The 144,179-nt window shown below is 38.3% G+C and overlaps 1 protein-coding gene across 1 annotated transcript; it reads right to left on the bottom strand.

Annotated features, from left to right (window-relative positions):
* Positions 1-60,202: 60,202 nt before the first annotated feature.
* Positions 60,203-100,538, bottom strand: spata17 (spermatogenesis associated 17; the record flags this gene model as incomplete). The annotated part of the gene is made up of 10 exons (XM_079833669.1): positions 60,203-60,283; positions 76,159-76,294; positions 81,938-82,086; positions 84,728-84,913; positions 87,516-87,639; positions 92,686-92,789; positions 97,272-97,322; positions 98,169-98,250; positions 100,153-100,242; positions 100,471-100,538. 10 exons carry the CDS (start codon positions 100,536-100,538, stop codon positions 60,203-60,205), a joined length of 1,071 nt encoding a protein of 356 aa, XP_079689795.1.
* Between the last annotated feature and the right edge of the window lie 43,641 nt (positions 100,539-144,179).

Here is a 144,179-nt window from a genome sequence, read left to right as displayed (position 1 = left end):
CCACTCTGTGACTTTACGTGGCCTACTAGCCTGGATGCCAGCTGAACTTAGCCCCGCCCACAAAATTTGAGGCCGGGAAGTTTGGTCTGGACATGATCCGTTGTGGAGCAACTATGTTCGGACCAATCAAATTGTCAGGGTGGGCTTTATACGAAGATGGGCAGATGATTAACAGTAACGTAATCATCCACGTCACCAAAGAGCGCTTGGGTTGAAATTGTTCTAATCCTAAACGGAGAACTTCCGAAATGTTCGTATATACATTCACTTTTACCATTTCTCTCAAAAATGATGATTGTGTTTGTAAATACTCTGTGTATCCTTAAATTATTTTTTACAACACCGGCAAAGATTGTTTACACTCATCATCTTCTTCTTCTTCTTCTACTTCTTCCAGCGTGCGTGCAGTTGAGTTCTGTTGACAACTATGCGTTGCTCCATTGTTCTGATTGGTTGTAGGTCTATCTAATTGAGTGCAGAGGCATTTTCTTTCCTGGTTCAATTGAAACACGCCCCAATAATCACAGCCCAATAGAGCAGTATCAGACTCTGAGTATGACGACGTCAGGCTAGTGGCCTACCACTTCATGGCTGAGTTGCTGTTGTTCCCAACGGCTTCCACTTTGTTATAATACCTCTAACTGTAGCAGACTGTGGAATATTTAGTAGTGAGGAAATTTCATGAATGGTCTTATTGCACAGGTGGCAACCTATCACAGTACCACACTTTAATTCACTGAGCTCCTGAGAGCGACCCATTCTTTCACAAATGAAATGGGTGTCCCAATACTTTTGGCAGTGTATTTCATTTTATATTTCATTATATACAGTTAAAGAGTAAGCAAATCTAGGCTATAGGTTGAGCTGCAAGATTTCTCTATATAAATGTATTTTATATGTATAATACAGATACATTTATGTACAGCTGCTTAATGAGAAGTCTGTTAGAGAGCGTCATATTTACTGAGATGTGAAGGAATGGTTGTGGGAAAGGATGTGTGGAAAGCCCTTATATGGAGTTGGGTTGGGCGTGTTTTATGCAAATTTCCAACCTCTGCCATGAGGTCACTCATTTAGAATACTCCAAATTCATTAACATTAAAATGAGGTTGAGAATTAGACAGGACATATTTCGTGAAAAGTTCTGTACGTACAAATACAAAATAGCATCCATGCAATCATTAGTGAATGAGTTTATTGTATTTATTAATAGACTACTTAAGAAAATGTCTGCATAATTTACTCAAATTATGCATAGTGTCGTCAGAGTGAATTTGATGACTGCTTATAGTTGTTGACTGGTGAGTTAATATTGGTTTTGAATAGCTCTCTTTGTCCTTTGGGCTGAATGAAGCTCCAGAAAAAGTTAATACATTAAAAAGCCAAATAAAAAATGGAATTGGATTCATATCAGTTTCACTTCTCATGCAAATTAAACCATAAACCCATAAACAATTGTTTATTTTTAATATTTTAAATGAGAAGTAACGCATGGCTTCATCACATTCTGCCTCTCCATATGTAGCTGAGTGCACTTTACAACAAAAGGCAAAAAGTCATTATCTAAGGGGGTATTATAATTAGCCAAACAATAAAAGTTTATTAATGAACATTAAAATGCAAAATAGTGAAAAGAGATCCTATCAATCAAAGATGACTCCCTTTTTTAGTTTTAATTAGATATTGCAGTTAATGGCATGAGGGGGGTGTTTTGAGCAACTTAATTGCAGTGGTTTAATGGACCAACATCTTTTAAAAGTTGAGGATTAAAAAAAAAAGTCTATTTTATTTCTGCTGCTACTAATAAAATGTCAAAGGACAAATCTCCCAGGCTTTGAAACCAGTGAGGCTTGAGGTTCATTTTCTTGTTGCTTTATTTATTGTAAACAGCTAGCCTAAATGATATTGTTTAATCACTTAGATGCAAAGTTGTTTTTAATGTTTTAAAACAGAGCAGATAAGCCATAAGGCAAATGCAAGCATAAATAAATTACACTTTCAAATTAAATGAACCTGGCCAAAATATATATAAAAAAATAATAATAGTGTGCGTATACATAGTTTTTTTTTTATTGTTATTTTTTTTAAACTTTTTTTCTACTTTTCATTCCTCTCTGAAACTCCGCCTTACATGATTTAGGCTTTAAATATTGCAAACAGTACATGAGCTCTAGTGAAATGTTGGATTGGACCTAAGGAGCTATTTCAGAAGCAGGGCAAATTCAAATCAGAGCGCTCTACTTTCCATAACTGGGCTGTAATTAGGACATGATTTAAACTCTCTTTAGCTCTTACTTGAGCAGTCAAAAGGTGCTCTGACTAATATCCATTTAAGAGAATGTGAAATAACTTGGTACGTGATTGCTTGTGTATTTGTATATATATATACACACACACACACACACACACACACACACACACACACACACACACACACACACACACACACACACACACACACACACACACACACACACACACACACACACACACACACACACACACACACACACACACACACACACACACACACACACACACACACACACACACACACACACACACACACACACACACACACACACACACACACACACACATATATAAATATATACATAAATACATGCATACACATTATTATACAAACACATTTTTTTGTTGTTTTGTAATTATTATAAACCACAACATTTAAAATTGAGGTTATATAGCCATGGTCATAACACATTATTAGCATTTCATGTGTATATATTTCTTGAAAGTTATAAATCTAAACAGTTTTGGCTTACAATCCATGATGGAGGGAGTTAAGGATTAGACTAGACTCTGTGTTTCCCTCTGGATTAATGAATTAATTAACGAAGGAGAATTAATATATAACAAATATTTAATATAAGGGTAAAGTCATAGCGGTGGGATGCTGTAAGAACTGATATTTTCTTATGTTGTGTCTCCTTCCAAACATTTATTTACAAATCCACAAAATGTATTTTAGCTGATAAAAAGTAGTTTTACAAAAAGTGAAAAATGCACCCTTCATTATTTTATGTATTCAGGATGATAATTTATTAACTTAAGAAAAAGAAAGTTAATTTAGATGTTACCGCATGAAGCACAATTTAGTGTTGCTTGACAATTTATAAGAATCTTGAGACGTATGCACTTGAATGCAATTTATTTTATTAAAATGATGCCATTATTATTCCATAGAAATGTAACAATATGTCATAAAACATAGTTATGCTGTGATATAATTTGTTTCTTGCCGATGAAGTGCATAGTCTTGAAGGGCACAAGTCCATTTCAAAACCATAAAAAAGATCCTCCTATAATCGCGCACACACAGACTCCCTGATGAGTTCAGGTATGAAGAGAGTCTAAAACACACTCTTCTGCATGCTCTCTGTCCTGATTTTGTCTCTCGTTTGGGCTCCCCTTCAGCCAGCCCCATTCATCTGTCAAAATCGCACCTTTTTGCAGTCTGCGTCTCCTTTTGTCCCAGCTCAGTCTAACACTGCAGGAAAAAAGTAACAAACACACAGCAATGGAACAAGCAGAGCACCGGCATGTTCAATCTATTTTTGCCTGTTCTTCCAGCCAGAGCCACAGGCCGCTGCACGTAGCTGCCACAATGTAGACTTCATGTGACATCCGACTCCAGCACACACTCGCTGACTTTCAGCCGCCCTTGTGTGGAGTATAGAGCCTGTTTCAGTTTGGGCTGTTGTTGAAGAGAGAGAAAAAAGGGTTGAAAGAAATACAAGCATCAATCTAATGGGAGTAGATAATTTTATCCAAAATGAAATGGATTTAAGGAAATCATCTGTAATGTGATGTAGTGAACTGATATTCAGGAAGTCTAATATTCAGGAAATCGGAATTTTTGTTTTGGTCATTCAGATAAGAAACTTTAACTGTTAAAATAAAATGAAAGCTAAGGAGCAAAGAAGATAAAAAGTTATATAACAGAATAGAAGTTGTTCTATTAAAAGCCATCAAGGGAAAAATACTCTTTTTCTGTGACTACTTTTTGACAAGTGGAAACTTTAAAATACAGCAGAGTGCAAAGAGCAGAGGGAGAGAGAAAACGAGCGAAAAATGGAGTGAGACGTCAAATTGAATCTACACAAACAGAAACAGAACACAGCAGATATCTGGCCTAAAGCCATGTAACTTGTAGCTGGAGCGTCTGTGTCACTGCTGTGTCCTTGAAGGCTTCAGGTAAAGATGAAGCGCTGGGAGTTGTAGCAACCAGAACGATCACAATGTTTTAATGAACAGTCCTTTACACTGTCACTCAAACTGCAGTCTCAAAAGAACACGCGCCACTAACTCAGTCAAATGCCCGCAAATACCATAATCTCATATCACACACGCTATCAGACACAAAGCCAGAACGTCATATTCTTATATAAATTGCTGATCTGTAGCTTCAGCTTGGTGTATTTAATCGTTGTGGTGCATATGCAGTAATTAATAGGATCTGAAGGTCTTAGCAAGTCATTTTTTGTTGTTGTTGTTTTTCTTCAGCAAATGATCAGTGAAAGGAAGTATTTAACCTTCAGGAAATGTTGATTAACACCACTTAGACAGACAAACTAAATATGATATAAGCTGAGTGTCTTACATTTTAGAAAAGGTCTGAAGTTTTTGTAGCTGTATTTTATGAACTTTAGGGCATAAATAATTAGAAATATTTTACTACAATGCATTGCATATCACACAAACGTAATGTTATCAAAACTATAACACTGTGATTTTGTGTTTTCGATTCAGATGTGAAAACTGACCTCAGAGGTGAGACCAGTATCACCATATGTGTTGCTGTTTTATTCCTCTTATTCTTGAGATAATCATAGAAAGCTGAGACTGAAAGCAGAAAGTTCTGTCATATAAATCTAGATGAAATAGTAGAAATGAGAGAAAAAAAGTATTGTTGGAGAAATTCAGTATTTATGCATTTCTTTAAAGACCTTCAAACTTTTTAGTGGTAAGTCTGGGAAAGATGAAGAAAATGAAATGTAGATAAATTCAAATGCAAGATTTGGTGTTGCTTCATTTAGAAATCCATTTAGAAACTACCAGCAGTATTCATTAGATTCTATTTATTACAGCGTTTAGCAGAATATATCAAAAGTGTTTTTGTATTCACAAGCCTTACATCAGTGTGGCACATTTCCCCTTAAGCTGATCTGCAAGGTGTGTTTTGTATTTTATAGAGTAAATTGATCAGCTTGTTGCCTCACTTGACTGCAGAACGGGGCCAATAATTCAATAGGCAACATAATAATATTTAATACTTTGGTGCTGTCCTCTGAACGTGACACAAACTCAATGCTATTTTTTGCATGTTCTACAAAATCTTTCTTTAAACCATGCTCCCCTCAATCACCTTTATATGTGATAAATAAGGGATACGTCAAAGTTGAGACTCAATATCACAGTTCTCCAAGTTAAGCAACCAGTGTATTTTTTCCTTCTTTTTCTGGAGGTGCAGATCTTGTGTTGCTGTTTTGACACTTTGCAACAGTAACATTTGTAACTATTTATTTTTCTATGATGCATTTATTGTAAGCCTTTAAATATAGTTCAGCTTATTCATTAGAAAAAAATCAACATACACAAAATAATTATTTTAATAATAAATGACTATACTGTTATTATTATTATTAAGTTAATATATATTACAGTTTTCCTTAGACCTGTTGAGCACTTCTAGCGGGTAACAGATCCAGGTCAGTGGTACGTCCTGCCAGAAAGTCTCATATAGCTCCCTTGGAAGCTATATAAGGAAGGCAGGAAGGAGCCATAAATTAATCATTCCTTACCTCAGTGATTGACTACTTTATACGCGCTGGGATGCAAAGACAAATTTCTTTGCAATAGAAATGAGGATAGAGTGGTACCCAAGGAAAACATTTCCATTAAAATGTGTAAACTCATGCCACTGGCAGGGAAAGCCTTAGGGATCCTGAGAAAATTTCACATGCTTTATGAGAGCATATAAACCTGCAGACATTGTCATGTTAGCGGTTGGGCGGTGTGAGTGTAGCTTTAGTTTCTAGTGTAATGCGTATTCCCAATGAACATGAGGCTACATTTTTTTCCCCCTAACTATATTGTGGTTTTTCAGTTCTTTTTCATGAGAATAAAGCTGTGTTTTGGATTCTACAATAGTGCCTGAGACCTACCTGTCCACTTTGCTCAGTTCAACCTTGCCTTTATCTTATTTGAACACTCAGTTTTACAAACAGTTTAAGCTATCATCTACTCCCACCGTGGAGGAAACCTTGAAAAGCGCTTACGGGCAAGATTCTACCTGTAGAGACGTTAGCGTAGATGTGAAAAAGGAGACAACAGGCCCCAAAACGCTGAAAACGGAGGCATTTGTGAATGCGTGAACTCATGAAATGTGACACGGGGACTCTGCGGCCATGATTTTCTCCATCCGATTTGTGTTGTGCGAGTTCATGTGACATTTAGAAAAAGAGAACATCTCTGGCTTGTCTCTTCACATTGTGTCTGAGCGGGGCCAGCTGCCAGACTGAGGAGGAGCGCGGGGATGAAGGCATGCGCTCTGCCGGTGACATCCTGTCCACTCCTGTCATCTCCCGCCGGACAGCACCTCGGCCGTGCCACCCTGCTTCCCCAGGCTAGTGCGATCCACCAAGCTGCTGGCCTGCTTTAGCCCTTAAGCTCTTCGCCCTGCTCACCCTGCCCAACACCCCCATGTTATCGGGCTGGCAGGAGCCGTCCCTCCCTTTCCAACTTCATTCAGCATCGCATAGACACCATATGAGTGGACTCTGGGGTCAAGCCTACTTACACCCTTATTAATACTCTTTCAGAGGGAATATGCATCATCCTGACTTCTTGTGCGGTGTGGCAGCAGGCATCCATGCGTTTCTGCATCATCTAATCACTAAAAAAAAATGTTTTTGAGCCTCTTTGTAATCCTCCCTCTTGGTTTACCACAAGCCATTCATGCTAAAACCTCTTGGGCAGTTGTTAACATGAGCACACCTTTATTCATTGAATGTTCAACAAGTGAATGCTGCAGTTTAATACACACATATTTAGTGTAAAAAGTTTGAAAACGTCCCACAAATTGACCTTTTTTTTTTACTTTAACATTGTCACAGCTGTGTCCCTACTTTTTGTCAGATAGTTATGTAAACATTTTAAATCAGGCACTATCAAAGTTGGTCCTTTGTCCTGATATGAGTTTAAAAAGTTTTTCATAAACATATGTCAAGCCTTATTTAAACAGTAAAGAAATTGTCTGACTGTGAGAAACACATGTAGCTCAAAATCAGTAGTTTCTTTTTGGTATTGAACGCTAGATTATTTCTTATAAATATTTCTTATAAATATTTGTCATGACAGTACACTTTTTGATTCTGAGTTACAGCTATGAAAAAGTGGTAGCTAAAGGTTGCACCAAAACATTGAAATTGAATAGCTCCGAAAATGCATTTGTAGCCATTATGTAGCCAGTTGTTTTCCTGAACTCAAAAATCAGTGAAACTGGTTTTAATCTATTGACATTTTAATTGATGATGTTCTTCGACTGATCATCAGGCTCCCCGTTGTCATTTCTGTTGACTCTATTAAGGCATGTTGTACCTGCTCTGCTGGCATGGGCTGTCGGAACACAGAGTGCTTACTCAAACACACTGAGGAGCCTGGGGAGATGGAGAGAGACAGGAGCCGCCGAACCACAGACATGCCAAAGCACTCGGCGCGTGCCAAATCAGTTACATGTCTCCTACTTATCTCTCTCCTCAAATCTGTCTCTCCATCTCTCCTCCGAGATGCTCAATGCCAACCATGCTGCCAGTGCCAGAGTGCTGATGCCAAGTAGAAATGACACCAGCTCTCCCCACGGATTGACTTAATTAGACCGGCCTCGTCCCCCACGGTCCTCGTGGCAGCAGGGACAAAGGAAGTTTCTGTCATTTGGATGTGTGTGTGTGTGTGTGTTTGACTATCTCCAGCAGATGCTCCAAAGCATCCCAACTCTTTCATTGAGCTCCAGTATCATTAAAGTGTCATTGAGAAGTGACATCGCTTAATTTTAGCAGCTCCCAAAGTGCTTTTGCATCAGGAACCGCCTCAAACGCCGGGACTTGAGGGGTATTTTTACATTCTTTCATCAAACAAAGCAGTCGCATGGGGAAACTGGGGACAACATTAAGATCAAACCTTTATCCATTTTGATGCCAATCATAGGTATTTAATCTTCTCCAGAAGATGTAATGAAGAAGTTGAGTGTCATGTGACCATTCTCTCTGTTCAGGGCACGGACTCCGTTATTGCATGGTCCTTGACCTTCACCTACTGGAAATCCCCGGATCTTGTCTGACAGTCCTTGGGATATGTGATCTCACCAGACATGTTAGGAACAGCTAAAGTTCTCTTAAAAAATCCTGTGTGTCAGATGAATTTTGTGCAGCGTTCGTATAGGGCTCTGGGCATAGGCCTGTATAAAAAGCACTGGTCACATTTGTATCACGACTGGATTTATAGGGATTACAGCCCAGATTATAGGCTTCTGTACTGGAACAACACAATCAATTTTAGCTTGCAATAAAATTTCACTTGACACAGTTTATTTATGAGCAGGATGCAGATAAGACTTCAGTGGATGACTTGGCATGTGCCACGATTGCGAAATGATGTCATAGAAATGACAAAATGTGATTGGCACACAGTCGCTATGAGACTGTCACCCTTCAGGAGTGTGAGAGCACTCTAATTGGGGTGTGACATAGACATCTGCATTATCCAACTGTGCGATGACTTCCCCCAGAGCGGCGTTGTGTTTGGTGAGACTTTGGAGATTGACCGGTGGGACAGCTTCCTCATTTTTAATTGCTCTCAACAAGTGAAGCAAAAGGACTAATTAAAAGATCGTTTGACACACTGGAATTGGCAGCTATTGCACACAATATACTTGTGTTTCACAAGTAGTGTGATTTTAATAACAAGCACAGCGGGCTGTCATGATTGACTGATATCTGGTTGGAGCAGGGATATTTAGCCTATTGCTTTTACTAAAATGCTGTATATTTACCCTTCTAATGTTTGGGGTCAGTACGATTTTTGAGAAATGAATACTTCTGTTCAGCAAGTATTTGATAAATGGAGACAAAAGTGACAGTAAAGATATTTATAATGATATTTATAACGCTGTTCTTTTGAACTTTCTATTCATCAAAAAATAATAAGTAGCCTAGTTTTCAATATCGATAATAAAAATGTTTCTTTAACAGCAAATCAAAATGTTATTAATGTAATGCATTGAAATGAATGATGATAAATATATATGTATAGGTTAATAAATGTAAATGTCAGACATCAACATTTTGGTCATTGTAATTAAAAATATTAAAATGTCAATAATCAAAAGCTGTCTGGTTTCAGGCCCAGTCTTTTAACATTCTTTCTTTGAAATATATAATTATGTATGCATCAAATTCCTTCCATAACATTTTCTATATTTTACATGACATGTCAATCCCAAACATGCTATTTATTATCACATGAAGATAATGCATGTTTTTATTTGTATTATTTGTAGAGAACTTTAATGTCATCATGTATGAATATAATTATTCTGCAATATTAAATATGTTGTTGATTTAATATTTATTTTTATTGTTTGAATAAGAAACTTTAAGGCTATTCACATATATACACATACATATGAGAGAGATTGAGAGAGAGAGAATGCTATTTTGAAGAATGCTATTTTGTTTCTCTCAAATTTCTCATTAAAAATTTCTCTCAGTTGTGATGTGTCAAAGTCATTTTGCTGGTAATAAGTTTGTGAGGGTCAGGGTTTTTTTTTATTTTTTATTTTTGCGTGGGATTTAATTAATGAGCCAAAGACTTCTCCATTGTGATCTGAGCAAATGAATAATAAATCAAAAGGGGAGATTTGTCAGGGAAGGAACATCTGTTTCTTACAAGCGTTACAACATGACTGGTGCTGGCCTGCGCCGTGGCCGCGTGGAGACGGTAGGAGTCCTGTGCTCTGGAGCCTCTTCATTTGCTGCTCCACTGAAGGTGAACAAGGAGCTTTCTAATGGGCCTGTGATGTTAATAAAAAAAAAGAAAGAAAAAAAGAATGACTGCCGCTCTCCTCCAATTTCACCAGAACCCCTTTTTCGCTTTTGGGTGTCACTGTCCTTAGTCTATGGTTTGTTAGGCAGGGCGCCCATACCGCTGTGTCAGTGCTTTACTGGATGATTAATGCAAGCGAAAGCAATCATAAGGCACGGACAATATGATCTCCTTTTCAGCAGAGTTGAACGGCGTACCCACTGTGTACATAAAGCCGAGCATCCAGGCATACAAGACTGGAGAGGAGGGGTCTCGTGCAGTAAGTCATCACGTCATTAACCGATGCAATTTCTCGTCTGGCGTCGTCTCAGAGGTGCTGTGTTTGAATCATTAGAGAGTGTCTGAATCTTATCATTAGAGGTTATTCTCAATTTCTCTCAAACCTGCACTTTACTTTCATGTCCTGCTGAGGGGGGATAAAACGGGTCACTAAAATGAAACATTAAAAATGTGCTTTCATATTACACCAGGCTAAACAGACCCATATGCCACCCGCGGATAATACACTGCGTGAGGTGTCGCGCTCCGGTTATTACTGAGAAAAGTACAGCCAAGACGGCTATAGTCCGGATTTGTAGGAAACGTATGCTTGTGATGTGCAAGGGCAAAACTTCGTCTCACCTAGGCGCGAGGATAAAATGTGATTTCTCTACAACTAAATGGGCCACATAACACTTATGTACTTTAGCGGGAAGTCACAGCGGCAGATTGGATAGAAATTCCTCGTAATCTTTCCTTCACACAAATATGCCACCCACAGACGTGCACAGCGTCCTCTCGGCCCCCACAAGAGATGTGTCTAGAGCCAAATAAATCAGCATTTAGCCTGGGATGTACTCCTTTCCTGGAGCGCGCGGTTTTACGGCAAGGCCACGGAAGCTAATGTCCCCCAGCTCCCTTTGAAAAAAGCCTCCCCGTAGCCATTCATCAGCTTTCCAAGGGAGCGGGCATTGGTTCCACTCTCTGGTTTAATTGTTAATGCTAATTGCTATTTATTGGCTCAGATGCAAATGATAGGCCAGCCAAAGTGAAATTTTATGATGAGTGAACTCCCCCTTTCGCACAAATTGAAAAAGTGAAACAAGAAGAAGATGAAATGAGGCGAGGAGGGTCTTAATGGCGGCTTTTTAATGGGGAAGGCAAAATTAAGACTGATTTACGCGGCCGGATCCCCTGTTTTCCCTCATCAGCCCATTTGGCAAGAAAAATGGAAAAGTAATTGTTCGGCTTTTTTGACGCAAGACCTCAAAGCGTTATTTATTGACTGAAATTAATTGATGTTTATCCTATATTCACACGGAACATGCTCCATCAGCGTTATGAAGTTCAGCACCTCATTTCGCCACCTGCAATTTGCTCTGGAGGAGGGTGGAGGCACTTTGCGTTCTCCTGAAGCATGCCCTAATTTCCTAGCTGAAGTGGCTTGATACTGACCGTAAAGATGTACAGAGTGTATTATGCCTTTCCAGAGACCTGCCTCAGCCTAATACTTTATTTTTGGATTCGGGCACTTTTGGCCCTGTGGATTTTTAGAAAATAAACTCTCGTAAAACACTTTTCACACTCACACAAGTTGAATTTTTCTTAGTGGAGTGAATATATCACAGGAGAATTCAAAACTGTCATTAACGTTTGAACCACAGAATTATATTTAATTCCATTCTGTGGTAAATGATGGTGAAATTATTATTTTTTGGGAATTAAAATAGCCACCTCTTTTGTCTCGGAAATTTCATAGTCAGCATTTTATGTGTGCTAATTTCACATAAGTAATATTTTCCACACTTTCCTTATATAATGTGACTAAATGTAAGCTTTAAGTGGAAATTACGTATCTTTTTTCCAACTGTGTTTAATTTTTGTAATTTTTCCTATAACTAGCCCAATTATTTTAATGTCAAGCCCCCAAATTCCAAGCCTCGCTAATCACAGTGATTTAAACGTTTGTTTCCCTTTGCCAAACGTGAGGACGTGACACCCCTCCTGGCTCTCGTCTCCAGGGAAGCCCACTCTTGGATGTGAGCACAGATGCCCAATGGTTCAAGCATGCAAGCACAATGAAGCAATGAAAATGCAAACACGCACAAGTAAAAAGTCATTTTTGTTAAAGGCAAGCCACAGTGACCTTCCGTATTCTAGCTCTAACCCTCACAACCCCGTCAGCCGTTACCTCTGTCTGTTTACCATATCTTTCCCTATCTCACCTTTCTGAAAGATTAAAATCTCTGCACTGCTGCCAGGTGGACGCCTTGCCAATTAAAATTCAATCCAATCGCGTGGCGCCTATAAAGGCCTCTGATTTGAGGAGAGAGAGTGTTTTCCCCACCATGTGATCTGGGGAGGTTAATGCAGTTAGAGTTATTTCACAGTCCATTAAGGAGCTTATGTTGACCTTGTGACCTCTGAGCCAACAACACCGAATCCATTATCATCACAATGGAATAGCTGCCGGTCCAGTTGACATGACAATGGGCTCAGGAAATCCCACGTTAGCACTTAGCAACGGTGAAAAGGCAGACACCTTTTTTTTCCCCTCTTCCTCGCTTCTCTCTTTCTCTGCTTTCGGGTTTAGCTATTAATATAGCCGAACTGTAATTTGTATCATTATCATTCAAAAGGCACAGAGAAGGACAATAAAGTGGCCATGCAAAGTGATGAAAAGCGCTGACGTTTGGGGTTTCTGCAGCATTTGATTCCATTAGATGGAAAGCAAACGCTGGTAACGGTTGTACGTGCCTGAGTGTGTGAATGTGACAGGATGGGTGCTTTGGCGGAGAAATCTAGCGGCAGATGAAGTTATCATGTTCAAGGGGGAAGTTGGTGACATGAACTTCCTGCTGTGATCTTGTTATGTTTGATGACAGCTCGGGGAGATGAAAAAGAATTGATTGAGGTGCACGCAGAGTCTAGTGCACTTTTAGCAAAGTCTAATTGAGATATAAAAAGATTATCAAAGAAAAAAGACACATGTTGTCACTTCACAGAAGATGTCAGTTCCAGCTTATGCAGGATCTACAAAAAAGAAATGATAATTCTAAATAAATAAACAAATTGTCTAAATTTGTAGATCTACTAGTGCTAAAAACCACTAATCGTAAGTAAAGTAATTAAGAGTATTACTTCATTTTAATTTAAATAAAAAAAATTATATACATGAAATTGATGATGATGATTATTGTTATTTAACGATGAAATTTGATGAATGAAATTTAGGATGATTATGACGATTATTATTATTTGATTTCTATTTGACATTGTTGTGCATAACATATAATATTACTTCTCCAAATAATAGAAAATATAAGTGCTGGGCAGTCGATTAATCAAAATAAAAAGTTTGTATTTACATATAAAATGTGGGTATTGTATATAATTATTATGTGTATATATAAATACACACTCCTTCATGTATATATTTAAAAAATATTTGCATGTATATACTGTGTGTGTGTGTGTGTGTGTGTGTGTGTGTGTGTGTGTGTGTGTGTGTGTGTGTGTGTGCGTGTGTGTGTGTGTATGTATACATTTACTGTATGTATGTGTGTGTGTGTGTGTGTGTGTGTGTATATGTATGTGTATATATATATATATATATATATATATATATATATATATACATACATACATACATACATACATACATACATACATACATACATACATACATACATACATACATACATACATACATACATACATACATACACGTGTGTGTGTGTATAGTTATCTTATTTATAAATATAATTTTTTTCTTAAATATATACATGCATGTGTTTATTTATGTATGCATAATATTTTTACACAGTACACACACATCTATATTATGTAAATACACAATTTATTTTGGATGCGATTAATCGATTGCCCAGTATTCAAAAATATATAATATTGCATCATGTTTACCTGTACATAACGAATGTGTATAATGTCTTAAAGCTTTTTAGTCAATCGCTATTCTAAATCTCTGACTAAATGACAATACTGCATAAGAGGCCATGTCGGTAAAGGAGGGTGAATGTGACCAAGTCATTTAAGTTCATTAGAATAACAGCTATTATGAAATCGTGGTCATGCATTTATTTTTTTCCTCAGAGCTAAGCCAGTCATCATGACCTTCACCTTTGTCTGCCATCCACACCTTTGTACACCTATTGATTGGCAGCTGGTTTAATGTCATAGATGTTGCTAACAAGACAGGGGAAGCAAGCAGTTCATATGTATTTCAGCACAATGGAGGGAAGCTAGCCCATGCAGCCTCGTGCGGCGTACGGCCCGGTGCGAACAGCGTCAGCACAAATGAGTCCAGTATTAGAAACTACCATATTTAACCTGAAAAAGGGGAAAAAAGGAAAAGACATTAACAAACTTCGACTGACCCTGACCAGCCTTTCTAACTGCAAACCTGCCCCCTTCTCAATCCCCAGAGCCCTGGCTGCCCCCTCAAACCCCAGCAGAACTGCTACATCCTCTCTCCCCTTCACCTCCTCCTTGGCAGTCTGCACTTCTACCAAAACGGCGCGAGATGTTTGGGGTGGGAGTGAGAACGACACGACAGTGAAATTGATATCCCTCCCCGTCCTCTTCCCAGGCAATATGTTGCCTTTCTGGGACTTATCATTGTGATTGATGGGAGGGGCGAGCAGCAGGAGGGACCCCTGCTTTAATCAAACGCACCACCCTCAACAAATTGGACAGTGGTGGACTAACAAGTCCGATACCCCTCTCCCTCAACTCCAGCTCTTATAAACCCCCTTCTCCTCTTCCCCTCCCTAAAAGTTCTCCTTGGAAAAACTCCTTTGGCAGACAGGATGGTGGGGAGGCTGAGTCCAAAAGATGAAAAGGAGAAAGCATGAGTAAGCTATAGAACAGGACAAAAGATGGCAGCAAGAGAACAGAGTATTACCGTAATACTCGACTACACAGGAGACATTTGTCCTGAAAACTCCATATCTTAAAAGGATAGTTCAACCAAAAATGAATTGTCTGTTGTCATTTACTCTTCATCATATTGTTCCCCCCCAAAAAAAATCTGCCTCTGTGGAACACAAATGGAGAAGTTTAGCATATTTTGTTCAAATGAATGGGAAAATTATTTTTTTAAGAAGACCGCAGAAAATATGCATTACTTTCTAAAATAAACAAGTTAACTCAAATGTGAACTTGAAAATATGAATCAAAAAGTAAATATATGGTACTTTTGTATACATAGCATTAAAATGTATACAATTAATTGAAATACACTTGATGTTGGTGTTCCCAGCAAGGTTTTATGTTGTTATTGTTGATGTTGTTGTCAAGTTTAGTAAACTGAAAGATTTTAGATTTACTCCCTATTCAGTTTTTAAAAACAATTTTTAATACATTTTATACCATTGGATGATAATTAAAGGGTCATGAAACTCTCAACCAAATTTAATGAGTTATGTGTGTTGGACAGAATAGAATAGTAGTCAATGTTACCATCCGTTTGTTTTAATTGCAGGAGAAAACTAGTTAATGTTAAACTTGTTGCGCTATTTTCAACCTCCGGGTTTAAATTTGTCACAGGATGTGATGTTTTCTTGTATTATAGTACATCGATGACTCTTCTGTGTCTCATTATTCATGAGACTGCATGTCCTTATCCTATGAGAAGACGCCTTGCTTAATTATTATTCATGACAGCACGCATTAATTTTCTTATGACAGTGGGGAAAAAAGTGAAAGTAATCCATTTTCTGCTTTATCCTTTGCATTTAACCCATCTAAGTAAATGCACACTCACTCTGCAAGCCGTGGACACACACACACACCTGGAACAGTGGGCAGCCATTTTTGCTGTGGCGCGATTGGGGGTTAGGTGCCTTGCTCAAGGGCACCTCAGTCATTTCCTGCCGGTATTGAGAATCGAACTTGCAACCTTCGGGTTACCAGACTGACTCTCTAACCATTAGGCCACAACTGCTGAGAGGTGCTTCTACGTCACATAAATTCTCTTCTTTGAAACAAACGCGATTCATCCACACTGTGAGTGTAACCGGTCTTTACGACCCTTTAACCAATCACACGGCTTATAAAAACATGGCAAAATAAGCCTCAAATCTTATCAAAGATGCAACAGGGTGTTCATATATATTTCCGATGTATTTGTGCAATTTACAGTGAGCTTACAAAACAATGTTGTGTTGCGTGTAATGGTTATTTGCAGTGTGCATTTGTGGGAAGCTTTGATGCTTTTAATGAGAACTGTGGTGAGAACTGACTGCTGCTGAAACAGGGTTTAATGACCCTTTAAAACTGAAGATGAAAGATGAAAAGGAAATTTATTAAATGAACTCGTATGGACTACTTTTACGGAGCTTGACATCAACTGGTAACTATTAACTTGTTCAACTATAAACTGGTTGAACTAAGGTTGAAGGTACATTTTCATCATAATGAAATTTCCCTCCCCAAAGACTCGCTGTAAACAGATTTGATTCAAGAGCAAATCCGACTTAGTAATTATTAATATTGTTCTCGTTTGATACTTTCCTCTAAGAAAGTTGCTCATCCATTTACCCTAAATAATGTAAATCGTAGCGGTACCAGTGACACCGTATCGGCTTGATGAATTTGCAAAATGTCCAAAATGCGATGAATCATTTGTCATTTTTCGGTTTGCTACAGTAATGTCGTCCGGGGAGAAATGCAGAGCTTCAGTTCTCTGATGGAATGATTACAGAAACATCCATAATATTAATGATACTACAGCTGACACAGGGCTCCGCTTTTAAATTTGATTGTAAAGCAGGTCCAGGGAGGGATTTTCTTATTTAAGTTCTCTCATTAATATTTCAGTAATATTGAAAATGCGTGAGAAATATTCACTTAGCTCATGCCCTCGGGCATTTGATTTACTGCTGTACAACACAGTGGTTGCATTAGAATATTCATGTGTCTCTGTTCAGCTGTTGCGTTATTGGCTTTTGATTGTGTTGCTCTTTGAAAGCTCCATTCAGCTCTTCTCAATGCCGCTGCCACGTGCATCCAGACAGACAAGGTAACAAAGACCCGGGTACTTTGCAATTCTCTCATTTGTCCTTCAAACGGCTCTCCATATTGACTTTGTCACAATCCCTTTTTTCTCACTGTTATTTTCAAATTGTTGCTCAAACGGAGCACAATTGCAAAGCAGACAGTTTTTCAATGCCAGCTCCATTCCGATTGATTACCAATAGCCTGACGCAGAATTCAGTATCATTGTGTTCTCCTCTTTGGACCTGAACTGACAGCTCTCCCTTTTGATTTAAATATCCCACGGTTTTCTCTATTAGATTAACATAACAAACAGTGAAATCAATTAGATACAATACCCAGCAGGCTTTGTTCTTGGGTGTGATATCATCTTTTGGATGTGACAATGCTTTTCCCCTCTATCTGCTATCTATCTGCTAGGAAGCATGCAAAGATGTTTTGGAAGGCTCTCTTCTGACATCTCGAACATTTTTAAATAGTACATGTACCAATGTTTGAATATTAGAATTTTTTTTTATTTTGCTCATCCACTAAAGCCTTATTTAATATATTATAGGATATTATAAATATCACTATATATGATACATTTTATATTATTTTCGTTGACTAAAATAAAACATTTTTGATCACAATTATTGATTATGTCATGATGAAATATTGACTAATTTGAAATATTTTCAGCAAAATATAAGAATTATGATCAAACAAAAAAATAAATGTGTTGAAATTAACAGTGCATGATCGTCGTTGGGACTTTTGAATGTTCCCAGCATGCATTTGTGGTGTGAGTGCCACAGGAATGTGATGTGGATTTATACGCCCATAAGAATTTGGTTTAAGTAACAACTATTCTGCTGGCTTAGCAAAGGTTACTTTAACCGCTCAGGGATTCAGCCATCCCCTGTAGCGAAACCCAAGCCGTAGGCCACTTCACTGGTGGGTAGATGGCAACATTTTTGTTTTCTCCTTCCCTGTCCGTTTTCTCCTTGGTGGCCATTTCCTGCAGTAAATAAATTAGAAGGGGGAGTGAGCATCATAGAAGAGCTTGGCGGCGGCCACCCCAGATGCCTGCAGATGAGACGAGCTGCAGGTGACACAGAGGGTCTTCAAACACCAACGCAGGCCCCTCCGCACCTAACGCTCTGACAGTATCTGAGGGAGCACAGGCGCCACTAGATTGATGGGTACCTCCGACTTGGCCGTTTCTGTGGAGAATGGCCGAGCTCCTTTGCCTAATGATGCCCCATCCATCCTGGGGGTGAGAGCTGCAGAGGACCAGGGAGGATGGGTAACCTGCCTCTGATCACTCTTTATTTGGCAGTCAGCTCTCTGTTCACAGGGAACCCTCCACAGTGCACATTAATATTATATATAGATACCCTTGTCAAGGATTTACATTCAGTGATCCGAAATCCAGCAGACAGGGAAATAAAGGGGGTGGGGGTGGAGGCGCTGATTGATTGTGTAGGACGTTGGAGACCAGAGGAAAGGAAAAAAAGAGGGAAAACACAGGCTTAAATTTATCATGATGCCCCTAACATAATGCAAGCATGTTCTCTTTGTTACTGTACAGTACAGTTGGTCCATCTTTTTTGTGGACAAACTGGACTCATAAAGGGTAATTCCATTTTTTTAAGTTTGAATGTTGAATTTAAATGAACTTTTATTCAGAAACATATTTTTTATTTACATTTTAATAATATAATTAAACAAAACCATCTCTTATATAGGAATCTAGACTAGACTATAAAAAAAAAATTATCATTGTTATTGTTATTGTTATCATTATCATTGACATGATTACCAGCTTTGAGTGGCAAAAAGCCACTTGATGCTGTGCATTACTGTGCCAAAACAATCACTGTTGGCTTCAAGTGGCCCATCTTATGAAACTGCAGAACCGCATGAGACATCTATGGTCAAGAAATAATTATGTGTATTATTATTAATAATAATAACAATCACAATTTAAAAAAAAAAATGCATTGAACACTTTTTGTTATACTGGTTGAAACTCTTCACATCCTGATAGCAATCAATAATATAAGTGGTCTAAATATTAAAACACGTACATATATCTTCCTCTCAAGACAAAAAAAAAAAAAGTTTGGTCCCAATGCAATGATATGATGTCCTACCTGCCTGTCCACATATGTATTTCCATACCTCCGTGCACCCTGCTCGCGCAGACATCCAATGTCATCAGATTTGGTGCCTTCCGTAAGGCTATGCAGAGTTGTAAATAGACACACCAAGCCCCACAAACAAACAGCCGCCGCCTATTACAGTTCCTCCTGAACCAAAACAATGAGCTTATGCTGCGTTCACACCATAACTACCGTAATTAAGAGATGGCAACCCGTGACGTTCTGCCTAGAGCTGTTCACGTCCTTAGACTCGCATTTATGTGTTTCTGTGTCAACACTATTAACACCAAAATTAATCTGCAGCAGTCGGGTGCTACAAGTAAGAGCTCTGTTAGTTGTTTACATTCAATGTTATTATAATTTTATGTTCTTTGAGACATGAGGTAATTGAATGCTGTCTCGTGATGCATTGCTGTACGAGTTCATGTGTTTTGAAGAAGGAATGGCTTTGGAGAGTGCTCTTTTATATTATGTGTCATTAACTACAATGTACTAAAATTGTAATTAATAATTTGATACAGTGCACTTATTGTGTACATACATGTTTTACATTGTACTTATATTTTAAAAATACCTGCATGTAATAACATCTGTAATTCATTTCTGTGATTACATCTATAATTACAAATTAGAACCTTCCCTTACACCTTAAGGATTAGTTCACTTTAAAATGAAAATTACCCCATGATTTACTCACCCTCAAGCCATCCTTGGTGTATTTGACATTCTTCTTTCAGTTAAATTATATTAAAAAAAGTGTAACTGGCAAGACATAAGACTAGGATGTATAGCCTAGTGTAAGCATTTTGAACTGCGTGAGGCATTCCACTTTCTCAGTGGTGGAGGAAGTACTGAATCTCAGTACTTAAGTAAAAGTACAAATAACCAGAGATATATTTACTTGAGATAAAGTAGAAATACCACAATGACAACCCTACTTAAGTAAAAAGTACCTGATTTTAAATGTACTTTAAGTATTAAAGTATAAACTTAAAGTATAAACATAAACTTGCCTTAAAAGTAAAAGTACTTGCATAACAATTTATTCTCTTAATGTCTATATTCTAATAAATAAAAAAAACACAAAAAAAACTAGTATGGGCTGTGGCATTTTAATTAAGTGATGGGTGATCATGCAGAGTTAAATATCATTGTTCTGAAGAAATATTCTCACCAGTGTTCAATCAGCTTTGATATATTTAAATCTGCATATTTATGATATTTTTTACCTTTTTATAAAGGGCATAAGACACTGTTACCAATCAATTAAATAATTTACTCTGAAAAATTACAACTGCATTAAATAATGTTATGAGACTGTTTTAAATATTTTTTTGAATACCAATAAGAAATGTTGGAAAGAATGTTTAAACATGAAACTAAGCTGCCAGGTGGCGGCAGGTCTTAATGAGATAGTCATTGAGTCGATTCGTTCAAACGGCTGATTCGTTCAGGAATGAGGCAGTCGTTTATGAACAGGTCATTGAATCTTTGATTCAACCGATTCATTCAAACCCTGAATCATTCAGTAACACACTGTTGCTGTGAGATGCGTTATGGTTCTGATGTGATCTTGGAAATATTTTCGCTGCTGAAATAGAACAAAAACAGTCAATATTGCATCTAAAATGCAAGTGACTTCATGTTAATTAATTGTTTATGGAGCTTTCATATGAAATCAGTCTGGTGATGGTATTCAGGAAAACAGCACTCTTGGTTGTGTGATGTTTTTTTAACTGTATTATATGTTATAAATATAAAAACTTCACATTTTGAATTGTTACTGCAGTATGTGAATGAGTTTCTCTGTGTGAGCAGCGCTGATTTGTTTCCATTTCTCCTCATGAGGCTGCGCGAGCCTCAACAGCTCAGTGACCGTCAGTTCATTACATTATATATTATTATCTAGGGCTGTAACGATTTGACCAAAAATAAAAACCTTGATTAATTGAACCTTTTACCTCGATTACAATTAATGAACGATTATTTTGCTTCTTTTTTTTTTGCTTTCCATTTTTTGCCCTCATAAGGTTTTTGAGTAAGTTCCTGATAAGGTTTTTACTGTAAATATTTTCTACTATTAAAGGTGGACATTTTTTTCTAATGAAAAAGTGCATTTCTTTGTGATTTTAAAATACTTGAAGGAAACTTTCAGTAGTTATTGTCTATGGGGCAGATTTCTGCTTGTTGTACATCAGATACAGATACATTAACACAGTAGGCCTACATTACATTTATTTGAATGCATTAATGAGAGAGTGATTGTGTGTGTGAATTACTCATACCGTCTCTATTCATTATGAAGCTGTGGTTTGTACTAGGGCTGTGCGATATTGAATAAAAATGCGATATGCGATATCCTTGTTAAATAATGCGATATTCGATATGCGATACGATATTGCTTTAAGTGTGTAAAATCTATTTATTTCCCCAACTGATATCTTTCACTTAAAGCATAACCGACTGTGTTTACATGAATACTCATCAAGACAGCCATTTTGACATAACTGTATGTGTATTTGACAGTTTGAGTGTGTAACAAGACACGGAAAAAAAGAACGGCTTGTGCGCACGTTTCGGTGTGTGTCAGACAGCAGACAGTTGTTTTTCGCAAGTTATTGCATTTAATAACTCTGTTTATCGTCAAGCAAGTCACATGAATAACAGTCGTGTGTCCAGTCTATTCTCTGCTATATGCGTCAACCTAAAACGTACACTTTTCACAATGTTGAAGTAGCCTATTAAAATCATTCAGATATTGCGTGCCCTTGCGATATGCATATTGCGATATGTACGTTTGCGATATTTTGATATATTGCGCAGCCTTAGTTTGTACTCACTTCAAAGCTATTAAACTATATGCCTATAACGGTTGTTTCTAAGCTACATTAGTGACTTTACTTTAGTCACAGGACAGCGTTGACACTGCGTTTCTGCGCTGCTCTCTGCTCGCGATCTTCACGTGATGTGCGAGCTTCTGTCTGAGTGTTCGTTTGTCACAACATATCAGGCATTAGTTCAACATAATACACATCTGACGGTCTAAAATCACTTTAATGTTCAAACTGGCAGGCTTTAAAACACATACAAATGACAAAGCTCCGCGCAGGTTGTCAGAGACGCGACACGACTCGGCTCTCTGTGTCACAGAAAAAAGCTCAGCACTGAACAGATACGTTTTCCGTATTGTTGTTTTTGAATAGTGCACAATCGCTTTAAATGTTCAAACTGGCAAGCTTTTAAACGCATTTACTTGACAAACTTTATGAGGACGAAAGTGAAAGCGATCTGGCTTCGGGGCTTGCGCGCGCCGTCTGTGTGTGTGTGGGGCAGCGTGTAGGCTATAAGAACGGCAATTAACTTACCTGTATAAACTGTGTAAAACATGCAGTTACTATAGTGATTCTGGGCATCTATAAACAAAGATAACTGCTCCTGCATCTCTCTGTGTGCCTGCAAACTGCACTTGATGGGACTGATGAGGCGGAGTCACGTGACTAAAACCGGAATAACCGACATGGGAAAAATACGTCGGTTAGAGGTTCTGAATTTTTTTGTTATTGATGTTTTAATCAGCTTGTCTGGTTGGACAGGTAAAATTCTCTTTCACTTGCCCCTTCAAAAAATCCACTTGTCCCGGACAAGCGGACACGCATTAATGTCGAGCCCTGAAACTGATCAGAAAATGTAACGAATATGTAACGGAACGTTGTAGAAATGTAGTGGAGTAGAAAGTATAATATTTGCTGCAAAATGTAAGTAAAAGTCAAAAGTATGCGCTGTTTTTGGTGTTCTGTCCCCGACTGGAGCTGTCCATGGAAATGTCCCCGTTTTACAGCTCGTTCAAAACAACCCACAGATATATTGCAAAAAAATCGCCCAATCAACATACAGCAGCTGATGGTTATAGGAGCTATCGTAACACCAGTAGATGGCTGTGTGAGATATGCTGACCCTATTTGGTCGCGCGCCGCTTCTACTTCATGAAGAATGTAACCGAGAGCAGAGCAGCATTATCGCCAAATATCAAATACATTGTTACCGCTTTCAAGGTAGTATACTAACTATTCATGTTACATTAAAGTAATACTGTTTATGTGCTTTACAACCAAGCCTCAACAGGTGCGGCATTGTTTTGTCCCCAAAAGTTCAGCAGTCACAAAGCAGTGATTACCGCACATCTGGAAAAAAAAAAAAGCCTAAAATGCAAATAACAAGACCAATTAAGGATAGTAAGTTATTTTCAAGCACAAACGTAACAAAACATTTGAAGTAAAAAAAAAAAAGTTTATATATTAAATACAATTATGAAATGTTAAAATATTTGTTAAATAGTTTTAGTTATCATATTTATGTTGTTTTATTTTTGTAATGTGTTTTTGTTAAAGGGATAGTTCACCCAAAAACGAAAATTTGATGTTTTTCTGCTTACCCCTAAGGCATCCAAGATGTTGGTGTCTTTGTTTCTTCAGTAGAACACAAATGAAGATTTTTAACTCCAACCGTTGCTGTGTGTCACTCATATAATGCTTGTCAATGGGGTCTAATTCTAGAGTAAAAAAAACATGGACAGACAACTTCAAATTAAACCCTGCGGCTCGTGACGACACATTGATGTCTTAAGACACGAAACGATCACGGTATTTATGCAATAAATTTCACCTCATATCAGATGAATGTCTTCAGCTCTCCAGACTGCCATCACTTCCCGTGAGTGAGGTCAAAATTCCGGCCAGGTCATAGATATGTATACGTAGATTCCTCATTCGAGCGATCCACACAGGCACTTATGAGGTATCTATGTATATATCTTTTTACTTTAATAGAATTAGACCCCAATGACAAGCATTATATGAGTGACACACAGCAACGGTTGGAGTTAAAAATCTTAATTTGTGTTACTGAAGAAACGAAGACACCTACATCTTGGATGCCTTAGGGGTAAGCAGAAAAACATAACATTTTCGTTTTTGGGTGAACTATCCCTTTAAGTCACACTGTAAAAAGAATACTGTGAAAAATACAGTAACTTGCTGGCAGCAATTAGCTAGTAAGTTGCTGTATTTCATTTCACAGTATTCTTACTGTAAATGTAATCGCAGTAACTTTAAAATTACTGTAAATTTTTTTACAGTAATAATCACAGTACTGTATTTCATAACTACTACTGTAATGGGGATTACTGCATTAATTTTGTGTACTTTAAAATAAAGACACTGTCACAAATGCCATTTATTTTCTCACTTTTAATTTCAAAAATTCATAAAATAAAAATAGTATAGCATCATGTTTTTCAATGTTACAATTTTTCTGTGAACATTTAATTTCATCACTTATCTGAACATACAAAAAACACTTTTCTGAACAAACAAAACAATCAATATTTATTAAAATGTTTGGATAAAATTACAAATGTATAAAAATTTAATGATTTAAAAACAGCAGGATTTCAAACCTATATATTTTCTGAACATATACATTTTTTTCAATAAGTTAACATTTCTCTGTGAACAATTCATTTCATTTCAACACTTTTCTGAGCAAACAAAAAAAATCAATATGTATTCAAATGTTAGGGTAAAATTACAAATCTATAAAAATTAAATGATTTAAAGGGATAGTTCACCCAAAAAATTAAATTGTGTAATCATTTACTCATCCTCAACCTGTATGAATTTCTTTCTTCTGCTGAACACAAAAAAAGATATTTTGAAGAATGTCGGTAACCAGACAGTTGATGGGTCCCATTGACTTCCATAGTAGGAAAAAAAAATACTATGGAAGTCAATGGGACCCATCAACTGTCTGGTTATCGACATTCTTCAAAATATCTTTCTTTGTGTTCAGCAGAAGAAAGAAATTCATACAGGTTGAGGGTGAGTAAATGATAACACAATTTTCATTTTTGGGTGAACTATCCCTTTAAAAGCAGCAAGATTTCAAACCTGAATATTGTTTTTCTCCAAGAAGTTTTTTTTTTTTTTCATAACTATTATTCTTTAAAAACTTGACCTGGACTTCCTGGGCTGGAGTCTTCTACCCTGTAGAGGAAGAAATTCATTATTAATGTAAATGTTTAAAAGCAAGACAGATGGGTTGATGACATATACATAAAAGTTTTAAATAAATATTAGTATTTTTTATATGCTTTGTTGGTGGTTTGTGGAGTAGCATCCCCCGGGGCTGATATTTTTTTTTATAGCTTGAATAAAGATGTAAAATGTACATTTATTTTCGTTAACACAAACTGTAACATCTGTAAAAATAACAACCTATTTTTAAAATATAAAATGTAAATATTCTTATGGAGTTGCAACTCGACTCTTATTAGACAGTATTGGTTTCTGTCATTTGCCATTACTTTAATATTTAATAACTGTCTACATGAATAATATTATAAAATTGTACATGAATATCCCACATTTCTGCCACAATACCATGTTTACAGTTAGTGATTCAACAGTGAAATGTATGGTAAATGTTTGTGAGTTGAGAATGGAAAAGTATTCTAACTGGCTGGTGTTGTCACACAATGTTCCTCCTGTTTTTCATGTCAGTGTTGTTGAATCACCTTGTGTTGACGCTGTAAAACTGCATGATTTGAAAATTATGCTTGGCAGGCCTAAAGGGATAGTTCACTTTAAAATGAAAATGCTATTATCATATACTCAACCTCAAGTTGTTTCGAACCTGTATGAATTTCTTTCTTCTGCTGAACACAAAAGAGGATATTTTGAAGAATGTCGGTAACCAAACAGTTAACTGGAGCCAGTGACTTCCATAGAATTTTTTTTTTCCTACTATGGAAGTCACTGGCTCCAGTTAACTGTTTGGTTACCGACATTCTTCAAAATATCCTCTTTTGTGGTCAGCAGAAGAAAGAAATTCATACAGGTTTGAAACAACTTGAGAGTACATTTTAAAGTGAACTATCCCTTTAATAGACAAGTTGCGGGCAACCCCTGACTTTCAACCACCAACTACCCACCCAAACTGGCTTCCAGTTATTCCAAGGTATTCAAGGTAACAATTAAAAGTCTCACCTGGTATTAGTTGTTCTGCCAGTCATACTCAATGAAGTCCCTGATGAATGATGCCACGTGTGGATTGAGGCACTCGGTTTTTTTTTTTTTGGACCACCTTCCCAGTTCGTCTGCTAATCCGGACCTTTGAATTAATCAAATAAAAGACGTTATAAATGTAATTTCGCCAGATAAGACAAATATTAATACAATATATGCTCCTAAAAGTCGGGAATGGCACTTCAAATTAGGCTATTAACAATCTAACGTTATAGTTTCTGTAGCTTGAAGGCAATGAAGTTCAGAAAAATCATGAAATTATTAAAAATATGTTAAGTAACGTAGCTTAACAGATAGCTGCTACCTCTAGCTGCGTTTTCTCGGCCCGCTTAACTTCAATGTCTGATTCCTCAGGCGGCAACAGCAAGCAAGAGAAAAAAATGAGAGATTATTAAACGGCTACCGCGCCAATAAATACAGAAAATTACACCATTTTAAATTAATGTCATTTCACAGTGCTAACGTTAGACATCAAATTAAAGAAGTTAAAATGTAATGTTGCCGGATAAGACAAATCTTAATACAGTACAGCCCATGCCATGCTCCCGTTTGAATAGCATTTCACCAATCTCGTTTCTGGGGGTTTACGTTCAGAAAAATCATGATGAATTACTATGAAAAATATGTTAAGTCTTAGGCCTAATGTACCTCAGCTGCGTTTTCTTTCAGCTCGAGACCGTCGAGAGTCGGCAGGCTTGGCTCCAGGCTCACTGCCTCACGCGCAAGTGGTGACAGAAAAAAAAGTGATCATATTATGTGATGTATCTGCACCAAAAGAGATTACATACACAATTCCAATTAAATTTTTATTTAACAATGCTATCCTCCTATAAACTAATGACGTTATCAAATGTTGCCAGACTAGAAAATATATATCGAAATCATGCAGAAATATATATTTGTGGTAATAAAATTATAAAATGCACACACAACATGAGACGAGTTTACTAGGAAGTGTGCTGCTCATTACTCTTTTCTCTCTCAGTGCACTCTTAAAGTTGAACAAACAGGTGACTTTACAAGAGTAAACTTTGGAAATAAATTATGTTACCTTTCTGAAGTAAAAATTCTGATGAAAGTGGGAAATCTCGTAGCTTTCCTTGGCTGAAAAAAAAGAAATTGCTGTATTGTGATTCACAGGAAAAAAAAAATTACTGTAGAATTTACCCGCCGTTGAAAAAAGACCATGATGCTTTGCAGATCTACAGCAACATGCTGTATACAGGTTCTACAGTAAGTTTTTGCTCATTTTACAGTAATAATGCTGTGAAAACTACAGAAATTTGTTACAGTGCATGTAATGTTATAACATTTGTTTTGAACTGCTTCTTATTTACAATGGTTACTATTAACTGTTTTCATTGTTTTTTTTGTTCGTTTTTTGCGGGTTAGGTGAATTGTATTAAATCCAGACCAAAAATCCTAATAATCAAACTAAATCATAACAATTATTAATGTTAATAATAATATAGGGAGCCTACAACAACAGAAACAACAAAAACATTAAAAAATGTATTGTCTTAATTAAAGGATGATAACAAATGAGATTTTAGTGATATTTTGACCACTCAAATAGGAAATGTCCCCGGTTTCCATTTCAGAAATCTTAACCTAATGTGACCTCTCATGTTTTCATAGTTAACTTTCTATTGCTAACCTCTCCGAAATTGCCCACCCTACCTCTAATAATATAGTCCATTAGCCTAGCGGTAGGCTGTGTATAGTTGCCAAGCAATGTGATGCAGTAATATAGGTTTCATTTGAAGTGTGGTCGCAGGTGTTTGGCTATTTTACAACACTTTTCAAAAGCAGATTTTTTTTTGACAGTTCATGAAAATAAATAGAAGAGCAATCATTATAAGCATGAGGCTAATACAGTGCCAGACCATCACTACTGAGAGCTGGAAAAAATGAATCAGACTATATTTTCCCACTGTTGTCATCTTGAAGAAAAACTGTCATACAATCAATATGGGCTAGTGACATAATGAAGAAATAAGTCTTTGGATTTCTTCCTGTGAATTAATCACACATATGGTTAGCTTTAGCTCACTCAAGCAACTGGTAATTTTCCTTTACTGCTGACCAGTTGTTTTTTGGAAATCCTGACGTGAATGGTAGTCTGTAAGGAACACTAGTCACACCTCAGAGATCATTCTCTCTAAATTCTACAGCTAATCGCACTGCCATGCTGCATTAAAAATGTCTCCTACTCAACTATATGATTAAGGCACTAATTAGGGGTGCTAGAGCAATATATAGATCATTTTGGTGATAGACTGGGCAAAGAGTTTTTAAATTCAAATGACAAAAATGTACACTGGGGCAGCGGGGCTGTATTTTTTCAAATTAAATGTTTGCTAAACATTATATTCAATTAAATGTTTAGGATAGTAGGTTTCTTTAATGCTGACAATTGTATAACAAATAGTTTAAAACCCTATATTGTAAAGTAAATGTTAAATTACTGTAAATTGTAAAAATTCTTCAGAATAGAAATAGGGATCGGAGGACCAAAATGTCCATAAAAGTTGTATGTGACAACATTTGTAAGCTTATTTTAAACAAAAGTTGTTAAACGATTGATGGAGTTCGTGTAATTCATGTTTTGTAATTATTCTTTTAAAAAAAAGAAGAAGACGAATTTGCAGTTATGGGCTATAATGTTGAAAATGGCAGTTTTAAATTATAAAGTTAAGCTTATCGTTATCCATTTTATCCTCAGATTATCCTTACATAATGTCTGATTCAATATAAATATTGGCATTGTGTGTGTTAGCCACATGGGATCTGATTGAAAAATAAGCGTTTTCTCCCATTACTAGGAATTAGGCTACAAAATCTCTCGTTTTGACAGTATGTATAGCATTCAGACGTGTCATATGAATTGACTGGTTTTCTTAACCCGACTGCTTCATATTGAAATGCATAATTCACCTTGAGGGGGTGCCTCTTTAAGTAATCTAATATTAAACTGAAGGTGTGAACAAGGAGGTGGAAAATCAATATTATTTGATGTTGAGAGACTTCTAACTACCTCTTGCAATTTTCTGCCTTGTTTGTGAGGACAATGTCATTCCTTATTTATGAATTGATTTTCATTTTAGCTTCTTGAGATACAGCGTGCCTGGTTAATGCATGTCTCCATCTTTCAATTAAGTCGAAACTTTTAGCATCGCACCAACCAATATAATGACATAAAGAAATGAATATAGCACTTAATTGTCCTCACTTCTAAGTGGTGCTTTATTCAGGTTGTTAAGCTATGCGTGCAGCTTCCCTTCCTGTTATTTATCCAGTACTTCCTCTCCTGTCTGGGCCCAGAGATGCGCTCGCTCGTCTCTCTGCACTGGCAGCCGAAAGCTCACCAGTGTGTGTTCTCCTCCTGCCAAGTTGTTTCTTCTCAGCAAAAACATTCCCGACATTCCAGCCGCTGGGAGAAAAAGTAGGTGAAGTGGCCTGGCAGGCGCGCTGCGCTTCAATCAACCAATTAGATAATCAAGGGCTTTCACATTGTGCAGGCTGACAATCAACTCTGCCAATTAAAGACCCGTCTGTGCTGCGTGCAGCCCTTCAGCGCAACCCATTACTGGGCTCTTGCACTGGAGTGGGCATGGCTGATCAAGAAAAATTATGCCCCTAATAACAGCGAAACGAAAGAAATTTGGACAAAACGACTCTCTGCATCACAGATTTTGTTTACTAGTGGGTAATTAATTCTCCACATATGTTGGGAACATCTGTCGCGATGACCTGCCATCGAATCAGCGAAACTACTGCTGTGCTGCTCCTCCTCAGGCCATTAGCACAACCATTCAAATTACTCTTCCTCCCTCTGCCTTGTCCAAAACTGCTTCCAACTTTATTTTTAAAGAGCCACCATCCTTCTTCCTTCACGCTCTCGGTCTTGTCGTGTATGCTGAGAGTTGTTTTCAGATGGAGACGCAGGGGTAGCTGTGTATGCTGAGAGATTGCAGTGTTCATGAGAAGGCTGAGAGGTTCAGTAGCTATGTCCTGTATAATAGCCATATCATTTTAGCTGTTTAAGGAGGTATGTTCAGCATAGACTTGGCAATTTGACACTTTATCTTACAAATCCACTTGTTAAATGCCTATAGTCTATTGTTTTATATTAATAATAATTATTATTATTTGGATACCAGGGGCCCACACCATTAAGCCGGTTTAGGTGGCTAGTAGCCAGGTATGATTCAGTTTAGTTTGCGCCAACCCTGGGTTTTAGGCACCATGATTGTGGCTCTAGTGGCTTTTAGCAGTGTTCAGTGCCATAGTAACTTGCGTTTCGCGGCTAACCTGCTCCTGGGTAGGTTATGTTCTTTGTTAGAGATCTCAAACCAAAAATGGACCAATCAGCTGTGAGCAAAGTGACACATCTCTGACGCAATAAAGTCCCTCCCCCAAATTAAAGGTCACTACATAGTAATAGATTTTCAAATTTAAAAGACTTTATTATACATCAACAAGTGATTGAAATTTGTCTTGGGTTATAAAGGATCACATATACACATTATACACATACAACTATTCTAAGAAAACACCCTATAAATATGTCTCTTGTTGGTCAAAGGAGCAAAATTGACAACAATTACACATCAGCAGTTTTACTTTAACAACTACACTGTAAGCTCTAATTAGTTAGACTTACTTGAAAAAAGCATGCAAGCAGATTGCCTTAAAAAAAACAAGTAAAGTGAAATAGGAATAGTATGTTGTGCTAACAAATGCTTAGTTCACTTACACAAGACTTCTAGTAACTTTAAAAAGAACAGTACTTATTGTAGTACTCTTTTAATTTAGGTTTACTCTTGACTTAGTATAGCAACCATAGTTGTTACCATTGTTGTGTTTTGATGCTGAATGTTGAAGTCTGTGTGTGACTGAAGCATGATCAGCTGCAGGATATTGATAATAGGGATTATATCAACCCAATTAAAAGTTTCACAGGTGTTTATGGCGTAAGTGTTAGCAATACAATTGTAAATGATCAATAACATTGTAAACAATCATTATATGACATAAAGGGAAATATTACATAGGTTAATTTGAAAAGATCATTAACTATAGTTAATTTATCAGTCAGAAGCTAGGTCAACTTTTAAAAGCAACCTATTTATTACTTCTCTTCCTTTGAAACCAAATAACTATGACTTCTTGTTGCATCACTGCATCAGAAAGAGAGATATAATAATATAAATGTTCCAAGTGCCAAACGAAAGTGAACACTTATCACCACAATGGAGTTGTATTTTTTTTTTATTTTTTTTGCTTGACAAAATGGCACTCAAACCAATCAATTAATCCTAACTTGGTTTTTCTGAGTAAACAAGGAATAGTATGTGAATAGTACAGATTACTAGATTTTTACTATTAAGTTAAGACACTAAGCAAAGTCAACTAAAAAGTGTTAGTTAGAATCACTGTTGAATTTTACAGTGTATTGTTAAACATTCAGTTTCAATTAACATAAATATATACGGATATTATGTAATATAAATAAGATTTGGAATTTGATACCTATAATATATACACTATATTGCCAAAAGTTTTGGGACGTCTGCCTTTTAATGACATCCCATTCTTAATCTGTAGGGTTTAATAGGGAGTTGGCTCACCCTTTGCAGCTATAACCGCTTCAATTCTTCTGGGAAGGCTTTCCACAAGGTTTAGGAGTGTGTTTATGGGAATTTTGAACTAGAAGCGCATTTGTAAGGTCAGGCTCTGATGTTGGACGAGAAGGCTTGGCTCGCAGTCTCCGCTCTTCATCCCAAAGGTGTTCTATCGGGTTGAGGTCAGGACTCTGTGAAGGCCAGTCAAGTTCCTCCACACCAAACTCGCTCATCCATGTCTTTATGGACCTTGCTTTGTGCACTGGTGCGCAGCCATGTTGGAACAGGAAGGGGCCATCCCTAAACTGTTGACACAAAGTTGGGAGCATGAAATTGTCCAAAATGTCTTGGTATGCTGAAGCATTAAGAGTTCCTTTCACTGGAACTAAGGGGCCAAGCCCAACCCCTGAAAAGAACCCTACACCATAATCCACCCTCCACCAAACTTTACACTTGCAGTCAGGCAAGTACCGTTCTCCTGGCAACTAACAAACCCAGACCTGTCCATCGGATTGTCAGACAGATAAGCGTGATTCGTCACTCCAGAGAACACGTCTCCACTGCTCTAGAGTCCAGTGGCGGCATGCTTTACCCCACTGCATCTGACGTTTGCATTGCACTTGGTGATGTAAGGCTTGGATGCAGCTGCTCGGCCATGGAAACCCATTCCATGAAGCTCTCTACGCACTGTTCTGAGCTAATCTGAAGGCCACACAAAGTTTGGAGGTCTGTAGCTAGTGACTGCAGAAAGTTAGTGACTTTTGCGCACTTTGCGCCTCAGCATGCGCTGACCCCGCTCTGTGATTTTACGTGGCCTACTACTTCATGGCTGAGTTGCTGTTGTTCCCAATTGCTTCCATTTTGTTATATTGTCATAATAGCACTAACAGTTGACCATGGAATATTTGGTAGTGAGGAAATTTCACAAATTGACAGTACCACGCTTGAATTCACTGAGCTCCTGAGAGCGACCCATTCTTTCACAAATGTTTGTAGAAGCAATCCGCATGCTAATATAAAAAAAAATATTTAACTCAACGCAGCATCCGTTTTTTCTATCATCCATTGGCTAGCGTTACATTATACGCTCTTATTCATGCAAATGCTTTAAAACCATTCAAGCACCACAAGACAAAAGAAAACGCGCTGTATGTGAATGTCCTGGGTGCGTCTCAATCAGCTCCCTAGTTTCCTAGGTCGTGAATCAGTATATTGTGTACATGATTGTGGCTGACTCCCTGATCAGTGCCCTGACTACTGAACTAGGGAGCTGATTAAGACACACCCCTTGTCTGAAAGACGCACGCCAGATTTGAGTTCTCTTGGCGCTTGAACGAACAATAAGACACAGAATTATGCCAAAATGCACATTTTGTTGAGTATTCTTATTTGGAATTTGGAGGTCAAGTCAACACCTCAAACTCGTTGTTGTGCTCCTTAAACCATTCCTGAACCAATTTTGCTTTGTGGCAGGGTGTATTATCCTGCTAAAAGAGGCCACCGCCACTAGGGAATACTGTTTCCATGAAAGGGTGAACATGGTCTGCAACAATACTTAGGTAGGTGGTATGTGTCAAAGGAACATCCACATGGATAGCAGGACCCAAGGTTTCCCAGCAGAACATTGCCCAAAGCATCACACCTCTGCCGGCTTGCCTTCTTCCCATAGTGCATCCTGGTGCCATGTGTTTCCCAGGTAAGTGACGAACACGCACCCGGCCATCCACATAATGTAAAAGAAAATGACCAGACCACCTTCTTCCATTGCTCCGTGGTCCAGTTCTGATGCTCACGTGCCCTCTTTTGGCGCTTTCTGCGGTGGACAGGGGTCAGCATGGGCACCCTTACTGGTCTACGGCTATGCAGCCCCATACGCAACAAACTGGGATGCACTGTGTATCAGAACCAACATTAACTTCTTGAGCAATTTGAGCTACAGTAGCTCGTCTGTTTGATCGGACCACACAGGCCAGCCTTCACTCCCCATTTGCATCATATCGTATATATATATATATATATATATATATACGTTTTGTTATTATTATTATTATTCATTTAATTTCATTATTATTTACAGGTTTTAAAAAACTTTTTTTAAATAGATGGAAAATCTGGGTTTGCATGTATTTTGACCATGGTAAATCACAGTAACGTGATGAACTAGATTGTCAAACAATGACATTAGTGGACATGAAACCATGTAATGTGATTATTTTTTTAGGTATCTGAAATTTCTGTATTATTTTCCTTTGCTAGAGCATAACCCTACCACATGGGGACTGACCCTTTAAAATGGAGTCTGTTTACTCTAGTAATTCTGAGCTTGTTTAATGATTCTATGAGATGGAAAACAAATGCCGTTTTTGCACCCCCATCCCCCAAAAAACTTTGAATATAGGCCCTTTCTTGACATCTTGACTTATGTTCAGGTCAATAAATCTATATATCAGAAAAATGGAAAGTCAGCATAATCATGATCAAATAAGTGGCTGTGGATGAACTGGGGTCTTTCAGCAAGAAGATGCAGAGATGAAGTTTGTGTACAGAAGAATGTACTGACAAGTGCTCTATTAAAGAAAATGGCTTTGAGTGGCGGACTGAAAAGTGACAGGTCTTGGGCTGAGAGGAGCCTTTGAGCACAGAACAGAGCGACTAACAGCATTACACCGCTGACCTTTCCCATGATGGACCACCCTCACATGGGAATAAGGAGTTTTCTGTTCATAAAGTCTCATGAATTTCAGTAGCTTACAGTGTAAGATTGTCAAATACTGTCAAGACGGGATAGCAATTCAGAGCCTATGATATATGACTTGCTTCCAAGCGAGCAGACTTGCAATTTTTATCTGGAGGATGATAAAATGGGCAAACAAAATCACAAACATAAATTGAATAATTTTTTTGTATTTAGCATTCCTTAAAGTTGAAATCTACTGAAATTAGTTTACATCTAAAACTTACATTCAAATCTAAAAGTTCAATCAGAATAAAGTGAGGTTTAGTGAGGAGGAAGAACGTATTTGCTGCTTTTCTGTAATCTTGACTGGCTCTTTGTGTACTGCTAGAATGTTCTGAGCAGCCACGATATGTCAGCATGACAGGCAGCATCCTGAATCCGCCAGCGACTGTACATGGCCACTGGGCCGACACATATGGCCATCCCTGCACCCCGGGCCGGCCTCCCAGAGGAACACTTTGGGAGAGGGTGAGACTGTGGAGGAAGGTCATGATAAGTTCGGACGCTGTTGTGCTGGGAGGGAGGAGGGTTGAGTCTGGGCTGGAAAAGAACACTGAGGTAGCAGCGTCAAGGTGAGATGTCACACATGATATCATCACCAGGTCTTAACAGCTGATGAACCGCTAACAGATAAATGAGCCATGAAAGAAACCTCAGTTCTTCCCTTATTTCTGTGTTGTGTGTGTGTGTGTTTGGACATGTGTTCCGTTTCCATCAGTTGAAATTGCTGAGGCCTGGATAGATTAGAAACTGCTGGGATGAAGTCCTGTCTCACACTTTGTCACATGAACAAGAATGCAACTGTAGATCATTTTAAAGCAGATTTGCAGAATTTTTTTATTTAGGTTGAGCAACATTCAAAATGGGTTCTCTTTTTAGTTCATAATTGTGAATTTAAATTGAATTAACCACAACCTACTGTAAGTTGAATCTATCATTCTTTTGTTCTCTGTCAGTAAGGCCTATATAACCTTCCACCTTCCACTTTTTTCAAAACTTTCAAGCAAGGCTTTGTTCAGCCAACTTTAGTTTTTTCTAAATTAACGTTAGTTTACTTTTTACATTAAGTTTTGAGTTGCAGAAACGGAGTTGGAATTTGAAAGGAATTGGTGCACAACCCTGAACCCGACCTTAACACTTCTTTTCTTAAGGGTGATATTTGTCGTTTCTTCCAAAATGGTTCTGCACTGATTTTTTTCTACGTAGTAATTTTTCATGTTATATACTGTTTGGGGTCAGTAAGATTTTTGGAATGTTTTTTTCAAGTCTTTTATGCTCACCAAGGCTGGAATTATTTGATCAACATGACAATAAAATAGTAATATTGTGAAATATTATAAAATGAAATATCTATTTTAATATACTTTAAAATTCCTGTGATTTTCAGCATCATTACTCCAGTCTTCAGTGTCACATCATGATCCTTCGTTCCCATGATTTATTAATTAATTCCCTCATTTTAGTTAATCCATGTTTACTAAACTTGGCCATGTTGAACTAAGTTGTTCCGAATTATTATATTGTGCACACAATTTACTTAAAGCGAGGGAACAAATGAATAAAACATGCTGACAGATTAGCAAGTGGTTGGAACAAATCGTTAGTTTGTAGCCACGATACACTTTTTTTCCCTGCATGTCATTTGCGGAGCTCCATAGTAAGCAGCTATGCTTTTTTATATTTTTTTGAAAACTGTAATACTTTTTTGAGATTGTTTGATGTATAGAAAGTTCCGTTTTTATTGAAAATTCATTTATTTTAAATATAAATACTTTGTAACTTTATACTGTCACTTTTGAACACATTTGTATCCTTGCTGAATAAAAGGTTTTCTTTTTTTTTTTTTTTTTTTTACTGGCCCCAAACTTTTAACAATACATAAAAAATAATATGAAAAGGAATACTAGTTTGCAATATCAAGCAGCATAACGAGCTGTTTTGTATAACTAAAAATACCTGGAAGCGGATGATACTGGAAGCCAGACTCATTCCATTTACCAATAGATGCACCTCCTCTTACATTAAAAATCCTAGGTTGAGGACTTGGTTCTATCGGTTGTTGACTGGATTTTGAGATATGGGCGTTGCATTCAAAAAGTGGATGCAGATGTGCATGAGTTTGTCACGTCCACAGAAAGTCCGTCAAAACATGTGCACGGACGAATCTACAATCTAGATCTATGATATGCGTTTAGAAAATAGATAGGGTGAATTTTCATTTCATGCCAACTTTAGTAATTAGATACACCGTAATGAGTATCAGAGTAGATAGCCAAGTAGCGTGACACAAAACAAACTGCACAACAGGGGTTACAGTCATTAACCCTTCCACCTCGAGCCCTCTCAGACAGTGACAAACGCCCTCCCCTTTGTCCTCACTGCTACCCATAACAGCAAAACAACACTCCACCAGAGATGGCCAAAGAAGTCAGGAGTTTACTAAGTGGCAACAGCAGGAATTCCAAATCTGTCCCCGCTAATTTTATGTGGAATCAATTAAATCGTTTCGGGGGGTGGAGCAGAGGGGGAGCAATTCCCTCTACGTGATCTCATCTGTGCTTTAATGCAATTGTCCACTCTGAGCCATGCCGCACAGCACATAATAAAGTAATAAGGCTAATCTTGTTTCTCTGTCGCCTCTCTGGATCGACACGGCAGTTATTGTATTAGATCCGTAATGAGATTCTGCACTCCATCAACACGATGGTGCGCCAAGGGGGTGGATGCCTCTTTCCTCAGATAGAAATTTTGTCCATTTACATGCTATCATTAGTTTTATACAAATGTGCCCTTGAGCGCACCGCACCTCTGCACCGCGCTCGTTTGCAAACACTTTACTTTGGCAGCAAATGATCATCACTGCCTCTTTCCTTACACACACACAGAACCCTCTTTCTTTTGGGAGGGATAGGTAAGCAGGACGAAAAAGACAAGGGCAAACACGCTGTAGTGTGCTGTTCTACAGAGACCGCGTAATGTAATGTAAGCCCACACACAGGCACAGAGACAGAGATATGCACTCCAGTGGGACACACTCATCGGACAGGATATGAAAAGCACAACTTCAGGACAGAGCACATCTCAATCTTCTGACGCTTACATAACTAGACTATATGTAGTTGGCTGGCCTAGATAGTGGAAAACTGTGAGGAGGACCTTGCTATTCAGGGCTCAGCAATAAGGATTTTTTTTTAAATGCTTGGCATGGCTGATTTGTACTTGTCCTACTACTAGCCCTATTTTTTTTGCTTTTGCCACTTTTTTTGTTTTGTGGTCACTGGGCCAACTACACACAAAAAAAGATAAATATTATAAAATACTATATCATACCTTCAGCCCAAGGTGCTGGAATAGACTCCAACATCCCCACGACCCTGTAGAGAGGATAAGGAGTTTGGAGAATGGATGTATTTTATTATATAACATTACATTATTATATTATATTATTCCGTGACTGTTTTAGCAGCTTACATCATTTTGCCAGTAGGTGGCGACCAGTACTGTCTTTATGCGTGAGTCGCTGAATCATTCATTCAGCGATTCTCTCAAAAACACTGATTCATTCAGGAACCAAACAAGTGGCATCTGTAGAGGCGGTGGCACACCAAGCCGACGTCAAAGAACTAGCAGTGACAAACTGACTGTTTTGTTGCCAGACTTCGGCTGCGTCTGGGCCAAAAAGCTCTGCTTGAACACACCAAAAGGACTTCAGGCGACTGCCAACACATGTGTTCTGCGCTTGCGTGTAAGGAAATAATTGTCTATATCAGCAGGTATCCGTAGTCTATATTTGTCATTCAAAAAGAGAAACTGAAACTAGGACCGCAGATATACAAACCGTAAACAAAGCAGTGCTTGCTAAATATTTTCAACATCAATCATGTTGGTCACTTTCTTTATTCCAGGTGGCTCATCTTGTTATGAATATATTCTTGTATTGGAATGCTAAGATGATGTAAAATTATAGCAACTTTCATTGTGTGTTGTGCTTGACTTTGCTCTTACACTTTCACTTTTATTTTTTGCACAGCCAATCAGAACGATCTCTCTCACCAATGACCCAGACGCCAATTCAACATGCTAAATTGGGTGAACTGTGCCAACCTAAGACCGACTACGGCCAATGTGTGAAACACACCACGAAAACTAGCCCAATAGACGCTCACCAACAGCCGACCGTCGCCTTGGTGTGTCATGTCCCTATGAGAGAGTCTTTGAATCATTCCCTCGACTGGTTCTTAAAAAAAAAAAAACCTTAGCCTTTTTGTTGGTGGAGAAAAGTTAGACAAAAAATGTTATGTATAACTGTCGATATTTAATAAATGATACATTCAATAATATGAATTATATCTATAAATTATTTTATATTCAATAAAAAAATAAAAATGCAGTTACTTAAAGAAAATATTAATAATTAATTATTGCAAGAATAGCTGGAAATTATAGTCCTTATACAGCTATACATTTTATACACATTTTCAACCCATTAATAAATTGTTGCTCCCAATCACCAATCATTCTCACAATTTTGACAAAACCTCTTCTACTGTGTTTAGCCAGGTTCACACTGTACTGTTTATGTTTTTCTACATAAATTGTGGGAAGCTTTTTTAAATGTCTCCCATAAGCATCAACCGATCTCAGCCTAAAGTGGAGAGTTTACTAATACATTTATCTAAGTCTAGTCGGTGAAGAAGAGATTAAAAAAATCCCTCCAACATCATATAAGAGATAATATTTCAAGGTATTAATGTTGAATATCTAATTATCACTTTATTTGAACAAAACAAGATTGCACTTAATAAGCAAATTACCATGATAATAAACCATCTGGATGGGAGCCAATCTGAATATATTAGGTGGAAACATCTTTAGCCCCTGGAATAGGAAACTAAAGCAGGAAATTTTCAAAGATACAATTATTGCACTCTTTGAGCCACTGGCAGATAGGAATCAATAAAAGCAAATGAGCGTGATCATATGACAAATGTTAAATGCATCATGCCCATCATGCTCATTGTGGGATGAAGGCACACTCATGTGGCGGTGCTGATAACTTTGAAGGCATTTATAAAGGAGAGCGAAGCTTTTGACTCGTAACTTGACTCGCGCTGTGGCGTGAAAATGAAGTCGCGCAAATGAGATGCTGTCTCTTTAAGGCAAGGCTTCTAGTTCGGAGAGGCGATAGATCATATCTAAAATAGAGTGTTTGCTCTTGGTGCAGATGCCATCATTACTAACTACTTGCCGGGGATCCTTGAAAGCTAAATCGTTTTGCGATGCATCATTGAGCTTTTACTTGCCTCACCAGCAGATGGGTCCTTGTGGTCCATCTGTTGGAAGAGATGTCTTCAACAAGCCCCCTTCACCTTCAACCAAAGAGATGAGAAGACATTTGAATATTCATCCCATCAGAAGAGCCGCCTGGTGGGACTGGGGTCAGCGGTGTGTTTTTTTTTCTGGTCACCTCAGGTCGCTAAACTTTGGACGCTGAGTGAGGGGTCTCGCACCTGGTCCGCACATATATGCTGTTTGTGTTTATGGAGGAACAGATGAACATGTGGACGTGGGTGTATTAGAAAGAGAAAGGAGCAGGAACCATCATCTCCCCTGGTAATTAAGGAGGCTGCATCTGTTAAAACATCACAGCTTAATGTGCTCGTTAATTATGTGCTATTTTGAATAGTTCATTATAAGTATCCGGTCCAGGGGGGCATATTTCATACACAAAGACTTTGCTTAACTTGTGGCCTCACCTAAACGTATTATTTCTTCATTTGTTTGGGTATTAGCCATGATTATGGAAGTTATTTATTTTTTAATTACAACATGTACATGGTCCATTTTGCTTCAATTCTGACTTGAAAGGTTTGTGGCATCAAATCTTTAAAAGATATTGAGAGTTTTGTTTACATTCAAGATTGTATTTATGAGCTGAACACATATTAAAGGTCCCATGGCATGGATTTTTTATTTTATTTAATAATGTATTCTGAGGTGTACTTATATTGTTAGTATGATTTTTACATTATAAAATGTCATAATTTAGAAATAAAAGGCATTTTTTCTATACTGATGTTTGCCCTCTGGCTGAATGCCCTGTTTCAAGGGGCGTGTCTGCTGTGAGACTTCAGGAAAAACGCCCACTGTTGTGATTGGCTAACATCTTTGTATTTTAAATGAGCGGAGGGGGCGTGGTTTAACAAGGCAAAAGGCTGCCAGAGAGACAGATGTCACTTCTCATCAGTTCTCTCAGCACGTCTCAGTTCAGTGAACTGTTGTAGTTACTAGCATATACTTCAGGTTATTAGTTTATTTCTAGTTGGAGGGACTGTCACTCATGACAGAAATTTAGTAACTTTAGTACATGATGGATCAGCGCTGACTCGAGACGCGAACAGTTTAGAACGATTCAGTCCGATTTGGTGAACTGGTTCAACCGGTTTATAAAGGAGAGATGAATGAGTTACGAGTAAGTGTTGATTATAGCATTATTTCTAGATATTTATTTCTAGACATTATTTCTAGACACGAAAACACCGTTCTGTCGGGAGAGAGAAGCCGCAGCGTGTGCACGAATAATACAGTTCTGTGTGAACTTGAATAATTAGCTACACATCAGAAATCACTGATCACAGATCAGAAGGAGCTGAAAAAAGACTTCTGTTTTCATTTGTACATCCAAACACTGAGAAACTGCCAGCATTCACTCGTTCACAAGCCATGATCTCTCAAGGACAAACAAATATGGCGCTCGCATGGGCGTGCCAAATTCTCTGGGTGGAGGAAAGTTCCTGTTATGACGTCATAACAGGAAAATTCAAGATCAGCTCGTCTGGGCTGTCATTTTCTCAAAGGCAGAGAAAGACAGCCAGAACTCGGTTTACACCGATCAAAATTTCTAGTCACTTGGGGACAATATTCAGGCAAGGGGAGCTCATTAATGTTGAAAAACCTCATAAAATGAAAATTTCATGCCATGGGACCTTTAACGTAAATACTGATTTGGGAAACTTGGGATTTTCTTTGAGTTTTAGGGTGTGTTTGTTCTGAATATAAATTAATTTATTTTTCATTAAAGGTGCACTATGTAACTTTTACGTCCGCTAGAGGTCATCTATTCAAAACAAAGGTGTAGTTTGATGACGCCACATTTGAGAGCAGAATCTTGGGACATGTGGTCTTCACCTCACAGCCGGTGGAAAAGAATCGGGATAGGACTCGGACAGAAATCATGTTCATGGATGCGATTATTAATGTTACTGTAGTATGAAGCGGAGCAGGACCAAGTGTTGTGGAGCTGAGCAAGGCCACTAGAGCGATTGTTAATAAGAAGAGCGGAACACATGCCTCGCGAGCAGCGGGACTTTTATTATGACACAGTCGCCGGCGCTACTGCCGCTTTTCTGGTCATGAGTATGAGGTAACGCAGCTCTGTTTATCATATTAGATACATCGAGTATGTTGAAAATTATGTTATGACGTTACTCTGTGCGTTCGCTCGGCGGCTGCTATGACACTTGTTGCACACTGCAGTGAGAGTAATGCATTTCTGCAAAATAAAACGGAGGGTAACGCAGATATGACGCAATCGACAGGCGACTCCCTCACACGTCCCTTGGTTAAAATAGCAATTTCTCACGATTTACAAATAGTTGGAAACATGTACTCAACTGAACAAAATATATAACACTGGCCTAGTGGTTTTTGGATATTTTCCAGAGTATTTTACATAGTGCACCTTTAATAAAAAAAATATATATATAGCATATACAAAATACGATAATATATTGTACAGTTTTCAAGTTGTGGCTCAACAGTCAACATAACAGACCCATTGACTCTGCTGTACCGTAGGTGAAATATATTATTTAATTTTGTACTATTATGAAACTCAGTAAAACAATATTTAAGATACTATAAGTAAAAAAATGTTTTTGCTCTTATGTTTTACACTGTAAAAAGATGATATGATCAATAAGTTATGACAAATGTTTTACATTGCTTTAACTCATCAAAATAAGTTAAAGCAAATTTCTACTTTTTCATAAGTTATACAATATTCAACTAAAGTCATTTTAATGTAATTTAAGTTGAAATGACTTATGCAGCCAAGTTGATTGTACTTAACTTATAAATACACTGTTTTTATACTTTTTACTTAGAACAGTTGCTTCTATCAACAATACAGTAATATCTGTCCTTTTATACTTATATTCAAAAGTTTGGGGTCAGTAAATTAATACCTTTATTTAGCAATGATGCATTAAATGTATCTTTACATTTGTTACAAAACATTTATGTTTTAAATAAATCTAAGTTTCTGGAAGAAAATGTATCACATTTTCCACAAAAATAACTTGTTTTAAATACTGCTAATTAAAGGAAAAGTTCAGCTTTGCCATCACATGGATAAATTACATCTTAAAATGCATAAAAAAGTTATTTTAAATTGTAATAATAATACAGTTTTTACTGTATTTTTGATCAAATAAAGCATAAGAGACATCTTTCAAAAAAACTAAAATTCTTACCGACCTCAAACTTTGAAATTGTAGTGTAACAGGTTTTTTTTTTATATTATATAAGCCGTGTAGTGTCCTTTTTAAAAGGATATTTACCTGGGCAATGAATACTGATACATGATACATGATGAAAATCATGTGTGTGTGATGGATTGATAGTTCATAGCCCAGTGTGGTTAGGAATATGAGCGAGTCAGTAGGCACAATGCCGCGGTCCTTAGAGGATTTCTGGAAGGATGACTGACTCTTTATGATCAGCCCTTCCAGAACATCACATTTGAAGTCTCATCATTTATATGATTATGGAGCAGCGACAATAGACTGAACCCTTGACCCTCATTTTAGACAGCGTTGCATTATTCGCACCATAAGGCCTTTCAAAACTACTTCACTCTTCAGCGGTACAAAATTGATTTCCCCTCATACTATTCATGCATTTCCATGTTGCATTACCCTGCGTCAAGCTCTCGCTTCCATACACACGCTCTGTTTTACATAAGCCATTACTGTACAGTGTCACTTGTGTTTATTTCCAACACATGTCTGTGTTACATTGATATTTTGACACATACTTAGCGAGGGGAGAGGGGGCTCAGATTGGGACACATCCTTTTCAGCTCCACCTGAACTGTTCTGTGCCCCACTGCCAATCTAATGAAGCTGTTATGGTGTGGAGACTGACAGGTTAATTATCTTTTATGAAAGTGGGACAAATTGAACTGTGTCTTTCCATCAGTTTTTGATAGATCAGAAGGCTGCTGGAGGTCCTGCGGCAGTACTCCAGTGAATCTCAAAGCTAATCCACTCGATTCTTCCTCCCCTGCTCCAAAAGACAGGCGAGAAATACATGCACGCGTGCTCTGTAACTGGACAGCAAGGATTAGCTCTGTGATTTACTCATCCTCATGTTGTTACAAACATTTATGACAAAACAAAAGACACTTCAAATGATGCTTTCAAACTTAAAAAATGATGCAGACGCACCTGTTGTGCACTGTATATATAAAGTTTTCTGAAGCCATATAATATCTTAATAAAGAACAAACTGAAATTTAATTTAAATTCACTGATAATCTTGCCCTCCTGCGAACTGTTAATCTTTGTGAAAAAAATCAATAATGAGTCTCAGTGAGTTGAACTTCTGAACCAAATCATTCTGATTCATAATGAATTCTTCAGACCAGTTTTGTGAAATGAATAAAACGATTCATTGACAAGACCTGAATCAAAAGAACGATTCATTAATGAGTCAGACAACTGATCTGCCCTAGTTCTCAATAGCATGCTCTTGAGAGTTCATATGAAAATGACCAGAGTCAAGATATTCAGTCAATAATAATTCAAATAATTCTGTTTCTTGCACAATTCTGTCATATGACTTCAGAAGATTTGGAATATGAGATATTTTTTAGTCATTTTGAAGCTTGAAAGCATTATATTGAAAGTGTAAACCGAACTTTCTTTAAACATTTGCATTGATTCATAATGTTAATACTATATGTAAGTATTGATAATAAGTATACTTAAATTACAATATCAAATTAAAGCTGCAAGCAGTGATGAACGGGACCTCGCACCCCTGCCATCGCCACCCGGTGGCTTTAGGAAAACAGAGCACATGGGCAATATGCATTTAGGCATATAAATACAGGAAGACTACGTCAGTCATTTGTATTTGCCACACTTCCTGCTACCAGCTGGTGGCGTTAGGTCAATAACTACATTTTGGCACGTAGATGTCTTCAGGCAAGGGCACTTATCAAACATGTGAAGTTTGAGGCAGATTGGACATTGTATTACAACAACTTCCTATTTCATGAGGATAATAGCATGCTTTAGCACTCAGCTAAGTCTTGCTAGAATGTTTTAGAATGTTTCTAGCATGTTTAGTACTCATTGCATATTTTAGTATGTTGCTAGTAGTGCATCACAGTGTTAAACACGTCACTTCCTGTTGCCAATGGGTGGTGCTATTACTATAATTGTATATTGTCATGTAGATTAGCCTAGAAATCTAGACGCACCCTTGTGGCAGCAAGTGTAATTTGCAGCCAGGGTCGTCTAGCAAATCTCCGTTGGCTTGCGAGCTGGAAAAACCAAACTCTGGTCAGGCCAATCACATCGCGTATAGAGTCGGTGGGCAGAGTTGCGGTGGTTCCACGTGCTACTTGAAAACAAAGAAGCTGGCGAACAGCGGTCTTTCGAATCGGCTTTGGACGCGACTCTGGAAGACTTGGAGTAAAGCTTTTCTTTGAGAAAAGAACAAAGAACGGCACTGAAGTCGTTCTTAAGAAAGGAAGATGTGTTCAGATAGGGCGAAAGTTTAATCTAACAGCTAGCTCCACTTCACCTTCTTCGTTGCTCTGGTTGGTTGTAGCGCTATCCTATTGTGTGCAAAGGGAATTTGAAAGATAACCGTTTATCCCGCCCCTCAGATTGAGCCCTGCCAATGGTGTGTTCCCAGACTCAACATCTTGATGTGGGTCTGGCTTGTCAGGCTACATGTAGATATGTTCAGGGCAGGACTCTTCAAACATTGTGAAGTCTGGGGCAGATCGGACATTGTATGCCTAAGTTGCAACAACTTCCTGCTTCATGGCAAAACGTCGAATTTTGTCAGGCCACCACGGACACGTCCTTCAGGGAAAACTCAAGATCTTCGCAATTTAACATCGCCAAGGCCTTTAGATTAGACTGTGCAAATATGATGTTGTTGATCTGATTAAATCTCTAGGCGGAGTTGATTGAAGAACAACGTCTGGAAATGGCAAAAACTGCAAAACTGGTTTTCAGATTTTGTTCCTATGGACTTTTTTGTAGGTATTGGGCTGTTACATGTCTACCGAATTTCATACCTGTACGTGAAACGTAGCACGAACAGTGCTTAATTGAAATTTTGTAGGTGGTGCTATCGAGCCATTTTGCCACACCTAGTTCTGAAACCCACATCAGACATAATTTTCACCACTTCTGATGCGTGTGAAAAGTTCCATGAGTTTTCAAGCATGTTTAGGCCCCCAGAAATCCCCCCAGTAATAGACCAAGCAATTCCAATAGGGTCCTCACACCATCGGTGCACTAAAATGAATTTAGTAATGATCTATTTTCCTCATCAAATCTATATAAGTTATTCAAATCAGCAACAATGAGGCAGTGCACAAGGTCTTGGAACAGAACCACTTATTTTTAACATCTTCGATTCCTGCATTAGATATCATGCTTTCTTGTGCCCCCTCTCCTATTTGCCATCTCATCCGATGTATCTGACCCCTACATCTCACTTGGATACCCCCTCCTTTCCTCATTTCTCTTTCCCAGCTCCCTCTCTCACACAGGCTGTGTCTTGACACCCATATGTTACCTGACAGGCCTGGCCCAGTAAATGATGGCTATATCTAAATGTTGATGAGAAGGAGATGCAGACAGTGGCTGTTTGTAAATGGAGTGTTGTTTGGACGGGGAGGCTAGGGAGTTTGGAGCTATAGCTGGCAGATGTCAAACAGTGGAGGGAAAGAGAGACGTGCTCACAAGACAACTTGACAACTCTCTCAGTGGCAGGCCAGTAGATGGGCACTGTGGAAGTGGCCTTTTACCCCTTCGCTGTGTGACACCTGACAGTGGAGTCCTAGCTCATCTTGCTGCACGGACAGCCCGGAGACATCACTTACGTTCATGTCCAAAATAAGGTGGGAAATAGGAATATGTTAATTAATCAGTGGTCAAAGGTCAAATAGATGAAGACACAGCCCATGCCTCAGGGCTCGCAGTATGAATTAATAGACTGCTGGTCAAACCTTTTCAAGACAAGGTCATCTAGTGGGAATATGAGCGGTACAATTATACAACAAAGACTGTAGGAATAAGACAAAGTGTCTAGCCTTTCAAAAAGTTCTGTGCGAGTACCAATGGATAGTGATCAGATGGTAATATTCTGGTGTTCCTCCTGTCTTTAGTGGAACATTATCCTTCAGAATATATCTAATTCATTTATACAACAGTTCTTTCTGGTTCTCGAATCTGATTGGCTGAGAGCCTTTTCCAGCAGTGCAATCTTCTCCTAGTATCAGCACTGGTACCATTTCATGGTTTGTATCACTCTTTGTATCACGACTGTCATGACGGTCGAGCAAATCCAACATATTTATTTATTTTTTCAAAAACTACTGTTGTTGTGTCACGGAATGTAGTTTTAAGAGTTTTATGTGAGAATGTAGTTCTTTAGACCTCAAATATATGACTCGTATATAAACATATCACAGATGTGAGCTCCAGAACGTCAGCGGCCGTTCAGCGCTCATGTTCCCGCAGAGAACAGCTTTATCTCAACCAGTCCTTCGGGAATTTGCCACTGGCATTATTTGGTCTTATTAATCTATTAATTGTTCCAGAGCAAATTGAGTTTGTTAATCATAAATATCTGTAGGCTACTATAAAGCTGCTTTTGTAGTTTTGCTTGTGTTTATTTCTTAATGTACAAACTTCTTATATATTTTATAATGGCTAATGTTGTTTATGTAAATATTATTGATCAATAAGTGATATTTTATATAAATGACATGCTGTATTTGGTTTTGATTAAGGGTCCGTACGTTTATGATTTGTACATTTGACTTCAGTGAAAGTTAGCTACATCATTACACCATTAGCTGGGAGCAAAGACTGTCTTCATGAGTGAGTAGCAAAGACTTTTATATTGAAATGGAAGGAATCAAGGACATTATTTTTACTTTAAACAAATCCTTAAAGAGATAGTTCACCCAAAAAGGGAAATTACTCCAAGATTTACTCACCATAAAGCCATCCTAGGTGTATATGATAGTCTTCAGAGAATACGATCGGAGTTATATAAAAAAAAGTTTCCTGGCTAATCCAAGCATTATAATGGCAGTGAATGGGAGCCCAAAATGTAAAGCCTAAAAACGTGCATCCATTCATTATAAAAGTAATCCATACAGCTCCTGGGTGTTAATAAAGGCCTTCTGAAGTTAATTGATGGGTATGTTTAAGAAAATGTCCATATTTAAAAGTTAATAAAGGAAAATATCTAGCCTTCTGTATTCAACTTACAGAAAGTGTTACGTCTTTCGCAGTTCTAAATGCTTACGCTACTTCCGACGGCATACAGTTGCGCTTTTTCCGTAAGTTGAATGTGGAAGGGGGTCTAGACGCCTGAAGCTAGATATTTTACTTGATAAATGTTGAAATATGTATATTTTTCTTACACTGTAAATTTGTTTTTATTAAATTAGTTGGCCAAATCGAATTTCTGTGAATTAAATTGTATCAATTCACAGAAATTCAATTTGGCCAACTGAAAATTTTAGATTGGAGAGGCCTGACATTTTTTACAGTGTACACAAACCCATCGATTCACTTCAGAAGGCCTTTATTAACCCTCAGAGCCATGTGGAAAAGAGGGTTTTTAAAGACACTCCGTTGTATTTAATATATATCATATTCATGTTTAAAATTGTCTTACAGTAACTAACTGTCTGAAAGCATTAACTAAACTAATTTCATTATTTAAAGTTGTAATGTTACCAGAAGCATTTTTAGTTATTCTTCCAGTTCCCTTTTTCAATGCTGAATAAAGTAGTTTGCAAGTACTGGACATGTATTCATAGATATGCATATACATAAAGATATACATTTATCTTAATACACTGTAACATTGCACAGCTGCTTGAGCTTTTTGAAACAAATTGAGCCAGGTCACAGACCAGAAGGAAGCAGCCACTATACGCTTGTGCGTTCTGTACATGTGTGTGAGAAAGTGTGATTGACTGGAAGGCCTATCTCTCCTCACAAGGGGGCCGGCAAAGAAGCACCGCACCTCAAGCTCATCGGACGCCTGTAGGCAGTGCAGGCATTAGCACCGTCGCCCAGGTGACCGATAGCGTCGCGCTAACTGAATGAGCCGTGCTTTTTACCTCTCGGACCATCTGGTCCCGCTGTTGGAGCAGCCTCCCCGCCTTCTCCCCGGTGGGCTTCTGTCTGAAAAGAGGAAGCAGGACGAGGGTCTGATGAGCGAGGCCTTGGGGCCCTCCATCACTCCTCGCCACCAGGAAGGCACCAGCTGTCTGCACTCATTTGCATTCTCTCTTTGCTCCCCCCCCCCAAAAATAATGAAATTAGCCACAAGTTTCCTGAGGTGATGCAAGACACGGACTTAGGCAGGACGTGTCGGTGTTTGTGTAGATGCGGGTGTGTGCTTCAGGAACCAGAGAAGAGAAGGTCATAGAGCCTCTGATGCTAAAGATAGAGAAAGAGGGAGAGTATGCCAGTGCGTTCTAATGGAAGAGCTTATAACAGTGCCTTTTGAATCGCACTGTTCTAGACTAACACAACATTCACTGTAAAAAATCTAGATACAGTTTATACTTTGTACTTTGTCTTAATAAATGTTTGCATTTATAAACACATTTCTATAACGGCTGGTATAGCCATCTACAAAAAAAGGGTGCTATATGGCACTAAAAGTGGTTCTTTGGCTCGTAATCATTGGGGAACCTCTTTAAGTGCTGTACAGCACCAATCTTGGTGCTTCAGTGGTTCTTTGGGATGACTGAGGTGCTATATCCAGAACCTGTTAAGATATGGTGCTATATAGCACCAAAAGTGGTTCCCCTATGATTACGAGCCAAGAACCACTTTTAGTGCCATATAGCATAATTTGTTTTTAAATTGTACTAGCCCAACCATGTAACAACTATTGGTAACACTATATTTTAAGGTGACACAGTTACATGTTCTAAGTAACAAAACCCTAAACCTTAACCCTATAATAAGTGTAGATTGTCTTATTTGTGTAATTACACCCTAACAATGACACCTTAAACTAACTTGGCAGTCCTGGGCGAGATGAACATGACCAGAGGAAAAACAACAATAACATTTGGGTAAAAACATAGGATTTCAGCCATAAAATAAATTCGTCTAGTGGTAGTTTTTGTTTAGCATGCAAATACTTCAAGGTTTATTTAAAAAATATACATAACAAATATATAAAAATGTTATTAAAACAGTTGATTGTCCAAGTTGGTCGCTGTTCCAAGACTGCTTATATAGTCAATTTTTATTGTGACTCTTTCTTGAGGTAACATTATGACAATTTGTTCAATAATACAGATTCTCTCAAGAACAAAACAAGTGTTTGTCTTTTAAAGCGAGTCATTGAATCATTCACTCAGCGGATTAGTTCACCAACATTTATTCATTCAGGAACAAAACACCTAATATTGGTCATAATTGGGTTATAATGTTATGCCTGATCTGTGTATGTGTGTATATGTATATATATTGCGTAATATGTCCACTTAACTAAAAAACTTAGGGGTCACGTGTATGATTCCTCAGGTCCTCTTGACATAATATTAGAGTGAATATTTAATTATTGCAGGCAGACTAACTTGACCAGTGTAGCAATGCAGAGAATCAGCTTGAACGTTTCTGAGACATACCTGCAATAACCAGCAATGGTTTTAACTAGCCTTGTGAAGTGGTAATTTGCATTTTTTTCTCAGCAGAGAAAAGCTAATCTAAATAAATTTCCACTACCATGACATCCAAATGATAGTTTCACCCAGAGAATTGCAGATACGTACAGTAGGAGAAAAGGTTGAGTCGTTTTCTGTTAGGGTGGTTCTCAGTATTGGTCGTAGAAGCGTGTGGAGTCCCTGCGGGAGCGTCTCTCTCTACCTCTCCATAGCCCTGCTGTCTGCTCAGGTTAGTCTCTGACAGCTGGGCTGATTGATTCTCTGAACGGAGCCAGGCAGGGGCACAGCCCTCACAGTGAGCTGTACCTGTCCACCCTGCCAGAGCCCGGGGTCACCGTCAGGGCCTGGGGTCACTCGGTGTGGGCCACAGCTGACACGTCCCTCCATTGCCCATTAGCATCATCTTTATTTCTTGTTATGTCAGGGCAACCACCTCAGCCAACTCATGTATCCTGACCAACAGAGGCAGGCAGACACACAGTTCCTCAAATAGATACAATATATGGTCAAGTCTGGCGCTTTGTGTGTGATCATATGGGTTTCAAAAGTCTTTCTTTCTTTGTTTTCTCTCCCTATCTCTTCTTAAAGGCATGTCAGCACATCCTATCTATCAATAATGCCTTGTCACTCAGATGGCTGACAATTGCCAGAGGTACAAACCTGTCAATACGTCTGTTTAAGACAGACACCTGTCTCTTTGTGATGCAGCGGGCAGAACAAATGCTTGTCAATACCTCTTCTGATCGGTATTCATCATTGCCTTGCCTGTTGGATTCCATTTGTATCCCGATTTGGTGTGTGGAGATTCCTGTGTGTGTTTGGACTTCAAAGTGAAAACAAAAAGGCTCTTTGTAAGTGTCCTAAAGAGATGTACCAGCTAATCTATGCCTGATAACATCACCGATGACAACATTATGTAGTTAATCTTAACCCGTGTATTTTAGAGAACCATGATATTCAGCTCAAAGTTATGGTGTGCCAGCACATGCCATCTGCGAAACCACCATTTTCACGCCACTTGGCACAAGGGGTGTCATGGATCTGTTTCATTTTAGAGGGTACCAGTGGCAGTCCTGATTAACTTGGTACCAATAAAAAATAAGACATGACCAAAGGATAAAAACTTTTTCATATAATAGTAAATGCTAGTTCAAACTGCTGCTACAAACACCAACTTTAGTTGACACACTTCAACTCAAATTCAAGACTTTTTTTGGTAATTATTTTTTATTTAGTTAAATCAGTACAAAAGGCAGTACAACAAATAATACCATGATGTATATATGTACCATTTAAATTATATTTATTTAATAATAACAGTAATAAAGCCATTAATGTAACAATAAGAAAAAATAAAGAAGAGGAAGACATTTTTTTTCAAATTAAGGTACACTCTCAGAAAAAAGGTACAAAAGCTGTCACTGGGGTGCAAAAGGTACACTTTTGTACCTAAATGGTGCATACTGGTACCTTAAAGGGGTGGTAAAACACATTATTTTGAAGGCTTGACTGTGTTTGTGGGGTGCACTGTAACATGTGTTCATGCTTCGTTTTAAAAAAAATTGCCTTATTTTTCATATATTTGACCTTTATTCTACACTGCTCTGTCCCTCCTTGTAAAACGGTCTGATGCTTTCCGGGTTGTATGAAGCCAGTCCCTCAAAAATACGCAGTGGGCTCTGATTGGTTAGCTGGCCTAGTGTGTTCTGATTCGCTAACCGCAGTGCACGGTTGTCGGAAACGTCACGCCCCTTACCTGGAGGCTGTGCTTTGGTCGGCGTCAATAAAACCATATGAGCCCGAATCAGACCCAAAAACATTTGAGTGAAGATGATCGAGCAGAACCTGTTCAGTCCTCAAGAGTAAAGACTGCGGATCTATAATGATCGCTACTGAATGGCACTGTTACTTTTGTATTTTTAGAACGATTATAACCAAATATCTGTCGCAAGAACTATTAACCCAAAACGAACACTAAGCACTGGCTTTTCTAGTAAGTTAGCCAAATCACACACAGAACCATGTTTAGCATGCCTGAAGATAAACAATACATAAAAGCTCTAATCAAAGAATTATTTACACTAATGTCAGGTTCGCTGTTGAGATTTTAACGTTAGTGTTTGTAATGTTAGGTGTTCGTCGGATAACGTTAAGTATGAATGAGCATTTAACAGACTGGTTTGCAGAACAGTGTTGTCATCTGTTTACTTCCTTGCTACAACCTATTACAGGAAAACACATCGATGAAAAATAAATCAGACTTACAGGTTGTGGCCCGTGAACAGCTTCTGTTTGTAAATCCAGCTTTCAGGTCAAGCCGTTGTGCATATCCTGTATTGAACTCGCGAAGTTTGTGTTGTCCTCCGTGAAATGTGCAGCACGCGCGTCATGCATCCACGCACCGGCAGTGTTTTTTTCACGCAGCTGACGTTGTGCAAATCTGGCATTGAACTCGCGAAGTTTGTGGAAGTTTGTGTTGTCCTCCGTGAAATGTGCAGCGCGCGTCGTGCATCCACGCACCGGCAGTGTTTTTTTCACGCAGCTGACGTTGTGCAAATCTGGCATTGAACTCGCGAAGTTTGTGGAAGTTTGTGTTGTCCTCCGTGAAATGTGCAGCGCGCATCCACGCACGTGCATCCGCGTCGTGCATCCACGCACCGGCAGTGTTTTTTTCACGCAGCTGACGTTGTGCAAATCCGGCATTGAAATCGCGAAGACGGTGGATGTTTTCCTCTGTTAGATGTGCTGCAGGGAGCCCTGCGCGCCTGATTCCCCGCTGACTCAAACACACGTGCATATAACATGCTGTGTGTTAAACGCTCTGCAACGCACCCCCGTCCCAAGGAAGGCTGAACAGAGCAAGTACCCCAGACCTGCAATCCGGATGGAAATAACAGCGTTTCCTCGGCATCGCGGCAACAACACTCCAGCCTAACTAACTTATACCACAACAGTGCCGCGATACAAAATGGCCTCACCCTCCCTTATTTAATATTCTCGGAGGAGGGGTTTATGTAAATATTGAGCCTGGTGATGTCACCAACCCTGGAGGAATGTGTGTAGTCGCCTACTGGCCGTTTGCTGTAGTTCTTAGAAACTGATTTCTTTAAAAGCAAATATCTCCCTTTGCTTTAAACTTTGAACGTTGTAACTTTGCAGATGTTGTTTATGCTCAAGCAGCAACATTACACGCTAGCTAAAGTTAGAATAGTGAAATCGTGGTTTACCACCCCTTTAAATATACATATTAGTACCCTAAAGTGTACATATTAGTACCTAAAAGGAACAAAAGTGTACCCTTTGAAAATTGAAAAGGTACCGCCCCAGTGACAGCTTTTGTACCTTTATTTCTGAGAGTGTAAAAAGAATGAATTTCTTTTTGCATGACAGTAAGGAGAATTGGTGCATAAATGTGCTTAACAGCAAAAATAATAATAATAATAATATTGTAACATCTTAAAATTCTTCATATAATGGCAGTGGCGGCGTTTCACCAAAACCTAGGGTATGCCACGAGTCCTTCTGGCGAGTCCAACGACATTCCCAAATAATCACATTATATCTAAACAAAATGTGGACAAAAATCCACTAAAAGAACTTAACAACAGACTTAACAACAATAAATCAATGCAAATACTGAATCAGCCCTATAAGCCTTCACTGTGTCCTAACCACCATGTTAAACAGTTTTTTGTACTAATCAGCGATTCACAACGATTCTATTTCATAAACATTTCTGCATTTCTTTTTATTTCTGCAGCTTTGTGGCTGGAGCAACATACAAAGTATGACAGGTGCAGATTATGTGCTTAATTTATTGTAAAAAAAAAAACATTTCTGACCTTTTATAGACATAGCCTTACCGAAAGCAACAATGGATAATTCACTTCAGATCTTGAAAATAAACGAAACGAAAAAATATGTTCAAACTGTCAACTCAAGGTGAGCAAACAAGTGTATTCTATAATAATAATACAAATTCAGTCACACAGTATGTATTTTAATCATGCTAAAAATGGTGGAAGATTTAGGAATTCGATATAGTAGGCTACTTATTCATTTCCTTGCGAATGCAGTCAGTGCACTTGCAGAGAGAGCCCACCCACACACTCTTCTGATTGGCTGTGATTTTTGATTGATTGATCTCAGGTCGAGTCTAGTTTGCCGCTGAAAACCTTGTCACATCGCGCCTGGTTAGGACCAGAGAAGCTCTGGTTAGGCCACGGCGCTAGGCTGTTTAAATTTGCTTTGCAAAGCTGCAACATAACTAACGAGCGGCATCATGAGCTGTTTATTTCCCCTGCTTGACTGAATGCCAGGGTATGGCAACCGCCATACGTAAACGCCGCCCCTGTATAACAGCATATGCTAGTCGAAATCAAAACAGCTTTTTTCCATTTTTATGTAATTACTTTTTGTTTTATTTAAATCAGCATGAGTTAATACATTAACAAAGATTGATTTAATAATAATAAACCTTATATAGTAATAAATATAGCAATAAAATATTTATATAATAATAATAATAATAATACTAAAACTAATAAAGGTTTTTTTTCCAAATGAAGGTAATAATAATAATGTTATTTTTTTAAATACCGTTGAATTACAATTGCTGCATAAATGTGCTTAATGCAATAAAAATCAATCGATTGAAAAGCGTGTTTACCTATCGATGTTTGTTGGGGCAGTGTAAAAATGGTGTCATGTTCTTCAGCACTTTCATTATATGCGAGTTTCGAGCGTTATAGTTCAAAAAAATTGCAGAATCACTTTTATTAAGGGTGATATGAGAGGCATGTCTGATTCAAACTCTCATCACACACACTCTAAAGTGTTTCTAACTGCTAGGCCACAGCTCCGACTACAAATCATCATTAACCCAAAGATTCATCATTTCCATAACACAAATCAAGCTTAACCACGCTCTCGAGCTCCAATTGACCCAGCCAAACAGCTTATCTGAGTTAAAACAGCACACAATCAAAACATGGATTGACAGCAGACCACAAACATCTGTTGCTGCTTGCAGCTGATGTTTTGAAACATATAAATCAATAGGATGATCAGTAAATCACACTCGGATCTGTCACAATATTATGCATTAGTCTGAGGGAAGTCAGAGGGGCCGAGGCTTCCGTTGAAGCAGCATGAAATGCCTGCTCGTATCTGCATGCGAAATGTAATTATGGAATCACCCAAGTGAGCTGGGCCACACATCTGCCACAGCATCTGGCAGGGCTCTCATCTCGAGTCGCCCGCTCCGTTCTGTACAATTCAAATTCCATGCCTACAAGCACATTAACGCAGATTACAAAGCGCTCAATCTCTACTTAAGGTTCATTCTCCGCTCAGGGGACAATAGAGGAGATTTGTGTCTTTTAATTTTGCAGATTGCTGTGCGTTAGTCTCAAATGAGATGCATTTTCATGAAAGGCTGCCAACAGTTTCCAGGTTTCGGAAAGATGGATGAATGCCGATGTGTTACTGTAGGCGGCAACGCAGATTTAGGCATTTATTCGTGAATTGAAGCAGACAAAATTTCTTCTGAATCAAGAATGCATGAAAGCTTGGGTAATTGCCGATCATCGTTTAAACTTCAGGGTAATAAGATCACCGGCATTGTAGGAGAGATCTTCCTCTCTCAATCTGCTTAATCAGGACTTTATCCCTAAAAATCTAATGCTAACAAAAATGTTCAGGTCACATTTCACCCCCAAATCAAAATAAATATACTTTTTATACTAAAATATGTATTTAAATCAGCATACATTACATTAAGTTCATCAAATACTACCATGATAAATACTTAAAACGTTCCTAACCCTTTTACACACAAGTTTAAAATTAGATTTTTTTATTTTAGAATGCATCACTTTATTATTATTATTATTATAAACCTTTATAATTATCATTTTAGCTGATCTATAATGGGCAATGGGTGCCGCCATGTTAGTTTGCACCACAATTCAGAGAATTGTATCTGTCAGATTTACAACATGTTAATTCATCCACTTCTCCCGAAATACATGAAAGTAAGCGATTCAGAAGATATTTACTTTGGTGCAGACCCATATCTATTTGAACCGGAATACACTGAAGATTAGGGTGTCACGTTGGTTATGTTGACAGAAGTTAGACTATTTTCAAGCGCTGGTACAGCAGCAAAGTTCCTTGATTATTACGCAGGAATGAGAGTATAGTTCCTAGGCACATCGGCCTAGAAAATAGCAACGTTCATTTTCCGTCGGTCTTAGTACACGATGCAACTAAAAAAAGAGTCAATTTTTAAATAGGAAAAATATCAAAACTCTTTGGTCATTTTTTGAGCGAGATGCTAACGGTCTAATCAGATTCAATGATCTATGCTAAGCTATGCTAAAAGTGCCACCGCCAGAGATCGGCTGAATGGAGAGTTGGAAAATGAGCCCATTTTCAAAAATAGTGGCGTGTTCCTTTAGCTATATGCTTGACTATATCTTCAAATCTTCTCATTTGCATGCTGTGTAATCTCCAGGCTAATTACAAAGAAAAAGTAAGAGAGAGGCAGAGAGAGTGATCTGCTGGTACTTTAAGCAAGTTGGTTGGGGTGGACAGACAGGTAGGAGGCGAGCCAGCGCGGGCAGTGAGCCTGCTACTCTGACACGTCCTGCTGTGGCTCAGCAGTGAACTAAGACAGCCCATCACTTCACTGTCAGCACTCTGACCCCCCTCTCTCTCTCGCCATTGGACCCCCCACCCTCCATGCCTGGACCCCCTCTCTTCTCTGTGAGTGATGGCCTGAATGATGACTCTGACCCTAAACCCTGGACCGACCCAGAGTCTCACCAGCATCACACAGTCATTCTCATAAAGCCAGATACAATGAATGATAGCTCATGTTCTTTTAGAAGGAACTGCAGCCAGTTTTACAGCATGCAGTCATTATGAATATCACAATTAATACAAGACATTTTTTGGTTTAAGGATTTGTTCACTCTAAAAGTGAATACTTATGAATATCCAATTTAAAGTGAACAGCATATAGTCTACTATTTATATTATTTCTCCACCTTAAGTGCTATGTTCCTATTTAGGTATTAATTTTTATACCTGAAATATGCCTTTAACTTGTACTCTACACCAGCGTTTTAAACAAATAAATCAAATAAATTAGTCTAGCTTCATAATGCATTCTTTTTTTATGAACACTTGAATGTGGGTATCATAAAAAAGCAATATTGAACAAAAAGATGAGAATCACATTTTTGTCAATGACTACATCATGTTTGAATTCAGAACGAGACCGAGTAGATCGAGTCCATCAACACCCCCAAAGCTTCAATCCTATACCTTGTCCTGGGTCGACATTTCATACGGTAACGTTGGGCAGTTTTGATTGATATGCTGTTTAATGTTTGATGATCAAGTTATTTTACATGAGTAAGCAATGCTTCTATAGCTTGCTTCTGCTTCTTCTTTGTCTGTGTTTTGATCTGGAGATGCTGTACTCTTTCAGAAGATGCGTAATAGCACCCCCTACATAACAGTGAAAACATGGATTGCCGGAAAATTCCGTCAATGGCTGGGAAAGAGTAAAGTAGATTTGAAGCAAATTCCTATGTACTCTACCAACAAAAATTCACATCTCAAAATTAGGAACATATCTGTTTTCTTTATAAATCGGTTTTCTTTATAAAATGTAAATCAATATTTATTAATAAGACAGTATGTAAAACTATGTGAAAAAAGTATTTAATAGGCTACTCATTTAAAAGAGTAAACAACTACGAACCAAATATACTTAGAATACTTCATTATATGCTTTTCTGTCAGCAAGTATACTTTTATATATTTATTTTAAGTATATTTCTGAGAAGTACATAAAAAGTAAACTGAATGTTTTTTAGAACATTTAAAAATGTACCCACTTTTTTGTCCTTGATCCTTATTATAGAAAAGGCATATTACAGTTAATGTATTTTATAAAAAATGTATGTTGGGGAAAACATAGATCCAAACATGTAGTTATGATAATATTACTGAAAATAATGTCATATATTTATACACCCTTCTGGCCAGGGTAAAAGTTTTCCCAGAGACAGTGTTATGAAGATAAGGTTTTTTGCATATTTTCCCTGTCTCTACTCATTAGCAAGCTGTACCGCTCTTCTTCATTCTTTCCCTCCTCAGTGGCGTATACTCTCTCTTGCATATGGCTTCACTCTGTGAAGAGGACGTCCCGCCGTCAGCGTGCCTCATTCTCTTTGGCGCATGTTGGCTGGGCTCCACGGTGGAGTTGAAGCCAAGACCTGTCTAGATAGCCCATCAAAAAGCACTCTATGTGAGCCCACGCTCAGAGATCTGGTGCTTCTGTCAAGTTCTTCATTACAAGTCTCATTATCTAATAAAAGAACGGCAGATTAGATGTATTTACAGGTCAAGAAAATGAAGAAGAATGCCTTCGAGACTCTTAAAAATTGCACATCTAGTATGTTGTTTTTAGCCAGGTGCTACATCATAATCTGAGTGAAAGCTTTTCCATAACCCATCACAAAGGCCATCTTTTGCGTCCCTCTATATGAGCGTGTTCGCACTGGGATGTTGTTTCATACCCACATGTCCGGTAGCTATAAAGCGGGGTGCTGCTTTTCCACCGCGGGTTCAAACTTAGTGTTAAAACAGGGAGTAATCAGATCAGCCAACTAGGGCTTTTTCTAATCGCCCTGATGGAAAAGCGTCGTTTTTTTGGGAAGCAGGAGTCAGCAGCAGGGTGAGTTATTGTGAAGTGATGGACTACCTCGGACCAGGAGCAATCAAATAGATAGCCCTTGCATCTCCAAATTACTGCTGCCCATGTCTCAGATTCATCAACAGGGTGCTGGTGGCGATGCCGGCCAGGAGGCTTCGTACAGTTGTGGGCCCTCACACACACACACACACACACACAATAGAACGAAGCACTCTGAATTATTTGTGGAAATGAAACCTCTGTAGCAGAAGACTGGATCAGTGCCTTCACCTTTTCCCACTCACTGAAATTAAATTACATTTATTTTCTGTGGCAACAATGCATGGGAAATGTTTCAAAATGGCTGATTCCGGGAGCGATGCGATGAGGTGGCTGCCTGCTCGGCCTGTATGCGTTGATTGATGGAAGTGAAGTAAGAATCCGCGTGTGACATCGGTAAGTTCGTAAACTAATGGAGGAATTTCATTAGTCTCTTTTCCAGGATCAAAATCGTTGCTGTTAAAGAATTTTTTTTCATCAACACAGCGGATATTAAGTGCAAAAAGCAATTGTGCGTAATACAAATAGCATGTAATTATGCTAAGGGGGCGAGACGTTTTTACTCTGAATGCGGCACCAAATGTTTTCTTCACCCCATCTCACCTTCGTACTTTCTGAACCAGACAAACAAATGATGCATAATTGGATATTTCATTTAATGTATTTATTGATTTTGTCTGTTTTCCACCCGGCTATCTCATACAATATTACCAGCGTTGGAGTACAGTTGTCCAAACTTGTCAAAGACGTGGCAGGTGGTGAAGACGGTCTTGAAGGGCTGAAATGATAAGCACATTGATTGGATGTCAGCGGTTTGAAAAAAATAAGTTTTACACTCGGGAGAGATGGTGCAATTATTAGTTTTCCATTTAGCACACACACACACACACACACACACACACACACACACACACACACACACACACACACACACACACACACACACACACACACACACACACACACACACACACACACACACACACACACACACACACACACACACACACACACACACACACACACACACACACACACACACACACACACACACACACACACACACACATGCTTCCAAAGGAAAAGGTTATTGCTCACTCTCTCACAGCTCAGGAGAAAGAATGGAATTCTCCGTTTCAACTCAATTGGAGTTCAAGTATCAACTTAATCTCAGACGTCTCCTAAAATTCTTTAGGAAAAACTTTTGGGGTCAGTAAGATTACTTTTATTCAACAAGGATGCAATAAATTGATAAAAAGTGACAATAAAGTCAGGTTTCGGTAACACTTTAGTGTCCAATTCTCACTATTAACTAGTTGCTTATTAGCATGCATATGACTTGGATATTGGTTGTTTATTAGTACTTATAAAGCACATATTCTGCATGACCTACTTAATTCCTACCTAATACCCAATAAGCAGTAATTCGGAGTTTACTGAGGCACAAGTCGTAGTTAATAGTGAGAAACTAAACTAAAGTGTGACCAAGGTTTCTATTTCAAATAAATGCTGTTCTTTTGAACAGAAAAAAAAATATTTTATGGTTTCCACAAAAATGTTTCTTGGCCACCAAATCGGATATAATGAGCAATGAAGCTGAAAATTCAGCTTTTCCATCACAGGAATAAATTGCATTTTAAAATATAAAATATATCAGAAAACAGTTATTTTTAAACAGTAATAGTATTTGACAATATTACTATATTTACTGTATTTTTCATCAAATAAATGAAGCCTTGGTGAGCTCATAAGAGACTTCTTTCAAAAACAAAATCCTACTGTCAAAACTTTTCAATGGTGGTGTAAATATTACAAATACATGTATTAGAGATATTAAAATTATAGAGATAACGATAACAATTTAAAATTTTATGAGGACAGAATAGCTGAGAAAAATGTGGTTTGTTAGGAAAATTAGGTGAATTCATGCTAGGTCATATTGACACTCTATTTGAGACATAATTGAGATCTATTCTGAAATTCTAGAGTAGTCAGATTACTAAACTCTTTTACCTAGAAGAAAAATATGGGTAAGAGTCTCAATTTGGTCTAAAAAAGTGAGATATTCAAGAGATCCCATATTTGATGTTCTATCTTAAAGGCTCATATTAGATTTGAGCTCAAGACCTGGCCTGGCGAGCAGCGCTCAGGCTCCAGTGATGTGAGTAAATCGCATACAAATCATCCATCTATCCATCCATTTTCCAAACCGTTTGTCGAATGTAAGGTCGCCATCACAAGCACGCAAGTCACTTCATTTCCAAAAACATTAGCGCTAAGTGTGTGCATTTTATTATAAAGTTTATTCAACTCCTCAACTGTTCACTGGCTTTCACTACAAGTATTTTATCGTGACTAGCAAAAGCTAATATGATTGTATCTCCAAAAAGAAACCGTATCAAAAATCTCTCTTCCCTGATGTCTGGATGACCACACTAAACTCACAGTAGTTGCTGTGACTAGCAATGGCTCTTCATCACTGCTATAATACATTCTCCCAGTCATCCAGTTAAAGATGAATACATGAGCCACAACAAATCCTGCCCTCTTTTTTTGCAGCACTGCACAAAATATCTGCGTCAGATATTTTTAGTTGGACTGAATTCAGCTTTTGCTAGTGGCCTAGTTGCTGCAGCAGCTACACAGGCTGTCTTGGAGCATCTCTCAGAGCACACTGGCTCTCAGTGACCCCCCCTAGAGGCTGACCTGGTCTAAAACACGCCACCTTCCTCTCCACAACCGCTTAATGCAAGAGCTGCGTTGGAATGGAAATAACGGACTGGAGTAAGAATGGGAAGAGGAAAGCGAGGTTGGAAGGAAGGCGATTTAATTATATATTTCATTTTTTTAAGACTAAAAAAAGCCGAAGTTGAGCAAGGACAAACTAATGTCATAGACTGGGGCGCTGACTGTTTCCCTCTGGCAGGCATGCATGTGATCCCTCTGTCAGTCAGCGTACGCCACCATGACAATCATCTGTGTGTCTTGGCCTCGGGAAACGCTGCATCTAGCTGTCCTTGTAAACAGCACTCCACACTAACTCTAACAACTGCACAAGAAACACAAAAGGACAGCATCTCCAAAGTGGAAAATAGATTCGTTCACTACGCAACAAAAATCAAACTTCAGGAATTAGATTATTGCAAAAACGTTGATTTCTGTCCGTTTGTAGACGCGTAATTAGATGACGAACGACTGATGTTGGTCGGTGAAAACAGGGTGGTGAGATGATAAGGATTATTTTATCGTTGACTAAGTATCGAGTATTTCTGAATTCTAGTCTCTATTTATAAACCAACCTATTTCTTTTCACATTAACAAATGGCCTTAATTGGAATCAGCAAGACACATTTCTAAAGTGCCCTCAGTCCTTTTGAATATATAAAATGAATCTCTCCTCTAGCTGCTGTTCTTATTTGTCACGTCAACCTGTTCTCTTAAAATAGCTGTAACCCATGTTCTTTGTTATCTTTCACCTCAGACTGTGTTTCATTTAACAGCTAAATAACAGCAGTGGAACAACAGCGGACTTCAGATAAGCACTCAGGGCACTTAGACACTTTTTAGCCCATGGAACCCATATTTTAACCAAGCATTTGTTACCTCTCTCGCCAGCATTACCCAATAAAAACAGACAAGGGATAAAAAAATATGAGATTGATTTATTTGCTCCAATGTTCTTCGGAATGAAGCTTTTCTATTTTTTCCCCCCTCACAACTGAAACCAATTAGCACAGCTAGCACTTGTAGTGCAGAAGGTAGGTCAGCCCGGAGTAATAAAAAAGTATTGACTTTTCTCTGACTGTAAGCAGGCTGAAAGGGGTGCCGCGGCCTTGTCGTACATGAAAAGAGCTCCATTAATTTCACTTATTTCAAGAAGGGCCCCTGTCAAGTCCTAATGCGTCCAATGCACTTTTCGCATTCATACACGCTGACATCTTAGCTGGGCCTCAGCCGAAATGAGTTTACATTATTTTAGCTAGTGAGAAGTTGACGGCGTAATTCCCACTGCACAGCTCTATACAGGCCAGTAGGGAAATGGCAGAGAACTCTTTCATACGTGGCTACTCCTGACCAGGCCTGGTGCCACAAGGGGGCAAAAGGGGGCACTGCCCCCTCAGATCTGATTTGGTCCCCCCTCAACCCTCGAAACCCTTTGATGTGTACGTTCACACCATGAGATTACAACATTCAGGCCATCAACTGCAGAATTCAAATGTGCTTTCGTGCTTCGGCTGGCGCTGAGCCAGAGACAGACACCCTCAGCGCTTTTCATGTATTGCAACTATTCCATGTTTTCAACCACATGATGTTTTATAGTTTGTTACACACTGACTATGGAAGTGGCAATAATAATCCTTTCAATGATATTTTATTCATATCAGATACACATTGTGTTAGTCACTAAAGTTTAGGCTACTCTATTCTTCTCCAAGTTCGCCTGCCAGGCTGCCTCTTACTTTTATGTATTTCAGGAGAAATGGATGAATGCCGGCTCTGCTCCTGACTCACTCTGAGGGGAGCTCAAATGCATATTAAAGTATTTAATGTTGTATGTGGACTGACAATATTTTTGTTAACATGTGAAATACTATTAAATTTTAATACGAGTTAGAGTTTTGTAAAAATGAAGAAAACAAAACAAATGTTGCACTAGGATTTTAAAAGAGCTTGTGTTCTCAAAAGCACATTGGTATATGGTTATACCCTAAAAATGGTCTACAAAAACATCAATCAAAAACTTGAGCAGTCTAAGGCAGTGTTTCCCAGCCGGGGTGGCGTGTAAAAGTCCTTCATTTTTTCCTTCAAATGTTTCGATTAATTCTCTCTTTGTAAACTTTGTTCAATGCATGCGAGTGCTGCCGTATGTTCGAATATGACCAGTCATTTTCGCTGTCATCGCCCACCCGGGTGTAGTGCCAGAAGACACGAATGAGAAGTCACGCGCGCTGTGAGAAAATGTGTCTCTCTGCACTCATCCGAAAGCGCGCACACATCTCACAGCGCGCAAATATTGAGTTCTCTTTCAAGTCTTGCTCTTGAACGGACAAACTCACACAAAAAGTATGTCAACATGTCCATCTTGATGAGTATTCTAGCAGACATAGGGCCCTATTTTAACGATCTGAAACGCAAGTGTCAACGCACGAAGCGCAAGTAACTTTGTGGGCGGGTTTCGGCGCTGTTGCTATTTTCCTTGCGGGATAAATGGCTCTTGCGCCCGGCGCAAATCTAAAATGGGTTGGTCTGAAGTAGCTTCATTATTCATAGGTGTGGTTTGGGCGTAACGTGAATAAACCATTCATTCCAACATTCCAACCATTCCAACATTCCCTTTAAAAGCAGGTGCGCAAGTTCCATTATGGATTGCTATTATTATGGCGTATTTACCAGGCGCACGCCAGGAGCGGTTCACAGCCGAGGAGACTGATGTTCTTGTAAGAGCAGTGAAAGACAGAGAAGTGAAGTTGTAATGTTGTACATTATGGTAAAGGTGATTTCACAGTCTTTTTTTTTTTCAGTCTTTCAGTTTTTTCAGTTTTTCAGTCGATTTTTTTTCCTGGTTCTTGACGGACAAACCAATTTGTCAGATGTCCTTATATACATATATGTCTTGCCACTATTGGGCAAACAGGTCTTATCCTTAATTATTACAATTAGCCTGAATCATTTGTAAGCTAGATTTATGCCTATTTTTTCACATCTTCGTGGCACACCACAATGATTTCCGTCATCTCATGTGTTAATATTTTTTTAGTGTAACAATTTATGATTTGCAAAAATAACTGTTGCATCTGTGTAGGTTACATGAGCAAAGTGTATGCGCGTTGTGCACGCTATACATTATGGTCAAGCATGCGCCCTTAAAATAGCATAATGGACAACGCGGAACGCGCCACTGACTTTAGACTAGGTTTTTTCTGGTCAGTGGCGCAATTGTTTAATGGAACAGCAAAATAGCACCAGGGATTGTTTGCGCCGGAACACGCCTCCTTTTTTGCGCTGAACCGCCCAGGTAGCGCAAGTTCATTCACTAGTTTAGCGACGTGATTCTGTGGAGGGAAAAGCGCGCTTTGCGCGGGTGCAAAATAGGAATGACACATGCGTCGGTGTACAAAGTCAATTGCGCTGGGTGCAAGATAGGGCCCATAGTCTGTATATGCCATAAGTAAACTTTATACAGTCGAGAAAGACGACGCATATCCAAGCATTAGGTCTTAAAGGGGCAGTAGCCTTTACTGCTGTCTGTTTAATATCAAACAACAAAAGACAAGGACATCACTCACTGCTCTTGATTGAATAGCTTTTGTAAGTTTAATAGGATTAATCTTTAATTTATACAGTCAAATATGCAATGTTATTTTACATTTGATCAATTTCTGTACCTGAAAACTAATGTTAGACGTACCTGAAAAACCTGAAAAGCATAGTTTATTTTATTAGTAGGCCTATCTTTGCTCAATAGTATTTATTTGTGCTGCTGCTTGTATTTAAATTATTTGTTCTTATTATTTTCTTTATTTTTATTTGACATTAGTCCTTTTTTCCCTGAACATAGCAAATATGGAACCGTACCGAAATGGTGAACCTAAAACCGTGAACCCAAAACCGTGATACAAACCAAACCGTGAGCAATCTGTACCGTTACACCCCTAGCGTAACGTATGCGAGGGGGTGCCACAAAATGGAGAAAATTTTCAAAGGGTGCCATGATTGAAAAAAGGTTGGGAAACACTGGTCTAAGGTACAACAAAAACTCTGTTATATTGTAATCAGCTCAATTTGTCATGGCAGTGCATAATCATGTCACTTTAATCAAATGCTTGATTAAATATGCATTTCTTAAACCTTACGACCCAGTATAAAAAATACATATAATATATAAATAAAAAAAAAATATATATAAAAATGTGCAAATTACTCCCTCATGACCACATTTTAAACCACATGCATAACAAATATTCTATGACTTATATATAGGTATATGAATGTTTACTAATTTAATTGCCCCATATTTTTATTGAAGATATGTTATAATAGCAAAAAACTATGCAAATTGAATTATTTCATTAAACTAACCTATAGATTTAAATGAAAGCGAGGATGTCTGAAATGTACATCTAATTTATGTAAATATTAAATAATAATCCCATTAATAACAATAATTATTACATTTAAAAATTATAACGCAAGTAACACATGCCTCTTTTTACTTCAAAATAAAAACTATAACTTTTACAACTTTTGTATAACTTTTTTCTAAAAACATTAATGTGTCCACAAATCCCTCATTAACAAATAGACAGAAAAAACATAATAATAATTGATATTCAACATAATACAATGTCATAGATTACTATTTTCCCGAGACACAAAATTAGATCAATGAAGTTTTAGCTGACTAAATCTCACAAAAGTTGATATTCAGACGAAACGACAAAATTACAAATAGCATAGCCATTCATCAAAAGTGCTGTCAACTATAATGCATACACACACACACACACACACACACACAATGTATGTGTATATCTATTCTATATCTTGAATTTATCACAATCTTCCATGGTAGATGTTGTCACGTTTAAACTAGAAACTGGTTGAGGACTCAAGTGCAGGGAATGGATTATTTATTAAACAAATAAACATAATACAAAAACAAAACAAACCCACGAGGGGGAAATAATCAAACATGAAATAACCAAAGACCAACTTGGAACAGAACACCAGGAACACGGGAACATGAAAGACAACGCAACATTGACAACGTACCAGCACCGGACAGAAAACAGAAGGAGATTAAATAGGAGACAAACAAGGCAGGTAACAAGGACCACAGGTGGGGCAAATTAATCACTAATTAGATGACAAGGAGGGTGGGGTCAAGACTGCAGACAGGAGCACATGGACCAAAATAACAAAACACCACCAGTGCTCAATGAGACAGGACAGACATGTGACATAACCCCCTCCCTACGGAGCGGCTACCAGACGCTCCACCAGGCCAGGGCGGAGCGGGAGGGACAGACCAGTGGGGGACAGGAGGGACAGACAAGGGAGGAACAGAGAAAACAAAAAAGTTCAGGCGGCCAGGGCGGGCCACAGGGTTCAGGCGGCCAGGGCGGGCCACAGGGTTCAGGCGGCCAGGGCGGGCCACAGGGTTCAGGCGGCCAGGGCGGGCCACAGGGTTCAGGCGGCCAGGGCGGGCCACAGGGTTCAGGCGGCCAGGGCGGGCCACAGGGTTCAGGCGGCCAGGGCGGGCCACAGGGTTCAGGCGGCCAGGGCGGGCCACAGGGGTCAGGCGGCCAGGGTGGGCCACAGGGTTCAGGCGGCCAGGGCGGGCCACAGGATTCAGGCGGCCAGGGCGGGCCACAGGATTCAGGCGGCCAGGGCGGGCCACAGGGTTCAGGCGGCCAGGGCGGGCCACAGGGTTCAGGCGGCCAGGGCGGGCCACAGAGTTCAGGCGGCAAGGGCGGGCCACAGAGTTCAGGCGGCAAGGGCGGGCCACAGAGTTCAGGCGGCAAGGGCGGGCCACAGAGTTCAGGCGGCGCGGGCAAAGGCAGGAGCCTGGGTGGCACATCCGGCACAGCAGCGACCACCAGAACTGTAACCACCGGAATGGACACCACCGGAGCTTTGGAGAAAGCCCTGTGCTCCTCCCAAGCACGCAGGACTGCCACCACGTAACATCCCATCACAGCCCTCCAGGCCGTGTCCGGACTCGGGACAACCGGAACAGGGACCACCGGAGCAGGGACCACCGGAGCAGGGACCACCGGAGCAGGGACCACCGGAACAGGGTCCACCGGAACAGGGTCCACCGGAACTGGGACCACGCCAGGGGAAACCCTGTGCTCCTCCCAGGCACGCAGGACTGCCGCCATAAAGAACCCCATCACAGCCCTCCAGGCTGTGTCAGGACTCGGGACCACCGGAGCAGGGTCCACCGGAGCAGGGTCCACCGGAGCAGGGTCCACCGGAGCAGGGTCCACCGGAGCAGGGACCGCCGGAGCAGGGTCCACCGGAGCAGGGTCCACCGGAGCAGGGTCCACCGGAGCAGGGTCCACCGGAACAGGGACCACCGGAACTCGATCCACTGGATCTCGATCCACCGGAACAGGAACCACCGGAACACGATCCACCGGGACAGGGACCACCGGGACAGGGACCACCGGGACAGGGATCACTGGAACAGGGACCACCGGCACTGGGACCACCGGAGCAGGGTCCACCGGAGCAGGGTCCACCGGAGCAGGGTCCACCGGAGCAGGGACCGCCGGAGCAGGGACCGCCGGAGCAGGGTCCACCGGAGCAGGGTCCACCGGAGCAGGGTCCACCGGAGCAGGGTCCACCGGAGCAGGGTCCACTGGATCTCGATCCACCGGAACAGGAACCACCGGAACACGATCCACCGGGACAGGGACCACCGGGACAGGGACCACCGGGACAGGGACCACCGGCACTGGGACCACCGGAACTGGGACCACCGGAACTCGATCCACCGGAACTCGATCCTCCGGAACAGGGATCACCAGCCCTGGCATGGAGGGAACCTTTCTCCTCCTCCTCCGTTTCGGAACCCCTGAGCTCGGGACCACCGGAACAGGGACCACCGGAACTGGGACCCTTCCTTTCTTGCGGTGGTATAGATAGTTTGAAAAGTTCCAAAAGTTCAAGTGGCTCACCAACTCCATCTCCCACTGTGGAAGAGGGTAATCCAAGCAGAGATTAAAAATGTCCTTGAGGCCCACATCAAGGCAATTAAGCCTCTCTGCCCTCTCCCAGAACCTCTGGGTAAATCCCTGTATGTCCATTCCCCTTTGGCGGAGCGTACTCAAACCACGAGGATGGACCGGGCTTCCACTCATCCTGCTGAGTCCTCTGATGGCTGGTACGTTCTGTCACGTTTAAACTAGAAACTGGTTGAGGACTCAAGTGCAGGGAATGGATTATTTATTAAACAAATAAACATAATACAAAAACAAAACAAACCCACGAGGGGGAAATAATCAAACATGAAATAACCAAAGACCAACTTGGAACAGAACACCAGGAACACGGGAACATGAAAGACAACGCAACATTGACAACGTACCAGCACCGGACAGAAAACAGAAGGAGATTAAATAGGAGACAAACAAGGCAGGTAACAAGGACCACAGGTGGGGCAAATTAATCACTAATTAGATGACAAGGAGGGTGGGGTCAAGACTGCAGACAGGAGCACATGGACCAAAATAACAAAACACCACCAGTGCTCAATGAGACAGGACAGACATGTGACAGATGTAAGGACAAATTAAGGTATGCAAAAATTATTTTGTAAATAATCACTGTGCTTTATCAACAGAATGCATTATGTATCTCTTTAGAATGCTGTAGATATAACAATTAAGTCAGTGAAATTTGATATAATCAAGCTACTTCAGGTGACATGACCCCAATATGGCTCTCAATCAGCAAACACACACAGACAATTTCAGTAAGATTAACTGACAATACCAGAATGATGCATTTTTGCCGCAGTTACATAATGTTGTGTGGCTAAAGTAATCCTTCTGTGTCTATTGAAGAGACCTAGTGCATTCAATCTAAATGAGATTCCTGCTTAGCCATTACCTGCAACAGTCTCATATAATTGGCACGTGAACACAAATCCCTGTCCTTGGAAGCTAACGTACAGTAATTCGGATTTCATTAATTCAATCACACTGTGAAGAGAAAAATTACTTTGATTCATGCTATGCAAGTAGCTTTCAAGTAGCTGCACGAGACACGGCACCGATGAAATTCAGAAGGGTCTGTTTTCATTGTCAGAATGACAGAGGAAACCAGTTTATATTTGAATAAACATGCGTGGAGGAAAACACAGATGGAGGAGACCGTGTAAATGAGCTGGGTGTTAGAAAAGTACATGGTACTGTGGAGTAATTTTATCTCACTCTGTTTGCATTGTGATTTTTCTGGATACTAAAGTATGAAAGTATCATGTCTGAATGAAGGTGCAGATTTCTGCTGTTTAAGTGTAAAACGGGTTTAGTTTGTTTTGTCCAGAGGCAAAGCAAGCAGTGCTTCCACAAAATAAATACACATTTTTTAAAAATAAAAATACAAATGAATATTACAAAATATGAACTCATTACAATGCACTTTTCTGAACTTTTAGAGTCATCCAAAATTGACATTGTTACCTTTATTTGCTGCTGAAAGATGGCATGAATTTTCTAAACGTTTAAGGCAAATAGCATTTCAAATTTGCAACACATTATATTTACTATTTATATGAATGACGATAAAAAAGGAAATGCTGACATAATAGAAGAAGGTATAAAGTTAATTGATACATATGTAAGAAAAAAGTGAGAGGCATGTCAGGCGAATTGTTTATTACGTGGCAAATGAAGGGGCCGAGGGATTTTATATCCCAATAAAATGGATATAGTGAATCACCCAGAGGCTCTTGGTCACTAATGTAGTCCGGTCTGGGATATGAGCATGTGTGTGTGTGCATAATAGAAACACTCGCATGCCATTTCCTATCCTGGAGTCAAAGCAGGTTGTCCTACTTTTATATCACTTATTTATTGCTCATTATGAATATCATTCGCATTTAAACACACCTCATATATCACACATATCATGGTGATGCATTATTCTGCCAGTGATTAACAAGAGCAGCCACTAACAAAGCATCATTTTAGGCTAAATATTCCAGTTGCCTACAACAATAATTAAAAAGAAAAAAAAATTCTGCTCCAGTTGTGCTTAGAGGCGATATTCAGGGGGGGACAATGGAGACGGGGGTCTAGCAGAGCAAAAAGCAATTACTGAAGCAACATTAGAAAAGAAGAGAGAGAAAATAAATGTAGGCCTGTGTTGGTATTCTGGCGTTAAGATATATCAGTTTGAAAACATGATTGATGAAAGTCTAATGCAAGGCGATGGAGAGGCTTTTGCACCGAGGCAATGCCACCGCCTGCACTTTATTAGCCACCATAATTAGCCCTGGTGGTTCAATTTGTTCGAATCGGTGATGATGCAAAAATCAGATCGCAGGGCTGGCTAGTCAGCGGCCAGCGTACAGCCTGATGAAGGGTCATCCTTGTCAAGGGGCTATTAAATAATGCACTAATTACAGAGGAGAGGGAACAGCGCGGCACCCGTGCCTCTGTCTGTCCGCATCACTTCTGATCCACAACTGGGCTGACAACACACCGCTGTGGACCGTCACTTCATATCTTAAAGAGCTCAAATCATTGTAATGCCGCCTTTCACGGATTCCATTTAAGGGTGTTTCTTCAACTACCAGCATTTTGTAGACATTCATAAATTAAACTCTCTTAAAACACACTTTTTATATCATTGTATTCTATCATACCGGTGTATGTACAGTATATGCACCACATACATTTTCTGTCATTTCTTTTTCCCTGAACCATCATGAATAAATGTCATTTCCACCTCAAAAAGTCATTCATTTTTGAAAATGTTAAGGAATAAAATAGCCCACTCTAGCTATATTTGATCCTAAATACAATTAAATAGTATTTCATACTTTCTGCATAACTTGATCATGTATTTCTTGATTCAGAAATGTCGCAAAATAAAAATGTTCTGCTCACAAGTGATACTTGTACAGTACCTTCATTTTTATTTGCCACAAACCATGTCACAATCTCATAAAGTACACTTATACACTTAACTTTTAATAAAAAATATATTTTTTCAACTTTATCATAACAATTTAGGAACAGTCATTATTTATTTATGTATATATACTGTAAGTCATGTGAGTCAAAGAAGGGGAAAAAGCGACACACAATTGAAATAAATTTATTTCACTCTTTTTAGATTATCATAGCCTAAAAAAGTTAATATATTTATTAGCTACATTTTCATATTTTAAGATTGAAAGTCTAGGTCTGCGACAAGTCTAAATAAATAAAGATGATGATAATACAAATATTAAACCCATTAAAAGGAGGAAAAAAAGACAATGCGACCTTTATGTAACAAAGTAAAAAATCTGCCTGTAAGTTGAAGAAACAGCCTTAAATGGAGGAGAAAAAAGACAAAAGGACAGACAATGCAAAGGTCTAACGTCTCTAACCATAACCATAGTTAAGTTCACTTAGTTCAGGAAAACTTTTGTTTTTAATGGACTTCGTTGTTCAAAGGGAAAAAAAAAATGAGACCTCAAAAGGGTTTCATAAAAAGGACCTAGATTCAAATATCAGAGGCAAAGTTCATTAGTTATGTATCTAAGCATGTCTGAAGCCTCTGTAATTCTTCCTGCATCACTTCCTTTTATCTCCACAATTGAGATAAATCACCAAGCGCTGCTTTCAGGTTAAGACATGTTAATCTGGGAAATAACACATCTCAAGGTGTGGGTCCTATGAGGGGTGGGATGAACAAATGAATGGAGAAGAAAGGAAAAAGAGAATGGGTATAATTAAATCAGAGATGCACTTGGAAATTACCATATCCATCATTATCTTCACGCGAGTCAATGCAAGGGAAAAAAGTGAGGGGCTTAGGAGATTTATTAAAAAAAATGGTTTGTGTGGAACGTATTTCTCATTGGTAACCGTCAAAGGTAGGCAAACGTGGAACATTTATCAAGCCACAGACAAATGACACTGGGTTACTAGTTAGACAGTGTAATAAGTGCCATCTAATTTCCTCTTTAGAATCAATTTATGTTTCAAAGCTTGTGATCGCCATCAAGGGACAAAGCTTTCCCTGTGAGAAATTAGTTTAAATTTTCTTTTTCACGTAACATACCTAGCACAAACTGCCTTTTCCACATTACATTTTGACAGGGAAATATCTAAATATATAAACAGTGTCATATTCTAGTTTTTATTTTTAAAAGTTTTATTTTATTTTATGTTAAACCCCCAAAAATCCTTAATAATGAAAATTTAAAATTTTGTTTTACAAGACAGAGATGCATATTCCAACAGCGGTTTGCATAAATCTAATATCCGAATCAAACCCATGGAGAGTACCGTCATCTTAACATACGTAATTCTCATGGGAACATCAGTGCCTCTGGCGCCAGGGTCTCAGTGTGACCTGGGTTAAATGGAGGGCATCTTTTGGAGTACATTACTCTCTTAGAAGTCTAATGCATTTTGATTAATCAAAAACAGCTCGGCAGTCACGCTCTTCAGAGAAGGACGTAAATAAATAAATAAGCAAACAAAATAATTAGACAAGCAAAACGTACCCAGCACCCCCCAGTGATAGCGGAATGGATGGGCTCCTTGATGATGAGGTGGGAGAGAATGAGCGAGTTCTTCCAGATAACATATCAAAATAGCGTTAAGGGGGAAAGAATAATCCATTCAAAGCAGAAATGCTGTGCGTATGTTGCATGAGCTGGTTGCATTAATTACAGACACTGAGGCAGCTTTGCTAAGGGTTAATGAGCCTGGCATGTGCCAACAGATCAAACGCAAGAACGCCATGAACAAAATTGTAGTTGGTTACTTCTGCAAGCCTGTTCATGCTCAAGTAAAAAACTCAAAGATAATATTTGTAATTATGAGTTTATATCTCACAAAATATACTATAAAAGAATCACAATAAATGTATGTCTACAAATATGAATAGATATATTATATGATTTTATTTCCTACCATGTGTCTTTATATTTCACAATATCAATTAATAAAGTCATGTGCATTTACCATTCAAATTTTTTTTTATGATTTTGAATGAAGTCTCCTATGCTCGCTAAGCCTGTATGTATTTGATGAAAAATACAGTAAAAACAGTAATATTGTTTGTACACATTACAATTTAAAAGAACTGTTTTCTAATTTAATATAATTTAAAATGACACTCCTGTGATGGCAAAGCTATGTTTTTAGTATCATTACTCTAGTCTTCAGTGTCACATGATCCTTGAGAAATCATTCTAATATTCTGATTTGCAGCTCAAGAAACATCTCTTATTATTATTATTTTGGGGGAATACAGAATATATATTGGCTGATACTGATGGATCTCTTAGTTGAACTTTTGTTCATTTTAATAGACAGTGTTTTGATTGGCAAAGTTAAAAAAAAAACATTAATTAAGTTATACTAGCTAGTTTATTGCTGCATCATCAAATAATTTCTAATGAACATGGATTGGATCCATTAACATTAAACAGGCCAACTAAATACATAAATACAACAGCTCAAAGATACATATGAAATAAACAGTGCTTTTAGGTAGGTTTAACAGTTTTAGGTACAGAAATAAAGTAAACAAATGTAAAATAACACTGCATATTCTTCACTGTATAAATTAAATACGTATACATTTTTATTACATTGAGTCGTAGCTAAATTCTACTGTTCAACAGTAATATATTTCTGTGAATTTCTTCAAGTTAAACCAAACTTTTATTTTGACGGGTTGCTCGTGAATTGAAGTGGAGATGAAGTTCACGAGGCGGCAGAGGCTAGAGAGTGTCACGCATGCTTCGGTGTATGTGAGGTAAACGAAACCGCACATCTGCGTCATTAATTCACACAGAGACACGCAGAACAAGCCGATACATAGGACATCTCTAATTATTATCAATATTTGAAAACAATGACACCTTTTTTCAGGATCTTGATGAATAGAAATAAGTTCCAAAGAACAGCATTAACTTAAAATAGAAATCTTTTGTATCATTATAAATGTCTTTACTATCACTTTTGACTGTAAAGACGGTGTCCTTGCTGAATAAAAGTATTAATGCTTTAAAAAAAAAAAATCTTATTGACCCCAAGCTTTTGGTTTGTGTGGAACAGTCAGTGTGGTGTACGTATTAGTGTGGTAAAGCTCTTCTGAGTGGGGAATCACCCATGAGGCTGAGGGTTTGCCTCCTGTTTAGCTATGGATCAGTGATAATCCTTAAAATGGTGTCCTCTGCCACATCAATTATGCTGATCATAGACGTGCTCGTTATGCTGAGTCTTCATTACTGTCAGATGGTGTGAACACCAGCGTCAGACCATCACGGTATAAATCAAGACATACTGGGCCACTTTCCAAAAGAATCAGAGAGAAACATGTACCACGTATTACGGAACGGCCTGGACAAGACATAGTTAAACCAGACCAGTGTCTGATGTATTCTGGGAATGACCTGATGAATTCTGTTCCCTGTTTAAAAAAAAAAAGTAACAAATTCTATGCCATAGAGATAACAATTAAAACGCAGAGCGGAACCGAGGCGGCACATCTAGTATCAACCAAGCATACATGAGCGGTGTCAGCAGTAGGGGCTCTTATTTATTTCATTCCGGAGGAGGTATTTCTGGGCAATTGCGCTGGATGCAGAGGGTAGTGCCTGCTGGTAAGAGCCAATAAAGAACTGTCATCCATGAACGGCCTTCAGCAGAGACACAGTCAATTACCTAATGTGAGGACTTTGAGGGGGGAGAAAGCCTTTTCTCCTCATTTACTTGTGGGTATTTATTAAATTGCTGTCAAATATGACAAATTTGCGACGCTCAACATGGAGGTTGTTTTGGTGGGGGTGCGTGGGTTCACCGGTCCCCCTCCCATCAACATCACAGACCCCATATCCCTCTTCCAGATACATGCCAGCACACAATGCGTTTTGGCAGTTCTACATGTGCATGCTAGCGAAACGTGTACCTTTTTCCCCTGGAGGTGCTCATCGTGCTCCTCTCGGAAGTGCTTGGTCCCATATGCCACCTGCTCAAAGGGGGTGGATGTGTGCATCAGGCCCTCGTGCCGCTTTTTTCGGCGTGTGTTTGAGAATGGAAGGAAACTGTGGCAAAAAAACACAAAGATAATATTACTTATTTGATCAAAAATACATTGAAATTGTGAAATATTATGCAAGTTTTCTATTGTAATAGATTTTAAAATGTAATTTATTCCTGTGATGGCAAAGCTGAATTTTCAGCATCATTACTCCAGTCTTCAGTGTCACATGATCCTGCAGAAACCATTATTTTGCAGATTTTTTTTTTGCTCACAAAACATTTCTTATTACAGTTAAAAATATTAAAAATAACATTTATTGGAAATATCTGGGTTTTTTTTACATCGTACTTACTTTTTTGATCAATTTAATCTGTCCTTTTTTGATAAAATTAATTTAATTAAAAAGTAAATTAATTTAGTAAAATAAAAAAAGAAAGAAAGAAAAGAAAATTGCACTCACCCCAAACTTTTGACTAAAACACTATATGAATAGGAAAAGAAAAAAGGTAAATATTGGAAAAGAGCTTAACCTCAGTGTTACTGGCCTCTGGTATTGGCTAACTGGACTGCTAAGAGCTAACGCTCTGCTATTTTCACAGCACATGTTACTAATACATCATCACACTGCCTCGTCCCTCCCTCGCAGGCACTTTTCATTCTAGTCCAGATCATTTCCAAACCCAAATCGCTTCTTAATCGTTGTGATGTCTTGTGGTTGTTTCTGCACATGCTGCGTGTTTGCTGGGCACACGTTCAGTGCAAATAGCGGTTACTTAGGAAAAATGCCAGATGTTAATTACAGCGAGGTTGATTTTGTAAATTGTACCCAAGACACTTTGCCTGGAGGAAGATTTATCCAGTGCGGTACAAGAGGTGTCTGCGCGAGGCTGGGTAAATGTCCGCTGGGCATTGGCTTGGCTTGTCACAAAACAAACAAACAACCAACAACCTTGGCACTTTCTGTGAACACAATCTGCAAAGAAAGGTTTTTTTTATTCCCAATTGAAGTGTTGGTGTGTTCGTTCCCTTTTATGATGATGAAACCAGAAGTGCAGGTGAAGCCCTGTCCTCTTTAATGAAATCAAAACAGACAAATATGGAAAATGTAACCATAATCGCTCCATCTGGAAATGTTTTAAATACATTGCAAAACTGGGACATATTCAGAGTAAAAAAACAAAAAACAGATGGGATTGTCTAAACAGACATTCATATTTTGGAATTGATGCTTTCTGAAACATCTGTTTAGGAAAAATATAAAAGAATACTGGCTGCGCTAGCTAAAGTGAAACTTTCTAGCAGAACAGGAGTTTGTTTGACACTCTCTTTAGTCATTTCCTTAAAGAACCATCCTGAACAAGATCATTATTTATTAGAGGACTTCTCCTGTCACGTAAGTACCACATAAGCAATAATGCTTGGTAAAGCTTTAATGGTGCAAGGTAAAAAAGGGGGTGACATCAAACACCACGCTGGCCCTTTAAATAATGGCCCAATCTCCCACAGACATCCTTATCCACTAGAGACACCAGCCTCCCTACAAGACAGATTACAGTGCAACCCATGCTAATGTGCACATGGGACGGACATCACAGAGCAAAAATTAATGTGGCCCCAATGTCCCAGAATACACAACGCTTCTGCTGCTTGCCGGCTGTTTCACTTACTGCTTTCATTGCCACTGAATTGCATTTTAATAGGGTAGTTTTTATTCATTGAAAGCCATTAAGGAAAGTTTGACTTCTCGCAGGGGATCTTTTGGCAGTGCAGACCAATGCCCAGTGACAACACCCTAGGAGGCCACCAAAACAGGAAAAGGGGGAGTGCAAGAGGAAGTAAAAGGGAAAGAACAGAGAAGAAGCAGGGGAGAGTAAAAGAGAAATATGTATTCAGTCTTTCCCTTGCACATTTGTAAACCAACCTGCACGGTAACACTTTTAAATAGAATTCATTCATTCAAGAAAAAAGTTTTGTTTGTGCAACCTGATGTAGTATTAAGATTAAGTTTATTTACCACATGAAGCATATTATTAGTTTACCTGACAAAATATTTTACAGCGTAGTTCTCAATGATACACTTGAAAAGTCGATAAACAAGAAATATTTTTAAAAATCAATAAACACTTCATAGTCCAAGTACTCAAATTATCTGTCAAACTATAAGCTAACTAGTTTATTTGACTATGGGGCTGTTTTTTCCTCTCTAAATCATGGTAATCCACCCCAGCATTATCTGCAGCTGAGGTTGAGAAGACATCACTAGGACTGAAATTAAGCTGGCGATGGGAAAAAAGGAGCAGCAACATTTTGGTGGCTCTTTGAAACATTTCAGAGGAAATTAGTGGGAAATGAGAGTAGGATCCTGGATCAAAAAGACTCTAATCATGCTTTGCCATGCCCTGCAGACACCACATGTATAATACGATTTACACAGTAACCACCTCTCCTATTACAGCCTGTTTGGGGTATTCTGTGTTAATGGGGTTAGCTAATTTACTGTTTAAAGTCGGAGCAAGAAGAAAAAAAATTTAACATGATTAAAAAACATTGCACATTGAGCTTGTAATTAAAATAAAACAAAAGGGTTTTAAAACGGAGGTGACACTGAAGTAACGTTAAAAAAAAAAATACAGTATTTTACTATGGTAATCTGCTTCGATAAATATATAACCGAGAAGACTAATAATGCTAATAATGTCTCAGCAAGGATGAAACGGAATAAGGGTATTAATATTTGCAGTTGTTTGTTAACTTATTAAGCAACTAACCCCACTTAAGATTTTACCATCTGCTTTAAACTGAGAGAATAAAGTGGGGCTTCTCTTGTTGTGTGATTAATGTGCGTCTACACAATGTCACATATGGAGTCAGAGCACTCGACAATTTACTCTATTACACTTGGATGGAAACATAATTTTTTTATGTTCATATTAACATCTACAGTGGCCTCAAAAAGTATTTGGACACTTAAGTTCACCCAAAAATTAAAAAGAACCCTAATGTACAAGATAAGATACAATGGCCTTGGACACTTGCAGTATGCACTATGCAATACCATTCATATATATGTTTTTAAGTGTTACTTAAAGGCATAGTTCACCAAAAAAAAAAAATCTGTCATTATTTACTGACCTTCATGTTGTTCCAAACATGGATGTTCCTTCTGTGGAACACTAAATATGATATTTTGAAGAATGTTTCAACGCATGACTTTAATTTGATTTAAGGGAGGGTCTAATGCTATTTCATGCATTCTGAAGTATTTTTTCGAGTATGGCCCTGCATGACATAAAGGGCGGCATTATTTGTATGTGCACTTCTACCAGATGAGCACGTGCGCACATCAACCAGAGCGAGAGCAAGAGCACGGCCATGAACGAGCTTCGTTGGGGTTACAGAAGCCGTCGGCAGCGCTGTCATTTTGTTTTTAGACCATGAAATCAACAATGTCACTAAAGAAGTGTGTTTCTGGGAAAGATAACCTTGTTCAGCTTCCCAAATAACCCAGCATTAAGGAAACAGTGAATGCAGTTTGTTTTTCTGGAGCAGCAACGGAGTTCTGCAAGTGTATTTGTTTGTTCCCGGTCATGAGTCGAAACCGCAGGTGGGGAGTGAAACTGCATCAAATGTCTGTTTTGCTGGCAATCGGCACATAAGTCCATATAATGTAAACAACACAGGCGTATAGTGAATCGACAGTTATCCTGGGATAATGCGATGATGTATTGTGTGTGGTTGTGACACTTTAGCTCCGCCCACTGCACACCTCCACAAGTGATTCTCGGAAAGAATCAGTACAGAGAGTATCTGTCTTTTATAAATATGGTACAACTAAAGACTCTTCGGAGATATGAAAGATGCAATACTACTCTATAGGTACTCAAGATTAACATGAGACTGGCAGAAACTGTGTGTTATGTTCTAGTATTAATTTTGTCACCTATTTTTTATTTAGTCTTAGTCTTGTACCAAATGTCCTTGTTAGTTTTAGTCATATTTAGTCATTCACATATCATTTTTTGTTAGCCAAGTTTTAGTCGACTAAAAGTCTTGTCATTTTAGTCTAGTTTTAGTTAAAAGACAACTCAAGGTATCTTAGTCAAGTTTTAGTCGACTAAAAGTCTGGTCATTTTAGTCTAGTTTTAGTCAAAAGAAAACTCAATATATTGTGTAGCAAAATAAAGTTACATAAAATATATATAACCTGCATAATGTATGTGCAATAACACCATAGCTAACTGGTTGATTTACAGCATAGATGCCTAAAATCAGCATTAGCTTATGAGACGATGGGAACAAATATCGATTTCGATCTTGATTCAGTATGAATTCATATGTATATAGCCTACTGCATATAAGGAAAAATACGTTTGTCTTTTAGCACTATTTTAAACTTTTTTGGGGTTAAATTATATTTGCTTGCATTCTTTACTATTCACTATTATTAACATTTTAAAATTTCACAAATAAGTAAGCAGTTATGATCTGCAATACTTTTTTGAGCAAATAGACTACATGTGTATTTATTAAAGAGCCATACAGGCACCTATAGTGGGTAATGTCATTACAAGTGAACATTTTTATTTTTCCAGCCATAAAATGACTCTAATTTGCCTCTTTGCATTGGAATTCTCTATTTTAACCTTAATTACTACACTAATTGTAATATAAATAAGACAAATATTAGAAGAATTTTTTTTAAGTGGTCATTAATGGACCATACTTATTGCACAAATAGTATTTAGTACCAAAGGATCTCCTCAAAATATTCAATAAATATTATTGAACTAAAATATAGGCTATTTATTTTAAAAATAGTTAAGGTGTATGGTCACATTTGACCACCAATGAGTATAAGTGTGACTTATTAGTAAGAGGGCTAAATACAAGAAATACATTAACATTAATGTTAACAATGTTAACTGTTGTGTAACTTACGTGGCTTAAGCCATTCAAATGTATTGACACAGCGCTAGAAGTATTGAGCACTCCGGGAACCACTTGACCACGCGCGCGCCCCCGTGATATGACAGGCTGGCAGCAACAGGAGTATGAGACCTGTACTTGAGCAACAGCGCAAACTCATTCGGAATATTTTGAACAGCTGAATATTCTATCTCATGATGAAAAAGTAGAGACGATTGTAGACGAAAATGAGAGATTTTATCTTAGTTTTTATTTTATACAAAACATTTTAGTCTTGTCCTTTTTCGTCAACAATATTGCCTGTTCATTTAGTCTTAGTTAGCGCTTTTGGACATTGGTGCAGTCTCGTCATCGTCTAGTCTTCGTCATGGAAAAAAAGGAAGTTGACGAACATATTTAGTCTCGTCTCGTCTGACGAAATTAACACTATTATGTTCCCTTTAGGATAAAGTTTTGCTGTCTTTTGTGTTCCACTGATGCCACGAAGTTGAGTAAATGATGACAGAATGTTCAGTTTCACCTTTAAGCCACACTTACATAAGTGTCCAAATACTTTTTGGATCTTATTGAGATCTTGTACAGTGAAATTACACTTCATTATCAAGTACTGCTACAGAATATGTTCTATTGACTATATTCCGCTCCAAATCAATACATACAAGCATTTCACACAACCTCTAGTGCAGCTTCTAGGGATGTGAACATGCGAGCACTTGTGTGTGTGTGTGTGTGTGTGTGTGTGTGTGTGTGTGTGTGTGTGTGTGTGTGTGTAACTTACGTCTGGTCGATGACGCGAGTCCTCCACTCCTGCCGTTTGAGCTCCTCTCTGGCCTCCTCCAGGGCAGTGATGGATGTGGCCACGCGCAGGCTTGGCTCCAGGGGCCGCTGCCGCTGCTGCTGCACTTCCAGAGCTGGGCGAAAGGGCCCCTGACAGGTACGGGGGATAAGGTAAATGTTTTATTGCCCAGACCCGCCCGCCTCATTATTGATGAGGCCCCTGTGGATGGCCAGCTGGACCCTCGAAAGCCCCAGTCTTTTCATCTAAGACATTAACACACCTGACCAGTGCTGATATTGATATGTTGACCATACAGTGAAGGCCCTAAAAAGGCCGGGTGGTAGAGACTTCAAGTAAACGCACTAGATTACACTACCACATATACACGCTAACATAGAATAGCCAATCTTTTTAATTAAGAAAATGTTACATTTTACAGGGACATTTTACTCTTAAGAGGGCTTTTGTTTTCTAGCCATACAGTAAATAGTTACTTGTTAATTTATGTCAAACACTCCAATTGAATCAGTTAAAGTGATTCAACTGACAAACTGAACTGCAATAAATTCTCAATCTAGTCAATTTATTCATATAATTAAATCAGCATACAAATGTAAGTGTAAATAATGCATTTGATATCATACCACAGAACACATTTTGACTAACTGATTGGTCTGTATGCTCTCAATCGCTTAATGTCACATTACAATTTGATGAAATCTGAAGTTTAGGAGCTGTCAAGAGTGTATTGCTCTTTTGCAGCTACTATAATGTTTTATTGTAAAGCACTTTGGGTCAACTTCTGTTGGCTTACACATACTCTAAAAATAAAGTTTGACTTGGCTGGTCACTTAACCACTATTACAGATACATTCAACAATGCAAATAAAAAGTACCTCTATACCTTGTAGTATAAAGTAAACACCATGGCATATGAATATGGTAAGCAAACAATACCATGTAACCTGTCCAAATTGATCTGGCTTTCATTTTGAACAGGTATGGTATGGTACACAAACATTATTTATTTTGAACACAAATTTTAGATGTGTTTAATTACCCAAATAGAAAGTTATGCTATATACTTTTTGAACTGAAGCAAGGTTTTGAACTGCACAAACACACTTGTGGCATGGCTCCACATGCAAAACTTATTGTTTTGGTTGCAGTTAGTTTAAATGTGACCTTCAGACATTGCTGCTTTTAATTCATGCTGGCGCAACATTCCATGCCCTTGATACTATCAAGACCAGATCAGCACCTGGCACTGACCAATCCCCTTACTTCCCCTAACAATACACATAATCAATCTATCACTCGCAGATGCTTATCACACAGGGAGAGATGCCTAGGGAGGGGGCTCCACCTCAGACCACAAATAATTGGGAGAGAGAGAGAGAGAGATGGCATGAGGGAAGGGGAGGAGAGGTTTGAGGGTTGGTGCTTATTCTGGGGTCTTTGTAAGGGCAAAATGTAGATAAATAATGCATCTTCATCTATTGCACATTGTGTGAAAGATGGGGCAGTTTTTTTAAATGAATTCCGACTAACTGGGCCCAGCTGGAGTGAAAAGCCAGCCCAGGGAGAAGAACTCGGGCTCTAATAAAAAGAAATGACTCACGCTTCATTTCTGCTCACTTATGTTTTACATTAATAGAAACCAATAATACGAACCAGTTACCATAAAAGTCATGGACCGTAAATAACACAAATGGCAAATACGTATCATCAAATCTCCCTCACAGCTGGACAAGATGACATGCTAGATTTGGAAGTACTTAAAGATATTCTTTATCGGGGCACCTTTACATGTTGCGGTATTCCCTTGCTGAGAGTCCCTTAATGGGATCCATGGAATAAAGGGGCTTGGGTTGACAGGCGTGCTTATCACCGGTTATCTGGCTGTCTAAATGCTTCCGTGGTATCCAGGCGAGAAGGGAGGCATGTTTAATGATATTATTCCATTTTTACAACAAGTTTTTCAAAATGATCTCACAGTGGCAATAAATCCTGGCTTTAATCATAGTTATCTCAGGATCTCTTTTTGTTAATTTTTTTTATCTTTTTGAGGCCATTTCATTGGAATAGTCCAGAGGGACGTCGACAAATGCTTTACGTTGATATGAAATCCTAGTAACGAGTGGTGAGATATTTGTTATGAATATAAATGAAGGTTTTAGAGTGAGTTTGCTTAAAGACAAATTTATGTTCCTATAACAACATTAAATTAAACAAACTAGATGTATAAAAAATACATGTTTCCCTGAATTTCAGCATAATCCAGCAATAGTTCACCAAAAATAAAAATTCTGTCATTATTTACTCACCCATATGACTAAAGAAGGATTTTAAAGAATGTCCTGGTTGCTCTTTTCCATGCAGTTACCATAAATGGGGACTGGAGCTTTCAAGTTTCGAACAAGACAAAAGTCTTATGAGACTGAAGTCATACGAGAGTTCAGTTAAGTATGATTTATGAACTAATCATTCAGAATGGTTTTATAAACTTGATCTACTGATTCATTGAAGAGATCTGATTCATAAGAACCATTTGTTCATGAATTAAACATTCATATTTACAATGAATAACAAAAATGTCAGTCCTTTCCTCATTTATTTTAGGTCTTTAGAAGTTTTGGAATAAAGCACACAAGTCATATGGACATCGCTTCAGAAGCTGGAAAATCCTTTTGTGTTCCAGTGAAGAATGACATGAGGGTGAGTAAATTATGAGATTTTTCATTTTTGCGTGAACTATTTCCTATAAGGAAAACTTGGGCATGATCTCACCTGTGGCTTTTTGTGAATGGGTGGTAGACGCTCTCTGTTCGGCATCAGGTTGGACAGATCAGGGATTATATTAGGGGTCTTCCTCTCTTTGGGAGCAGATCGCGCCAGAAGCGGTTTTACTTTTCTCAGTCTCAGCTCCATCTCATCAGGCTCTGCTTTGAACGGTGAATTGAAAACACCTGGACTCTAAGATGAGCACACAAACACAAAAAAAGGGTGTTGTTTGGATAAGCAAGGTGAACAAAACAATGTTATGCTTCTGTTAGCATAATGAAGAGAAAGTCTGTTTCTCTAAATGATTGCCCTTAAACTTTGCAGAGCAAAACTTCAAACACATCCTCGTGCCCCCTTTAATAACTCATTTGATAGCAATGGACTGCTAACAGCTTCCATTGTACCCCTCATCATAGGTATCCATGCAAAACCCACAGCAAAACACTGTGGCTTTCAGGAAAAGGAAACCACTTTATTCGGTCGACCACAGCAAAACAATTATACTTGTCACCTCCCCTGAATGGACACACATCCATCACTCTGGCATGTGTCATGTCTGCTAGCATAAATGTCTGCTAGCTAACTATGAGCTGTCTGATCTTACTGTAGCACTTCAGTGGTTCTTGGTTTGGCCTGAGGAATAACAGTTAGAATAATTAGTCTCTAATCAGACACTTCCTCATATGTGCTTAATTAGCAGTGGAAGTTTTTTTTAAAGCTTTGTTGCTAATAGCTTTCACAGGTAATACGCCTCAGTAATGCTCCTGCGCCGGTTTGGATAGTGTAGCTTTGGGTGTCACATGGTGGGGGGTACACCACAAACTCCCAACTTGCCTCAGACTTACAGGAAAAGAGCAATGATGTTGACCCTCGTACCGAGGAACTACATCTATGTCAGCACAGCCACTTTTGTCCAGCGGAATTTTCTCTGGTTAACGATGAACCATGGGAGACCCATCCATTTCACGGAGACAAGGTCAGACTGTGGGAACATAAGTTGCCCAGCGTAGAGACACAGAGTGAGAATGAGAAAATCAGGGAGGGAGAGAGCAGAGTTAGACTTGAGAGAAACTGAGAGAGAGTGAGAAAACTAAGAAGAGAGTTAAACCTTTCCTGCAACTGACAAGTCTGAGATTGAGGTTTGTGGTTTAAATGACTGTCCTTACTAGGATGCTTTATGAATAATGTGCATGATCATATGCACTATATTTTTTACATTTACATACGCAGGGACGCCCCTATAGTATAATTTAAACTATCAATCAAAAGTTTCGGATCAGTAAGATTTTTTTATTAATACTTTTATTCAGCAAGGATGCATTAAATTGTTCAAAAATGACAGTTCAAATAATTCATTCGTTTCTATTCACTAAGGGATCCTGAAAAAAAATGGTTTCCACCAAAAATATATTACGTGGTACAATTGTTTTTAACATTGATGATAATAATAAATAATCCAAATCAGCATATCAGAATGATTTCTGAAGGATCATGTGACACTAAAGAGCTATATTAAAATAAAGCAAGAAGCCGTGATTTACAGTGAATTTATAACAGCTAAGGGGCGTTGTTAAAACCTAAAACCCCCCTTAGCTGTTTTAAATATATACCCCCTTATATGTTATAAAACCGTTTGCACACAATACAAATATTAAAGCCAAAATATATGTATCAATGCAACTAGTCCCTGACCGTGAACAGCAACCACTGATCTATATAAATGTTCTCTATATAGACCAATGACAGCAACAGAAGTTACATTATTACGCCATTAGATAGCGGCAAAGACTGTCACAATGAGTGAGTCACTCAGTAGTGAAGACTTTTATATTTAAAGGACCTAAACTTGTGTGAACACAGGAACAAGACGCAACTGACAAATGAGCGCTGACACTGTCAGGACACGGGAAAACCCCTTTACTGTTAAAAGGAAAGTTTTAACCTGTAATATAATATACATTTTGTTCTCATTGACAATTTACGACTAATCATGATTTAAAACATAATTTTAACATATTACGTTACATTATAAAATGCATATCCAATCATCAATTCATTTCAAATAATAATTAAAGAAAAATAATAGATTTTTCTAGGGGTCCATGGCTTTTCTGTGCGTTATTTGTCGTAAATGGCTTTTGTCAATATAGTAATACTTTTATCAATCAGACTTTTCTAAATATTTTCAATCAATGTGAGACAGGAAGATAATGGCAGAAAAAAAGGTAAAGAAAACTAGGTAATACCAGTAACCCCAACCCACACACCCATATTGTATCCTTATCTCCCTCTAAAGCATCTTTTAACTAGCATGTGGTCCCTCGCATCTGTTGTCCATTAGCCATTAGCTGATGTGTATTATTTCTTGATTTCCTGCCTCAGACTGCAGGCAGCTGGCAGTAATGTCCTCTTGCCCTGTTCATGGTGTGGCTGGCACTAAGCGTCCAGTGACCAGAGCAGGAACATGGCATGAGCGGTGTGGCCACAGGAGGCTGTGATGACCATAAAAGCATGAAGGAGAGGCCACAAAATGAAATATCGGCTCACCCCGCACTGCTGCTGAATCAACAACGGCCAGAACACTTCATCATAACTATTAAGACACATTATATATATATATATATATATATATATCAGCAAATTATTGCAGTGGTTAGGAGCCTGCTCTAAGAATAAATGCAGGTCTTCATACTTACTGTTCCTTTTGATTCTGTGACCCCAAATACATGCACATTCACTGTATGTATGTGTGCAGGATATACATGCATGTTCGTCTCATTGATCCAGAACTGACCTGTTTAGTGCTCAGGAGGAAGTGGAGTCTTTGAGCCTGGATGTTTTTCTCTTGTTCCTCTTTTTCCAGAGTGATCCGTTCTCTCTCTTTTCTCTGGAGCTCTGCAAATTCCTCCAGGTCTCTCCTGGGAAGCAGAACAGTACAAATAAACCCACCGTTTTTCCAACTCACACTTCTCTGTAAACTCTTGTCTTAGTCCCAAGACATCAGATGATGTTCAATACACTTGTGGATTGTTCAAGAGAACAGCTTCACTGACAACATAATAGTTTGACAGTCTGGATTTCTGTGAAACTTTGCAAAACAGTATTTCTGTTGTATGAATGATAATGCATTAGGAATCATGACCAAAGTGTTATTAGGCATGGTATGCATACAGTTTGAAATAGTGGAAGGCCTCAAAAGCCTAGGTAGCAAAAAAGAAAAGAAAACAAGATACAAATTAATAAAAAAAAAATATATCATAATGAACATAACATACACAAAATACAATGACCTTTAAAAATCCCCTCACTTTTCCTATTATGCATTTTTCTCTCCCATTTCCTCTCCGTAAAAGTAAATCGCCTAAATAAATCAAATACGCAGAGTAGTTTGGACTGTGAGTGTGTTTTCTATTGTGGTCTGAGGTCACAATGTTCAAACGCTTTCTGACCAGCCTCGGTTTCTTTCACTTGGCATCACGCTGTCTGTGTGACCTTTGCCAACCTATATCTCCCGCTTATTATTAATTGCACTGCAGTGGACAAAAGCCAAATAGATTTGTAACCGTGGAAGGGGATCTCGATCTGTGTCTAAGAGAAGGCTGGGGTAACACATAAACCTCATTAGTGTTGATGGGCCAGTAGGGAGACATGGGAGCAGCTAACACAGATGACCTTTGTGTGTCCTTACACAACACACCGCTATAAGCACCCTCGGCCCACTGAATTGCATCCACTTACTGTAGAATCCACCAATCCACCAGGTGCTAATCACCCTTACCTATCAACAGCTAAGAATGTAGTGTTCAGTCAAAAATACAGCAGATTCAGTCTATCCTATTAGTTACCTTAACCTTTTTTAAATGTGTTATTTTTTCAATATGCTAGCATTGGCGTATGTGTGCAGTCAAAATTAACACATTAAAGCATTTGTTTAATTTTTTCAGTTTAATACGTACAAATATTTTATGCAGCATCCGTTTTTTACACCATCATTTAGCTAGCGTTACATTATATGATCAGGCTCTTATTTACGCAAATGCTTTTAAATCCTTCAAGCGCCACAAGACAAACGAAAATGTGCTGTCTGTGAATGACGTGTCTGTGTGACGACTTTTTAAATGAACTTGTGAGAAAATGAGATTTGGGTCAGATCTGTGTCATGTTTGGCAACGGCAGATCTTAAACTGACAGCAGCCTAATAAACCAGTTGCTGTGAGGTCTGTCATTAACCAAAGAACAAAGGTAACAGAGGAAATTATAGCTTTAATAAGGATTGATCTATATTTAATTTATAATTTGTGCAGTTAAGTGTTAACTTGAATTTTATTCAGTTTCTGAATATTTATCAATGTCACAAAAACATGCCATTACAACAAATATTTAAAATATACTGTCTTTAACTTGTTTCTGCATTAATTTGGAGAGTAACTGTGAAATAAAAACTCCAATGTTCTTAATCGCGATTAGTTACAGAGAAAATGTGTGATTAATTAGTTAATTTCTTTAATCGATTGACAGCACTAATATATATATATATTAGTGTCTGTCGTGCCGCATATGAAGTATAATTACCAGAGTGCTTTTTGACATTTGTCTTAAAGGAATTTCAGCATTATCTATAAATTCTCAAATTTCCACTCACTGTAATTTAATTAAAACGTTTGCAAAGACCAGTAAAAGCCACCTATCACGAGTTTTGTTTTAAATGAAAACACACCCACAAAAAAAATTAAAAAATAAATATGAATAATTAGGAGAATTTAAATGCTTCTAAAAGGTGGAAAACATCAAGATCAATTTCCCCATAAAATGGGATTTGGTATACTTCTCTGTAATGAATGCAGTAATTTGTGTGATTAAGCATATGGCCTGTGTATTTTGGAGTCTTGCTTTGATAAAAGACCTGCCCTAAATACTATGAAATGTTTATAAAGAAAAAAAAAACATTTAATAAGGCCTGCAGTTAAGGAGTGAGTTTCTCAGATGTCCTTGAAAGGGACACGAGAGCGGAAAAAGTAGCCTGAGCAATGGGAGTCCATAAATTCCCCCTGTGCTTCCAAAGAGTTAAAGATTTGCCATGCTCAAACATTACAGAGAGAAATTTATCTGATTATGGCAGTAATAATTACCCAGCTGTTTATTACAGATAGAGAAATAATTCATGCAGGCAATAGGCCATGGTGGCAATGACACTCCACATTTAGTAAATATGCAAGCCGCTCAGTTCTAATTACTCAAGCCCAGAGGAAGCCCTTATTAAGTGCTGGAACTTTAAGTGTCTTCTTGACAAGTGATAAATTGTTACATTGCACAAACTCTTGCTGTGGAATTGCCGCGGTGAACTCGGGTCTTGACTTCATTAAGGTATGCAGAGAAGGACAACTGAATGAAGATGGACACTGGAACATAGCGGGCCTTGTCGTCAGGCAAGAGCTAATGAAACGACACAGATCGTTTTGCATGGGGAGGAGGGGGATCCTTCACCGCTGGCAGGGAGAGAGAATGAGAGAGAGGGGCCGCCCTGACACGGGCAGTCGCTGGCCTCCTATCATTGGCATGCCGGGCTGGTCTGCTTGTGCTAAATGGGAACCATTAGGAAAATTTTGAATAATTTATTCAAGCGCCGGAGCTGTACGGATTAAAATCCTGGCACTGAGACCTTTGAGGGGTGACTAATCAGTCAGTGGGTGATCCTGAGCCCAACGTGGAACAGATTGTCAGAATCAGCGTAGTGATCTTTCACTTCACATCTATGACTGATTCATCATGACCTCAGAAGCATTACATAAACAACTAATTAATGCACTAACAGATAGAGTCTACCGATGGATAGAGAGAGCGGAAGTGGATGAGAGAGAAAGAAAAGACAATCAAAAAAATGGGATGGTGTTTGTAAAACACAGCTGGACAGATATCCAAAACTTACTGAGACAAGACTGATTATTCCTATGTTTTTTTTACACAACAAGAAGCAACTTTGACTCTGTTTAATACTGACTAGGTGGATTAATATGACAATATTTGGGAATTTCTGAAATTATCAAATGAGCAAATAACTGATATATAATTAACTTTTTTTGTATCTATCCATGTGAAATTAAGTTTTCATTTTCATTATACAATGAAACTTCTGTTGTATCTATGATACGCAAGGGCGTAGTTTGCGGGAGGGAAAATAACCAAAACAAGCAAGTAAAATGTATAGCCTACCATGGTTAATGGAACATAGAATCAGGCTATTAATTAATTATACACATCACACATTCAGAGCTTTTGTAAGCACGAAGTTCCCGAAATTGTGCATGCATGACGTGTGAATCACTGTATTTTCTGTGCGTTCACCAGCGCGCTCCAAAAGTCTGAAAAGATTCGTGTGAGCCGTACCTATTGCGAAGCTGATAATAAAATGTGTGACCCATTTGAATTCTATGGAGAAAGTCAAACATTATCTCTCAAATTTACAAATTGAGTCCAAGCTGCACCATCTAGATGTAGATGGTGTTTTCTTCAAATTGTGGTAAATTTTTATCAACTGGACTAAATTGATAATAGATAATCTGTTTATGGAATAGATTGTTCACTAAAGATATTACAACTGTGGCATATTGAAGCTATATTTTCTAAATGTGTAGGCTTCTATTTTTCATAACAAATGCTTTAGATAAAAAAGAAAGTTAAAATTGGCCATAATGTGGTAATAAGGAGCCATCAATGGTCTTATCCTTAATAAATATCCTTATTGTAAACAAATGCTATAGTTAAACAATTACAAGAACTGTGTTACTGTTTCATAAGGCCAAGTACAAGTTAGAAAGAGCTTTAAAGTCTGGACCTTCTTGAATTATTGACTAAACAATTGTTTTTCCCCAAGTGTAAACATGGCTTTCAGATATTCCAGGAGATGACACTAAATTTATATTTTCAGTATAAGACAATTTTTAGTAAAGTTAGTTTTGACCTATCATGGCATTTTGATTTAGAAAATTCTGTCAAACTGATAAGTTTTTAGGAGCTTAAATAAAATACATAATATCTTATGTAAACAAGTAATTGTTAGCTAAGCTATTACTTTATTTTAGTTATGTTATCAACACGTGTGGATGATACCACAAAAGACCATTTTGCTAAAATAAACACACACAAATAAATAAATACCTCACAACGAGGGAGCATGCCCTGGGACCCCGCTAAACGGTTCACACTTCAACCCCCCCATTGTTCCAGCCAAAACTACGCCCTTGATGATACGACTTCTGTTAATCAGTTACTGGTGGATCTTGCATTTTATGCTCGCTGCATAACAACATATTGAAAAATCATAATGGTTGATCATGACAATCACACTGAATTGTGGCCTCTCCCAAAAGGGGGGAAAAGTTTCCAACATTTAAGACAGTGTAGTACATGATGGCCCTGTGTTTTTATAGAGAAATGCAATGTGTTAACGTGATTCATAGGTGAGAAACCCCATTAAAAGAGAACATTCCCACTTAAAGAGAGGCTGGAGTAGGGAGATGGAGGGAGGGGGCAGGGTGTTGGGAGTCAGTGATCCAAGGAGCACTTAACAGATTTACATTTAATTTTAGCTAAACCCTTAAGATATTTTCCCACAAAATATATTGGTCACATTAAAAAAAGTGACTTCGTTTTTATCAAAAGTAAAAGATGGCATCTTCCTTCGGCCCCTGAAGCAGGAATTTTTTTTATAAATGTGGGGACGCAAATCAGAGGCTAATTTTAAATTTCATAAAGTTATTCATTTTCAAGTAACCAGAGGCGATTTATGCATGACATGCTGCTAATGTATATGTTTCAAACATGCCGTAAAAGGCATGACATTCCTTTGTCTTTGCAAGAATTTCAGACAATGGTCATTTGTGAACACCAGTTTAACGCAATGCTATGTACAAATATGACTTTATTTGGAGCAGTATTAAAAAGGTCATAATTTTAATTCTTCTCACCTGATGTGCTCATTCTTCCTTGTCAATCCCTCCAAATATCTCTTGCGTGCATAATAATTGTGTACATACTTTCTCACGTAATAGCCACGCCATCTCTGCTGTATCTGCAAAAGAAGGGTAAGTTCTGATTATGAATACATGTACTTATTTTGTTGCCTTTACTATTCCACTGTATGGCTGATAAAGAGTAGGACATTTTGTTATTTTGGAATTGCAAAAAGTATTTAGAAGTTAAAAGACAAATCAAAGTCAGAGCAAATTAAAGAAGTTCCCAGTCACTTTCGAGCTTGCAGTCATTGTCACTCCATGAAGAATGAGTGCTTGCTAGTGCCACCATGACAGCACCATTGAGGACCCAAAACAAAAAGGACAGATGTCCTTCAGGCTAATTAGGTGCTTAAACAATAGCAGGTAAAAGAGAGAAAAAAACATATAATAAGGCAAAACTAAACAAAACAAGAATTGCCATTGATCAGTAGTCAATAGATAATTTTAAATAAAGTAATTGCAAGCTTGGATTCTGAGTTCTTTGTGACCTCTTAGACTAGTAAAATCAATGATGCATATTGCTCAATTAGATCTAATACAAATCAGGCCTCCCTTGTAAACACTGATTTATATTAAAAGGCTACCACATTGGCTTTTGGTAAAGAGTGCGATAAACACTTTATAGGATAAAGGAAATGACTAAACAGAAGTGCAACACTGAATGTATGTAAACTTATGACCACAATTGTATGAAGTGACATTCATGAAGCTTTCCAAACTAACAAAACTGACAGTCCATTTTTTCTATCCAACACACCCAGTCTGTGCTTGAAACTGATCCTTCAGTGACTGTTTTCACAGTCGCCCTTTTTTTATTTTTTCCTTCAGCAGATTTTTACATTACCGGTGCTTCCCGGACATAGCACTCTATCTTTTACAAGGTCTATAAAAGCTGTCTGTCCTGTTGAGCGACTTCTGTTTGTGTCTAAGTGGTGACAGGACCTTTAGTCTCATATTCTGTGACCCCTGAGAAGAGGTCAAGCTTCGTGTTTCAAATTAGACTCGCATAACAGAAGTGGTAGTGAAGAACGCAGGGTGGGCCCTAGATTTAACACAAAATATTTGCGAATAAAATCACTTCCTCAGTTCACATTTCTTGTGATGTCCAATCATCACAGTAGAAATATGCAATCCTCCATAGAAATGCAACATTCTTCAATAAGCTATGAAATTTTGTAAGACTTATAAAATTCTTTAAAAGTTTCACCTCAGGGAAAAACAATTGTAAAACTAAAGCTTCTATACATACCAATAGCTCTATAAAAGTGCCAATGTATCACTCAGATATAAACGTGTTTGATTTATAGGCTGTGAAACAGAACATGCAAGATTGATATTGCTACCTTTTTACAACTTTAGGCCTTATAAAAGATGAGAAAATATGATAGCATATTATTTTCTTTCGGAAAGGTCCACGAGCTGGGCCAAGGGAATGGTTCGCATAAAGCACAACAATATAATATGTTATATGTAACAAAAGTATTTATTAAATAAAACAAACTCAGGTAATCCACAGGTATGAAGAAGGCTGCAGAGGTAGAGCTACTAAAATCATCAGAGACATTAATCACCCTGCAAACTCTCACTTCACCCTGCTGCCATCTGGTAAGCGCTTCCGTAGCCTGATGGCAAAGACTGAAAGACTCAGGAGGAGTTTCTTCCCCCAGGCCATCAGACTCCTGAACTCAGTCACGTGACTTCACTTCACCCCGCACACGCATAAACATCCAGTTTAAACATTAACATCCATATACTGCCATTGCACTGCACTTTACGTTCCTATTGTTACTGTGTAACAACCTGTAATAAATCTTGCACATTATACTTCTTTATATATACATATATATATATTTTATGTTAACCACTTATTTTTAAGTCTACAGTTTATCTCACTTATCATATCCACATATTTTTTTATATTTTTATTTTATCTTATTTCCAATTTTTATCTTTACTTGATTTATTTATAATCCTACTTATGTTAATACTTTTTATTCTAATTTTATTCTATTTCTATTTTAATTTCTTGTAACTGTTATTTGCACTGTCCATGGAGCGGACCTGTTTACATTTCACTGCCAGTTGTATATTGTGTATATAACTGTGTATGTGACAAATAAAACTCTTGAATCTTGAATCTTGAAGGCAACGAAACAGCGTGTTGACATGACAATACCGGACCACTCAACTGAAAAAAAAGTGACTTATAACGAGCCCAAGGGTGAACAGGTGTGCTGATTGAAAAGTCCATGAAAATGAAACTAAACACACATGGATTGTGACAGAACACCCCCCCCCCCCCCGGCACGCCGTAATGGTAGATTGAAGGAAGAAGGGTGGAGGTTCTGGAGGTGGATGAGGGACCGGCAAGTCACTGGAAACTGGTAGGGGAGCAGATGGGAGGAACCAGGGCGGAGCAGACGGTGGAAAAAGCCATGAAGGAGCTGGCGGTGGAAGAAGCCATGAGCCATGAAGAAGATGTCAGTCGGAGGTGATGACGGTGGAATGGCCTATGAAGGACAGTATGGTGGTAGGATCCAGGGAGGGACGGATGGCTGACGAGATCCCAGAGCAACCCAGGAGACGGCCATGAGGTAGACGATCCAGTGATGGAGCTCCCAGTAATGGAGGGAGGAGACAACGGTGAAGCCTGGAGATGTAGAGGCCCAGGCGGAGTCTGTGTGACAGAGAAACCCAGTGACACCGAAGGACTGGGAGGCCAAGGCGGAGTCTCAGAGATGAGCGGCCGAGGTGGAGCCAGGCTGCCGGAGGACTGCAGTGAGTGAGGACTGAATCTGAGGGATGGAGGAGCCCGACGGATAGCAGATAGCCCGGATGTCAGTGGCTATAGTGGGGCGAAGACTGACCAAGGTGAAGCCGGTGGGACGATGGAGCGAGGAGCAAGGGCGAAGCCAGTTGGTCAATGGGCCGAGGTGGGGACCGGAAGCCACAAGGCAGATCAGGGCAGAGCTGATAGCAGAGCTGACAGGCTGAAGGGAGTCAGCGTGGAAGATCCGAGGGAATGGCTGGCTTTGGTTAAGCAGGCAGGAGAGGAAGACTGGGTGTGGAAGTAGGCTCTGTGATGGACAGGACTGGTGTCGACGATGAACATACATTAATGCAGGAAGGGACCAGCAGCAGAGAAGGTTTGTGGGCGGGTAGGGTAGGAAGCACTACCTCGGTCTCCCAGTCTACTATCAACCATTCCTTTGAATCCAGGTCCACCAAAAACCCTACGGTCACGGATGTTATGGCCAGCTCACACACCTGGTCAGCCAGGACCTCTGGCTTCTCCTCTGGGACGGATGTGGCTGCTGGCTCTGGCTCCTTAATGGGCATTGGCTCAGGCTTGATCTTCGTGGTGGGAATCAGCTAGGTTTCTCTGTCTGTGGTGGGGTCTGGCTCCTTATCAGTGGTGGGCATGGGTGCTGGGTCTGGCTATGGGGTGGTGACGGATGTAGAGTGTGACTGGACATTGGACTCAGAATCCTCTTCATCTTTGCCTACATCAATAGAAAATCCGTCGACCTACTCCGCCAGCTTCCAGCAGCAGTTTAGATTCTGAGTCCGATCCAAAATCCCTCCATGAGTGTGATGTCGTTGCAATATGCAAGGTTGCTGATGCCGACAAATTCCTCCCCATACTCCAGGTCTATTCCTCCTTGGAAGATAAAAAATCACAGCCCCATTGGGCTTGAGCAAGCTCCCCGTGGGAGCTGCATTAATGGAGGCAATCTCCATCTTCACTTCGTGGGTTCGGTATTCTGTCACGTTTAGTCCAGATGAAGATGACAAAGATGCAATAGGTTCCAAAATAAAAGTTTATTAGAAAAAAAAAAAAACCTCAGGTAATCCACAGGTATGAAGAAGGCAACGAAACAATGTGTTGACACGACAATACTGGATCACTCAACTGGAAAAAGAGGAACTTAAATATACAAAGATATGGAGCTCTTTGTCTTCAGTGAGCACTGAACCTCATCTTAAAAAAAATAAAAACCCTACATTTTCCTCTATTCCCTCCCTATTCTAGCTTATGCTACTCTAAGCAATGTCCCCTCCAAAGCTTAGTATTTCAAGCACTTTTTGTGAATTTTCGCCTCTTCATGACGGATTGCTTCCTGTATTCCTCAGTTGTAAGTCTCTTTGGATAAAAGTGTCTGCTAAATGAATAAATGTAAAAGTAGCTCAAGGGCGAACAGTGTGCAGATTGAATGAGCGTCCATAGAAACCAATGATTGGCGGGAAAAACGGAACAAAGGAACACAGGAAACAGGTATCTCTGTATATTCTATTTATATATTTCATATATTTATAATAGCTATGAAAACATGTCAAAGATGTCAATAAATACACACACAAATATGAATCAATATTATTGAATATATTTAAGCATATTTTGTTTTCATGAACCACTTTCACTTTAGATTTCAATGCAGTTATCACACACACCAGTAAAATCTGTTTACAGGTTTCATCCAAATCAAATGTGTGACCTACTGACTTTTCACTCACTAAACAGCAAGAGAAATATTTACCTTGACAGCCATCTTATTGTAGAAATTCATCTTCATGATAAAATATGCTGTCTGTGAAGAGAGGGAGATAGCATTACATTGTGACTGGGTCCTCTGATGTTTTCCCAACATGCGAGGAATAAAATCCTCCTTATACATAATACATAAAAGTCATGGAGAAGCAGCAGCAGATAAGAGGGTGGAGTGGCAAGTCATACTTTGTATCGAAGGGAAGTGCCTGTTCTTAATACATAATGCAGACATGGCTGGGAAAATCTATGAAAGTCAGGCTGGTAACTAATGGAGATGTATGAAGGTAAAATGCTCTTTGCTGAGTTTGATAATCAATGGAATGCCGCTGAGGATGGACCGACTAAACACGGTGAGGAATATTCACAAGACACAAGGCACAAATGATTCACTCAATGAGGCCACGATCAAAATAGAAACTTGATATGAACCGCTTTATATGATGGTAGAGGAAAGATTTTTGATTACAAATGACAAGAAATCAGACAAAAAATAAGAACATGTAAAAAAAATATTTTTTTTTTTTTTAAAGAAAAGATTTATGGAATTCCTGGAAGTTATGTAAAAAAATACAAAACAATACTGAACTGTACATTATAGAAAAACATAACATTAGACAACCAACTGTAGGTCATGACTAAACACAGCAGAAAACAGAGACAACAAAAAATTCCAAAACAATTAAGTCTAATGTAAAATCTAACGAGCACTAATTTGTCAGCACCTTTAAAACATGGACGAGATAAAAGCATTCCATTGGAAATCAATACGAATTGTCAAATTACAAACTTACGCCAGATATATGCAAGTCATGGCATGCCTGTTAACTGCTAAATGTTAATGAGGGTTATCATAACATAATCAATATTACATGTCTTCACAACTTACCTTTACCCTTTGTCTGAAAAGCACCCGAGCAGTGAAACCCCGCCATATCTTTTGTATTAATGTTGCATTTTTATGCAGATGACTGAAAAATAAAAAAAAACAACACTTGACAAGTAATTCTACTTATGTACTTTCAGACTGGTTAAATCAAAATTTCCTTCCTCAAAGTCCCCTGTTTTCCTTCTGCCTGTCCATGGTAGGTCTTTCTTGGACAACTGTACATTTGCATTCATCATTAACCACCCTCTAAATGCATGTCTATGGCAACTCTGAACTCAACATGGCCATCAATTTCCAAAAGGCCATTTATAACTCAAAAAAATCAATGCGTATAGGGACGGTGGCAACCCTGGAGCTGCACTCAAGAAGCCTAGATTGCGCTTAATTATCCACTTAACACATTGATCAATTAACTAAAGTAATCTAAATTAACCTACTGTCTGGGAGTTTGTCTGCTCACTGCACAGAAATATGTTGAGGTTACACACTGTAGCGCCCTGTGCACTGGCTAATTCTTGCATTTAAAGACCAAATGCATTAGATTTAGGCTTCAGCGACCACTTACAGGTATATGCTGAGAATATAGAATCATACGCCTGTCCACATTAACACATCTGTCTACCCATATGGATCCTAAAACTGTCACGCCTATAGAGTGCAACAGTGCCCGCCCACTTTTTCAGTGGCCTTGGTTCTTGGGTCTTCACTAAAGAGTTATTAACCATGAACCAAACGAACCAGCTACAAGGTGAATCATAACATTACAAACTTTGATTTGAAGCAAAAAATGATTTCAAATCAGACATAAAGACAAAGGACAAAGACTTAATGGTTTTAATAAGGGAAAGAACTCCAATCCCATAAACTTCTGCAAAAGACATCAAATAAATGGATAAATATAAAACAATTGATTTAAATACGTTGATTATGTAGAAACAGTATATTTTACATTTATTGTAAAATATGCATATACATGCAAAAAAACAACAAAAAAACGTCAGAATGAAATGGAAGTTGCAATAGTCTTTCTTTTACTATTTTGACGTATATCCAAGTGAAATGGCTTCTCGAATAAGAAAAACATTTTTTAGGATGGGACTTGATTTTGTCCATCTGGAATTGGATGGTTGTGGTTTGCTATTGTTGTGATGTCATGTTAGTGACAGGTTGTCCTGCTCTTGCTCCAGTAAACACGTCATCACAAAAGAGAAGAGATGTTGCTGCAAGAGGGAGGGGAAGCTATTTTGACTAAAGATTACGAGGGCACATACATTTTTAACAAATAATGGTGCGCAAGGATAAATAATTATAATACTGCAATATTCCATAAAAAATAAATATATATATTTATGATGTAAATATATTTTTTATGATGACTTAGTAGTTTGATAGCATAGGAATGTTGACTTGATTTCATCATTTGCAGTGCTTCATGGGAATGGGTGGACGCTAAAGAGTTGCAACAAGAGAGATGCTCTCTGATCGATTCCCTGATTGGTGGAGATGTTTTTGACGGAATCATTGGTAGTAGTTTTTCACCAAAAATTCCACTATTAAACGTGATTATTTAAAATAACGAGGGCTGATAACAACAAAAGCATTTACTACCGATAAACAACCTCGTAGCTCACACTAATTATGTTTTTAAAGGTTTATAAAAAAATCAACTCCACTAAGGAGAAAATGAATGGGATTTTTATTTCCACACCAGACTGTTGCACTCTATTGACTGCCCTCATTGTATAGTTGACTTTAAATAAATGGAAAAAAAGAATGAATTAATGAATGAATAAAGTTGCATAATTATTATAACGTTATGTAAAAAGTATTATCTAGCCTAAGGAATGAACTGAAACAGAACTGCCACTTATTTCCCTTCTAAACAAACAAGTAAATACATAAATAAACCTTAACTTAGAGTTAATTATTTGTTTGTATAACTTACACTGAAAAACATATTGTCAGATGAAATGATATGTCTTACCTGAGGTATACCCTCACCTGGCAACCCCTAAACCAGCTCTGAATTCTGACTGCAGCCTCATTCTCTTTCTGTCTGTTTTCCTCCGCAATCCTGTAACACGAGAGGCTTTCATTGAGTTCACCGAATTAATGTGTTCTCTTAACCCCAAGACGATTCACCAATATGTGTCTTTGCTATTCTTATCTATAAACAGCTGTGAAGAAGGAACTTGTTGACGTAAACGTTTTGATATTCGCCTCATTTCTCGCCTGCATCAACTGTTACAACGCAAGACCGTTTTCAAAAGTAGCGAACTGAATATGTGCATTATTTCATTACCTGTTTCTGATGAAATATTGCTTTTTAATGTTATCAACTTGACTGTAAAGTTTCACAAGTCTCGCCATATTTCCGGATGTTTACGGGTCTCCATGACAACGGAAAGATCCACGTGCGCGAGGGGTAGAGCAAATGTGCTCGTCAGCGGTCACGCGCAGTCAAGGAAGTGAAGTGCACACGTCCATTCAAATGAGCGGGAACTGAACCAGAGGCTTTATCATGTGGAAAACAGCTCTGTTCAAAGTTGGTAAACATAATTCTTCTCAATAAGTCCCCAAAAAAACGTTCACAATTTTGCCTCAAACAACGAAACTTTATACGTAAATGGCAAACGAATGTTGATTGTATTTATTCCTGTGTGTAGGTTATTTCCTGTTGGACACCTGTAAATGTATTTAATATGCAGGCTACATATCACTAAGTATTTTACTTTTGCAGGCTTTACCATAAAATGTATATTAATGTATATTTATTTAGTTTCTGTAAGCTTAGCTGTAGTACAACTACAAACCAACTCTTTTTTTTCTCTCTTGCAAATTGGGTTAGTAAGGCAGTCCATATATTCGATTATTTAAATCCTTGGTTCATATAGTAAACATACACATTTAATACATTCTTACTACAAGAGAACATCTTGTTTTTTTCAACGCAACACGATTTTGAACAGATCCGTTGAGATAACTGACAATATCATCTTTTCACAAAACATTTCTCTCTGTTTTCAGATATTCTGTTTGGATGTGATATAGGCAAGATACAAGACGTCTTGTGAGTTCCTGGCAATACAGATAACCACTGACAGACGCCAGCCAATTTGCTGTCCCGCCGCACCAGAGCAAAGCGTTAGAAATATGGGCAGAGGAGTGACCCTTTGGCTGTGTCGCCCATCCATCCGAACCCGGTGGTGGGCTGGCCACCGTGGTAATTGCCTGCGAAACAGTGTTTTGACAAGCCAGACGGGTGTAAGCCATCATTCTAGCAGCACGGTGATGAGGTGTCACCTGGAGAGAGCTGTTGAGAGCCCACATGTTTACATGCAGCCAGGTGACCCAGTTTTGCCCCGCATCAGACCACCACTACATTCTTCACATTGGTTTCACATCTCTAGATCACACTTTACTGATTATGTGAATCACTTTGGATTGCATCAAGGTTGAAGGGGGTTTCACAGTCTGTATTGAAGCTTCTGAAAAGCTTTTTTTAATGTTGAATTTTTCTTTTTTTTTTTTGCTTGTATTTGTACCAGCGCAGAATCTTTATGAACCCTCATAAAAAAAACGATTAATATGCTATAGTTGAAATGTAACCTTCCTATATAATTTAAAAAACAAAATTTTAGCAAAATAGTGAATTTTTCTGACATTTTCACTCTAAACCACCACACATTTTTCTTTTTCCTCGCAATGGAGTGACCATGTAATTGCAATGATGGCCGTTATTGCTTTTGGATGATATCACCTTCCTCCTCTCCTTTTGTTTCCCTTAAAGGATAAAGGTGTGACTGTTCTGCTGCGAGAGAAAATCATATTTTTATTAGCTGGCCTTTATCTGGGGAAAAAGGTAATGAATTGAGTATTGTGTAAGATGGTTTAATCTGCAGGTGTTCTATCATTATTTGCAGTGTGGTTCCACTGAGACAGCAGTAATCCATTAAGAAGGGGGCTGATCCTGCGAGGGGTTTGATGAAGTTGAGGCTCCTCTGCCCCATGCAGAAGGGCGTTTAGTGCTGCCGGCTCCAATGCTAGTGTGCAGGGATATATCACCTGCGTTCTCACTGTTTCATCATAGCTCTCCTTTCCTCTACTCTCTAAACAATCTGCAGTGCTTCTGACTGGGTGACCAATGGAAAGGCAAACTCTTTTTTTTTTTGGTCCCCTCAAAGTATAATAGAGAAGAATCTTTTATACATCGCATTTATACAAAGCTTATAAATCTGATTATGCTTCAGCTCTATATGACTTCATTAGAAACTTACACTACCATGCATGATGGGATTATCATGCAAGCTATAAGTGCAGCGTGTATGCCTGCTGCTTATTATTCATAATCAGGTAATTCATGTTATTTTCCATCCTCCTTCTGTTTTGCATTTCCTTTCTTCCCTCTTCATCTTCTCCTGTTTTCTCTGGCAGACATAATATCAGCTAGAGGAGTGCTCTGTTTCATGTCCTGAAGAAAGGCTTAGCTTACGTTTGATTGAGGTCTCTCCCATCTCACACGGGCGCTGTGTTTGCGGATCCGGCGCCAGAGAAGCAGATGCAAGGGCCTATTTGATGGCGGCAAATAATAAAACGTATCATTTGCGTTTGCAGTTTCTCCTCCACTGTATAAGGCGCGCAGATGCTACCGCACAGTTTTATTTGCCAGAAATCATATGGACTGTAGTTAATGGAATAGGGAGTGTTTGCCATCCAATTTTGAAAAGAGCTGAAGAGAAAATAAATCAAGCTATGTTGCTCTCTGTTATCTCGCTTTGGCTGTGAACGTCCACCGTAAGCACAAACTTGCTGCTTTTTATCGTTTTACCATTCATCTGTCGGTTATCCCTTCATGTCTCTATTGAGTCAGACTGTTTTTGTTTTGCGGCTGCTGTGTTGTTGTCATATAGGTATTGCCTAGAGGCCATGAAAAAAACCCAATTTAAATCCTCCTGGGCAATGTTACACCATAGTTGTGTTTCTGAAGTGTTTACTTTCACTCTAAAATCCTTTTGTAGGAGAGGAACGTAGGACTTGAAATATTTGCAAAAAGGAGAATGGCTCTGTGTTGCCAAGATTAAGCAAGACTTTGATTTCTGGAGCTCACCAGTGCCAGAGTTACTGTGCTGTTGTTAATAACGGCGGTTTGAGAGTGAATAAGACTACAAGTCTCCTGGGATTTGCTTGTCACAGTGTTGTTTGGGTTTGTGAATTTTATTGTCATACAAATCCTCTTGTATGCACTTTTCTAGTACTGTACTTACACTCACTGAAACATAAAATGACATTTCCTTCCTGCAGGGAGCATCTTTCTGATGATAAAAACACGACAGTGCATTTATTCAAACATGGCTGTGTAGTGTGAATGGTAATCAAATGTGACGACTTTGGTTGTGACTTTGGTTTTGATTATTTCAATTTCTGTAGGGCTGAGACTGTCTGAGGCAACATAGTTCAATCTCCCTGACTTTTCTCATAGTGGGACAGTTTCATCCAGATATAAAAAGAAGAGTCACCCAATCAATACTATATACAATTAAAAATATATATTTATATCAATTTATAAGAATTTATACATTCACAAGTATATATAAATCACATAAATGCAGTCAAACCAAATATTATTCAGTCACCAGGGGTCCGTTCTTCGTACGTCGCTAACTCAGTTAGCTGGATTTGATTGTTGATGATTTGGCATGATCTTGGATTGTTTGGTTCTTCGAAGCTCATCCTGGACTTGCTGTCATAGCAACAGGTCCTCACGAGCAGGCTTATTTCATGTAAACAAGATTAGATTGCATCTTTAAGCGGCGTTGATACTTAAAATGTGTCCTAATCACTGATACTTTATAACAAGAGTTCATTACTGAACCAGGGGCAATAATAATATTAAAATACAAATAATAATAATATAAAAATGTTTTTGAAAATAATATGATAATGTTGTGTATAATACTATAGACAGCCATTCGATTGAGAGATTTATTTTTGATAGAATAATTACTCTCATTTTATTCATTTAATTCATTTTATTATATTCTCACACATGTTGTACAGCTACTGTGAGCCGTGCATTAATTTGAGTGATGATGGATATTATGGCAGTGGCTTTATGCCGCCCAGGAGATGCAGATAACTTGATCTTGACCCTTAAAGGGTTAGTTCACCCAAAAATGAAAATTCTGTCATTAATTACTCACCCTCATGTCGTTGGACACCCGTAAGACCTCCGTTCATATTCGGAACACAAATGAAGATATTTTAGTTGAAAGCTGATGGCTGAGAAAGACTTCAGATAGGCCTCCATTGGCATTCAGTACATTGACACTTCCAAGATCCATGAAAGGCACTTAAAACGTCGTTACAAAGTCCATCTCACAACAGTGGCTCTACAATAATTGAATGCGTCGTGGAGGCACACACGGAAGTCGAGAACAAGTTGGATAAAGGTGTTATTTTGATTTTTTTTTTGCGAACAAAAACTATTGTCGTCACATCGTAAAATTATTGTAGAGCCACTGTACGAAGAACGAACCCCAGGGCTGCGTTCAGCCACAACAAAATGTTGCAAAATGTTTTTTTAAATCGAAACAGTGGTGTGTTGAACTAGCCTGGCTCCGCCCTCCTACGAACTTCTGCTCAATTTTCATTTTCTTTTCAGTCACTCCGTCTGGGGCCCTGTCCCAAATGGCACACTTCATGTGCACTTTCGGTCTTGTGGATTTACAATGGCTTCTGCGTGCGCATGTCCGTTAAGTCCACGAGACCGCAGGGTGTCCCATTTGTCATTTTAGGTCTCAGAAGGGTGCTCGCGAGCGCCCCCTTTGAGGTCGATATGCGCCCTCGATGCGCACTTCTGCCGAGCCCGCACTGGGGCGGGTTATGCACTTCCTCCCGGCAGTCAAAGCGGCATTACGTTGTGAAAGTGCAGACTCAGAGGAAGACCGTGAGGGTTTAGGGTGCCATTTGGGACAGGGCCTGGGACTGCAGTATATACTTAGGTTTTCTCCGAACAAATTTTTACCGGTCCAATCAGCGAACAGAGGGAGTGGCTGAGAACGATGACGTTGATGTCGTGCTCTATTTGAGTTGTAATGGCGGCGGAGAAAGATGCGATCACAAAACTCTCCCCTCCACTGTGAATAAATCACAATCCGAATGCACAAGTTTTAGGTTTTATCACTGAGGTGGCGTGCACAATCTGCACAGTTATTTTGATTTCCATGTGAGAAACAGAGGCGAACGGCGCATGACATACGTCACGACCAAACGTTAGCGATTGGTTATGGCAGATCCAGAGTGGCTCTTGGCAGATCCAATAGTTTTAAACTTCAACAGAGTACCCGCCTTCAAGGAAGTAAACGCTTGTCAATAGAGAGTGACTCTCTGTACAAATTAAATGTACGAGAGTCTGGTAAGACCAGGCTAGCGTTGAACACCCTGTTCTGATGATGCAAGAGTTGCAACTATGGCAGCAGAGAAGGCCTTTTTTTTTTTTGGAAGAAAAATAATTTTCTGAGCCTGAGGATATTGGTATAAATACGGATTTAATACTGCAAAATACACTCAATGTTAGAGTCACTGCACTTGCCGTCCAGAATAAAAGAGAACATCCCAATCGAGTGAAAGGATTTGTGGAAAGTGTGGTCCCTAAATTATTGTGATCCAACATTTGACTCGCATTTCAGGATGAAAAGACAAAGATTTCAGGTGAAGGATAATCCACTTTTTACCTCTTGAGACTGTTATGATCTATATGTCCTTATTATTTTTATTGTGAGTATTAGGCTTATTATTGCTGATCACTTTTGTGCTTATGATATTGTAATATTTACCATTATATAATCAGAGGAGTATAGAAAAGTTTATGAAAGTGTGACTCCACAATACAATAGCAAAATATATAATAAATATGTATAGTATTTTTATGGACCCATTGTGCAAGCTGTCTCTTTAATACCGCGTGGTTTATATACATGTTGCTGCTGATTAGGCTGACATTTTTGACACACCCACCAAACGAGAAAACGTATCTCAAACCCGCTGCACAGCGTTTCCAGGAAACATGTCGTTCAGAAACCGTAGCAAAATGTTGCGCACCAGTTTGAGCTTGAATGTGCCCCTGATATTGTCTGGCTATCACCAGACCAAGCTCCATCTTTTAAGATTGAACATTGGTCTGGGGAGTCTGCTCTGTATTTTCTACTGCACAAGAGGCGTGATCTACGGGCATAGTTCATAGTTCAAATGACTCTGTATGCAATTGGATAGTCCTTCAACCAATCAGACCAACGATCCATCGCTTCTCTATCCATCATCGCGTTAAACCCGCCAATAGCGCGCCAGGTGGATAAGCCAGTTTGTGATTGGTTCCCGCAAATTTGTAACAGAAGCAGGATAAAAAGATGTACAAGTTTCCAGCCTGAGCTAAAGGGTGAAATCAAATTGCCGGCAGATCGGGCTGGGTTTACCCAGTCTAGCCCTGATATCATTTTTTACTAGTGGGTGCAGGACACTATAGTTCATTTATGTAAGTGAGGATAGCAAAACAAAGTAAACTGTGACATATTATACCCAACAATTCTTCATACAGTGGACTACCAGTAAAATTGATAAAAAATTTGGGACCAAAATTATTCAGACACTTTGACCTGACTATGTTTTACTTAAGTGTTTTTTCTTCAATTGCTGTTACGAATGTTTACACCACAGACTGAACAAATCAAGCATTGTGTACTTAAATTTAACAGCTGACAGCTGATTGGTTGATTGTAATTCATTACATACCTTTCTAGCAAAGTTATCTGACATTATCAAAATGAATTTGTTCTGACAAACTCTGAGTTCTTGTCATATTTTATAACCATTTTCTAAACTATAGCGAATAAACTGTGATAATGTGAGAAAATGTTGAAGGTGTCTGAATACATTTTGGTTTCTTTCTTTTTTTAAATAGGCTAGTAACAAGACAATGTTTTTTTATTTATTTGATGATTATAATATGCTATCATGAATTGATTTAAACCTGAATCTTGTTTGTTACAGGCCTATTTAAAAGTGTTTGTAATTGCTGGGAATTGAATCCATTCTTAAACCGAGTAGTATACAAAGCTATCCATCTTGTGGATGGGAGGGGGGCAGCTCTCGTAAAGACCTTGACCTGTGAACTCTGGCCTATTTTAGTCATGGTCCAGTGTGCTCCATCCAGGGCCCGATCCCATTTCTAGCTTTTTGTTTGCTTCATTGCCCACCTGAGCCAAGCCAAGGATTTGTTGCCTGTTTACTTGCCTCTATATCAATGGCTCTGTCCACTTTTATAGGAGCTATTACGACTGAAAGATTAGTTTTCATGGGCCTGATGACATGGGACTTTAGTAAGTTGTTGGTTTAAAATACTATTTGACACTGAAAAGTTTCTGCTTTCACTATCAAATCAGGAGAGTAAGTGGAGCACAGTGGCGGGACACAGGCACTCTTGGAACAAAATGGATTTCTGTTCAAAGAGACCTTGGTGGGCATTGGATCATTTATGGACTGAACTCATAGTGGTTTGTTGTGATACATTTTAGGCATAGTGGTCTGTTTAAAGCCCACATTTTATTTTGTTTATATTCAGATAATTGAATATAAGCTTATATCGTAAATTGGGTTTCCATTTAGTACATTTTGTAGACCTATCATTTGAACATCAGAATTTGCAATTCTGCCACATGCAACATCCTATTTGCATTGACATTAATGGATAGCAGTTGACTTTGTGCTAATGCGTGTTTATTGTATTAATGTGTGTATCTTCAGTCTAGTAGCTTAATTGACAACGACACACCAGATAAATTTCATGAATTTTCTTTTACTGCTTATCTCTGCATATCTAACTCTTTCTCTCTTGCTCTATTTCGTTCTCTCTCTCTCTCTCTCTCTCTCTCTCTCTCTCTCTCTCTCTCTCTCTCTCTCTCTCTCTCTCTCTCTCTCTCTCTCTCTCTCTCTCTCTCTCTCTCTCTCTCTCTCTCTCTCTCTCTCTCTCTCTCTCTCTCTCTCTCTCTCTCTCTCTGTGTATCTCTGTTTCACTTGATCTCTTTTCCAATCATTATTGCTATGAAATCATTCTTTAAATTACCCAGCTATCATTTAAAGAGTTAACTACTGCCAAGTTATTAAGCCGCAAAGGTCAGACTTGTTTCTAAAGGATTATCCTTGTTAAGGAGTCGGAAAACGCTAAATATTTCTAATCCTATGTTATTTGCCGCTTGGCTGGTTAAAAGCTACTTTAAGCCTCATAAAATTAAAACAGAGCGTTCCCTCAGCTGTGGCGGCCATTGAATTTGGAGGAAGAGGTACAGAGCCAAAATGTTGCGACAGAATTAAATGTCAAAAATCTTCTCAAGTTGTAGATATATTGTTCACACTGGGTGGTTTTGATTAATACATTTAATCTAAATCATGTGAAGGTTCCTCCTCCTCTTATCCATAAAATGCAATAGGACACAAATCAGTTTTACTGTAGCTTGATAACAATTGGAAAATAATGCATTTTCCCACCCAATAAATTGTTGCTTACACCCCTAACCAAAATCAATTCATCTCCCTCGAATTTATTAAAATCCCTGCCATAAATCTTCCACAATGTTTGTTCATCTGCTTTTGTGATACATTTCTATCACGTTTGTTCTGGTCTAATGTTTTCCCTGTCGCTCCTGCGTAAAATGGAAAAATCTATTTTGGACCAATTGAATAGTTAAAGAAGTGCGATCCTGGTGAGGTGCTGTAAATAGAATCGATAAAGATGGCAGTGTGCGGTGAAGATAGCACCTTTCCCCTTGAGTTTTTGATTAACCCGTCTGACAGTGAACCTGACAGCAATATACCGGTGCTGCGCACGGGAGGTATTCCCTGAGGCCCTCTTTTTGTCTTTTCATAAACCGTTCTAGACATTTTTGAAAGAGTTTTTATTGGCCTGTGTGTGTGCGCACATTTGAGCCTATACATGCTTTTCTGATTGTAGTTTTCTTTTTGTCCAACAAAGGTGGGCTACAGAGACTATTTTTCAGGCCTAATAACTGCATTCAGTATATTTAGAAATCATTTACACCATTCCATGCCATCAAACCTTTACCCGAGGCTATGAATTGATTGGCTGAGTATGTTGCACAGCAATGCCATTTAAAACATGATGCAAACCCCATCAGATGCTGTCAACATCCAGCGAAGACTTTGGTGGTTGCTATCTCATGCCAAGATTTTATATTACAAAGAGATGGTCTTCAATCCATCTGTGCTCTCAGACTAATGATTTGGGTGTGTTTCAAATACGAGGATACAATACGCCTCATTGCTGCACATTGTCCAATTTACTCTTGATCAATTACCCATACTACACAGACAGGGTCAGCCGAGAGAAGCAGGGCTTTGTGATTTATTCTAGGTGTTAAAAAATAATTTGTCTGGATTAATTAATTATGCTAATTATATGGGACGAAAACAGATGTTTCCCCTTCTTAGACTTTAATTACATGCTTTTGCTTTACCTAGAAAACAACATTTAAGTAGTTTAGTTCAGTTTTGAAATCTTAAAGGCTGTCTGAGTAAACCCATCATTTTAGAATTAATGCTGCATGACCATTTGCATTGTTTATGAAGTTAATAAAAATAGGGATACTCAATTTATCATTACTATATTGGTTAGCAGACATTATTATTATTATCATTCTAATTACTGTTATCGTTCGATATTGAATATTTAATTGTGCAATGTGCATGGCATGCTCATTTGTTTTGCGTTTCAATTATCTGACGCTCCCTTAAAGTAATTCTTTAAAAATACAAATTATTTAATAACACTGTAAAATGTACTCTTTAGTACATCATTTTTTTTCAAACTGTACATTATAATGTTGTGATGCCGAAATTGACTTCCAGCATTTGAAACAATTGATTTTAGTTTTGCTGTTGTATTTTTAATTTATTTGACCAAAGTGTGATAGAATTTTAACGGCTATGTTATGTTATTGCTCATTAGCTATAAATTGAAAAGAAAGATCAGCTTATCATATCATCTAAAATGTTAATATTGGTGCCTCGCTAAAAAAAGATGTCTATATTCTCTATACATTTTGAATAAATGAAAGAATAAAAGTATTCTTCCTGTAATCAGTTGGCCTACTGTACCTACACAAATGGCGAACACATTTTTGGGTTCTCCCCAATCCTTTGGTTTTTGTATGTGTGATAGGGCTGTCCTCTTCCTTCAACAGGAGCTGTCATCATAACATGCCAATCATTCTGTTCTCTTGTCTGTCAGGCTTTGATATGGTAATTCACCCTGACTGACTGCAATAATGACCAGTCTTCTGGGTGTGATTAAGTGCATAGCTCTTCTGCCTGGCCCCACTAAACCAGAGAGAGCCACACTGACCCTTGTGTGACTGCCTGGAGGCCCCTGCTGTCAGTCCCCCGACCACATTAGCACGCTCCACTTGAACGTATCACAGAATACGCCTTGATGCAGCAGACTTGAACATTTGCTTCTTTATTTATATTCAGTTTATATAATCAGAGCCCTTATAAAATAGATTAGATTTTAAGGCCAATGTAGGCTGCTGCCCTTTCTTGCATACACATCTGCTTATCTCCCTTCAATATATAATGTAGAGGAGCTTTAAACAAATTGCAATATACAAATTCCTAATAAGTCTTAATCATGTTAATGTTGCTTATGACATGCTCATAAATGAAATAACATCACTAATTGCTTGTGAATAATGCACATAATGACTGTTTCATTCTCCAACTTTGTGTGTTAATACGGTTTTTAATATGACAGATAAAAACGGGATGTTTTAAGTCAGCCTGAATTTGGTTGTATTATACGTAATTCATAATGGGGAAAAAATATATTTGTGTATATTACAACCTCAGCAATACAGCTGTTTTTTATCCAGGCATGGAGGCATCTATCGGTTTAACGTCATAATGGAATTTAATAATATAGAGGTTGATTCTGAAACTCAGAGCCAGTGACGTCCTGCATGCAGAGCACGAGAGAGGAGCTGCTGATAAAGAGACACAAGCTGTCTGCTGTGATGTAGTTAAACTGTTATCGATAGCAAGAAGGAGACATAGATCATTCTGGAGTGTGTTTTCGCGCATGCCCGTGTACATTCTGTGAGCGTTAGGCCGTTTCTCACATCGCTCAGCCTCAATGTCATTTAGCTTCAATGGCAGAGAGGTGTGGCTACAGGCAATGACTTCAACAAGATGTTTACTATTTTAACCTCTATGCTTAACACTTGATAACCAGGATATATCTGTACATTTAGCAATGTAATGTACTTTACAAGGATGTCCAATTTGGAAAATTTAAAGATGTTATAAACAGAAAATAAATAAATCTCACTAGTTTTTTAGACCAAGTCAAGAACAAGACCAGTGTGTATGTTGAGACCAAGAAATGACCAATACTTTGAGGGTTTTAGACCAAGACATGACAAAGACCAAGACCAAACCAGCACTGCTTAAGTTCTTCTGAAAGATGTACATTTACTGCCTGAGAAATGTCTTATATTTAATCAATAAATACAATTAGAAGAATAATGAAATTAAATGAAATCACTAACAACAAAATTCATCTGTTCTACAGAAGTGGCACAGAAGTTTCATCTGAATTGCTAAAAGTATAACTGCATTAATAATTTGAAAAATATAATTTTGTTTATTGAACATTTGTATAAAATCAATGTCACATTTGCAGTCATGCTAATTTTTTGTGAAAACAGCTCTTTTCCTCTTGTCTTGAGAGAGTGCTAATTATATATGTTAGTTTATTTATAATATTAAAAACAAGTTCGCACACAAGTACTTTTTTGCAATCAAATCTTGAATTTTGTGGGAATTTGTTTTCATTTTGGTGACATTATTGACACAATCCCTCATTGATTTCCGACCTGGCGCAATAATAACAAAAGGAATCAAATTTTGCAAAAGTTATTGCATTTAAAGCAGTAAGTTACATCCAATCACATTAATGATGTTAACAAATAAATCAGACTGCATCGGCAATTTAGTGATATCCCTACAGTTATGGTCTTGACCTGTTTTGAAATAAAATCTTGAGCACTTGCATCACTAATGCTAATCAAAACATTTATTTGATCAAATATACAGTAAAACAGTAATGTGAAATATTATTATAGTTTAACATACACTGTAAAAAATGATTGTGATTTTAACGGTATTTTACTGTAAAAATGCTACGGTCAAAAACAGTTAATTGGTTAACAGAAAGTTTCCGTACTATATACGGTGAATAACTGTAATAGATCTGACCTTACATTTAATTTAATTTTACAGTAAAATACAAATTAGTTTTTGGAAGTAAAAAAGAACAAGTCATTGTGTAATTTACAGTGAAAACCCGTAAATTGACTTTCCCAGAATTCCCTGCGTGACACTTCGCATTTGATGTATTTTCATTGCAATAACTAATTTTCTTCTTTGTTTTTTCTAATCAGTTATGTACATTAGGGTTTTTTGTTACATCTGATGTTGTTAAATTAATATTTATTGCATTTTTTTAATTTCATGGTGTTTAGTGTTTGTGTGAATGACACTGAGCACCTTCTATATATTAGTATTGTCCTCTTAAAAGCTGCTTGTGATGAGCTTTGATTCATTACGTGATTCTCATCACCACTGTGATTGGTGGTTGTCCGTATATATCAAAGCCAAAGGTACATAACACATATTAGTTTTTCAATAGGTTGGTAATTTAACATTATTTCAGTTAATGAAATATGTTTTTTTTTTACTGTAAATTGTTTACAGTATAAACATAATCATTACAATATAAACCTTTAAATTATACGGTTTTGAACTGTAAAATATTTTTTTTTAACTGTAATTATTACATTATAAACCTTTAAATTATATGGTGCTGTCCCTAAAAACCTAAAACATTACTGCCGTATTTTTTACAGTAAAGTTCTGGCAACCACAGCTGCCGTTTTTTTACCGTAAATTTTATGGGGATTTCTTTTACAGTGTAGCTGTTTTGTAATGTAATTCATTCCTGTGATGGCAAAGTTAAAGTTTTTGCACCTATTATTGCCAGTTTTCAGTGTCACATGATCTTTTATTTTTTTATGTTTTTAAGCTAGATCTTATTTGAGAAGCTTAGTTTTTAGCTATGAATATGTATTACATATAATGGACTCCTCGCAGTCAGCCAGCACAGAGAGAGGAGCTAAACAGTCCTGTGTGCACCGCAGGTTAAAAAGTCACTTTAGCTAGTCTATATCATCTGACAGGAAATGTCATGCTGGAGGAGGCTGATTCTGGATCTGATCTACAGCAAATTTCTATCTCATCCACCCCCTCCCTTGCCCCCTCTCACCCACTCCCACAACAGCTTAACTGCATGGATTTGCTGCTGAAGTTTGAGCAGTTTGAAATTAAAATGTATTGCTCATTCTCAATGTATTGATTCACACCTTGCTGTGTCAATATTAACTGCAGCTAGTTTTTCAATAAGAAGTAAAGATCTACGGGACGAGCAGAGTGGGTCTCTCTCTTTCTCTCTATCACACTTGCTCTTGTTCATTCTCTCTCTGCAATCTGAGTTAACTTGTCTCAAGTTTTAACACAACACTTTCATTTACAGGACATCAGCAGCTGAAGTCACTGTATATGCCGTATACTAATGGACATTTCCTCTATAGAAGTCTGAACATCTTTGAATATCAGAGTGTGCAATAATGTTTCTGCACTTGGTTTTTGTCTTTTATTTTGTATGTGTACCAATTATTTGTCCCCAACCCACCACCCTGATTTGCACATCTGTAATCCTTGAGCTGTTCTTTCTCAGTCGCCATTTGCATTCTGTTATCGAAGTTTAGTACTATCACCACTTCCCCTTTTAGATTTTATTTTTTTAAACACTTTTTAAAATCGTAATCTATTTAAATGCATACTACTACCTCAGCTGCTGAATGAAAACAAACTTTTATTTATTTTCTTTTGAGCCAAAGTTATTTATTCCTTTGATGGCAAAGCTGAACTTTCAGCAGCCATTACTTTGTTCTTAAGTGTCTCATGATCCTTGAGAAATCATTCTAATATGCTGATTTAATGCTCAAGAAACATTTATCAACCACATAATACGATATATTTTCAAGAAACTTTAAATTGAAAGTTCAAAATAGGGCTGTGCAATATTGAAGAAAAATGCGATATCCTTGTTAAATAATGTGATATTCAATATGCGATACGATATTGCTTTAAGTGTGTAAAATCAATTTCTTTCCCCAACTGATATCTTTCACTTAAAGCATAACTGACTGTGTTTACATGAATACTCATCAAGACAGCCATTTCGACATAACTGTGTGTGTATTTGACAGTTTGTGTGTGTAACAAGACACGAAAAAAGAACAGCTTGTGCACACGTTTCGGTGTGTGTCTCAGACAACAGACAGTGCGAGACTGCAAGGAGTTGTTTTTTACAAGTTATTGCGTTTAATATCTCTTTTTAACGTCAAGCAAGTCACATAAGTAACAGTCGTGTGCTCAGTCTATTCTCTGCTATATGCGTCGCCCTAAAACGTACACTTTTCACAATGTTGAAGTAGCCTATTAAAATCATTCAGGTACCCTTGCGATATGCATATTGCGATATGTACATTTGCGATATTTCGATAATTTCGATATATTGCGCAGCCCTAGTTCAAAAGAACAGCATTTGTAACATTATACAAATCTTTACAAATTTCAAACATGAATTTATGAATTAACCTCAAATATGAAGACATTATATCAGATCCATTACAAATTACCAAGGGAACCCATGACCGGTAAACCTTCTGGGTTGGCCTACATCATGACTAAACAACTTTATTTGTGGTCAACAAGGTATGCTTAACTCTTAACAGACTATTTTCAAATTAGTATCTCCTTGTAGAAATCAGATTATCTCACATCTCATATGCAGAAAGGACAATCTACAAGTTGTTCCATGTTTTTAACCAAACAGTAAAAAAAGTCAAACATGAACCAGCAAGAGGAAGTTTGTGACACATCCTTCATCTCTCTCGCTCTCTCTCTCTCATCTCTCTCAGTGCAGTGGCCCTGTCAGCCTAATCCTATTCCTCCTCTCATTGTCAATACCCATCTAATTCTACTTTAACAACAGTAATTGTCTGGTAGAGTAGAGGCTATAGATTTGCTTTCCTGATGACTCCTTGACTTTTTTCCATTGGTAATACTAATAGAATTCCAAATCCTCGCCACTGTGATCGTGTCATGAGTAGGTCAACAGTTATGTCAAGGTCCTATTGGAAACTACACATCTAACATCTTAATTTAGATTTAGACACCCCCCCCCCCCCAGTGCTCTCTCGACTATTCCTTTCTCATTCCGTCTTTCTTCTTAAACTAGTCATGTATATGAGAAATTGTGAGCGGCGCTTTCAAGCTAAGGCGCTCGTTCCATTATAACAGAATTCATTTAATTCTGCGACATTCAATTCTTGCATGTGAATTATTTGGCCTGGGTCATTATTGGATGCGTTCCTGTCGGCAGTTGAAGGATTATAGATTTGATTTCCATACAGCTGGCATCTTCTGGGAGGGACCGGGTGACTACTGCTCATTTATTTTTATTTATAGACTTTTGAATTGAATTTCTGATCAATGAGAGAGGACGGTTTGTGCTCGCACACTAAGTTTCAACTGAAACAAAGAGTGCAGGAGAGAACTCAGAGGAACACACAATTGATTGTGTCTTCGTGTGGGGCTGGGTTTCGGAGGATGATGTACACTGTACCGTCCCGATATAGCTGAGCTACGGCTAGGCTCATGAGAGTGCAGTTACCTTGTAAGGACTGTGAAGGGCAAGAGGCCGACTGTTTGTGACTGGAAATAGCTCACATAGTGTAAAAACACTGTCCGCTGGGAAGCAGATTTCATATTCCTCAACAGAATAAGTCTATTTTAACAAATGACCTAAATGTTACATATTTTTTCAGCCCCTTTGGTACATATTTACGCCCATGTTTATCATTTCTTCCGTAGGTGTCATCGTTATTCAACACGGGTTTTGACATAGACTCTTTTTTTCAAGTAAATATACCCAATTAAAAATTGCATTGCTCCAAGGTTGCTTATTCCTAATTTATTTTCTCAAAACTGTTTCAATTAAGTATCAGCTCTAGAAGAGACTTGTGTGAAGTTATTGAGAGTCTTTATCTCATGAGTAAAATGTATGAAGCAGGAGACTACAGTGAAAGTCTCCATTTGCTTTCTATTTACTCTTTGTCATGGACTAAAATTTTTAAGATACTACCAGAAAACATTTATTTATTTTTCAGTTTTCAAACTACGGTTTGTTAACTAAGGAACCAACATTTACCATTATGTTTTTCTAATGACTTTTTCTTTTATAGTTTTTTCTTTTATTATTTTTTCACAATATAAAAATGGTGCTTTATAAATTAAATGTATAGATCCCTTATATTTAGGAAGCGGATCCCTCAAAAGGGTATCATAATATTTGAGTGTCTTTGACAATAATTGGAGAAATAATTGAGAGATTAAAGTGATGTCATTTTTTTCCTCCTCAGAGAAGCCCAATGCAGCAAGTTCTACGCTCCCTACAGCTTTGAAATATTTTTTCCAGTTTCCGTCCCTGATTTTACACGTCTAGCACCTCAAACCTCCATGTTCAGCTGCCTTCATCTCATATTATGATACATCTACTCCCTGCTCGGGCCCACCACCTCAACACAAGGCCACATCCAACCATGTACGGTAACAAGGTCAGTGATGAGAACAGGCTCCACAGACTGGGATTAATTTTCCTTTTTACAGTTGCTTTTTATGGTTGCCTGTCTTTTGTTTCATGTGCTCTGGCGGTGCGGAGCTGTTCTAAGTAGGCAGCACTTCATTAGGTCAGCCTGCAGGCGTGAAGGTTCCTCTCATTACTGAACACCGTACCTCCAGCGCCCCTGCGCTGATGGAGCTTAATGGGACTGAGTATGGACTTAAGGACCTGATTGAGGCCATTTTCCAATTCCTCAATAATTAATATAGTCAGACATTTTGAAAATATTATTGGTCTTGAGTCAGTGGGCTTAAGGAGGAATTTGTGCTGACCAAGCGCTCCTTTTCTCCGCCTTTGTCCCCTTCCGTCTGTTAGTCTGTCCATTTGTCTCTTCCAGTATGTCTCGATCAGATTTTCACCGGTGTTGGGAAGAGGAGCAAGGGAAGAGCGTATACTTGAGCGGGGTGAAAAGGTAAATTAGGTTGTCATGCTAATTTAGTGTCAGGTGACTGTGTAATTGAATGCATAAGGGAGGCAGTGGAAGTAGGCTGAACTTGACCCAGCTAAAACGAGCTGACCTTGAACCCCCCTCCCCCTTCCGTCGCTCCTCGCAGACCCACTTGCACCGGCGGCTGCCGATTCACACTTGTGCTGCCCTCAAGATCCATGTGCTAGAGGTCAGCAAATTAAGCCAATAAATCTCTCAGCCTCTCCACGGCTGTAGACATCACTTACATTAAAACAGGACGTTTGCAAATTTTGACTCTTGTCTAAATGTAAATGCAGCCGGAGTTTCCCCCGAATGTTCGCGTGAAATGTTGCGTTAACTTTGGAGCATTCCGTTCCATAGCTGTACTTTGGTGTCATTTTCGAGGACATCGTTCATGCATAGTCCATGTGTGCGGGCAAACGGTGTTTTGCACATGCAGTACAAACAGTTTTTTGATCGAAGGGGAATGAAAATGGCTTTCTAAAGCTCTTGTCTTGTTTGCTTTAGCGCTCGTGCTGGAACAGATCCTTCCCGCCGCATCTCAGAATGTCTTTTAAATAATTCACAACACAATCACACCTGTTTCCCCTCGATCAAAAGATGGATATCACAGGTCATCCATTCTTCCAGATAAAGGTGACCTCTCCTTTCTCCCTTTAAAAGACCGTCTCAGTTAGGCTTTTTCCGAAAGCACCTTTGCTCTTTGGAAAAGACAACTTTTACCTTGTACTCGCTCTCATTATGTTTTGCATCCAGGCCCTGGTGACCTTCTCCTAACTGTGCGGGAAATTTATTGCTTGAAACGCAACTTCTTCTAAGCATGGGGAAACAATGTGCTGCCCATATCATTAGGAGAAAGAGAAAAGGAGGAGTGTGTGGAAGGTGTGTGTGTGCTGGTGTCGAGGTATAGGATTTAATCAGAGACACAATGAGGGGACAGAAAGAAGGAGAGGACATCTAAGGGATAAGGGCACAATGAGATGCCAGAGATTGAAAGTAGCATGGAGTATACCGGTGTGTGTGTGTGTGTGTGTGTGTGTGAGACACACAGACTGAGCACAGAGAATTCATTAACATGGAAAGGCAAGATAGAAGCCTTTGAAGGACAGCCGCGATCCGTCTGTCTGTGTGTGAACTTAAGAAGAGCTCCTATAAAGACGGTGTTGTTTGTATTGGTGCAAAATAAGAGGGTTCATTAAAAATGCATTTAATTTTTTTTTATTTTGGACTGTTTTTTGACAAAATATTTAAAATATAAGTATCCAGTTCAAAAGTCCCCACACCATTTGGTTGTCAATATGTTGCCTTGTATGATCATCAGTGACTCTTTGTAGTCTTTTGTGATAGTTGTGTGCGGTGTCCTGATTTGTCTTAATTGTGACACCTTCATGTCAAAGTTCTTTGGTTTCCCACATGCTCTGCACATTTAAGTTATTTCCCACAGTTACTGTACGATTCAGCTTTGCCAAACACAGTAATTGATATACACACTACCGTACATAAGCTTGAACGACTTTTTTGATAAGATTTTTTTGTTTAAGTCTCATGCTCACTAAGGCTGCATTTGTTTGAAAAAAAATGTAATGTGAAATATAACAGTTTAAAATATTTTTTATTTTAATGCATTTTAAAAATGCTGATTTGATGCTCAAGAAACATTTCACAGTTGAAAATAGTTGTTGCTTGATAAATGTTTTTGCAATCCGTGATTCTTTGAGTATAAATAGTATTTATTTAAAATAGAAATCTTATGGAACATAAATGTCACTTTAATGCACCATAATCAATTTAATGCATCCTTGCTTAATAACAGCATAAACAATCTTGCTGACCTCAAACTTTAGAAAGGTAGTGTAGTTATGTATTTGATTGATGTTCAAGGAAGCAAAACATATTATTAATAACCTATGGTAGGTAAATGTTCGAACAGGATACATTGTATACATTTGTTTTGTCTTGGAATATCTATGTTTATACTTTATTATTTTTCATCTTTTATATTTCATCTTAATTAGATTTTTAAAAATGCTAAACCTCTTACAGATGAAAATATATGAGCACAACTATATGTTCTGATCATTAGGTTTTACAAAATAAATACAGTGTATTCTGAGTAATAACAGTAAATGGCGAGCTGTTGGCAAGTGATTAAACTCATTGTAATGTCTGAGTATTTTCGCATAATCATCACATTCCAGAGCAGTCATGCCCGTTCATGAATGCACTCATTTCACAGGGTAAAGAAAGATTCATTGCTTTCCTTTATTTTTTCCTATGTTATGTCACTAGACATTTCAATGTGACAATATGGATTGCGCTGTTTTAGAGATGATGATTCCTGAGAGCGGTTCAGTACTTGTGATGACAGGCGGTCCGTTTCCACCACTCGCTGGCTGCTTTCTGTGTCATTGTCTTTAGCTGCGGCACAGTGTGTGGAGATGGATGGAGCCATGTGGGTGAAGCCGCTTCAGTTTCCCCACTGCCGGTGCCTTCCTGTCACGCCAACTCTCACTAGACCAATTAATTATGATGGCCTACTTATGATGTTTAATTGTGATGATTTATAGTGTAAATAAATATATTTCAGAGGACAGCATCTGCTCTATCAGGATGAAAAAGGTGCCGCTTTATTTCTGTTGATGTTTTTGCTTTGTTTGTTTATTCCAAAGAAAAATAGGACATGGAGCAAAAAAAAAAAAAATTGCTCATTAGGTGTTGCAAAGGGAGGGAGGAAGAAATATCAAAATAAAAATGATTATAAAGCTTACAGTAGTAAGTAGTAGCTTGAGAGGAGTCACCTGCAATGAAATGTCGCTGGTGTCATAAACCACAGATGGATCGGGAAGGCTAAATGGTATATAGCGATATGAAAACATTGTTTATTGCAAATGTAAGATACAATAGTAAAATAATTAGGTAAATGTTTACATGGTTTTTCTTTAAATTCTTTTTTGCACACCCAAGTAAAATACTGAAAATATAGCTGCTTTGGATTTAACTTATTAGTGTTGACATGGTGGCTATGCTTTTGAAAAATATTTGGAGTCCTTGGTATGTTTTGTGTGTGTGTGTGTGTGTGTGTGTGTGTGTGTGTGTGTGTGTGTGTGTGTGTGTGTGTGTGTGTGTGTGTGTGTGTGTGTGTGTGTGTGTGTGTGTGTGTGTGTGTGTGTGTGTGTGTGTGTGTGTGTGTGTGTGTGTGTGTGTGTGTGTGTGTGTGTGTTCAGAAGTTCAGGGATGCATGAGGCGAGCGGTCCCCCTGGTGAGCAGGGCCGGCCGGGACAGGGGCTTGACCCTTCCTCTGACCCCTCATCATTTCCACCGGCAGGTGACGCTGGCAATTACAGCCCCGACTACTGGCCGCGTCCGGCTGCTTCTGTAGGCCCGGTGATGAATTGCAAATGGCTGGCACCCAGCGTACAACTCCAAACTCAAATAAATCTTCAGCGTGTAATAATGACAGGAGCAGGGAGAAGACTGGCAGCTATAACAAGGCAGCCAGTGTCACCCACTTACGCCAGGCTTTCAAGATCCATCATTACCTGCCAGGCCGCACGCTAAGGTGAGCCGGACATGCAGGCCCAAAAGAAAGATGTGTTGTTTGCAGTGGAGCATCCAGCCAGTCCCATCTGGCATGCTGCAAATGGGATTTTTTTCCCCCCGTCTTCCTACCCCCTTCTCTGACCAGTCTGACTGAAGCTGTCTGTCACCTCAGGTAGATTTCGGACGTCCAGTCATGGCGAGAAAAGACCAGGCTGTGTGCTCTGGTTATTTTTTTTTTAGCATATTACCACGATGGGAACAGTTTTTTCCTTTTCACTTCAATTAATTGATTTTTTTATTTTTATTTTTAGGCCTAGATGCCTTTTTGAGTAGTTGGAGGAGGACAGGAAATGAGGAGGAAACAAGTTCAAAACAAGCTGATCTCAGACTCTTGTAAGAGCACAACGGCACATATTGTCGGAGCATGTGTGCTAACCACTAAAACTTGACTTGAGCAATGGATCAGAATTCTGTCTTCTCATTTTTTTTGTTCATATTTATTGTCTTATATTCTACCATTCAAAAGGTTCGTTTTTGGTTGTTGTTGTTGTTGTTTTTAAAAGAAGCCTCTCATGCTGACCAGGACATAAATGCACGATTGCATTCAGAAATACAGTAAATACTGGAATATTGTGTAATATTGCAATTTAAAATAACTCTTTTCATAACACTTTTCCCTTTTTAATATATTTGAAACATTTTTCAGCAGCCCCTACTCCAGTCTTAAAAATCACATGATCCTTCCTTTCTTATCCATGTTGAAAACAGTTGTGCTGCTTAATATTTTTGATACTTTTTGATCTAAAATAAATATTTAAATTATAAAAATAGAATCGATTATGGTTTATATTTTCTAAAATGTATTATTTAAAAATATATAATTAGCTTTTATTTTTTTTGATCAACCTATGAATATAAAGTAGACAACCTGCCATTTGTGTAAGCAGTTTTTCTCTTTAATTAATCTCTCACACATTTAGCACTAACTGATCACAAATGCCTTAAGTCAATACTTCCTGTGAGTAATAAACTCTGAGATGGAGCAGCTTGCCGTAATGCTCATGTACATGGCTCATCAGTGACCTGTGAGTCCTGGACCCAGACCCTGTGAATCCCCTCTCCTCTTTGTATTGTGTGTGGTGATAAATCTTTAGCTCCCTGAGAGGTGCGGGACTGATGCAGATGGGTGAGAGGGTGATGAAGCAGGACCTAACCATGGCCCCTCTCTCTCCTCCACACACACACTTTCTCTCTCTCTCTCTCTCTCTCTCTCTCTCTCTCTCTCTCTCTCTCTCTCTCTCTCTCTCTCTCTCTCTCTCTCTCTCTCTCTGGACTCTGATTGCTGTATAAACAGGGGTGTCAGAAGCTGCAGATATCACAAAGTGAAATTTAGGCAATTTGTTTCCACCCAGTCAAAGGCTGTTCTGTGGCCTATTTTTGGAGGCCCCTTTGGTGGCCTTACCATACGTTTCCACATAATTTATGGTGGCACTGTAACATATGGACTTTTCATCACTGTCCAGCCTCTCTCTCTCTCTCTCTCTCTCTCTCTCTCTCTCTCTCTCTCTCTCTCTCTCTCTCTCTCTCTCTCTCTCTCTCAACACCACCATAAAAACTATGCTGGCTGAATTTTGTTCTCAGGATTTTTTTTGTCTGTTGGGGTATTTTTGTGCATTGGCTTTTATTATTAGTGTTACATTAATTAATAATTATTTTTCATGTACAGTAATAATCACTTTACGTAAAATAGCCTTGCAGGTTCCCTTGTGCCGACGTACCTCATAAAGTGTGACAACATCCCAGCTATTTGTAACCAAGACTTTAAGTTTTAATTACTCCTGATAAATATCCACTTTGAACAATTATGATATTTTGTTTGTTGTTGAAATTGTGAAGTGGTTTCCATATGGAATCTTAATTTTAGCTTTAGAAATTAGTTTAGTTGGTGCAGCCATAGTCAGGTTGATTCAGTAATGTTGAATATTTTCACGTGAATAAGGTCTGTTGGTTTAATTTCATAAATACATACAGTATATGTTAGCCCACCGCTAATTAAATAGATTTATCACTGTAACACTGTCTGGTAATTTGCTGGCATTTACGTGGCTGATGTCTCTAAGAGCTCTAACGATGGTATGAGAGAAGAGTGATTGATGTGTGACTGGACACCATTTCAAGGACTGCATTTTTGTGTATGTTGAATAGAAACTAGCTTCATACCGGCTCACCACTGTGACATATTTATGTGTTATCACAGCATTTCCTTCCATTACTGAAGCCTTGTCATATTGAATGTAAATGATTGATATGATTGCTTGCATCACTGAAATGAAAGTGAGCAAATTGCATTTATTTATTTATACAAATTGCAATATTTAAGAAGCTCTTGCACGGTTGTTTTGATTTCCTGTGTTTATATTAATATCAAGTTTAAAAGAAAAAAAAACATTAATAGTTTTAAACACTAAATAATTTTATTATATTAGACATTAAAAACAACTCCAGTTTTATTGGAAATTTGTATAAATCTACCTTCCTCAAAATTGTAATTGATTGTGCTGGATTAAACATTACACTGATTTAAATTGTGTTCTGCCAGAGGGAAATAATTATTTTGGCTCATTTCAGTATCATATTTGACGTGTCAGTCATGCATGTGTCTGTGTAAAACACTTGCACTTATTAGGCATGTGCTGTAATTTCTCACTGAGACTCTTTGAGAGATATTCAGCGATGCTTAGCACCAGTCTGGCTGTGTTTAGTTAATGGATGAGACGTGTTACTGATGTCTCCCTCTCTGATGTGCTGGAGCCGTAACCTTCACAGACAGCATAGCAGTGTGTTTCTGACTCATCCTCCTTACATTTATAAACATCAGCATCAAAGCTTTGGTTTTCAAGTGAAACTGGAAATCCCTTCAGATGCATACTGACGTGGATGTTTTTGTCACATGACTGCGTTTATATGAGGTCATGACATTGTCAACTCAGCACTTGGTCTGCTTCTTTGCTATATATTTATGTTTGGGGTTTTACAAAACTCGCCTTCATCAAAATATAAAAACAGAAAATAATCCTCAAAATGTATCATTCTTTGCTATTGTCTAAAGTCCCCCTGTAGTCTTATCTCTTAAAACTCCTCTTTGATCACCAAAATGACATATTTAAAAAAGATTTCCCCCTGTGAAAATAAATTCTAAATGCCTTAAAATAGTTTGAATGTAACTCTACACCTTTGCTTCTTTTAGTATATGCAGATATGCAAATTAGCCCCACCTCCACTCAATCGCACAAGCTCAGAATACCTGATCCACTCTGTCAACTTTACTGTAGTAATGGCAAGTGGAAATACTGGTTTAATTCAGCCAAATATGTTTGAACCAGAAACTGATTCAGAAGAAGTGGAAGAGCAAATTATACGGGGTCGTTTGGTGTTTTACGTATCGCTCTCTTCGGACACATAATGATAATTAATATTAGCCTTTTGCTTGACTACATTATCAAACAGCTAATAATGTGCTGCTAATGTTACAAAAACCATCTTCCCCTTCGCCCTCTCAGTCTGCCTTCTAAAAATCTGCCTCCTTAGAAACACTTTGTACAAGAATGTCAGTGGAAAAAGGCACATAGTTCATCATAACATTGTAATAAACCTCATATACATAATTCACCCGCTATATTACTAAATGTACCTGATTTGTCATATCAACAGAAAAATATCCCGGGCTAACCTGGCTTCTCTTGAGATAATTACGTAATAATATGCTACAAGTTAGTTTGTGACGCAAGGAACACCTGCTATTTCAAACCGCATTGAGACTTTTTTCACTGCAGTTTTAAGGAGAAAATACTCTGGGATGGTGTTGACTTATGAATTTGCACATGGTTTGTCTTAAAGCATTATGTAAACTCCACATAGACATATAAACAACATTAAAAACTAGATTTCTACCACAGGGGGTCTTTAATATATATTCCAATTTTTTTTTATTAGCATTACTTTGACAGAAGAATGAATGTTTGTGATTCTATTTTAATTTCGACAGATAAAAAGTTTGCTGACTGACAACTGAATTCATTGTAGTTTTTTTTTTCTTCATATGAATCTAAAAATATAAATGTGTAGTAGATCTTAATCGTCACATAATATCTATTTGATTTGTGATTTTTAAGTAAAGATGGAAAAGTAGCAATTTATTTTTTATCAAAGTGGTACAGTAAGAGAATTATGTGATTACTAGATTAGATTATTAGATTGAAACTATTAGGTTGAATTAAAGCAAAGAGTGATGCATCATATTTTGGGGATTATATTGTTGTTGTTTTTTCGAGTACATTTTTGTAAAAACCCCACAGTTAAAATAGTACTTGATGATAAACAAAAATAAATGTGTTATGAATTATTTCTACACATTCGGTTTGGTAAACACTTTGCCCTTTGTTATTGAGGACTGACTTCTCCCTTTGACATTGAGATGATTACAATTGTTTAAAGTCCTCTGTGGGAATGAACTCAGTCTCCATTAAAACACTGAAAGCGGTACAATTTTGTAATGCCTCACAAAAAACGGAAAGAGTCAAAACTGAGCCTCTGATGAATTTTCCAACTGCGCCGTGCTATTGATTATTTCTGCCAAAAAGCTTCCCTGGGGACCCACTCTGTGTTTATATCGCCATTCGTTCACATCAGTATATATCTATCCTGTATTTTTATGCCCCCGTTCAAAATGGTCTGCTCTTATGAAACCACTGCGTGACCACGTCTATCCTGTTTATGGAAGCCAAACTTTAGATCACTTTGAAAACAGCAGCAGCAGGACTCGTATAGATCTAGCTGTGGGGGGTTTAATAAGTTGTCAGGTTGTTGCTTTACGTTTTACTAAGTGTATGGAAGGGAATGTTTAGAAATGTGGATTGGTGTGGTGAGTGTAATAGCATGTGACGGCCAGGGGCAACATTCGGGGGATGTTATATTGTACCCCATGCAACCTGCCCCTCATATTAGCCCAGTCTTTTGTTTCACTGAATTCAAATACAACAATGGTCTCCTATATATCGTGCTACAGTGCTGTGTGTATGAAAAATAGATTGTGTGTGTGTGCATGATTGTAGGGTTGCTGCTCTCTGACTCATGTTGCCCTCAGTTAGCCAGCAGAGGCCACTCACAGCATATCATACAGCTGACAGTCAGACACTACACACAGATCTGACTGCGTTCGCCAGCACACACACATTCCCACAATCAAACATACACGTACATACTCATTAATATGCTATTCTTAGATAAAGCATTTCCTTTTAACGAGCTCTGCATTACATTTGAATTCATTTTTCATTATTTAGCTTTTTCTCAAATTTGCATCTGTATTCTTATTATTTTAGCATTTAACTTTATTTGATAATCATTTCTCTATTTTTAGAATTACAATATTCATATTTAATATCTTTATGCATCTAGTCTTTGGTTTCCATTTTAGCATTTCAACAAGCTTTCTAGGCTGATCCGATGCAGACGATCATCAGTCAGTTGCTCGTAAAAGCTGATAAATGATTTATCCATGAAAAAATATTAACTGGAGTCCAGACAATTGATCGGCCGATGATGAATGCGAGGCATGTGGATTACAGGGGAGAGCCGAAAGGCAGTAAATATAGATGTCATTTTGCTGAAGCACACCATGTTACGCTGCCATCACACAACTCTAAAATCACCTAAGAGTGTCATCTTATAGATTCATCACACTCACATATGGCTTTGTTTTAACCATTGTATCTTTATGCCATGATATTGCAGTCCTGTGAATCTTAAAAATAGTCCATGAGCCTGTAATGGCTTATATAATACAAAATGGAAATTAAGTAGATTTTGTTTTATTGATTGAATTGGCTATGCTTTAAAAATGCATTCATTTTCTAGTTTTAGAATTGTACATTGAAAAATTATTAAATGATATTAAACTAACAATACTTGTACTAACTAATGTGTACTTCTGCTTTAAAAACAGAGCAGTTCTGGTGTAAAACGCACAGTGCCAGTCTCGTCCCCCCGATCAACTCAGCGGCTCATCCCGTCACACAGAAGCGTGCGGTACGCCATGATCCGCCTGAGAAATTAAAAAAAGGGAAGTGTTTCTGTCAAACTAAGCCCAGGATTCACAACCCAATCCACCACGGAGGACTAATGAAATCATCCTAATCCTTCCACCTCCCCTCACCCTCCTAATGCACATTCATTCACTATTCTATCTTTACCAGGGGAAAGGGAAGCCGAATCAATATAGTCCACAGCTTTGAAAACCGTCAGGAAATAAAGCCTTAGAAATGAAGACATATGTGCTGGTTTCGTGCATTGCATTTCGTCTCATTCCGCATGCTTTATTCAATTGGCTGTAAGTAAAGGAAATATCTCACTGATGAAGGCATATAAGGGAATAAACCCTAATCACTCTTCAGCCCTTTTTCTTTCTGTCATTCTTTCTTCATCCCTCTCTCTCTCTCTGAAGGTGGAGGAAAATTCCAGCCTTCAGAATGAATCTTTTCCTGTAATCGGTCCCCAAGGCTGTGTCATAATTCTGTATACAGTATCACGATAATGACATTCCAATAATCATACGCATCATAAACCTAGGCTCTCGGGTTCGCAGAGTGAGAACGATCAGACGCTCTGTGTCACGCGGCTGACCTGTAATGTTACAATGATGTGATTGGCCATAATCCCACTGTGAATATGGATTTCATTAACTTTTAATAATGGTTTCCCCCCTCATTTACAGTAATTTAATATAAATAAACAATATGATTATATAAAAAACGCTTAAAGTTGAAGACATTTCTATTCCACAAGTGCAACCAAAAAGAAATACCAGAAAAAAATAACAAACTTGCTCACACTTTCTGGAAAAATCGATGCAAATGTCTTATTTTGTGCACTAAAATGAGATTGGAGAAAGTATTTTAACATTTACAATTTTTAGATATTATTAAAATGTAAAAAAAATATTGGTTAGCGTTAATCTACACATCATTAATTCTTTAATTTGTGTGTATTCATAGTGTGTATCACGCACAGCTTCACCTGGCACACACACATCCTTTCCACTCTGATACTCCCACTTCTCAAAAGACTACTTTCTTAAACCCACAGGTAGTAAACAGCCAATTTTATTCTCTAGAATAGCCTCAGCTTCCATCAACCTCATGTTTATTTTCGAGCAGTGCGAGGGGAGAGAGCCCAGCGCAGAGTGGTATTGTGATATTTGTGCTACGATAAGTCCATAAATAAGATTAATACGGCATGGAGGAGGTTGTCGGCAGGCCGGGCTAAAGGAAATAAGTTGGCTGTGAACAGAGAATACTGTAAACTGAATGAATCAGTGGGGTCCAGGGCCAGATAATGTGATCATGAGTCCATGTAACTCAGCATGACAATGGGCGCAGGCTTCTCTGCCTCCATGCTTCACTGTTGAGAATGGATTACAGAGCTCCAGTGGCACGCCGTAGACCCATTTTCAACCTGCCACTGAGATAGCAGCCAGATTAAAGTCCACACATACACATGCGTACACACACACATGTAGCCAGCCAGAACAGAACCAGACGTGACACTAACATGGACATGTCCATACACTCCATGAACACACGTACTCGACATACAGTACACTTGTGTTGGTGTGTTTCCTGTTGAACAGTTTGGGTGGGACATATAAAATGGCTTTTCTCTTTTGTTTTAAATGGTTAATAGGCTTTAACTTAATTAGAAGTTTGCTACTCATTAGAAGGTTATGCATTCTCATTCTAGAAAGCATTTGATTGGATAAAAATGAGTCTTTTTAAAATGTGTATATACAGTATTTGCTAAAAGTGAATTTTGTCAACTATTAGGGGGACAGTAGCATATACAGTACCATTCAAAAGATTGTGTTTGTCTCTTATGCTCACCAAAGTTATTCAAAAGTACATTAAAAACACTAAAGTTGTGAAATATTATTACATCTTACTTTAAATTAACTGTTTTCTATCTTAATATATATTTAAACGTAATTAATTCCTGTGATGTCAAAGCTGAATTTTCAGCAGCCTTTACTCCAGTCTTCGGTGCCACATGGTCCTTCAGAAATCTTTCTAATACTGTATGCTGTTTTTTGAATGTTCTTATTATATTCAGTGTATTATATTCTCTTATTAATAGAAAGGACAGTCGTTATTTAAAATAGAAATCTTTTGTAACATTATAAATATCTTTACTGTCACTTGTGATCAATTTTAATGCGTCCTTGCTGAATTGAAAAGTGTTCATTTCTTGCCTCAAAAAGGATGCCTCAAACTTTTGAAGGGTAATGTAGAGGACCTCAAAGCTAATAGACGGGGACTAAAATACACAAAACTCACAGACTATACACATTATCATAATACAATATGCAAATCAATCCAGATGACACGCTTGCATGCCTGTACACTTCGATAGTCTGCGGGCCATGGGCGCATATGCACATCACACAATGTGAGAAACACTCGCACAATCCCAAAGACTGCATCTGACAAGTTTTCATTGGCCTGTTGTATGGATTGGTATATTCACAGAAGTAATCCTTATTACCCACAGTCCTCAGGGACCCATTTACATCGATTTCTCTTCCTCCCTCATTTTTTCTCACTTTTTAATGCTTATTCCATGAATCATTTGCCTTTCCACACTCTCGCTCGTGGATTACACACATTCGCCTCCTCTCCCGTTCTCACAGTGCTGCTCACATACTCTTTATCTCCGCATCGAGCTGCCTCCTGGTGCTCGGTGGCAATTTCAATAAGTTGTGGGTTTGACGCCCTTATTTAAATCACTTAGAGCGGAATGGCACATAACAACAATAACAAATTACTATACAGTCAGTCTCTGGTGCAATTAGGTTACAGTATGATTAAATACGAATGCCGTCTAGTTGCCAGTGTGTAATTTGGGCCTAGCAGGAGGTTGTGGGAGGCCAAGATGATAAGAGTTTGTGTGCATGTGCGTGTTTGTGCTGTCTGCCGGTGGACCACTTCATTACTGGTGTGTGTACACTCGGCACGCGGTGGGAGGGAGATAGCCTCCCTGAGGAAGAGCGCACTGCATCTTCCCCCTGCTGACAGGCCCGCATACATCACCACCCTCCTTCCAGTCAGATGCACTTCTCCCTCCGCACTCTCCCTTTATTATCCATTTATTCCCCTTGCTCTTTCTGTCTCTTTGCTTCTCTCTCTCTCTCCCTTTCTCTTATCCACCCCTTTTTTGTCACCCCTTTGATTTGTTTCTCTTGACTTTCTTGCTCAACAGTCTCATTATCATTGCTGAGTATCATTAACATTAATTATTATTCTTGAAGTTGCCCTTGTGCTGTTTTAAACACAGATATGGGTCCAAAATGAACTTTTTTTAACACCTGCAAATGTTGGGTAAATTGACAAAATCAAGATTATTTTTTTAGTCACTTCACACATCAGCGAGCGAGGATCAGACTAATTCTGACAATTGATGCTGAATTAATATTGAAGGGAAAATAACCCCATGATTTGCTCACCCTCAAGCCATCCTAGGTGTATATGACATTCTTCTTTCAGACAAATACAATCAGAGTTTTATTAAAAAAATGTCCTGGCTAAGCATTATAATGGCAGTGAATGAATGGCAGCCCAAAATTTGAAACCCAAAGAAGTGCATCCATCCATTGTAAAAGTAATCCATGATACGGCTCCAGGGGGTTAGCCTGCTTCTGAAGCAAATCGATGGGTTTGTGTAAGAAAATATCCATATTTAACACATTATAAAGTAAAATATCTAGCTTCCGGCAGACCTCCTTCCGTATTCAACTTACGGAAAAAGCAGAACTGGCGCGACGATGACGTTGGACGTAGCGTAAGCATTTTGAGCTACGAGAGGCGTTACACTTTTTTCTGTTTTATTTATTTGCCAAAGCCATCATTTACCTGCAAATGCTCCGTGCTGAGTGTTAGTTTTAGACATTTAATCTAATTTTTAAGCTAATTTTCTGGTCGACGCAACCAAAGCACTTAAATTTAAAGTTGAATCAGAGCCTCTTTTCATTTCATCCTTCTTTTTTTTTTGCTTAATGTGTTACACCATCAAGGCAATCAATACCATCATGGCAAATATTGATATCAGATATTTCCCAGACTATGAAGCAGTATCCCATTGAATGCATAGATTACCATGCTTTGTTTTTTTTTCCCTGCTGCCTTTTGCTAAGCAGTAGCAGCAGGCATGTAATCATGCTAGAGAATAACTTAATGATATGAAAGAGAATTGATTTTCCAGAAAGAGATTCAACTTTGATAAGGTATTAGTGTAAGAGAGAAAATGCTGTGAATCTTCATTATGGCACTTTGATATGCACTGGCACCATTATTAATAGAGAAAAAGAAAGACAAATGAATCTTGAAAATAGATTCTCACATTTGAGAAGGAGATAGAATTAGGTGTCTAGTTGGAGGAGTCTGCTGCATGTTTTAATATCACTATTTCTTTGAAGATAATACTGAAATTAGACAAAAATGGAGATACAGTGAGATCCCAAGTGTTCCTTGGGATCAGTTTTGACCATGTTGGTAATGAAGAGCAAACAATGAGAACCCAAAGGAGAGATGAAATGGTGTGAAAGCTCCAGATGAAATTTACTGACTTGACTATTCATTTTCAAGAGTATTACTGGAGATTGGAAATACGAGTTTGAGGATCATGGGACAATGACTTTAATGGGGGATCTTTTCTTCCTCTGAAAAACATGTGACATTACTAGGGTCTTTTTCTCAGGGAAGCAGGAGTCTTAAGCAAGTGTCAAAGATCATGAGAATAATACATTCAGTAAGGTGCATCCAACATTTCTATGTAATATCTGGCATATGTCCATTCCGACATGCACTGGAATGCGATAAAATGCACATTATGTACATGCTTTGGACTGTAGCAATTAATAGTTCCCCCATTGTTCCATTTTAACTTTCGTTTTTATATGGCACATTAGGATATATCATTACTGCACATTGCTAGTACTCCATATTTCATTTGCCATATGAATTAGGCATGTGTTATTGTTGTATATGTGTGTGTGTGTGTGTGTGTGTGGTTGGCCATCAGAAGTGAACTGCTCATTAAAAACTGCCAGCAGGTAAAACCTCTTTCCTCTTCTACTCTTCCGCTTCTCATCCCTCTCTCCCTTCATCTTTCAGCATCATAGTCTGTTCTGTTTTTCTGTAGAGTTGGTCACCCTTGTTGATCCTGTCCTGGCTCAGCAGTGTTTGAACTGCATTGTGTGACTGTCAATCATGAAATATACAGTCCTCAATGAAAACAGCACTGGGGCAAAATGCTGATGGTGCACGGATGTCTGGAAAATAACTGGCTGTGTGGTGCAATTACAGTAGAGGTACCTCAAATCAGGTAAAGGGACCAGTTAAAAGCATTCATAAATGTATTTCATTCAATCAAACAAACAGAGAAGTCTTGTTTAAAAATTAATTCAGCATTTTCGATTTTGGACGGATATAGGACCTCCTAAATGGCCGATTTGCTTTGCTACAATTAAGTAAACCCCAATCTGTGTAAAGTGTCGACTTGCTCAGACTCAATGACTTATGCTCATATAAAGGTAAGACAAGTGCTGGTCTTTGAGGGATTGTTTCATTTACAACTCTGAGGTCTTTCCTGATGTTCATCAGTGGATACAAATCACTACCTTTTATCACTCTGGCCCAACAAAGCAAATTATTCAGCTGTTATTTATCTTCAAGAACAACTTGATATACAATCGCAGCTTTATCATCTGTTAATGAAGGTTTAGTTCATTTGTTGGCCTTTGGCACATTTTGTTGATGATAGAGATCATTTTGATGATAGGAAACGTCTGTTAGTCACATTTATTTGGTTACAGATCCTGGGTCGTTTTTGTGGTAAATTTATTATGAAGTGAATGCAATTTGCTCTGTCACTTGATCATGTATAGTTATTTTAAATGTAAATATATTTTTTTAATTACTCTTTTCCCAATTGTTTTTTTTTTTACATTTACAATTTTTTAAAATACACTTTTAATAATTTTATAAGTTCATAAAAATTACAGTTGTGTTGGCATATTGTGTCGATTAGTAAAACAATGTCATACATTTTTTTTATTTTTTATGGTTTTATATAATACAGTTCATATTTAATAGTGTTTCATTAGTATTGTAATAATAACTCAAATATGTATTACCATTAAAGTTATTATTGTTAATATTATTATATTTTTAATTAATATGTTTAAATAATAATATAAATATAATTAATATGTTTAAATAATAATAATATAAATGTAAATAATATATTTTGTGTAGTCTAAAGGCCAAAGTATACTTCACTATTTACGTGTACGCGAGGGTCAGCGCACAGTGTGCGTGACGCAAATTTCGTCATCACAATAGTACGTCTGTACTGAACGCGCACCTCCGGATTTTTGTACCTTGTATGCACAGGTTGCACACGCGCATTTAAATTTTTTCAAATATTTACCTAGGTTGTAACTCGTGGCGAGAGATTTCTCTAAACTGCGCATGGGTTGAACGCCTGTGTACATGTACGAGTCAAAAGAAGTATACTTTGCAAGGCTGTACGTTTTACTGTGCGCGCATACACTCGCGTACACGTAAAAAAAGAAGTATACTTTTGGCTTCAGGCTAGACAAAAATTAAGGTAGCACTTTAGTTTAGGGTCCATTTCTCACTATTAACTAGTTACTTATTAGCATGCATATTACAAGGATATTTGCTGTTTATTAGTACTTATCAAGCACATATTAATGCCTTATTCTGCATGACCATACACTCTAAAAAATAAAGGTTCTATATGGCACCAAAAATTGTTCTTGGCTCGTAATCATAGGGGAACCTTTTTAAGTGCTATATAGCACCAATTTTGGTGCTTCAGTGGTTCTTCAGCGGGTCTTCAGAGGTTCTTCACCGGTTCTTTGACTAAGGTGCTATATAGCACCTCTGAAGAACCGCTGAAGAACCACTGAAGCACCAAAATTGGTGCTATATAGCACTAAAAAGGTTCCCCTATGATTACGAGCCAAGAACCATTTTTGGTGCCATATGGAACTTTTTTTTTTTAGAGTGTATTTTACATCCCTTAAAGGAACACAGCGACTTTTTGGGACTTTGGCTTATTCACCTATCCCCCGGAGTTAGATAAGTCCATACATACCATTATCATCTCTGTGCGTGCCATAACTCTCTGACGCACCCACCGCTAGCCTAGCTCAGCACAAAGACTGGAGGTAAACGGCTCCATCGCCCTGCAAGCAGGTTGTCGCGTTGGTTATGTTGACGGAAGTTAGCCTATTTTCAGGTGCTGCGTAATATCATTGTGCCTGCTGCACCCATGGTACGGCAGAAAAGTTCCTAGATTATTATGCAGGAATGAGAGTATAGTTCCTAACCATATCGGTCTAGAAAATCGCAACTTTTCATTTTCCGTCGGCCTTGGTACACAATGTAACTATACACTTCACAACATGTAAATTGGAAAATGTTGGCATTATTTTGTCACTTATTGAGCAGTAGGCTAGCTGGAGCCATTTACCTCCAGTCTTTGTGCTAAGCTAGGCTAGTGGTGGGTGCGTCAGACAGAGTTATGGCACGCACGGAGATGATAATGGTATGTATGGCCTTACAGTATCTAACTCTGGGGGATACGGTGAATAAGCTCCCAAAAGTCCCAAAAAGGCGGCGTGTTCCTTATATATATACATACATATATATATACAGTATAAGCAGTAATTAGGAGTTTATTGAGGCAAAAGTCATAGTTAATAGCTAGTGAGATAGTGACCCTAATCTAAAGTGTGAACGCATCAAGGAACAGCTATATACACCATGTTTAAAATTAAAGTTAGTGACAGATATATCAGTAATCGGATATTTTTACTCATCCATATCAGAATCAGTATTAGGCCCAAAAGACTAATGACTGTCAGGCTATAATCAATCAAAATATAAATTTGTAGTGTTTGAGATTGTTGTAATTTTTGTGGTGATGACTGGCAGCTGTTGTGAGCTAATGGATCATTCGTCATGACGTTTGTTGTGTTACACACAACAAGGGCTTGAGGAACACAATCGAGGGTTCGATGTTTTCAGTGCGGTGCCAGTCGCAGCCTAATGAAGATTAATGCACTGAAGCTCAGACAACAGGCGAAAGAAAGAAACTTTGCTCTGTAAGTCTGAGCGTGTCTGCAGGGCTCCCCCTCTCCCACCAGCCACACCGATGAAACTAGACAACTGTCACACCACGATACGTCACACTCCTGACACAGACTGCTCACTGTCACATGACAGCTTTTTCACACACTCTATCATTGTGTTGTTTCGTCGTGCATCACATACACAGCATTCCACAGCTTTGCAAACGATTCAGCGCTGTTCAGATGGTTTTATTTTCTATTTGTCCTCTTAAGCTAAGGCCAAGACTTACATCTTGCAGATGTCTTCAGCAATTTCCCCCCGTGCCGATCTGACCACGGGTTATCATCTTCGTGCCCTTTTCTTTTCTTCTAAATGCTGTTTTGTCTTCCCCTGCAAGTTGGTTTATCTGGCTTTGGCAAGCTCTACTGTTTCCGACTTGGCAATGTTGAAAATTGCAGGGTGAAAAAAATCACCTCAAGAGGATGCATGTAATATCGCATGTGACGGCGCCTTTTGCGGCCACTTAGCTTGCTAGCACGAGCGCCCGATCCTCTCCTCTTCTTCCTCTGTGCTGTGCACTTGCAGTTTCCCCTGTGGGGCGGTGATGGCTTGTGACAGTGGCCGCTGCTGGCTTAGGCGGCGTGTGATTGTGGAGGGAGAGTTGCGGAAGGAGGCAAAGAGAGATAGGGTTCTCGGCCCCCTTATGTTGTGACACTGCCAGGGCCCCCTGCGCTGGTGCTACAGCTGATGCTCTGTCCGGCCCCATCCCCGTCTGCTTGACGCTGAGCGGTCTTGCCAAATGCCAGGAACCATAGTCACATCTGCCCGTTTCGGGCGGCCTGGTGGCGGCAGGCCGCCTTTGGGCCGGTGCGGACCTGGGGGCACATGCTAGCCGCTGCTGCTGATCCACTGACTGACAAGAGAGAGAGAAATGGAGAAACAGAGTACCTGTTGTCTACGCTTCACTCTTGATCACTGTTGACACATATATCTGTCACCACTGCATCAGACGCCAGGCTCTCGGGCTATGCAGACTGTTTTTTTTTCAATAGCAGATATCTCATGCGAGGTGTCTCTGCCCTGTTCAGATGCTCTAGCTTGCAGCACGAGGTTAACAAACTGGAATAAATGCAGAGAGAAAAGGCTACCAGGAGCCAGATGTGTTTGTGTGCGAGCAGATGCATGTCTTTCCCTTATTGCTAAATTTCAGTTTCAACATACAGTTCACTCAGTGTCCACAAAACTGTGGTTCAAATAGACATTGCATGCACCTTTCTGTGCTCAAAATTTTAACTGGTAGTTGATCATAAATAGGGAATGTGGACTAAAACAAGTAGACTGGCTGAAAAATGCACTCAAGTTGTTTTTATACAGTTTACATTTTATAAACTCAAAACTGAACATTTTATGCCATTCAATTGGTTTTAAAATAGATATTGTAGTATTAGCTTTTTTATATGCAATCATATTGTTTGAGCATTCTTAGTCACTGAGCAAATGGAAAATACTTGTATAAATGCTTTAGGTATTCCTTTTATAATATTTGATATGAAAAAGTTGGTAACACTTTATTTTACAGTGTCTTTGTTACATGTAGTTACTGTAGTAAAAACTATAAATTATGCATAATTACACGCAACTAAAGGCCAAAGAATACTTCAATTTTTACACGTGGCGCGAATTTCGTCATCAGTAGAGTACGCGTGTACTGAAAGCTCACCGGTGTTTTTTTTTGTAACCGTGTGTACATTGTACGACCAGGTCGCACATGCGCATTTAATTTTTTTGCAATATTTACATGGGTTGTAACTTGTGGCGAGAGATTGCACAAAACTGTGCATGCGTTGAACGTCGGTGTATGCGTACAAGTCAAAAAAAGTATACTTTGCAAGGCTGTGCATTCGACTGTGTGCGTACGCTTGTGTATGTGTAAAAAGATGAAGTATACCCCATAGTAAGCACATGTAGTTAATTAATATGACTCAGTACTTAAATGTATAATTACACTGTAACTGTCATGATTATGGACTCTTATTATAAAATTCTTAAGAGTACTTAGAGTACGCTTACACAACAATGATGTACTAAAAACTGAATTTTTTTCCCTTTTACGTTTTTCACGTACAGATTGCAACGTTGTCAAAACACAAATCTGCAAAAACTATTAAAAATGCTGTATTATTTATGCCAGGCCAGTAGTTGTTGAGGTCACTTTGTAAATGAAAACTGGGCGGCTATGCTGAACGCGAAATATGCATGCGGTTGACGTCACATGGCGTTGTTGGAAACGATAATATAGTTTTCAAAAACTTTGAAACCCGTTTTTTAAAACTTTTCATTTTCAGGCCCCAAAAATGCTGTCGTGGAAATGAATGGCCAAAACGCATAAAAAGTTTTCTATTTTTAGTTGAAAACAGTGTTGTGTAAACAGCCCCTTAGTTCCTGTATCGCTGCTCGGTTTAATATCGGTTCCCTTTGTTTCTGATTATGTCCACATTTGTTCCTATTGTTACGTATAATTCTCAGTTGTGTCACATTAGTTCCTTGTTAATCCCTGTATATACTCCCCATTCAGTTATGTCCTCTGTTGGTTATTGTCTTATGCAATGCGTTGTTACCCCTGTGTTCATCATTCATGTCTATTTAGAGAATTTCTAGTTTGTGCGTGTTGCTTATATCCTCCCCAGAATGTTACAGTAACATGGACAACTTAAAATAGTGTAACCCTTTATTTTTGTAACGGGTTGGTGGGCACCAGGAACAAGCTGAAGTACTTAAACTTTAATAATGATGCTCAGGAACAAACAGAAAGGCAGAAATACACTCCAACATAACAGTGACTAGACAAAGACTGAGTGAACAAGAGGACCTTAAATAGCAAACAGAAACAAGATAATTAACAGGACACAGCTGAATTAAACTAACTACTGATGGTAACCAAGGAAACAGACAAGTGGCGGGAAACTGTGACAAAGGAACACGTGACAGAATCAAAACACAAAGATCAACAAACAGCCAGATATTTGACAATTTCAGGGTGTACTTGTTACAGTGCAATTATAAGTGCTGAGTAATATTACTTAACGACATGTAGGTTTAGTAAAAGGTTTTGGTTTAGGGTTTGTTGCATGTAATTAAGCATAATTATTTATTTATTTTTTATTAATTAATGAATGTACATGTAATACATATATACCAAGGAGTAAAATAGTGTTACCTAGAAATTCAATGTTAACATTAGTTAATGAATTTGGTATCGCTGAACTAACAATACACTTTTTTTTTACTGAACAAATGTTAGGCTATCAAATTTACTATTACTACATTCTGCTTCGTTGTTAATTCATGTTCCTTCATAATGCATCAACTAAAATGAATTTAAACAACTTGAAATGTATAACGTAGACTAATTCTGTAAAAGTATTGTTCATTGTTATTTGTTGTTAGCTATTTTATCAACTCATTTTAACTAATAAAATATTATTGTTAAGGTATCAACTGATATGTAAGCCAGTTTTATTATAGTATGTTGCTTTTTATGTTATTTGCAGTAGTTCTTCTCTGAGCATCTGCTCAACCGGCTTTCCATCAAATTCATCCCATGGAAAAAAAGCACACAACTGAACCTTGCGGAGACACTGTGCACCATCACGAGAGCTGTGATGTCACCTTTGGCATAAAGCAGGAGCTGTGGTGCTCATAGCATTTTCATATACATATTCAGGTTAATTTGCAGGCAATTTTAAACAAAATTAATGTAGCTGATGTGCCCACCTCCCTCTAAAAAAATGATTAGGCTGAGGTTTTCCACCTTACCTCCAGGGTTGCCTTCCATTCCTTGCTTTAAAATGAACCGTGTGAGCTGCACCTATGCATTGAATGCGGAGGAACCGAACTCGTGCCCCACTCGCTCCCCAATGTGAAGGGATGCATATTCTGCTTAATGGAAGTAGAATTACATGTTTTCACCAGGGGAGCACAGGAATAGAGGGAGAGGGGATAGGTGAGAGAGAGGGAGGTTAGACTGTTTAGGTTTTTTACACTGGCACTGGCTTTTATGATAAATACATTGAGGTGCGCAGTGACTCTCCATTAGGACATTAGAGTCAGAGCGCACAGAGGTGATTAAAGGCCTCATCTTGTGTGTGTGTGAGAGACAGTGAAAGGTTGAGGGGTGTGGATTGGTGTGTTTGTCATGATGCCATGTCCGAAGGTTCAATTTGAGTCAATTTGAGCTATGGAAAGAGAACATTAACAGAGAAAATAACAGAACGGGCGCAGACACTATTGTATTTATGCAGGATTTACTATCAATAGCGTAATTAACATAATTAGTTTTAGTTATGAACAATCAGGTTACCTGAAAAAAGGCAAGCTCATTTGTTTTACAAGCAAAACAATGACAATAAATGTATTCTTTATTTGTATGTAGATAATAAAGAATATTTAAAATAGGGCTGTCATGATTCCTCAATTAAATTTGAGTACTCGATTATAAAAATCCTAGATTGCAATTTACCAGTGTCGAGTAACTACCGGAAGTGGCACACTCCACGGACGAGAAACCATGAAACACATTATTAGACCATTTCCTATGGCTGCACAATATATTAAAACCATTTAAAAACCATATTATGGCATAGTGCTATTGTAAATTCACAAAGGCTGCAATTGAATCTAATAAATATGTGCTTTAATTACTTACATGCGTGTAGGTTTGCATGTTTTTATGTCCACATATTCTTTTTTCGAAATTACAGTGGCTGTAGCATTTCTATTGTAAAGAAGTGGCCAAATATTAAAGATTAAGTGAACATTTTAATTAAATGCTGTTTGGCCAATATTAAAGGGTTACTTCAGCGATTAGCATTAAGCTTTGTATCAGTAGAAACCCGGTAGTATATTCAAATTATCGTACTTTCCCCCCTCGTGTCCCCCTGAGACGAGAGAATTATGCATTTTGATAATTATGCAAATATCGTCATTTTGCATCATCAGAGGATTTTTTGGCCAGGGGCTACACTCAAAAAAAAAAAAGGTTCTATATGGCACCAAAAATGGTTCTTGGCTCGTAATCATAGGGGAACCTTTTTAAGTGCTATATAGCACCAATTTTGGTGCTTCAGTGGTTCTTCAGCGGTTCTTCAGAGGTTCTTCACCGGTTCTTCACCGGTTCTTTGACTATGGTGCTATATAGCACTGCTACCATTTACAGAAAATGTTAAGATATGGTTAAGATATACCACCAAAAGTGGTTCCTATATGATTACGATGAAGAACCATTTTTGGTGGCATATAGAACCTTTTTTTTTTTTTTTTTACAGTGTAGAGACTACAGCCAGTTGAAGGAGCTAGTTCCGCAGGTTTTCAACCCGCCCATAGGGGTGGGATCTCACTCACAGAATGTAAATACGCACGGCCGCTGCCGCTCGGCTCGGGCATTCATAACGGAGCGGTGCGGAGCAAAGTGAGTATCTCAACTTTTCAATGAATTCCTATGAAAGTTTAGCTTCCATAGGCATGATATGAAAACGCGCCAGACTGGACCTGCACCGTGAATGACCCGCACTCAGTCAAGTCAAGTCAAGTCAACTTTATTTATATAGCGCTTTTAACAATACAGATTGTTTCAAAGCAGCTTTACAGTGTTAAACAGGAAAATAATGCAGCATAATTTTATTCAGCCGTCTAGCCATTCTGGAGAAAAAATTTTATCAGTTCATTTCAATTATCATACAGTGACAGTGTGGGCTTTAGATCAGTAATTAGAGCAGTAATTTAGTTTATATGGTTAATTTAGTTTAATAATTAGATTTATTTCAATATTTAGTTGAACAATTTAGAAAAACTTAGTGCTCAGCTCAGCTCTTCGCTCTCATGATGAAATCTGACTCCTGCTGCTTTTGTGCCGTGCATTTCGTTCGGCTCACTCACACTTTATTGTTCAGTTTTTAATTGTAGTGTATATTCTCTAACTGAACGAAATTATTTTATTATTATGAAAATCAAAACGACGTTGGGGGCGGTGTCATGGTGGGCAAGTGATAACCAGTAGCCGTGGCTTTGGGAGTGGCCTCGTTGAGCAGCGAATTAAGTGCATTCTGGGAGTTGTTGTCTTTCATCCACATTAGACAAAAATACATTTTCGGTGTTTTCTCAGAAGGCACCAAATTCAAAAATAATTTCACATTTCTACTACATAAATGACCCAGCTATACACATTCATCTTCCCAGCACTGAAGTACTCCTTTAAATAATGATTTGATCTGCTGTAAAGTGTAAAAACGCTGGTGCCCTCTGCAGGCATTTGTTATAATACATAATGTGTACAAAAGATGATTGTTAAAATAAATAATATATAAACAGTTTTGTTCTATAAAACCATATGATATGCTTGATACTTTATTTGAACCAAATATTATTGCCTCATTGTTATTTTATATCCATTATAATTAGTGCTGTCAAATGATTAATTGCGATTAATCGCAACCAAAATAAAAGATTGTGTTTACACAATATTTGTGTGTGTACTGTGTATAATTATTATGTGTGTTTTTTATATACACACATGCATGTATTTAAGAAATATTTGCATGTATAAACTGTATGTATATTTATTACATTTATATTATATATACATATTTTATATATAAATATAAAAATAGTTTCTTAAATATATATATATGCATGTGTGTGTATTTATATATACATAATAATTATTAATCGTTTGTCAGCACTAATTATAAGTAATTTTAAAGGCTTAGGTCTTTGAATTTTTATTACCACAAAATATCTGTTTACTCGATTAATCGTCAAAATAATCGACTGATTACTCGATTACCAAAATAATCGTTAGTGACAGCCCTAATTTAAAAACACACTGATCAGTCCTGTCTTAACAACTGTTGCCATCTGCCATTTTCTCAGAAAAGCCTTTTCTCTTTTTTTTTTGTATAATATAAGACTATGGAGGATCTGCATGTTTGGATAGCTTTGAATGCAATTGTTTGAAAATTAACCAAATTTACAGTAAAATGTTGTTGCCAAGTCGCGTATAATGGTGACACGAGGTACCAAGAGAGAATACACTAATGCTTAAACGTTAAAACGTTTACGTTTAAAAAAAATATATTTTTGAAAGAAGTCGCTTATGCTTAACCAAGGCTGCATTTATTTGATTAAAAAATACAGTAAAACTGACATTGTGAAATATTACCATTTTAAGTAACTGTCTTTAAAATGTAATTTGTTCCTGTTATGGCAAAGCTGAAGTCACATGATCCTTCAGAAATTATTTTAATATGCTTATTTGGTGCTCAAGAAACATTTCTTATTGTTATCATTAATGTTAAAAACAGTTTCCAGGATTCTTTTGACAAATGTAATCCTTGCTGAATACATTTATTAATTTCTTTATAAAAAAAATCTTACTAACTTTTACTACAATCTTACTAAACCCCAAACTTTTGAACAGTAGATAAAATGGCTTCGATTTGTTCATCGAAACATTTAGTTTTGGAGTTACATGCATGTTTTATGTGTTGTTTTGTGGCTCATTTATGGCCTGTTATTTTATTTTCTTATTTGCCTGACACTAAGGGCATCTTTTGCAAATTAATGTCAAGGCAGACAAGCTTTTACTGTTAAATCTGCAGGGGGCAAAATTAAAATTAGCCTTGAGGATTTGACTGTGTGTGTGGAGGGTCCACAACAGGTAAATTTATACCACTTGTCTCCCATCTAACATCTCCCGACCTAGGCCCTTTACCGCAGCGAGCCTCTGACAGCCTGATAGTTTTGGAGTTTCTATTAGGCATATTGCATGGTTGAGGGCGTCCAAAGATTGGTTACATTTTGTTCTGACGGCATTAGCGCTCTTCATATGGCCCATCAGCGCCTGTCGACTTGCTGTGGTGATCTATGATTCTCCCATCACACTCGTATAAATCACACACTAAAAGCATTTTCCCTTCCATATTCTCCCCCGTCAAATTTATAATGTTGTAAAAAAAGAAAAAGGGGAAAAAAAAGGAAAAATTACTCATTGACGAGTTCCTCACTCCTCCCCATCCCTTCTTCGCTACATCACAATAAAAAACGGCATATTTTCAAATTACACCATTCCCTTTTCACCGCTGAAGTAATTATCAGTATTTTGAGGGTTTCAAATCTGAATTGTGTTCTGAATCGTTTCTGATCGCTCACAGAAAGTCTGGTCTGACCCTGAGGTGTTGGAAAGCATCCTAATTACCAACGTCGCGCCGCTTGACCACAAACAATTGGACGTACAGCCCAGCGCCATTTATGTGTCTCAGTCACTAAATGCAAATCATGGAGGCACTCAAGTGTAACGCCTTTCAAATCCTATCGCCGCTCCTTTCTACCCTCTCATCTGAGCACACTCGCTCAGCTCAGCGTACGAGACGAGGGCTCCAGTCTTGGTTGACTTGTTTGTTATTACTGGCAGTCTCGAAATTAGCAATCTTCCCCATTCACAATAAATATATGTCGCTGTTGTTTATAAACATGCCCTTTTCCATACTAAAGATTGATGCTGAAATCTCACTCTTAGTGCATTTGTTTTAAACTAAGAGGTTGTTGTTTTAACCTCAGTACATCTTTTAGAGAGCATAGATGTTTTGTTATACATGTAATTGGATTGACGATTGTGGGTTAATGGATTTAACCTTCAACATATTTTATCCTTAAAAGGGCTCAGTAGAGGGAGTACCATACAGTGAAGTTAGATGTGAGGATGCAGTGCAAATTTAAATACCCGTAATGGTGAATGTAAGTACAAACATTTGCATTTGTTCATTGTAGATGTGATTGATTAGATACATATTTTACAGATAACAGATATTTTTAAAAAATATCTGTTTTCTATTTTAATATATATTTTAAAATGCAATTTATTCCTATGATGGCAAAGCTGAATTCCCAGCATCATTACTCCAGTC

The sequence above is a fragment of the Gobio gobio genome (genome assembly GCF_949357685.1).
Source record: "Gobio gobio genome assembly, chromosome: 13".
In the NCBI taxonomy this organism is placed as follows: Eukaryota; Metazoa; Chordata; class Actinopteri; order Cypriniformes; family Gobionidae; genus Gobio; species Gobio gobio.
Note: the sequence above shows the minus strand (reverse complement) of the source record. Positions and strands in the feature narration are given on the sequence as shown.